Source organism: Meriones unguiculatus, chromosome 4 (assembly GCF_030254825.1).
Source record: "Meriones unguiculatus strain TT.TT164.6M chromosome 4, Bangor_MerUng_6.1, whole genome shotgun sequence".
Lineage (NCBI taxonomy): Eukaryota > Metazoa > Chordata > Mammalia > Rodentia > Muridae > Meriones > Meriones unguiculatus.
This window is the reverse complement of record NC_083352.1, coordinates 37,662,954-37,806,648: the sequence shown is the minus strand read 5'-3', so window position 1 is coordinate 37,806,648 and position 143,695 is coordinate 37,662,954. Positions and strand designations below refer to the sequence as shown.

Here is a 143,695-nt window from a genome sequence, read left to right as displayed (position 1 = left end):
CATCTCTCCAGCCCTACCTATGATTTTTTTTTATATATAAACACATTTAATTTTAAATGATGTATTTAAACTTATTAGTAAATTGGTAAGGTTGCTATATTGTAAATGCTCCAATAACTCACCCAATTTGTAACAAGGTGTTTGTATTGGTGATAGAGAAATCTAAAATCAAAACTGCAAATTATATTTGCTTGTGTTTTCAGCATGTTTGTAAAGCACTTGGGGAGTTATACAATGTTCACTGTTCAGCTGAAGATGTTTTCAACTTGGATTCCAGCACTGAAGAAAAATTTAGCCGACACCTAATATTTCAGCTCCATGAGGTGGCATTTAAAGATAACATTCATGTTGGTGAGTACCTTTTATAAAATTCTAGTTATATTAAAAATCATATTTCCCTTCTCTTGAAATTTTCAAGGTATTTTCTAGCCCTTATGGTTGTTTGCCTGTTCTAAAAAGATGAAGCGAGTTTTCATGGCTGCCCTTAGCTCCTGAGCTATCTTTCTCTTCCAGGTAGTTTAACCAGCTCAGGATATCAATGGTGTTAGTGCCTCTCGCCATGCACATTGGGATGACTATGCATATTTTGCTACCGGTTTCTGTTCCAACAGGATTCATTTCAGTTTTCTGGACAAGTCAGGAGAGGCCTTATCTGTGATGCCTAATATCTGTTATTCCTGACCTTTGCTTCAGCCTTAAATTAGCCTTAGTATGGCAGATTGAGCCCTAAGTCATATCAAGAAGGGCTTATTGTTCCAAGAAGAACTTTTGAACTGCAATGACGTTTGGATGTGTAAACCTGAAAGTGTTAGCAGAGTATTTGCCGTAGGAGAAATGAAGGTCCTGATAAAAAAATGGAGTCAGTCTAGAGGAGACGCAAATAGGCCAACTGGGAACGCCTACATCTAGGGTCTAAAGAAAAGGCAGAATCCCAAGTGTTCATCAAGCAGTAGTAGGGAGGCTTCAAGACTGTTGGCTAATGTTCTTGTAACAGGCAAACCATTTCAGAGCTACAAGTGGCTTGTGACTCACAGCCTCCTAGATAAAAGGAGTGAGCATGGTCTCAAAGGACTGGTGTAAAGCTCTGAAGCCAAGTGCTGGATTAGAGAGTTTCTGGTTCAGAGTGAGCTAGTGGTGGTCCTTACTAGCCTCTGCCTCTTCCTCTCATCCTTTAGATGTTGGTAATTGCAGGCTCAATGCTTGAATCTTTACTCACTCTATCCTCATCATCTTTTGTGATCATCAACTATCATGGTTAGATTATCACCAGTACAGATATTATATCCCAGATTATTCTAGACATCAGAGCATTTACAATATAGCAACCTTACCAATTTACTAATAAGTTTAAATACATCATTTAAAATTAGCCTGCCACATCTTCCCACCAATATTTCTACTCAGACATCTCAACTCACCATGTCCTTCCTCAGCTCCTTGCCTAAGAACTTGCTCATTCCCCCTGTGGTGTCTGTCAGCGAGTGGTGTCAATCACCACTGTCCAGTGCACGTGTTGGTGTGTCCTCAACCTCTGTAGATCTCTCTGTCTGCATATTTAGTCAGCTAGCAAGAAAGAATGTGGGATTGCAGCACCGTGTGCCTCAAGCTCTTCAAGGGTCGTTCTCTGCTGTCAGGGAGAAGTGTACCCACTTTAACTAGCACAGTTATGTTCACTACACTCTAACCTCAGTTCTTCACTCCATCCTTAACTTGGCTCCCACCATTGCACATTTCTTTAGTGCTTGGGCCTTTTTAACTTCTTGTTGCTGCTTTCTGAACTATAGTTCAGATGGTCTATTAAGATTACCAACATCTCAGGTCAACTGAGAAGCTGTTCTGTCACTCTGACTCTTAGATTTAAAAGGCTAGTATTCTTCTGGGTTGCAGTGTCCAGTGTCATTATGTGAAAGCATTTGCCATTTCCTCTGGTGGTTTTCTGTTTTTTTATAGCTATTCTATGTAGTGTGTTTATGCATGCATGTGTGTGTGTGTGTGTGTGTGTGTGTGGTGTAAACATGTATCCACATGTGTGGGCTGCTGCTCTCACCCTTGTGGACATACATAGAGGCCAGAGGTAGCATGACAATATCTTCCTCAATTACTTTTCCACCTTATTGTTTAAGACAGAATATTTTCTTAACCTGAAGATTGCCTTTTCAACTAGGCTGGCTGGCTGGCAGGGCCCCAGGAGCTGCCTGATTTTTCTCCCTAGCACCAAAGTTACAGATGCCATAGCCATGACTGGCTTTTTTTTACTTGGTTTCTTGGAATCTAAGCTCAGGGCCTCAGGCTGTTGTTGCAACTCTTTACACATGGAGCCATCTGCCCAGTTTTACCTAATCTTTCTTTTCTCTTTCTCTCCCTCTGGGTGTGTAAGTGTATGTTTTTGTATTTTTTGAGACAGGGTTTCTCTGTGTAGCCTTGGCTGCCCTGGACTCACTCTATAGACTAGATTGGCCTCAAAGTCCAATTGCCTCTGTGTTCTGGAATTAAAGGGGTGCATCACTACCACCTAGCTACTTAATTTCAGGGACTGTTGTTTATTCCCTATTTTCAGTATTTAGTGTATATATATATATATATATATATATATATATATATATATATGTTTATTTGTTTATTTTGAGGCAAGGTGTCTCTGTGTAGCTTTGGGTGTCCTGGAACTTACTCTGTAGAGTAGGCTGGCCTTGAACTTATAGAGCTCTGCCTGCCTCTGCCTCCCAAGTGCTGGGATTAAAGGCATGCACCACTACTACCCAGCGGGTATTGCTGTTAATAATATTTGGAATATTAATAACAATAATAAACAGAAATGGGCATTTAATAACTATTTGATGACTGAATGCACAGATGATAAGCAGAGTATGAAAACAGAGTCTTGAAGAAGACGTTTCTTTGCTTCCTGTTTACTCCTCACAGTCTGCTCTCTGACTGCTCACAATAAGGCTGAATCTAGCTAGAGAAGGGAAATAGATGGTTGCTAGTAACTAGCAGTCTCTGCTACAGATATCTTCTGAAAGCAGATCACATTTGCTTTGAAATTGGGTAGAATTTCATTAGACAGAGGAGAGTAAGAAAGCCTTTACTGTCACAGAGCATAGACACAGTTAGAGCACAGTCACACTTGACAGATATCCTGTTATCCAAGGCTATCTCTGCAGCTGGAATGCAGATTCAGGGAATACAAACTAGTTTACACTTCCCCCTCATTTCTCCTTTCTTTGTGTCCTCCTGACAACACTTCAAGTTCCTGTTACTAACTTTGCAGAAAGAGGAACTGGGCCAAATGGGAGAGATTAGAGAACTTTATCTGTCCTGTACTTTCTGCTACAGATCACAGAAGAGAAGGACACAGCGGGGTAGTGTGCGGGAGCCAGCGTGCAATCCTCAGGCTGGATGACTACCATCACATCCAGCCATGTTAGTTCCCTTCCAAGGGTCAAAGGCCTACCTGCCTCACTGCTGCCTACACAACCATTTCTGCAGTCCAGGTCTCACTGTTCTTATTATCTGGGCCAGGTAGATGGAATTCGAAGTTTCCAGGAAAGCCACTTTCTTGATTAATGTTTATATTGTTTCATAGTCCTTTGACATACCACATCTTGTTAACCAGTGTTACTTGGCTCTCCTTCATTCCAGAAATCACTCCTGTTACTGCAAGAATCAAACGCTTTTGCTTTCATTTTAATGTTCTAACGATTACTTGTTTACTTATCTTTAGTATGTGTGCATGCAGGCAAGTTTACGTGTGCCCTTGAGGCCAGAAAAAGGTGTCAGATCCCTAAAAGCTGGAGTTACAGCTGTTGTGAGCTGCTAGACATGGGTACTAAGAACTGAATTCTGGTCCTCTGGAAGAGCAGGAAGCACTCTCTACTGCTAAGCCATCTGTCCAGTCTGTGTTTTATTTGTTCTCAGACAGTCTTACTATGTAGCCCTAGCTGACCTCAAACTGTCTACTGATTCTGTTTCCTGGAAGCTAGAATGTTGTTGAATATTAATATTTATTTTGTTTATCTGGAGTTAATCAGTGGTTATTCCTAAACCAGCTGTATACCCAAATCACCACACAGAGACTAGGATTTATTTAGTTAACCTAGAGCACAATGCTGGGCAATAGTTATTCCATCCTAAATCTCCAAGCCCACATAGCTTCCTCCCATTCATCATTTCCAACATTGTACTTGCTTTTAGTCATATCTTAGGTCCGGTTCATCTTTCCTCCTGGTTCCAAGTCCTGTCCTGCAGATCCCTGCTCTCCTACACCCCCTACTTGCTTCCTTCTCCCCTCTGGACCAGGATGTCCCACCCTATTCTCTCCATTGCTTAGCATTGTGGCTGTTTTATTGACAATACAGAGAACAACCGGTGGCATGTTTACATAAACTTGAGACAGGTGATGCTTATTCTAAGCATCACAATGTGATGTCCAGATTGAAACCAGATAGTGGGATAGAGAAATCAGCATTTGAATGAACAAGGGTAAATTGTATACATTCCACAACATTATACCAACACTGGAATAACATGCATGTGCCACCATATTCACTTCCAATTCCTTTTAAATTTGCTAAACATTTATCAGTCATGATGGTACAGGCCTACAGTCCTAGAACTAGGGAGGCTGAGGCAGGATGATCACAAGTTCAAGGGCATCCTGGGCTGTATAACAAGACACTGCCTCAAAAAAGGAAAACAAAAAGAGATTGTATTTATTTCTTTGCATAGAAAAGTCTTAGAGAGATAAGATCTTGTTTATAAAGCATGTGTGTATTATGACTTAAATATACATAAAGTCGATAGATAGAGAGAGAGAGACAGGTAGGTAGATATAGTCTTTCTGATATATAAAGTAATAAAAAAGCCCCATTTTATAATTATGTACAGGTTTTTCTTACATTATTTTGTGTATGCAGTATTATATAAAACAACTTAATAGCTGAATTGTGTTTGATTTTGTGAAATAAATAGTACATATGAATTTAGTTGTCTCACCAATTTTTCGCAGTGTGGGTAGAACAGAGTCTTAGGGCAGATGCTGAAGTACAAAATGCATGAATTGCTTTAATTCCATGTGTTAGCTCTAAAGGCATAGTTTGTCTTGTGACCCATTTGAGGCTGATAATATGGTTGGCAACAAGCTTTGGACTTCCAACCTGAGGGGTCTTGGGGCATGTCATGGCAGCTAAGAGAGAGGTTGAGTTCATCAGACTTTGCTAATTTGCTGACCCTGGGATCAGACTCTTGGTATGCTGTCCCTATCTCTGCATTGATATCCTCATATGAATGCCTCATCCTTCAGTCACTGACCAGACCTTATTCTCTCCTTTTGTAGTAGGGGAAGCAGACATTTCTGCTGACAGCATATTAGACTCAAGTTCATACTAGCAATATGGTGTATTTACAACCGACAGCCTCTCATGCCAATAGGAGCTAAAAAAAAAAGATAAAATTATACAAATGAAAAGATGTAGTAGAGGAGCCATAGTGTAGTTTACAGCAATATCTGAAGAAAGGCTTTATTGCATACAATTGTTTGTATATATACATCTAGACACTAAATTATAGTTTATAGAAAATAAGAATTAGATTGTAATCTTAATTCTTTTTCTCCTTAGGTAATTTTGTGAGAAAAATTTTGCAACCTGCTCTTCACTTACTTGCCAAGGAAGACGAAGATAAGATCCCAGAGGTGATGAGCCACGAAGCTTCCTGTTTTTCTGATGTACTATTAAAACAAGAGGTTTCAGAGGCCTGGGAGAAGCCAGGGCCACCTAAGCAATGTGGCCCTGATCTTTCATTTTTAGTTGTGAAGAATAGCTTAGGAGAAAAGCATCTTTTTGTGGATCTAGGTAAGTAACACGGGTACTGTTGACCGCTCTGCGTCCTTGTAAAAGGCAAGTGTGTGCCTGCTGGGCTACTGGGCTATGCTTAGGTTTTGTAATCTACTTGGAAGAGAGTTTTGCTTGAGTGAAGATGTCAAGATTCATGTTTTACTTTGTGGTTATCCATTTGCCTCAGCACCAATTGTTTGAAATGACTATCATTCCCTAATGCTCAGCAGTACCATTTGCCAACTCCAGAGTCTGTACATATTCAGACATACTCTGTACATACAGTCTGTACATACTCTGGTCTGTTTTATTGTTCCGTCGGCTATCATTTCTTAGGCTGGTATTGGTACATTATAGGTTCCTCCATTTATTTAGTGTTCTCTCAATTCTTGCCATGTTTTGTGATTTTCTGGATAGAAACCTTACATATCTTTCATTAGATGTAGTATAAATATTCTTTTTGTTCTTGGTTGTCTCCTTTTCTCTGGGGTTTTATACCACAGTTCTTTGGTAGCGCTCAATCAAAAAATTCATTTCTGGCCTTTGGCCCGCTATTCTGTTTGCTTTCCTTTGGAGAGCTACCCCAGAGTCATTTAGTTAGCTATCCTCCTGTGGCTTTCTTTCATCCTAACTTCAACTTACCATAATTTATATATTGCTTTAATTTTGTATATGGGAAATAATCATCTTTTCTAGAAATTCTGCAGAAAAAAAATATTTGCTGACAATAAAGTGGACCATGGAAACATGCATTTATTTTTAAAATTGATTTTTGATATAGGAGTCTATACAAGAAACAGAAACTTTCGGCTGTATCAATCATCAAAAAAAGGAAAGTGTGTGCCTTTGGAGGTTGCTGAAGATAACAGATTTATTCCAAAACAGGCAAAAGACATTTCTGAGGAAAACCAGTATTTCCTGTCTTCACTGGTGAGCAATGTCAGGTCTGTAGAACTGGAATCAGCCTACCATATATTTATGTATATAGCATTGTATACTGCTAACATGTGAATTGTATGAATTCATTCTACCTTAAGAAAGCTTGTTTTTAAAAGTCTCTTTTCTCTATATCTGAAAAATAATACCAAGAAAATTTTCTAACCATTTAATTTCTTTGTATTTTATGATTATATTTCACGTGTTTGTCAGTTATTCTAAAATCATCACTTTATGAAGAAGAAAATAATACTTGCATTGTGTTTGAAAGTATAATTACTACTGTTCCATTTTCTTTACACATTGACACATATACATTTAGAGCTTATGTAGCTCCCTTTTCAGAGCTATTTCTTGTCATGGGTGTAGCTTAATAGAGCACTTGCCTGGAGTACTCAAGGCCCTATGTTTGATCCACTGCACCAGGTCCCAGAAAATGTGTTTTAGTTGGGATCATTATTCATACGGTTCTGTCACCTGATTTGTTCTTCTCAACATCCTATCACAAATATTTGCCAAGTTAATAGCTAACCAGCAATTATAAATAAAACATTTAATGCTTTTGTACTATAATGGCACACTTTATCGACAGGTCTGTTGTTGCACATTAGGTTTCTTTGTTTCGGTCACTAATTCTACTCTTACCAGATTGTCAATTTTGTCAGGTCAAAATGTGTCAGTAAGCCCAGAGCTGTCTGTAATTCTAGCACTTGGGAGGTGGATATGCAAGGACAAGGAGTTCAAGGTCATCATTGGTTACTTATACTTAGTAAGTTCAAGGCCAGCCAGACTACATAAGACCAAGTGCTAATTTTAAATCACTCTGCTCCCCCAAAACCAACAAACACAAGTAAAACCCTAAAACAAACAACAGTAGTTAACAATTGGACTAAACCACATTAACTTGCTATGTTGTTTTTGCCCTTTAATTTCTTCAAAAGTTTTTGGTTTGCTGGGCACAGTGCCCCACTCAAGGAGGCAGAGGCAGGTGGACCTCTGTGAGATCGAGGCCAGCCTGGTCTACAAAGCAAGTCCAGGACAGCTAAAACTACACAGAGAAACCCTGTCTCAAAAAAAAAAAAAAAGTTTTTGGTTTGGAGTTTTTGGTTTTGACAGAGAATCATTGTGTAGCCCCGTGTGTGTGTGTGGGGTGGGGGGGTGCAGCTGTAATTCTTTGTAATTCACTATATAAACTATACTGACCTCAAATTTACAGAAATCCACCTGCCTCAGCATCTCCCCAAAAGTTTTAAATAAAAGCTTTCTACAGGAATTAACTTTAAGAATAAATATTAAGCCTCGTGTGGTCGTACAAACCTTTAGCCCCAGCACTTTGAAGCAAGCCTGGTCTACAAAGCAAATACCAGGACAGCCAGGGCTATCAGAGAAACCCTGGCTAAACATACATCCATACACAAATATACATAACATAAACATGGTATGTTTCTCTAGGAAAAGTTTTGGTAGTGGGAAGACAGACAACACCCCCCCCCATATAACTATTTTGTTTGTATTCCTTTAATATTTCTCAGAAGTAAGATGGAAACACTTTTAAAGTGAAGTAATGACCCTTAAGTTTAGAACAGACAAATAACACATCTGCAGCAGTGTCTGGCATGCACTGGAGGCGCAGCGTCTATTTGTGGAGCGCTTTTCAACCTTCCCAGTGCTGCGACCCTTTAATACAGCTCCTCATGTTGTGGTGACCCCAACATAAATTTATTTTTTTGCTACCTCATAACTGTAATTGGTTATATTATGAATCATAATGTAAATATCTGACCCACATGATATCTGATGTGTGACACACAGGTTGAGAATCACTGGGGTCCAGTGCAGCCTCACAGAAGTGAGCAGTTCTCATCCTAAATAAGATTTCCTGGAGCTGGAGAGATGGGTCAGTAGTTAAGAGTGCTGTCCGCTCTTCCAGAGGTCCTGAGTTCAATTCCCATCTATACTGGTATCTCAGGCACTCTTCCGGCATGCAGGTGTACATGCAGATAGCATTCATCTACATTAAATAAATGAGTGAATAAATAAATCTTTAAAACAAGACTTTCTTACCTGTGCTGTGCATAACCATGTGAGTGCCAGGCACTCTAGAGCAGAAGGCCAAGTTCTCTGTGGTTATTATTAGTATGAATTTTGGTCACATCTCCCTGTGCCTTTATTACTAAAAGTTTTAAAATCTCAACAGAAAGTTCACAGGTCTTTGTGTTTAGGGATAGAACTATACTTTCAATCATTTCAGCTACCCTAGAATCCTTGGATATTCTGTGAAGAAAGTATTTTAAACAATCTCCAAATGACTGTTTAAAGGAAAAAAAATTAACTGGCAAATCATAATCTATCATAATGTGGTAAGACTGGCCCTTTGGGCTGTCAAAGTGGAGTTGCATGGAGCTGTTTCCTCTCTAGTTCTGCTGCTTTAATTCGAACCTAATGTTCCTTTATTTCTTTTATACATTTTCTTTAGATTTTCAGACACTTTACGAATTCTCACATGTGACACCTCTCAGACTAGAAGAAAGCGGGATGAGTATTTTAACAGTACTGGCACTTCAGGTAACTTTAAGCAAACAATTTCACGTTCAAATTGAGGGATCAAAAATCTATTTTGCCTTAAAAATCCTAAATTTTAAGCACTCATATCTGCTGATCATTTTTAAACTAATGCTTTTAGGTCTCTAATCAAGTTGGATATACTCTTAAAATTTTACAAGTGTTTATTAATTAAAATACCTCATTTTCATTCTGTGGTATTTAAAGAATATATAAATAATGCATTTTATATAAAACAAGCACATCAAAATATGACTACATAATCTTTCACCCTGTTTTTACAATTTTTTTTTTTTTTTTGTGATGGATGCTTTGACTACATGTTTGTCTACCATGTGCATGTCTGAGGTTTGTGGAGACCAGAGGTAACCACTAAGCCATCTCTCCAGCCTCTCTTTCACCTTTTGTTCATAATCAAAGACAGGTGGCTTGATGAGATGGCTCAGCAGGTAGAAGCATTTGCCACCAAGTCTGACAACCCAAACTCAATCCCAAAGACCCACATGGTCAAAGTCAAGAACTGACTCTCAACTTGTGCTCTGACCTCCACGCTCAATCTGTGGTATGCACACATAGCAAATTAATGTGTTTCTAAAAATTACAGGTAAGTGCTATGGTAGTTTCTATTTATCCTCGCATTCCTGTAGAAATGTTTTACGTATGGCTCTATCATCCCTGTACTGAAGAACATACAGGTTTTCTTTCCCCAAAGTTTTTCTTCCTTCATTCCTTTCCTTCCTTCCTTCCTTCCTTCCTTCCTTCCTTCCTTCCTTCCTTTCCTTCCTTCCTTCCTTCTTTCCTTTCCTTCCTTCCTTTTCTTCCTTCATTCCTTTCCTTCCTTTCCTTTCCTTCGTTTTCCTTCCTTTCCTTCCTTACTTCCTTCCTTTTTTGTATTGTTTTGTTTGAGACAGGGTTTTTCTGTCTAGCTCTTGCTGTCCTGGACTTCCTTTGTAGACCAGGCTGGCCTCAGACTCACAGAGATCCATCTGCCTCTGCCTCCTGAGTGCTGGGATTACAGGCGTGTGCCACTGTGCCCAGCTTCCTAAAGCTTCTTATATAAGCTCTCTGATACTTTATTTACGTATGTTGGTATATCATTATTAATAATGAAAATTTCCAAACAATCTAAATATACACCAAAATTGGATGACATGTTCCATAACTACAGTTAGATTTATAAAGCCTAGATAACATGTAAGACACACATTGATGATGATAAGAGAAAAACTAGATTGTAAAATTACAAGTGTGGGACTGGGACCTGAGCTTCAAGATAGAGCACTTGCCCTGAATTCAGTAGATTCCCTGTTGCTGCAACAACAATACATAGACACTCAAATTACATGGTTACAGGCCTATTAAACACATGGGCCACATTTTCTTGTGTTTATTTTTCTGATTATTTAAAATCTGTTTCTAGTCATTGTCTGGGAGTTTTTCTCATTTCTACATTGAAACATTTTCCAAAATGTCTCTAGTTATATATTTAACTATTTTAAACAAAATACTAACTTCATTTTAAGAAAACTAGATTTTCATGTCATTAAAACCTAAGTGAATTTGTGACTGGATCACTCTAAGTTATTGTTGGGGTGATCTTTTTGTACACTATGTGAAGGTTGTGTTTGTATATTCAGTTGTTAATTCTGTACCTCCAGATGGCTGAATACTGTCCAGGACTTTGGTATTCTAACACTTGCTCAGCACCTGCATCATATTTTATAAACACTCCCTCCAACTCCTGATTGGGTTAAAAGAGCTGAACAGTCAACAGCTCAGACGGGAGCACATGGCAGGACTTCTGGCAGAGAAAGGAACTCTGGGAAAGGAAACTGAGGCAGGAACAGACATAGAGAAAGAAGTAGGTGCCAGGACTAGGGTGCTGAGAGGTAGCAAGCCATGTGACAGGGTGTATATTAGTGTAAACGGGACAATTTAAGTGAAGAGCTAGTTGGGGAACAAGCCGGAACTAAGGGCAAGCTTTCATAAGTAATAAAAGTCTCTCTGTCATTATTCAGCTGCTCCAAAGAAAGTCCTGTTATAAGTTATGACAGTATATTCTTAGATACAAAGTAAAATTGTTAGTGCCCTCCAGTGAGACACTCCAGGAAACACAAATTGAGTTTATGATTCCCTGAGGTGATGGAAGCCCTTGGGGTACCTCAGTAAGGAGGTGTTAGAAAGGACTTCAAGTATTTGGGCCTGGCTTGTGTGACTTGAGGGTGTTTACAAGAAGCATGGGCTTATTTTACTTGAAGCAGAATAGCTTCAAGGTGTTCTTATTAAATCTTATCCAAGAGGAGGCAGGTTGGAGGAAGATTCACACTGTAATTGGTAAAGCAGTAACAGTTGCTCGTATTAGCAATGTTTGGCCTTTCTTTTCTTGTTGTTGTTTTGTAGTTTGGATGTTAGGTTGCAGAGAGGCCTGATTTTTCTTGAATACTTGTGATCTTAAAGAGTGACCTCTGTATCCACCTACAAGTCCTATGGCATCATTTGTGTTTAATAGCAGAACGCCAAGGCTGAAACAGGAGTGAGGCCAGCTCAAGGCAACACCTTGGCTTAGCCAGTAGTCTTACGCAGCTTCTGGGCTGAGGGTCTACTCTTCTTGTCAGAGTGAAGAAAACAGGCCCTTTGTGAAAACTAGCCAACATTTAATCGATTGAAATTTGAATATTATCTATCCTCTTGTAGCAAGAACTGAAGAACTGACAGTAAGGCCAGTTGCAAAAAAGGAAGGGAAAATCCTTAATTGTACAAAATGATAATTTGATTAGTATTTAACTTTTCAACATTTAACTGTTTTCATCTATAAGTACTTCTTTCTGTTGCAGTAGAACCCATTGAAGGTTTCCAGTGCTCGCCATACCCTGAAGTTGACCAATTTGTTCTGTCTTTGGTGAATAAGCATGACATTCAAGGAGGTAAAGCTAGGCTTAGTCTTTATTAACTCTTACATGACAGAGATCTAGTTACTTGAGCAACATTCTTTACATTTCAGGAATTCGGCGTTGGAACTACTTTTTCCCAGAAGAATTACTGGTTTATGATATATGTAAATATCGTTGGTGTGAAAACATTGGGAGAGCCCACAAGAGTAATAATATCATGTAAGTAATATTGGTTATTCATGTATTGTATGCCTTTAACTCATATACTTTAAATATAATTTTTAAATAATGTTGGCAGTATAAAATAATTTATGATGTATTAATTTATATCCTGTATTTGGTTGATGTTTTATGCTATCAAATTAATTTTTGGAGTTCCTGTTCCCTCCGTGTCTTTCATCTCCATCTTTCATAAAATTCCATGTATTCTGCCCAAAGTTTGGCTATGAGTCTCAGCCTCTGCTTCGATACCTTGATCAGTGGAGTCTTTCAGAGGCCCTCTGAGGTAGGACAAGATAGACAAACTAAGTCTTTTCAGATGTATTCATTTTTATTTCATGTGTATGAGTGTCTGCCTCCATGCGTGCATGCACACCAACCACCTATGTGCCTGGTGCGTGTGAGACCGGAAGGCATCAGCTTCCCCGGAAGTGGAGGTACAGATGGTTGTGAGCTGTCATATGGTGTTGACAAACCTGTGTCCTCTCCGAGAGCTGCAAGTGCTCTTAACTGCTGAGCCATACCTCCAGCCCAAACTAATGCATTTACGTATTTTTTTCAAAGATTTATTGTTATTTATGTGTATGTGTTCCTGTGAGAGTTCCTGTGCACCATGTGCATGCAAGTGTGCTCGGAGACCTATTAGATCAAGCTTGCTGGCTGCATCTATATTGTTTTATTCATCTTTTCTAAATTTTTACTGATTTTTGTTTTGGTGGCTACTTGTTCTATAGATTGCTAAGAGAATACATTGTTTTATCAAAGCCTTTTAAAAATTTATTTTTTATTAATTACAGTTTACTCACTTTGTATCCCAGCTGTAGCCCCCTCACTAAGCCCCTCCCAATCCCACTCTCCTTCCCTCATCTCCTCCCATGCCCCTCCTCCAGTCCACTGATGGGGAGGTCCTCCTCCCCTTCCCTCTGACTCTAGCCTATCAGGTCTCATTAGGACTGGCCGCATTGTCTTTCTCTGTGGCCTGGTAAGGCTGATTCCCCATCAGGGGAAGGTGATCAAAGAGCAGGCCACTGAGTTCATGTCAGAGACAATCCCTGTTCCCATTACTAGGGAACCCACTTGGAGACTGAGCTGCCATGGGCTACATCTGTGCAGGGGTTCTAGGTTATCTCCATGCCTTTTAAAAGAATTTCTTTAAATTTTTTTATTGTTTGAGACGTTCATACAATGGATATTTTTATAACTAAATGTATTTTTTCCTTTTATTGAAAATAGGTATTTTTTTCCTCCCACAATATATCCTGATTACAGTTTTCCCTCCCTTTACTCTTTCCAGTTTCTCCCTACCTCCTCTTTTTCTGTCTTTCCAGATTGACCTTTTTTTGTCTTTCATTAGAAAACAGAGGCACACCTTTAATCCCAGCAGAGACAGGCAGATCTCTGAGATCTGCTTGATCTACAGAGTGAGTTTTAGGGCAGAGAAGGATACACAGAGAAACCCTGTCTCGAAAAAGCAAAACAAACAAACAAAAAACAGGCTTCTAAAAGATAATAATAAAATATAATGTAATTGATATAGTATATAGTAAAATAATAGAAAGATAAAGCAAAAACTAACACATTGGAATAGAACAAAACCAACTAACAGAAGGAAACGAGCCTAAGAAAAGGCACAAGAAACATAGAGATAGAGATCATTTGTTCACACTCAGGAATCCCATAAAAACACTAAACTAGAAGTGATAATACCTATGGAAATATATATGTATAGGATTAAAAGAGAGAAAAAATATAAATGAAACAAAAAAATTTTTAAAAGAACAAAAGACAAGACAAGGAACCTTAGCGATGCCTTTGAGTTCATTTTCTGTTGCCATCTACTGCTGGGCATGCAGCCTCCCCTTAAGAGTGTTTGCTTCCCCAGTGAGACTCCTTTGAAGGAAACTAAATTTTCATTTTCGTATGGTTATCAGTTGGTGATTGCTCTAAGTTTAGGGATGGGGCTTGTGTCCACTCCTTCATCTCTAGGACCCCATCTGGTAGAGATCCTGCTGGCCCTGTGCATGCTGCCTCAGTCTCCGTGAGTTCTTGTCCTCATACAATGCATTTTAATCATATTCATGACAATTCTTTCCCCAGATCATTCCAGATCAACCGCCACCTTCCTGCCTTCCCATATATTTCTCAGTTTGGGGTCATCTGCTGGAATGTAGTTGACCTACCAAGAGCTACACCTTTTAAAAACTGACTCTTGCCTCCTCCAGAAGCTATACACTGTCCATACCCGTCATCTAGGAGTGGGGGCTCATGAGCCTCTCCCCAACCCATGACTCACTCAATAACGACTAGCTTCATTTTGCACAGGTTTTGTGTAGCCAACCACAACTGCTGTGACTTCATGAGTCTAATGGCCCCTTCCTGTCCACAAGACAGTATTTTGCAGCAGTCTTCCCTGACCTGACACTTAATGATGTTTCTACCCCCTCTTCCACAGTAGCCTCTGAGCCTTGGGTAAGAAATGAGAGACATCTGTTTGTGGCTGAACACTCCACTTACTCTTTGTACTCATCTCTGTGGGTAGACTTGTCACCCTTACAGTGCTGTCCACTCTTTGTGTATTTTGAAACTGTGTTATTTTGGTGGATACAACTTTTTTACCTCTTGATCTTCCTAGAGACACATCACTGTTACTTTTTTTCCTGCTCAGAAGTCCATTTGTATAGAGTATGTGTTGATGTGTGCACATGCAGGTAGGTGCACACGTTTGGAGGTCAGAGGAAAAAAATCTTTAAGAGGGTCTGTTAGTGAGTCCCACGTCTACCTGTCTCCACATCCAGCACTGGGATTCTAAGACTGTGCCACCACTTGTGGCCTTTCTAAAAATGTGTGCCTGTGTATTGTGTGGGGTGTGTGTGCACGCAGTGTGTGCACATGCCCTCATCCATGCATGTTCATGTGCAGACTAGAGATTAATATGGGGTGTCTTCCTCTGCAGCCCGCCATCTTGATTTTTTGAGGTAGCATCCCTCACTGAACCTAGAGCTTACCATTTTGGCCAGGCTGGCTGGCCGGCCGGCAAGCTCCTAGGATCTTCCTGTGTTCCCCTTCCAAGTCCCCCATCCACACACTGGGGCACACGCTGTGCCCTCAGTTTTTATGTGGTTCTTGGGATCTGAGCTCAAGTCCTCATGCTCGGCTAACTAGTACTTTCCCTACTGAGCCGGCTGCCTAGCCTCCTCTTGCTTTGTTTCCATGTGCATGCACAAGCGCTTTGCCCATGAGCCCACTCAGCCCCCATGAGTATTATTCTTAGCAAACAGTTTTCTTTTGGCTATGCATATTTATTTTCATCCTTTAGCTTTTTAATTTTCTTCATCTTTTAGGTCATAGGCACATCCCTGGCAAATAGCATGTTTGAACTTTATTTTCTGTCCAGTATGGGTATTAATGCTTTCTTTTCTTTATACATAAAGGATTCTGGTTGATCTGAAAAATGAAGTTTGGTATCAAAAATGCCATGACCCTGTATGTAGAGCACAAAACTTCAAATCTAACTGTGAGTTATCAATCTTTATGTTTACCACAAAGCAAAAATTAGATAGCCACCTAAAAATATTTTTACTTTTTGATTCAGGTTTTCCATTACCCACTGAAGTAAGCCTCCTGTTTCTTCTGAAAGATGTGAGTGCAGCTCTTGGCCTTGGGTTTTGGTACATGGCATGAATGGACTACAAATAATATCTTCTGTCCAGGTAGCTTTTAAACAGTGTGAGGCACTTGGGTTCACTCTGGAACATGTTAATGATCTTCCTACCTCAGTGCCTCTGATGAAAATGACCACTATGTAAAAAAGCATATCATCAGTTTAGTTCCAGTTTCTTACAATTCACTTTAGAGTAAGCCAACGTACTTGTCTTAGTGCATCTCTTTGACCAATAGTAGGTACATTGGATTTCTATCTTTAGAACTGTGTCAAAGGGAATACAGTTTTAGTTTTGGATATTACTAGATTGCCAAACAAACTTTGTTTTTTTTTGTTGTTGTTGTTTGTTGTTTTAAGACAGGGTTTCTCTGCATAGCCTTGGCTATCCTGGACTTGGTTTGGAGACCACGCTGGCCTCAAACTCACAGAGATCCACCTGCCTCTGCCTCCTGAGTGCTGGGATTACAGTTGTGCACCAGCGCACCCAGCTGCCAAAACAACATTTAATCCAAATGATTCACAGTGTTTTAAAAAAATTAGAAAGTACATAAAAAGCAGAAGTGGTTCGGGCTGGGTAGCTCATGATTAGGGCACTTAGTGCTCTTGGAGAATAACCAGAGTCAGTCCCCAGCACCCACATAGTAGCTCACAACCACCTGTCACTCCAGTTTCAGGGGATCCAATGCCCTCTACTGATTTCCACAAGCTCCTACATGCACGTAGCGTGCCACACACACATATATACAAAAGATGTTTTTTAAAAAGAAAAAAACCTTCACAATAATTTGGCCAACCTGATGTGAAGGCTTTATCATAAATCTTCCATTATTCTTGTGTGTGCTCATTTTGTAGTTTTTTTCCATAAGGTGTCAGAAACCTTTCCATTACTAGTTGTTACCAATTGCACCATGAAATCCTAGGCGGAAAGATTGTACAGGTGTTGATGAGAGCACCTGCTAAGTTTGCCAGCGCTGCTGACAGCCTTCTAGTCATCATCAGCCTAAACAACTGGCAAATTACTCACCATTTTGCAACTGTTAGTGAAGTTGTGTTCTTGTTAGGTTATTATTTGCGTATCACATAACTTTCTATGTCCATTTTCTATATCTTATTTAATGCTTTTTGTCATTATTTAGAATTTGTTTTTATTTTCACCTTAAACCCATCCATCAGCACCTTCTTTCAGATTGCCATGATTAGAATAAAGACCTGGTACAAGCTGAAAAGGTACTTAAATTTATATTATAGAAAACTGTCAGACATCCTTTGAAATCTGTATTTAAAATCTCTTCTGAAAACATTACATTCAAAATTTTTGTGTGTAGGGGTGTTTTGATTGCATGTATTACCACATGTGTGCTTGGACACCAAGGAAGCAGAAGAAAGCATTGGGTTCCCTGGATTGTAGTTATAGATGGTTGTGAGGGACCATGTGGATGCTGGGGTCTGAAGCTGGGTCTTCTGGAAGAGCCGCAGTGCTCTTAACCACTGAGCCATCTCTCCAGACCCAATATCAAAGTTTAAAGTGAAAATCCCATGTTTGGTATGTTGGAGTGGACATAAAAGAACTGATAGGCAGACTGCTAAGTTTAAAAGTGTTAGAAATAACTAGGAACAAGGAACAGATTAAAATTTTAAACTGTTATATATGCATTTGTGTATATGTATGTACATACACATGCAGGCCACAGGGACAACTTTGGGTGTCATTCCTCAGGAGCCGCTTTCCCCCACTGGGCTGGTATTCCCTCAGGAGGCTTGGCTGGATGGCCAGCAAGCTCCAGAGATCTGTGTGTCTCTGCCTCCGCAGCACTGGGATTGTATGCCTGGCTTTTTATACAGGCACTAGGGATTGGTTTTGTTAACTTAGAAATGGATTTCCAGCTTGCCTCCAACTGCCTATCTTCCTATTAGGAACTCACACCAACCTTTGCTGTACCTCTTCTGGCGATATTGAAAGGTCTCCCATGAACTACAGGCAGTTTCAGCCTGCAAGTTTCAAGCATGCCTGCGCTACAAAAGTAACCACTTTTGAGCTAATTTACCCTTCCCTGTGATTTGCCGACAACAGGCGTCTAGCATGTTCATTTGACTGCTGAAACTGGTTATTACTTCATACCTTAACATATTTGGAGTGCATGGTGAAGTCACATATTCTGACTAAACTTTATGGCTTGGTCCTTCTCCCTCCAAAATGAAGGAAGAAGAGTTCACTGCCGATGAAGCAGACGAGACCAGCAACTCACTGACCAAGATCCCACCATCCAGTAACCTGCCAGCAGGTGGGTTCTCTGCTGGTGCCTGGGATGATGACGAAGATGCCTGTTTCTTAGAAGCAACAGAAGATGCTGAATTAGCTGATGCTGCAGATAGGAGTCTTCTTGATTACAGCAGTTCGGTGGACGATATCCCTGACGAACTAATTATAGAAGCATTACAGAGTAGCTGATGGGGCTACAGTTTGCCAGAAGCCTGAGATTTCATAATGTAAATATTAAACTAAGGGTGGGACTATGGCCCAAGGTTAGAATACTCACCTAGGATGTACAAGGCCCTACATTTAACCCTAACACCATAAAAAAAATCAAATTATATTAAGTTATTATTAAACCTGTTTATAGCAACTGTTTTATCACTTGGTTTTCTACTATTTGCTTTTTACCTAAGCCAGGCTTATTGAAGATCAGCTTTGACATAGTGAATTCAGTACATGTTCCTAATTAACCAAAATTACTCTATGCTTGCACTGACATCATTAACGTTTATTTTAAGTTAAAACTCTTATGTCACAAGAGTGAAGTTTATTAATGCAATAATCAGGAATATGACTACTATGGCTTCTGAAACTATTAGACAATCAAACTGGTATAGTTTGAATGACAAAATAATAATAGATTCTGATGACTAGGCCACACTTATTTTCAGACCAGAAGCTTGGTTGTGCAGAGCACAGTTTCAGGAGGAGAGATGGCTTCTCATTCCTGTTTAAGGAGCTTCTCCAGCTGATAGTTGATGGTTTTCAGGTGTTTTTCGGCTCCCAGAATGCTTCTTGCTTTAAATAAAAGAGCTGGGAGGCTAGATGAATCATACTGTTGATGAAAGAAAAACTATTTAGACTCACAAATAACAATGCTTTAGTAATTTCTTAGTTCATAACCCTAACGGCCAAAGCCAATTTTGATAGTTTCCCACTGGCTCATTCCTTTTATTTAACTAGGATCATTAGAAAAACAGGTTTCAGCCCATCCCGTCTCCTCCAAACATAACTGCTAATATAACATCATAAGGAAATGCTCAACAAAGCTTGAGCAGATCTCTGTACCCCAGGCAAGACCAGCTGCTCCAAGAACTGTGGCATCTGCAGGACTGAAATGGCAAGTCATGCCTCAGACTTGGACTAGGAAGTATGGGTGGAATGTTGGATCTATCTGAGTCATCTATTTTGAAACAGGAATTTCTAAAGCAAGTTTCGTTTTACTAAAAGAACAAATGGGATGACAATAAGTGCCTGTTAAACTCTTAGTGAAACAATCTCAAAGATATCATCTAGAAAGCAAGTTATAGGGTCAATTACACCTTAAAGATGCCATCCAAATGTCTACAATGTTACAATATAAACCCATCTAAATTAGAACACAGAACCCAAATCAGGACTTAGAAATAACAAAACCAAACTTCCTCTTGCAAACATGTGAGGGAAATTAATTCCTCTTAAATAATTTACCATACTTTTGAAAGCTTGCTGACAAATGTTTCCAAGGTATTTTTCTTAGTGATGAAAACTGAGCAGAAAAGCTGTTTGACAGTGGTGATTACCAGCCCTCATAATGATGGGATTTCTTTTCTTCCACATTCATACCATATTATTGGAGAATTCAACTGAGCAGAGGTTGAACAGCCTACATTCAGAACACCTCAAGTACCGCTCTCTAAAAGGAGTTGGGAGAATTCCCTTAGAGCTGTGGGGGTTTCTTAGAAAGACTTGTGGCCTGTCCAGATGTCACAGGAAAGAAGATAGGTGCTACAGGCACCGAGGACATAAATTTCTTTTGGGAGAGCAGACCAGGGAGGGAGAGAGCATTTGCCTAGCACGTGCAAGGAGGAGAAACAAGATCTCAAGAGCAGACTATCTTTAGTTCGGATCCATGCTTACTATTTTTTCACAAACTTAGTAATCAAATCCCCAAAACAAACTTCAGATACATCTTTAAAACATATTTTTGTAGCTCCAACAGATGAACAAATCTTTAGCTCAGGAAAACTCAGATCAATGCCAGATCTGAATTTAGAGGCAAAGTATACAAACCTGATCATGAGATACATAGAGACACTGGTGTATCTCTATCATATTCTATACATATGTATCATATTCTATACATATGATAGAGACAATGCAATATGATACATATTCTACATATAATCCTATTAGTACAAGTCTATATACAATTCTATTAATGTAATCCTATACACAATTTTATTAGTATAATAATACTTTTCTGGTTCTATTAGGTATACAAATTTATATATATATAGCAAACATTTCTATTAACTGGGTGTCACAGCAATAACAAAGTCCCAGAGGCAACTTCAAAGTATTAAAATAATAGTAAACTCCATTTTCCCAACTGTCTTACTGTTTCTCAGCCTCTCAAGCCACCCACTATTTCCGTGTGACAGCTTCTGAAGCATGAACACGGCGGCTGGCCTTTCCAGCACGTCTGAGTGAGCAGTGTACTGATGGAAACTGTGATAAGCAGAGTCTGGTTGTCAGTGAGAGCTGTGCACAGCACACACTGCCCTCGAAGTGCAGTCCTCTGAAGGGGGGCTAGGAGTGACGTGGATTCCTCTCTCCAGTCAGTAGCTAGGGGACGCTGCAGCCTCCTGACTGACGCACAGCACTGCTGTTGGTTACCTCGCTTCAGAACTACTGGTACACTACACGCAGATGGCCGCATCACCCTCTGCCGCACAGCAGGAAGAGAACAACAGGACTCACCTCTTCCTTTTCCTTTGGTTCACTCTCCTGAACATCTGAATAATCCTGGTATAGCTGTTTTAAATTAGATAAGAAATGCGCGGAATTCTTAAGTGATGCTTTTCTCTCCTTAAGGTCATCATATTTTTTTTGCAGCTGTTTCATTTGTGGTTCTAATCTAGATAACAAAAAATGTTAAATCTTAAAAACAAACTGTAAAATCCAAATTAATAGAAATATATGTATTGTTCATGGACTGCAATTAAAGTGCCCATATTACAGAGAACAGAAACCTGAACCAAAGGTAACTAAAATGTTTTCTCCCATATAAACAGCATGTAACACAGTCTGGCCGTCTACAGTGTATGAGCATGAGCTCCTGGGTGAGGGAATTAAAAACCAGAATGGGGCCAGGTGGTCTGCCTTGCCTCTCATGGAACGGGTAAAAGATGCTAGGATTCCATTCATCTCAATTATGATATTCGATTAACAGCGACAGCCTTGGAGAACATGCCTCACAGGTGCCGATATTCACCAAGTCATTCAAGTCCCAGGAACTACTGGATTAAACATAAATTTGCTAACATGGAAGTAGGCAGGAGTAGCCGGCATGACAATTTAACGAGGAAGTCAGGCAGGAAGTTATTAATCTCCCCAGTTTCCAAGGCCAAATAAAATCAGCAGAAAAACAGCCACAGGGCCTGGGTAGAAGATGTGTGACAAATAATTTGTCTCTCTCAAAATCCTGTGGCAGTCACTTTAAAACCTAGTACTGAGCTGGGCATGGTGGCACACGCCTTTAGTCCTAGCACTTGTGAGGCAGAGGCAGGCAGACCTACAAGAGTTCAAGGCCAGCCAGCGTGGTCTAAAAAGTGAGGTCCAGGACAGCCAGGGCTACCAGAGAAACCCTGTCTTGAAAAGCAAAACAAAACAAAATTACTTAGCATTTCAAATGTTTGCTGACATATCTCCACTCTATTCAAGCCTCCTGCTATCAAACCCTGCCTATATGAGGCAGGTGCTCGACCACAGAGCCACACAGTCAGCCTGTCCAAGCTCTTTTAAAGCATCTTGAGAGCATGGCAAATTCTACACTTAAGCCTCTGGCTCACACAGCACTCCATACCTCAGCAGGCCAAAATGTACACACAGGCGGCCAGACTCTGCACTGGCCTTCAGACCCAGGGCATGGGAACTGGCCCCAGCCCTAGACCTCGGAATAGGGACTGATGTGTCACTGTGGAGTGTGTATCACTGAAGAGCCAGTGACCACACTGCCTTACAGAGCAAGACCATCTGTCAAAAAGTAAAACAAGCAAGCAAACAACATAGGCAGAACCCTTCCTAGGCTTACTCACTGACTCACATAACACCCTCTAAGAAACAGGTACAAGTATGCCCATATATACATAAGGGCCGAGGCCCTGGGAAAGTCAGGAACTCCCCCGTTTGCAATCAATGGCAGAGCCTGATTCAAGGTCCAGGCAGTCTAATTCTACAGTCTGCTCATTAAAACTGTAACGAGGCTGCCTGAGGCCGGACCAGAGATGCTGATCAGAGCTGACGGTCCTCTAACGCACTCTGCTAAGTGAGTGACAAACTCCACTGCCCTTTAGGTGAGCTGTCAGGAGGAGCAAGTATTATCTTACCGAAGCAGTTCATCCTGGACTTCAACCAAACGCTGCCTTTTCTTGTCCATGTCGGCAATTATCTGAGCAATACAATGACATACTTAGGTTAACACGGGAGAAGTTTCCACTCTTCTGCTTACCTGAACGAGGCTCTGAAAGCACAGAAACAGGCAGATGGGCTGCAGCTTAGTGGGAGTCTCTGAGAAGGGCAGGAACAAGGACCCTTCCCCTCTTGCCTCCTGGTTGGTGTGTTTAGCAGTTTCATTTCACTACAGGCCCATGGGTACCAGACTCATGGCCTGGAACTTCTAAAAATGAGCCCAAATAACTTTTCCTCTTTCTGAGTTAATTGTCCCAGGGGCTCAATTAGAAGACAGAGGGCTAATATAGTCTTTAGTGCCCATTAACCTCACAAAAGCAAATAAAAAGCTGCCCAAAGCCACAGAAGCCCTTTTATAAAATGCAGATTATAAAGTAAACTGCAGGTTACAAAACCCGAGGACTTACCTTGGTGTTCTTCCTTTTCAGAGCCATCAGCGCCTGGCCTTCTTTAAGCTACAATGACAACAAAAACAATATCTATTTTTCCAGATTTAACTGTTTCAAGTTACAAATTTAACTGTTTCAAGTTCCCCATGAGAAGGCGCTGGGGAGGTCCCAGTCAGTAAACTGCCTGTCAGGAAAGCAAGGGGACCCAACTTTGGATCTGCGGCACCAGCACATTTGGCTTTTAGAAGGTGCTGGTGGAGATGGGCTGATCCTTGGGGCTCGTTGGCTGGCCAGCCTAGTGAGAGCATGATCTTCCGTTCAGTGAGACTTTGTCTCAAAAAGTAAGCTGTAGAGCACTTGAGGAAGTTACTCCACATGGGCCTCTGGCTCCACATATATGCGCACATGCGATTCCACATCCACACACACAGAGAAATAAGGGCAGCTCTCATGTGGTTATTGTCACAGAGCCAAGCAATGCAAGTGCTTCTACAGCCACGGGTCACTGTCCAAACTTTAATTTAAGAAGATTTGGAGCAGCCAGGCCTATCGGCACACGCCTTCAATCCCAGCACTTGGGAGGCAGAGGCAGGTGGATCTCTGTTGAGGTTGAGACCTGGTCTACAGAGTGAGCTCCAGGACAGCCAGGGCCACACAGAGAAAATCTGTCTCAAGATAGGTAGGTAGGTAGGCAGGCAGGCAGGCAGATACACAGACAGACAGATAAATTTAGGGTAACAGAATATGTCAGTGAACTTACCATTCTGACGAGTTCCTCTTTAATTTTAAAATAAAATTTGTCGATGGCTTGATTACAAATTTCAGAGTCTACTCTTTGTCTGTAAATTGTTTTAAAAAAAAATCAAAATCAGTATTAAAAAGGACTCTGAAAGATGCATTTCATTTACGTGACACATAAGTACATACAGCTTGGCATATATTGTTTAAATACCTAAGAGCATTGTAAAACCTGTAGCTTTTTCTCATGCTTACTAAAACTGGGGATAAGAGGGGGGAAGGGAAAGTGGACAGGGCGAGAAGGGACACTGTCAACACGTTTGGAGGGAAGAAGCCTGGTGAGTGGGCTCTTGGAACCTGGAGGCAGACACAGCAACTGCTTCTGGGTCTCTGGCCTATCTGAAGGGAGTTGTCAGCTGACTGAAGGTGGGGCCCTGAGCATTCTAGAGAAGCACTAAAACTGCTGGGCCACACCCCAAGCCCGGGTGTTTTATCTGAGCTTTTTGAGTTCTTTGTAAATTCTGGGAAACAGTCTCTTTCAAAAACGTGATACTTTTATAATTTCATACGTACACATGCTGTTTGATCAGAGCTCCCCATTACTCACTTCTTCCCTCCCCTCTCCCATCATAGCTGTTCTTTTCAAGTTCCCCTCCTACTTTCCTGTCTTTTGTTCTTGGTGATCTACCTAATGGAATTAGGAATGTCTGCTTAAGCATGGGGTGGGAACAAATAAGTTCTTGCAAAGATTTTCTCCCACTCTGGGGACTGCCTTTTCGTGCTTGAACGGATCTTGCATACAGAAGAAACTATTAACTCAAGTCCAGCTTGTGCTCTTCCATGGGCTGTGTGTTCTCACTGTAGTCCCGTCATGATCAAATCCAAGGTCACTCAGGTTTCCTTCAAGTTCTGGGAGTCCTGTGGATTTACACTGACGTTTGTGATCCAATCTGCGTGAAGCTTGCCAAGGGGCGGTGCTTGTTTATCAAAGTTTAGAGACAGGGTTTCACATGCAGACCAGGCTGGCTTCTGCCTCCAGAGTCCTGGGGTCACAGGTGTGCACCACACGGCCAGCCGTGTGGCACCTTTTGATTAAGACTGCCTCCACTGTGCTGTCTTTGCTCCTTTGTCAGTGTTGGCTGGCTCCATACGGGCTCTGTTATTTTCAGCACTATGATGCTGCACCGACTACCACAGCTTTATAGTGAGGTTTCTCAACTATTACTCCAGCTATTCTCAGTCTTTGCATGAATAGTAGAATTGGTTAAGAAGATTGGTCTGATGCCTGTTATTGGCCCTTAAGATCCGTTTATACCTATCTTTCTTTTGTAAACCCGCCCAAGACATATCTGACTGGCTGACTGATTCAATAGCCTATACCTGGCAGGGTAGAATAGGATAGGTGTGGATAAGGTTACTGGACTTTTGAGTTCAAGGAAGAATCACAGGAAACAGACAGACAGGAAGAGATGAAGGAGGAGGACACCATGATGGGTTAGTGAGGAGAAGAAATCATATGGGCCTGAAGGAAGGACTCCAGTAATGGTGTGGAAAGGCCCAAATGAAAAATAAAAGTATTTATAAAATTATGGATGGAAGCTAGTTCCGATGAGGAGGATTAAGGTAGATGGCATTGGATGGGGACTGGGAGATGGATAGTGAGGTTAGTGAGCCAGTGTAAGTAAAACATCTGCCCAGCCCAAGGTAAATGAGGCAATTATAAATCTAATGTGTTTGTGCCTTATTATTTGTAATAGCATATTAAATAATACCACTGGGAAAATCTTAGGGCTAATAATAAATGTTATATAGCCCAACAGCACATTTTTTTATTTATTACAACACCACCCACAACAGAGTTTGCTGGGATTTTAAGGCTGCCCGGCTCTAAGGCTGTGAAGAACTGACATGTTGACAGTCCTGGGTTCGTTTATAAGTGAGCGATAGTGCTGCGTTTCTGTGCTTATTTGTCCATTTCTTCCTTCAGCTCTTAGGTAAGTACCTTATTTGGGGCATTACTTATGTAAGTGGAGCTATGGTTTTAATTTCAGATTCCACAAGTTCATGCAATGCCATGCACTGTTCTTTCAAAGTCTAAGACTTTTTAGTTCTTTTCCCTTATGTGCTTTGCTAGCTAAGACTTTCATTGTAATGTTAGACTTAGTGCTGAGAGGAGACAACCTTGCTGCTTCCTGATGATGATAGGAAAGTGTTTCTAGTCTCCCATGTGAAGCATACCAGCTCTAGTTGCTTACATATAATTCTTTATCAAGTTAAAGCAGCTCACTCTATCCAAATTTTACTCAAAGACAAAATCATGAACTGAACGGGTATTGGGGTTTTTCAAATATTTTACCTGAATTTAATACATGATCATGTTAACTTTTTATCTTTAGCCTGTACATTTTTATTTTACTTTCTAAAGTTGAATCAGTCAGTCTCTTATATCTTAGATAAATCTTACTTGGTGGATTTACCTATTTTTAATACATTGCTGAAATCAATTCACTATTACTTTGTTGAGGATTTTGCAACCGTTTCTTATGGAAAACAGAGACAGATCTCCAGGTTATGATTTCTTCCTGTGTGTTTTGGCTGATTGCATCCACTTCACCCAAGTGCCTCTGAACAGCAAATGCACAACCAAGGCATGACAACACAACTCACAGAGTGAGGGAAAACATCTGCAAACCGCTTATCTGATAAAGGGATAATATCTAAAATATATTTAACAATCAACCATTCAACCACATACACAACACAGTCCAACTTAAAAAGTGAGCAAAAGGTTTGAATGGCATTTCTCCAAAGAGGACAGAGAAATGGCTACCACGTCACAGAGACAAGCTTCACCCGCATCCACACGTGTGCACTAAGCACACACGGAAAGGTGGAGACGTTGGAAGGTGGTGGGGGCAGTGTACGCATGCTCGTGCTTTGGCAGGGCCGGGGGAGGACAGCGGGCGCCCTCCTCTGCCGATCTCTACCTTATTCCTTAATTCAGGGTCTCCCACTAAACCAGGACCTAGGCTGGAGGCAGAAAGTCCCAGCTATTCCCCTGTCTTTATGCTGCACAGCTCTGGAGTTATAGCTTTTCATGTGGACTCTGGGATCCGAACTTGAGTCCTTATGCTTACACGGCAAACCCTCTTATCTACTGACCCATTTTCCCAGTCACTGAGGGGACAACTATAAAATGGTGTGAGGTTCTCAGAAAAAAACATTGAGACAGTTTTAAAAAAATAAAAACAAATATCATGTGGAGCAGCAAGTCTACTTCAGACTATTTGTACAAAAAACCTAAGAAGAGGGACCAGAATACACCAATATTCATAGAGGTATCTGCTGTAGGGAGGAGAAAGGGGTCACCTATTTTAAGGGCTGCAGATTTTCAGTTTTGCTGAAGAGAGCTGCACAGAGTGCATGCAGCTAGCTAGCCATTCCGCAGTTTAAAAGTGGTCACGGTACATCACATTCTCCTTGTGTTTGCACAGTAACAAATTACTTTCATACTTCACAACTGTCCGGATAGCTAAAGGAGTACTATTCCAAGTGTGACTAAGCACGTCTCTGCTCACAGAAGGATGGGTTTCCTGGGTAGACAGCATCATGGCCAACGTCTTTAGAGTGGGTGCAGCAGAGAATAAGGGGATAGGGCAGAGGACAAAGTCTGGGATGAAGAAGGTTAGTAGATGGGATGGGATGGATGGCTTTGTCAAGCACACACTCTAGAATCGTCTGGGAAGAGTTATCTGCCCACGGGATCACTGCATCCCGGGGAATGCCTTTGAGGGATTTTTTGGGAAGACCCACCCAGAATGTAGGTGGCACCATTTCACAGTGGGGCCTGGATGGTACAAAGTGGAGAAAGCCAGCAGAACTAGCAAGCCTGTTTGCATTCATTCTGTCTGCTCTGGCCTGTGGAAGTGCCTACCTGCTTCAAGTGCCTGGAGCCCTGATTTCCTCACAATGATGGTCCACAACATGGAACTGTGAGGTGAAAGTGCCCCCTTCCTCCTGAGTTGCTTCTCAGGGTACATTATCAGGGCAACACACAGGAAACAAGGCGGTGGTGCTCCTCGTGTCCGCCAGCATTCTTCTATAGCAATGGTGAGAGTTCCTCCCATGGACCCTACCCGGGAGCTGGAGACAGCAGTCCACGGACTTCGCAGGGTACCCTTACAGCTAGCCTCAAACATCCTTAATGAGCTAAGTCCAAGGCCAGGATGCCAGTGGTGGGGGCCCACACTTGTGGCTCATGGCAAGGAGGGGCATCCCTCCTTGGATGTCAGCCTGCCTTCCTAGAAATTTTCATGATGCGCTTTCTCTTCCTCCAGGAGGGAGTGTTGGGGGAAATCTCCCACAGCAGCATGACAGGAACTAACTTGGTCTTGTGGCAGAGCTGGGGAAGATTACTGGCCCAGATGCAGAGCGGCTCAGAGAATACCGATGTTTGCATTGTCCCACGCCTCCCCAGCCGCTCCACCCAGCCCTGTAGCTTCTGCCCATCTCCTGAGCTGCTCTGCCTGCATTCTGCCGACGCCATGCCCCCATGGAGGTGCCCACTCTGACTCCCTGACTGCTGCCTCAGTGGGTCTTGTTCTCAGGAAAGCCAGGTGCATTCACAGGTGGGTGTGACTAGTCTGCATCTCTCAGACCTGCCTCTGCCGGGCTGCATTTTTAAAATATTTCTGTTTAATATTTTAAGAATCACTCTCTCCGGGAAAGATCAAAACCAGATTTGGGCTGCTGGAAAATAAGTGAAATCAGACTGATTCAGCTGTTTCTTCAACTTTCCCTACCCCAGGCTGGAGGAAGGCAGCTGAAGGTGTGCGCCCAGCGCCAGAGTAAAGCCCTGACGTAGCTGCTGTCCATCGCCATCATGACGGAGGCTGTGCAGCTGCGGGCTTCCCCCAACACTCTTCTCCCAAGAGCTGGCAGGGGCTGGAGTATGGCCACACTTAGCAACACTGCCTGACCAAGAGAAACCAACAGCAGCAGAGAAACATACTTCTAGATTAAATTAAAAGTCTATGAGAAACATCTAGAATAGATGACCGAATAACTTGAAACCAGCATAAAAAAATGTAAACGAATTATAGTGAAAATGTAAAGACATCTTAAATGCATTAACACAGAAAACTAGGATGAACACAGTCGTACTCTGAGCACAACTGATCAGGTCCACGTATTACAACATCAAAGGACTTACTTATACTCCAGGAAGGTTTTCTCAAATACAGACAAAATGACATCCAACTCCATGATGTCGCTGCATCTCTTTCCTTCTAGACACCAAATATGCATAGTTTCAGAAGCACCTAGAACATTAGGCACATGTCAGTTGAATCCACTCATTATCATAACCAGCTCTAGGTCCAGGGCTGTGAAACGCCGAACGACACTAGTTCTACCCGAGTGTGAAAACAGCCATCCTCATTTCTGCCCGTGCCAGGGCGGGGTCTACTGGCCCTGCCTACTGTCACCCCTTACTGTGTCCACAATTGATGTGCTGCAGCGGGGGGTCTCCGTTCAGCTCTGTAACACTGTGTCCACATGCTCACACGCTGTTGCTGTTTCTCTTTTAACACCCTTTTAAACGGCGCGGCATACTGTAGGAGCTCACAGTGACTTGGGAAACGGGGACAGAGCTACCCTATGACTCGACTACTTCACTCTCTAATCCTTTGCAAGAAATAAAAGCATGCTGATAAAATTGTACATAAAAGTGTTCACGGGGTGGGGGCCAGTTCATAAGGAGGCTGGAGATGAAGCCCAGTGCACTTTCCTAGGATGGGCAATGCCAGGAGCTCAATCTCTAGAACTGCAAGGGAAGAAAAGAAAGCGGGGGGGGGGGGAGGGAAGAGAAAACAAAGGAGGTGGGGTAGGTCATACAGGCTTTATTTATCATAGCCCAAACCTGAAAACTCAGTGCCCACCAGCAAATATAGTGAGCAGGTAGAGACTACAGCATGTAATTCCATCTACATGACTTAAAAAAAAAAAAAAAAAAAAAAAGATTTATCTTTATTTTTATTACGTATGTGTATCTGTGTGGATGAAGGCCGGCACCTGTGGAGACCAGAAGAGGGCACTGACCCTGGAACTGTGGGAAACTGCCTGATGTGGGTACTGGGAATTGAGAGGGAAAAGAATGGGGACTGGATGTTATGAAAGCATAGTATGTGCATGTATGGATATTCCCTTGATAAAAATTTCATGACAAAATGATAAAAAAAAAAAAAAATGTTACCCCAAAGTTGCAATTTCTTAAGTGGCAGTTTCAGCCAGGGTGGTGGTTTAGCTCTAACACTCAGGAGGTAGAGGGAGATGGATCTCAGTGAGTTCGAGGTCAGCCTGCTCTATGCAGTAAGTTCCAGGACAGCCAAGGCTACATAGAGAGACCCTATCTTGAACCCCCCACACCCCCAAAAAGAAACCCGTTTGCTATATCAACAACTAAGACAACTTAAAAACAGGACGTGTTTGAGACATCCTGTCCAAGCGGCAAAGCACAAAGCACCATTCTGTACCCGAGTCTGTGCCTTCACGTCTTGATTTCTTCCTTCGGCCAGGAGACAGCCTCACTTTCTTCTGAGTTTTCTGCCAAAAAACAAAACCAAACAGTGTGGCCTTTTAATTTAGGAAAAATACTTTTCCTTGACATCTGAAGTTAACAACATTATCAAACCACCAACCGATTTTACTACGGCTCTTACTCAGTTCTTCAGGAAGATTAAGGCACAATCTCAGGTCAAGGAGGCCCCAATACACGAAGCAACATACAGCACATTGGTTACACGGCAAGTCTAAGAACAGCCTGGGCTACACGAGACCCTTTCTCAAAAACGAGACATAGCTCAATTGGCGGAGTATTTGCCTAGCATGTACAAAGCCTGGGTTCATTTCCATCACATACACCGGGCAAGGTGGCAAAGCCCGTAATCCTGGCACTCACACTCAGGAAGTAAAGGCACAAAGATCAGCCCTGCAGGGCAATCCTTAGCGATGTAGTGAGTTCAGTGCTGCCCTGGGCTTCTGAGACCACAACCCACAAAACACAAACAACAAAATAACGCATTAAAAAAAATGTCCAATGAGCTTTAAGACAGTAATAAAAGCATACCCAACATATAAGTCAGAACTAACAGAAGTGTTAAAAAGCATCAGAGTCTCAGAGTGCAGTGTTTTATGATCTAAATATGTATAATAAAAAGTTCACAAAGAGGGTCTGGAGAGACAGCTCAGTGACGAAGAGGACCAAGGTTTAATTCCCAGCACCTACATGGTGGCTTACAACTGTAGCCCGTTTCAGGGGATCTGATGCCCTCTCCTGGCCTCTGTGGGTACCACGGCATTCATTCATGTGGTATATGGACACGTATGCAAACAAAACACCCAGACACATTTTAAAAGCTGAAAAAGAAGAGTGAGCATTGGACAGAAAATTTGCATTTGAACAATGACTACAGCTTCCATGACAAAGAGGTATGAGAAGCTCCGCAATCCATGTAAAGTGACAAACTTGAAGAGCTGAAGGGAAACTTGTCAACGCAGACTTCTGTACTGAGACAGATTCCCTTGAATGGCAGAGGTGAATAGAATACGAAATGACTGTCAGCAAAGTCTGGAAGACTGTCATCAGTGACTGCAGGAAACAAAGTGAGGGGCTCTATAGGCTGTGGGGAAGGAATCAGGTGGGAGTTGGAAAGAAAACGTGGGAAAACAAAACAACAGGATCCTTTTCCAGTTTTTAAAAAAGAAAACCATTTCAAGCAAAAATGATAACCCAGTAAGGTCAGAGTCATAACATAGGCACAATAAACAGAACTAAAAATCAGAGAATGGAAAACAGGAATTTTCACAGTTATGTAGTTACTTTTCCCTGACAAGTTGCTTTCAGCTAGAAAGGAGGAGGGGACACACCCACCCACCCACCCACCCACCCACACATACACACACACACACACACACACACATAACCCTAACACCCTAACACAATTTGGAACAAACTTCTAATTTAAAGAAATCTTCATTTTAATCTAGGGTAACTACAAACACAAACACACACAAAATAAATACAAGCACTGGCAATTCACAAAAAAAGAGAATCAAATACCCAAAATATTACCTCAGAATTACCAACAGAGGAACAAACTTGCTCTCTCCCAATCACCCCCCCCAACCAGAAGGAACAGATGAAAATTACACCTAACTATATCAACACGTATATAAAAAGTGACTTAACCAGAGACTCCAGTTCCGAGGCAGAGATTGTCAGAGTGGATACGGAAATGCTGTCTATGAGAAGGGACCTGGGGGAAGAGTGACATGCAGCTGAATGCTAAAGGCACCAAGTTTCATTTAGGAAGAAGTTTTTGAGAACTACTATACAGCTGGATAGCTACGTTCAGTAAGAACAGACAGCGGCTAAAAGTGAAATTCAGGTGTCTCACCACATGTATTAGCTGCATTTTTGTGGCTGTGATAAAACACCATGACCAAGGCAATTTATAGAAGGGTGTGTTTTGGGCTTACATTTCGTAACGGTGGGGGCAGCAGACACAGTGGCTGGAGCTGGAAACTGAGAGCTCGTATCTCAAGCCACAGACAGAAAACAGACAGTGCACTGGACACTGGAAACCAGGCATGACTTTTGAAACCTCACCTCCAGCCAGGCCACACCCCTAAGCCCTTCCAAACAGTGTCACCAACTGAGGACCAAGTATTCAGATGCTTAAAAACATGGCGGGCATCTCACTCAAGCTACCACACCACAGAAAAAGGTAATGGATATATTAGCTTGATCTTATCATCCCACATAAACCATCTCATTGTGACCCACGAAGACAGCCAATTAAGATTTCTTGACTTAAAATGTCCACGGTGAAAGTCTTCAGGAAAGAAACAGCTTAAATCCTCAAGGAGGCAGCGTATAGCAGCACATGCCTGCAGTCCTGGCTACTCAGGAGGCCAGGCCGGTCAAGGTCAATGGAGCCCTTAAGTTCAAGAGCAGCCTGGGACACCGCAGAACCTGATCTCAAAAACTCCAAATCAAAACAAAAAGAAATTCAAAGAACTAAAGAAAATCTATAAAATTGTGATGCTAAAGAAAAAACAAAAAATCAAACCTATCTCTTTTACATAACTGATAGATCAAAGAGACCACCAGACATCACCAAACATAGCAAACACAGTAAGACGACATATCTGAACTACACTGTCCATCGACACACTTCACCTGACAAGTAGAAACACCACACTCAACAGAAAGTCAAGCACTTACTGTGAGAGACCTCCGGGGAAGAAAACCTACACAATTAGTGCTAAGAGAAACAGCCCGTTTATAGGAAGGCGCTCCCAAGGAATGACCCTTCCGAGCAAGCCTGTAGAAGAGCAGGCCTCACAGTTGCAGCCAGTCATCGTCAGCCCTGAAGGGGGACAGAGCACCACAGCATGGGCAGCATGATGTGGCCAGAAGGGGACAGAGCCTCCGCTTCTTCAAATCCCCAGGAACGGCCCAGGAGAGATGGCCACTATGTAGAAAATGGCAGGGCCCTTCAGTTTATGAAAAGAAAAGGGGTTTCAGGGGAATGAACAAGCTTCACATGACGACCTGGCCTGTGTCCAAAGAGCATGGAGGCAGTGCTCGTTAGGGCCAGAGACTAACCCTGGCGCTGCAAAGGGAAGGGGCTACAAGGTCACAGCGTGCTTTCTTACCAACTGTCCCCAGGGCTCTCTCTGCTCAGAGCTGCAGAAAACATGGCCTGACCTCTGGGAAGGAGAAGGTGGCAGCTGAAGGGTCTGTCCGTAACTAACAATATTCATCTGCTTATGCAGCAAGTGCTGATAAAAGTAAACAAATATTCTGTTTGGTATACAGAAGGGAACCCTGGAAGACTGTATAAGAAATAATTCATGAGGCCATCCATCTGTGGTTAGTGCTTGGCAAGGGAGAAAGGAGAGGCAGGAGGAGCAAAGACATTACTGTATTTGTAACTATTTTCAAAGATGAGAATGAATTATTTATCTACACTAATCAGCCAAGTAAATTAATAAAACAATGTATAAGAATATGAACCAAAAGATACTATACTTCAAGTACCTTGGAAACAAATGTGATCCATAGCATTTTGTTCTAAGGAAATGAATCAATGGTTCATATTCTTTGTGTTCAACACAATGTTGAACGCAAAGATTCAATGTTCAATCTTTGTGTTCAACAGAACACAAAGATTCTGTTCAATCTCAGAGAAATCCATCATTGAGCAGGTTGTACTAATGCGTAAGCATTTGGGAAAATACACACACACACACACACACACACACACCACACACACCCCTAATAATTAACAAAAAAAGAAGCCATGTATTTAAAAAAGAGCAATGGGGTGGGTGGGAGGGGTGGAGGGAAGAAAGGGAAGGGAAAAGGATATGATTATATTATTATTATTATATTATAACCTCATCAGAATAGTAATTTTTACCAATAGATACGATGGGTATCCACGAACAGAGTGCAAGTTAAAATGATGCTGTTGGATTCTTAGTGACAAGCAGACGGTGAGGAAAGGCCAGGGGAGAACCATGGAGTGCAGAGCAGGACAGACACTGTTCTGGGTTATGGGACTGTAGATACATGTACCTTCCTTTCTGGATCGTCTAGATTTTCTAAAGAAAACACTGCTTTCTGTAACGAAAGCAGTTTGAAACTTATTTTTTAAAATCAAAGGAAACCTTTCATCTCCTCCTTAATCTGTTCAATGAGGTCTTTTCTCGCCGAGGGGCAGACGGCAGACACTACTCACCAGCTGTCTGTGTGCTGCTTGGGCTTCTTCTGCAGCAGAGGGCTGAGTGCTGTGGGGCCTTGTCCTCCTGGGCGTGGCGCGTTCCTCTGGCTTCTCCGGGGGTGCTGAAGACACTGCAGGAGGCACAGCCCGGTGCTGCCCCTCAGCTGTTCTGTCTGCAGACTTCACTCTCCTCTTCAGGTCATCCTCAGAGCTGTCAGGCTCGCTGCTGACGGGCTTCGGCTTTTGCCTGGGCTGCGAAGGAAACAGCAGTGCTGTTTAGAAAACTCAAATCTTTAATTCTTTGGTGTCAGGGAACTACAAAATCCCCATTTCTCATTTATAAACATCAGAACTCAACATAACATCTAGAAGACAGCATGGTTAGAATGGCACCTAATTCTCTCTGCCCTTGAAAACCACAAACTGAACACATCCAAATGAAATAGAAACTGACTGGGTAAAGAGACATCTGTGAATTCTTTCATAACATTTCAGAAACAAAAATGTTTCTCCTGGCTGGAGTGACAGCACAACAGGGAAAGGCACTTGCCACGAAGGCTAATGGTCTGAGTTCAATCCCTAAGACCCGTATGGTGGAAGAGGGACTCTGACAAGTTGTCCTCTGACCTCCAAACACAGCTTCATGCACTTGTCCACATACATACACACACAAATACATACACACACACATACATACACACATACACAAAATAAACGAATAGAACTTTTTTAAACTTCTTTTATTATAAAAGTAATTTCTAAGATGTTCATGTATGAAAAAATACTGCTATGGGACATTTTTGCATCTACATCTATTTGCATCTACTTCCGCAAAATACACAGTATCTTATGAATAAAGATAGAAGAAGGAACCCTGCCACATACCTTCTTTGTACTGTTCTTGATAGAATCTGTTCCACTTGCTTCGCTTTCAGAAGGGTTCACACTGTGTCAAACAACAAGCCATCAGTATCTTGTACATAATGTTATCTATACGTTGCTTCCGCATGAGAACAAGCTGAGCGTTCCTATTACATTCAGATGGACCACGGGCAGGTGTGACGCCTTTCTAGATCTTCTGCCCATCTCCCACATCTGCTCACATCAGTTTTTCCTAGGCAAGCGAGTCATCTAATGGAGTCGAGACTGAGAACTGCACTTCATCCAAGGCACTGGTCCCAACTCTGTGGGAACATCACTGGGCCCATAGCTGGGACAATGTCTCCTGCGTGGAGAAGATGGAAGACCCTGTGCTAATTGGGAGCCTTAGGCAGGTTGACACAGGCAGGCTGGTAAGTGGTAGCTTTAGCTGGTAAGCTAAAGCTAGAGGCATCACATCCAACAGAAAGGGCCTCAGAAGCAGGGCCTCTCCATGACAGACCAGCTAACCAGGAGGCGAGGGAGGGAGGGAAGGAGAGAGGGTAAAACAGAAGGAGACATCCGAGAACAAAACAGCTGAACACCTTAGGGAGAAGGTGTCTCTGAGGCCTGCTGGTGTTCTGGGACATGCGAAACTCTCCCCACAGCCCCTCCTGCCCTGGCTTTTTTTGTATTTACATGCAAACCCCACCTTACTTTCCTAAGGGCTTCCTTTGGTGGCAGTACCATTCACCCCATCGAGCAATCTGCTGACCCCAAAGCAATCCCACAGCTGCCCGATGGCGACTCTTCTCCAGCATCAAGACCTCCTGGGGTGCTTCTTGACTATGCCTCAAACCATCCACTGCCTCTCATCTCTGACACAACCACCCACCTTCCCCACCCCAGCCATGAAATGCCCCTCTCTCCCCCACCCCCATAAAAGACTGGCTATAGTCCCAGTGCTGACTAGAGGAAGACAGAAGGATTCCGGGGACTCCTGGCCAGCAAGTCTAGCTGAATTCATGAGGTCCAGGTTCAGTTAAGAGACTATGTTTCACGAAAACAAGGTAGAAAGTGATCCGTGAAGACACCCAGGGTCATCCTCTGACCTCCATGTCTCTCTCTCACCGCACAGACAGAGAGACAGAGAGAGCTTAAGAAACTTATAGTTTTCACATATATCATCAACTACAACAGATAAAAAGGAAGACTCTGTTTATAATAACTACCAAACAAACAAAAATATTGATAACTTTGGAATAAACCCAAGAAAGATTAAAAATCTAAATAACAATTTCATAACCTAGGATGTCACTAAAGGATACAGGGCCCTTGAGCCCATGAATACACATTGGCTCATCAACACAGACACCTAATCCCTTAGATTCACTTAAAGCGATAACCCAACCAAAGAGACAGCATGCTTAGATAATTAGGTGGTAATTACAATTATACGTAATAAAAATTATAGAAAATTACGTTTTCACGCACCAGTTCTTTTGAGGAAAATCATAACAAGCTGGCTCAAAAGATGCTGTAATGACGTAAGTTTTCTTAGCATCTATAAAAACAACTGCTTAAGGGCTAGAGACAGCTCAGCAGTCGTGAGCAACTTGCTCTTCTGAGCACCTGAGTTCAGTCCCAAACATCCATGTCAGGTGACCCACAACCACCTGTAACTCTGGTTCCAGGGGACCTGACACCTCTGGATTCCTTGGGCACCTGTGCTCACCTGCACACACCCACACATAAGATAAGCAAATGTAACCCCCCCCACACACACACATAAGATAAGCAAATGTAACCCCCCCCACACACACACAACAAGCAAACAAATGGAAACCCCCAGCTGCTTGCGATGGAGCCGTACTTTCTGCTCTCTCTTCCTCCAAGAGTGGCCGGAGAGGCGGAGGCCCCACGGTGCTTGGACAGTTCCTCTTCAACCTCTATAGCAGTGCTGTGCAGAGGAGGGTCTACAAAAACAGCAAATGAAAACTGACTGTCTGATTGTTCAGTTATATCCCCTGGTGCCAGGACACAAGGCAATCCTTGTTTAAACGGCCAACAAAGTCAGAGTTGGCTACACAGGCTACTTCCAAATACTTAATATCAACCTCAGTAACAGGAAACCTTACTGACAATTAAAAAAAAAAAAAAGCAAGCAAACAAACAAAAACAACAAAAAACCATGTTTTCAGGGGCTGGAGAGGTGGCCCAGGGGTGGAGGCCCACTGCTGTTGTTGGGGATGTGGCTTGGGTCCCAGAATCCACATGGCGGCTCACAATCTTCTTAACTCTTATTCCAGGACACCCAATGCCCTCTTCTGGCCTCCATGGCCACCAAGCGTGTACATGGTCCAGACATACATGCGCGTAAAACACTTATGCACATAGAACAAACCTAAACAAGTTTTTAAAGACGTGTCTTCAAATTATTTATCTGTATTCTTATGTGCAGTAATAGAAATGTTGTCATAACACGAGATGAACGTGGATAAGGATCCTAACATGCTGTTCCCTCACCGCCATGCATTATCAGAGTTGCAGGCTACCGTGTCAGCCAGTAAGTGTTCCGGGCGCCCCCCTCTGACTTCATAACTTACAAAGTGCCAAGCCTTTAGAGGGCAATGGACATGAGCATGAATGCCCCTGCAGGGAAGGGGCCTGTCCTCTCTCACTCCCCTTCCAGTCACATTCACCTGGACTCCAAGAGCCTTTAGACTAGAGCAACAAGTGGACCCAAATGAAGACATAGGAGAGCACATGCCTTAGCAGAAAGGCGGGGAGGGAGGTGCTAAGGCTGCTCCCACTGGCTGGAGAAAGACAGTGACAGGACACGGCAGGGGTGTTTTGGCAAAGCAATAGTGACCCTGACTTAGACAGCAAGCACCTTCCTCTTTCATGGGGTTCCCAGAGTTACTGATTCACAGAGTGGTTGCCAGGGGCTGGGGTGTGAGAACAGGGAGCTGTGTAAAGGCTACACAGTCCGAGTTAAGGACGCTAAGAGGGTTCTGGAGAGGAATGGTGAGAGGTGGCCCACCTTCACCTTCAGCAATGTGAGCAGGACTATCTGCCACAGAACTGCTCATTCAAAATCGGTAACAGAGTGAGTTCCAGGACAGCCAGCGCTACAGAGAGACCCTGCCTCCAAAACCAAATAAACAGATAGACAGTAAATTTTATGTCCTGGTACTCTGTCTGTATAAGACACCACAATGGGACATTATTTTATACTCACTACACTAGCTAGAATAAAATGTACCAATAGAATAGTAGTATCAGAGTTGCTATTGGCTCAGCAATTCTCCTAGTGGTATGTCTCAGGGAGCTCAATAAGTGTCCACACACCCACTCACCGACACCTTCCCCCACGCACGCGCACACACACACACACACATATGCAAAAAGAAAACTTGAGCATGAATGTTCATAGCAGAACTATGATCAAGACAAAGAGAACGCAGAGCCAACGGAGCATTATTGAGCCATAAAATTTAAGGAGGAATCGAACACATGCTTCAACCTTGAAAATGTGATGCTAAGTCACAGAAGCCCCGAGAACATGATTCTAGACAAATCTATAGACACTGGAAGTAATTGTATGGTGTCCAAGGATCAGAGGATGGGAAAGGGGGCTGGCTGGGGTCAGGCTTCTTCTAGGCTAAAACTCTTCTGGAATTAGATAAGGGAGCTGACGGCACAACTCTCATTATGTGAGCACTGCTGTTTCCACACCATGAACGGGGACTTAGAACACTGACCAAAGAATTCATAAGGTTCCTCTTCTTCCTCCATTTCTCCCAGGATGCTCGAGACATCAGAATTGTTAGGGAAGGCAAACACATCGTTGGGTTTGTGCTTTTGATCAGCTTTCTGAAAGTGAATAAAACCAGTCACTGAAACAGCACCCGTCAAGTTTGTGGCACTCATCTCTCGAGGACCCTCTAGCTAGTCCTACAGACACCTGTGCAGCCACCGGGTGCTTTCTGAACCTCAGACCACTCTGATGATCAAAGGCAGGGATGGGTAAGCTGTTTCTCCAGAGGCCAGAGAGTAGATACCTGGGCCCTGTAGGACATTAGACTTCTGTACCATTATACACGAAAGCAGCTATTGACAAGACAGGTGGGAATGAACATGGCCATGCTTCAATACAGCTTGACTTCTGGGCTCTGAAATTTCGTATCATTTTCATACAGTATCTTCATTCTGGGCCAGCTTTGCTTTTTCTTTTCTTTTACTGAGACAGGTTTCACTGTGTATTCCAGCCTAGCCTTTAACTCAATTACAGAAGTTCTCCTAAGTGCCAGGATTACAAATAGGTGTGACCCATCCTGTCCAGCTTATTTAAATCATTTTAAAATGCAAACAAAACAGAATAAAAGAGCATTTGGTTAAAAACAATAAACCAAAACAAATGGCAGGTACATTTGGCCCACAGGGTATCATTTACCTAACTACTTGCAATAGGGTATGATCCTACTTGAAATGCTATGATCCCCTTTCCAGAAAAAGGGTACATGCTCAAAAGCTCATAAGCAGTTTTGACTACACAGGGGGTTAGAGCCTGCATCCTGCAGGAGAGAGACTGTGGCTTCCAGTTCAATACACAGATTAAACCCTAAACCCCAGTAAAAGAGCAAAAGGAGAAAATCTTCTACAGTAGCTTACAAAATACAAGAGGATGCTACTATTTACAGGTAAGAAAAGTCTGGAAGCTAGAAAGGATATGCGGTAACACTAGCAAACAAAACTCCGGCGAGTCTCAGGAAAGGCCTCTTTCACAGGGTGCTATCTGGAGAGAAGTCAAGAAAGAGCAGGAGGTTTGCCTTCAAGCCAAAGAAACCCGATCACATGCAGGGCAAACGCTCCCAGAGGGAGGTCCTGAAAGCCGAGAAAAACCACTCTAGTTCCAACAAGGCTGGAAAGGGACTATTGCCCAAGAAATCCCCTCAGGGCACAGAGGATTTTAGCTACTCTGAGCAGTGGTGGGCAGGAAAGCTGAGCTAGCTTACCAGAAGGCATGAAGGAGCATCAGCCAAGGATAGAGTCAGGGCAGTAGCGTGCCTAAGATGGAGAAAGCCAGGGACACAGAAGGGGGCCGAAAGCACTCTGAAAAGCTAGCCCTAAACTTGAAAAAGCAAACACCCTCATCTCTCTAGCTTGGGATGGCCAAGGGATGTTTTGGAATTAGCAATCAGGAAGGTTAAACAAATGTACTTGCCTTTAACATAAATTTCCCGAAGAAAAATAAAGCTATGATGGGGACAAAGAGGAATACCACAAGCCCAATGCAGGTGTTACAAGCTGTAGCACGAGCCGGGTCTGATGGTGCATGCCTTGTAATCCCAGCACTCAGGGAGGCAGAGGCAAATGGATCTCTAGGAATTTGAAGCCAGCCTGGTTTACAAAGGACAGCCAAGGCTACACAGAGAGAACCTGTCTCGAAAACAAAACAAGCAAAAAAAAAAAAAAAAAAAAAAAAGACTAGCACAGAGAAATTGCTATAAGGGAAAAATGTCAATATAGAACATTACACAACTTTTACATGATGTCCAATATTTGAATAAAATTAATGTCAAGCTAGGCTCAGAAAAGAAAAAAAATGGTTCTAAAATGTTAAGTTCCTTTTCTCCATCATACTGAATAAAGCACTTTTTAAAGCTACTATTTAAAAAAAAAAAATTTAGAAAGTGTGTGGAGCCTGGTGGGGTGGTACACACACACCTGTAATCCCAGCACTCAGGAAGCAGAGGCAGGTGGATCCCTATGAGTTCAAGGTCAGCCTGGCCTACAGATGAGTGCCAAGACAGTCAAGACTACACAGAGAAACCCTGTCTGGGAGGGAGGGGGAATTGTCAAGGGAAGTTACAAAAATGTGATTCCCACAAAATGACAGTTTTGTTTTCAATCATATTAACAAACATTACTTACGTGTTTGCTGGAATGTGCTCTTTTCAAAGCGCTCTTTGTACGTACTGCACTGCTAAAACACAGACAACAAAATTACAAAAGGGAAGCTAGAAAACATTTGGACAACCAGGGAAAAGAAAGCAAAAGCTGAGATTCTTCCCAGGTGCTCCTTCCCAGGCTTCCCAAGCTATCTTCTTTAGTGATCACCCAGCAGAGCTGAAGCTGTGGGAGCCCACCACTTAAGGAGCAGGACTGGGGCTGGGGGCCCTTATCACTCTGTAAATCATCTCAGTTGTGTGTGTACTAGGTTACAGAAATAAAAGGTTTACTTCTGCACCTTCCTGTGAGTTGGCAATAAAATGCTTTTAAAAGGATGCGCCAGATACAGAATTTTCACAAGGCTTTTTCGTCCGTGCACCGCGTGGGTACCCCTGTGTGCTCTGGGATGTGGAACATCACTACTGTGAGCCAAAAAAAGCAGTTTAGAGCGCTGGTTCTCAAATTTCAGCTGACTTCCCAGCCGCCTGAGAGGCTTGGGCAGGGCTGCAGGCCAATGGCACACTTGTCCGGAACTGAAGAGGGGAGAGGCTGAACGTTGCTGGTCCGCCTAGGTAGCTCCCAGCATAGGACAGCCCAGAAACTCTGGGCTGGGGCTGAGATTCCCCATTTCTAACCAGTTCCCTACTTTAGCACATGCTCAAGCCTGGAGAGCTGTTTTATGTAACTGGCAGACTGCAATTCTGAAAGGTCCCACAAAGCAGAAGTAGGAATGAAAACCAGGCTGAATAAGCTGCTCAGCCTCAACTCCTTCCATCTGTCTCTTGTCTGTGCTCCAAATAATACAGAGAAATTTCCTTCCGGCTTTGGGCTGGGGAACTGGAGCAGATTCCAAACGACAGAGCTCCCTAAGATAACCAGTTATAGTCTGTTGTGTGCACCTGTGACCTTCAGGTCTGGATGAGGGAAAGGTTTCAAAGCCTCAAACCTCAAGATGTTGAAACAACAAAAACACTGACCTAGCAAATCAGGTTTTAAGTTCCTTTCCCTTGCCTTCTTCCTTTCTTTCCCTCTCCCCCTTCCTCTTTGCCCACCGCCTTCTCTCTTTCAGCAAGGTCTCAGGTAGCCCGCATTGGTCTTGGATTCACTATGTAGCCAACGGGGCCTCTGCATGTCTGAGCCTCCTGTCTTTCCGAAGTTCTAGGATCACAGACCCGAGCCATGACACCAAGAGTTCTCCTTTTCTCTTTTTTAAAGGAGCTGTGCATGCCCACGCCTTTAATCCCAACACGTGGGAGGCAGAGGCTGGTGGATCTCTGAGTTAACGGCCAGCTGGTCTACAGAGTCCCAGGACAGCCAGGGCTACACCGAGAAACCCTGTCTCAAAAAACCAAAAAAATTAAAAGCACGTACCACTATACCCTGTTAAGCTCCTTTCCCCTAGTCACTATATTTCTTGTTAAATCTTCCTCCTCATGGCTCACCGAGTGTGGATTCCCCCACCATCTGCGTCCTGTGGTACCTGCAAACACCATCTCCCATAGGCAATCTTCCCACAGAAGACCTACCCAGAGACCGACCTTTCCACCAAGATCCCTGCCAGGCTTTGGATACGCGCCAGACACTCCAGAATGCTCTAACCAGCCTTTCAGAGTTTAGCGACCTGTTCAGATGTATTTCTCTTCGTAAATAAGGCGTCTGAAGCACGCTGAAGGTCCTTTAGGCATTCAGGCCATCAACCCAAGACCTAAACAAGCGGCTGCCTGAGATATGGTTTAGGCTTCAGGGTCCGTGTTTTCTACTACGAAAACAGCTTGGTCTTGGAAATAAAAAGCAATGACGACCAACCAGGGAGGATTACTGTTAAATATCTGCTTGTCACAAGAAGCAACGCGGTGTGAGTTCCTCTCCCACCCAGCTTGAGCCCCGGGACTGTATCCCCATCCCGAGGCCGTGTCGGAGAGTTGGCGAGTCTCTGGGACAAGCTGAGGCCGTCCCGAACGGAGTGCGGGGCGGCAGCACTTACCCCGGGCTCTCCGGGGACCCCGGACCCTCAGAGTGTCTCAAGCTTTTCCGAGCCACCATCCTACCGTTCCCAAAGCCAAAACTCGCGCCGAGCCGGCCTTGCCCAGACCAACCAATCAGAACCTAGCACTCTGTGCCCCGCCTCTTCCGGGGCGGGCCCAGCCAGAGCGCTTCCTGGACGAGAGCATAACCGAGAAACGAGCCTGGATAACCAGCCTGCAGCGGAGCGGAGTCCCAAGCCGTCGGTTCATCTGCTCCGGGGCTGCCCTCCCGCCCGAAATCCGCACCGGTGTTTTCGAAATTTAGAACTCCCCGGCCTCCTGGGCGGAGAAATGACCCGGAGCTGGTGTGGGTGTGGGTGGACCCGAAGTAGCCGCCGGCGGATCTGAACTCCTGCGCTTCCGGGCGGCTTTTTTTTTTTTTTTTTTTTTTTTTTGCTGGTTGATGGACAGCCGTCAAGTTCCTTGCATTGAGAAATGCGGCTTTTAGTTTCCTGTAGCAGCTCACTGTTGGACTTGACGCGGTATTTGTCCTCCCTTCCAGGATCATCCTTTGTAAACCGGGAGGGTGCCTTCTGGATCCATACTCACGATTCTCTTTAAAAATTTCTTGTGGTGCAAAAGAACGAAAAATTAAATGCATCAAAGATCTAAGAGCTAAAACGGCGAAACTCAAGAAAACTGAGTCAAAACGTTGGACTTGGCAGTGATTTTTTTTGTAAGGTTTATTTTATGTGTTTGAATGTTTTGCATCTATTTGCACGGCAGGTGTGTGCCCGGGCCCTGTGGAGGTCAGAAGAGGGCATCGGATACCCTGAAACTGGACTTCCAGATGGTTGGAATTGGGACTCGAATCCCAGGTCTTCAGCAAGAGGCTCCAAAGGCCCATCTCTCCAGCCCTACAGTAATTTCTTGATTAACCTAAAGCACAGTGGCAATAAGGAGGGCTAGATATGGAGACATATAGATGGTTATGCAAAAAGGTGGATGTGTTTAACTCCACCAAACCACACGCTTAAAAATAATTAGAATGAAGAAATGCAATGTCCCAATTTTATGTTATGTATTTTATCACAAAATATGCTTACACCAGGTGGTGGTGCAGGCCAGCAAAGGGCAGTCATCTCTTGAGTTCCAGGCCAGCCTGGTCTACAGAGCGAGTTCCAGGACAACCAGGACTTACTGAATTAGAACATAAAAAGTTATAGTTCTCAGGCTCTAACATGAATAGTGCCCTCTTCCCAATCGTAACTGTCCTTTAAATTTTTTAAAGCATTTTTATGCTTTGCAGCTTCGATACGCCCCTATGTATAATCATTGCGTATTTCTATCTCTATAGATAACATTTGGTAGGTACTCTGCAAGCACCCTTCCCGAAGCCAAAATTTTAAAGTGTCCACCTCTGCGTGTGGCTGTAGTTCCTTCATACTGCCTTTGGAATTCATTAGCTGTTTGTATCATTTTTATGCTCTCGTGCTGTGGATGCATGAGTTCTTTCCCTTTGCTATTCCCAACAGCGCATCGCTGCACGTTCTTGTGCGTGTCTTCCAGGGCACATATGTAGGGACAGCATCAGTAGAGAGACCACCGTGTAAGATATGGATACGGTCAGCTTTTCATGATTCCAGGTTTTGTTCATTACTTTGTAAACTGTAGACTATTTTAGTCAGCCCTTGGCTCCTCATCTTTGATAAGTTTAGAGGGTTTTCTGTCACCTATTTACTGAGATGAAATGTTTGTGTTTTATGATTTGCACTTCCCTCAAGCAAACAAATCATCTGCTCCGTGTGTCTAGGTCATTCCTGTTTCCTCTTCCGTGAAATGTGTGTTCACAACTACCCAGAAACTATCTGGGTGACAGAAATCATCTGCCAAAGGAGGAAAAATCATCTTGAGGCTATGGAAGGAAGTTCCCAGTGAATGGGTAGAAATGAGCTTCCTGGAACTACTGAAAACTGCCCTGTTAGGAAATGTGCACCTGTAGAGGTTACACGCGGGTCCACGCGGGAGGAAAGGGGGCAGAGGACACAGATGGAGATAGTGGTGTTGCCTCAGTACAGGGTGACTTTAATGACATCTGAGAGCAGGTTATTGTAGGACACGGTGTTATAATGATGATTAAGGCCATGCAGCATATTTGATACAAGGAGATTTGTTGTGGGAAAGGGGAGGGGGAGAAAGGGCAAAGGAGAGAGAAGGGTGCCCATGGCAGAGAGAGAAATAGAGACAGAGACTCAAATGGAAAGAGACAGAGAGTAAGAGAGAAAGAGCTGGGGAGGTTAGTGGGGTCTTTTTATCAGGCATACACCTGGCGGCGCACCTGGACTTGGCAGCAGGTGATGATGTCAGAGGTTGTTAGGACCCTGAAAGGCAGGCTAGTGGGACCTCCTGTACATTAACATATGGGTTATGGAGATTTAAATCATATATATTCATGTTTAGAAAATTTGAAGAAAAAGCTATTGTTATTATAATACAAAGGAAAATAAGTGGACTCTCCTAGTGCCTGCTTATTAATTCTAACACTTAAGAGATGGAGGCAGAAGAATCTCAAGCCCTATGCCAGCCTGAGCTACATAACAAGAGTGTTTCAATAATTAAAACCAGCAAGGCGTGGTGGGCACATCTTCAATGCCAGCACGAGGGAGGCAGAGGCAGGTGGATCTCTTTGAATTCAAGACCAAACTTATCTAAATAGTGAGTTCCAGGTCACCAAATACCAGCAATAAGAAAGAAAGAAAAGAAAGAGAGAGAGAGAAAGAAAGAAAAGGAAAAGAAGGAAGGAAAGAAAGAAAACAACAAAATCCCAAGCCAATCAAAAAAAAAAAAAAAGTGAAACAACAACAAAAGAAATAAATCACCATAAAACCCCTCAAATGCTTGGGAAAATTGACTGGGGTTTGGGGCAGGGCATATTTCCCTATGAAAACCCATCTTTCCTGGGAAGTAATTTGATGTAGACGTAGGTCTGTATTCTGAATTTGTATTGGATGTTTAAAAGGGGCTATTGTTATTTCCGCTTTAGGACTATGAGGACTATCCCAACACTGGGATCCCAGGAAGTACAAGGAAGGGCTTAGCTTTTTCTCTAGGGAGCATTTTTTCGAGGGAGCATTGTTCCTGTTCAGCAGTGTCCACCAGAGGGCAGAAAGAGAAAGGGACTAGGGGCTTCCCACTGTAACCGGAGACCTGACAGTCTTGAATGTCAGTTTGAGATTAAAGGCTGCTGGTACCTGACTCCTGTCTCCCCTTTACAAGAATGCTATTCTTTCATAGTTTATGAAAGTGTTCCTGCCACTACCCCTTTAGAACAGTTTGCTTTCCTTCCTTCATTTCATTTTATATATTTTATTACTTTATTTATGGGGTCTAATATAGCCCATGCTGGCCTTGACCTCACCATGTAGCTGAAGATGACATGTTAGAGGCCAATCCTCTGGCCTCTAACCTCCCAAGTTCTGAGATTACAGACATGGAGCACCATGCCAGGCTCAGGGTCTGGTCTTATACCATGGAACGGAAGAGAAGACCTGAAAATTTCCTGGTCTGTTATTTACCTTCCTACAACACTCATTCAACATTGGGTAGACACTAAATTTCCAGTCTCACAAATAAAGGTCATTATCTGTTTCAAACAGACCAGCCGCTGAACCGTGTGTAGCTATGACGCTGCAAAACAAACTGCAATCCCCAGGAGGGCAAGGGAGGGAGGCCCACATGCCCTCACTTATTTCCTTTAAGAGGCAAGGAAGCGGTAGCCCTCGGTGTCTTTTAAAATTAGAGGGCAAAAACATTTTTCCATTACACCCAACAGCCGGGATAGATTCCTTCAGGCGTCACATGCTTTCCAACAGTCCCTTGGCTCCCTCACCCGAGCACTAAACTTACTCACTGTGTAACTAATATTGGCCTGCTTTTGCCAGACCTGACTGGCACTGTGCCAATCCACAGGGCCAGATTAGTCAGGCCAGCACCTCATGAGTTAGCAGTCTCACGTGCTTCAGATTCCATTCCCAGTGCCCTGAAGGGTTGGGAGCCACTGCAAACGGAGCCCTGGTGGGAGGGAGCAACTCTCCACTCAAATCCAGGGTTTCTCTAGCCTCAGAGTAGTGTAGGCTGCTTACCAGTTTAGGACCCTTTTATTATCAGCCAAACAGGTATAAAAGAATCAAGAAAGGTCAAAAGACAAAAAGGGAAAAACAAAATGAAAGGACAAGACTTCCTTAGGGAAATAAGAAAAAAAAAAAAAAAAAGCAAAGAATAATAAGGATTAAAAAAAAAATCTCGACAGCAGAAGGGCCTCCACAGTGCTTCAGCAAACTATGGTCAGAACTTTCTGGGCCAGGTGGGGGGGGGGGAGGAGGGAGTAGCTTGCCTAGCATCTGCAAGGCCCAGGTTCAATCCCCAGCACTTCAAAAGAAAACGTCACTTAGTGGGAAATAAAATCTTTTCAAAAACCTTGCTCACTGTGACATGGCTCTCAATCAGCCTGAGAATATGCACAGTCGCAGAGCTGGCTCAGGTCAAACAGCTCCTGGCAATTTCCCTCATTAATTCTTCCTGCAGCCAGGCCTGTGGTGCTCACCTGTAAAGCCAGTACTGGGAAAGCAGAGGACCTTAGGCGGTTCAGAGTGGAGAGCAACAGGCCTCTGATAGACTAAACATGAAAATTACATAAAACTGCTGTTGTTACAGAGTGTGTCAGCAAGGGCCACACAGGGGACACGGTGTGCGGCTAAGGCTAGTGTAACTGTCTTGGAAAAAGATGGCTGCTGCCCTCCTTGACCAGCGGGCATGAAAGATGGAGAGAAGCAGCCAGGTTTGATAGATTATTATGTATCAATACCACCTGGTAGGTGTGCCTGCCTAGGGCTGGGCCTAAACTTTTCCCAAAAAGGCACAGCTTCGTTATTTGGGAGACTTCCTAGGGCCAGTGAGCTGTCACGGAGCAGTAGGAGCGGTTACGGGACACGTTAGAGTCAGAAGCGCACGTCCTTCTGGTTGGCACATTTACCTAATGCAGAATGTGAGCAAACTGGCTTCCTCCTGTGCTTCACACGTGCCATCCATACCTTGTGCCCGCCTACCCCTGTGGCAGGGCACCGCTGCCATGGTTACCCCACCACACTCCCTTCTCCCTCCCTTCCTGCATGTGAAGCAGGAAGCTGGTCAGAGTTGTCCAGAAGGAACCCCAGCAGCCCGACGGTATTGGGCAAGGGTGATTCTTGATCTGTGAAATCTGCCAGTCAGAAGTATTTCCCTTCTGTTAAAAAATATCATCACAAAAGAGCTGCTAAGAGCTCCTATGCAAAATGTGCTGGGGGTAGGGTAGGGGGAAGAGGGTTCTACTTTAGGCCAAAGACAGAACATTTCACCATTTAAGAATCCGATACAGAAACAAAATCCATCTGCCACAGCTTCCCTGGGGGGGCTTCCCGGGAAGACACGGCTCGGTTGGTAAAATGATCACTTTGTGAGCATGAGGCTGTGAACCTGCAGCACCACATCAAAAACTCAGCTTGGCGGTGTGCGTAATAATGTGGTGCTTATAACCCCAGCATGCGTGTAATCTCACAGATCTGGGTTGGTGGAGACTAGTAGATCTGCAGACATTCTAGGCCAGCCATTCCAGCCTGCTTGGTGAGACCCAGGTCCCTGAGTTTGACCTCTGGCCTCCATATGCATTTGGATACAAGTGACACACATGTATGTACACACACACACACATTTCTTTTCAAACATGTCAAGTTATAAAAGGGTTAATCCAAAAAGAAAAAAGCTAGATTGGTTTTTAGACTGAATATATCAACAATGAATATGGTAGGCCGGTTTTGCAATTGCCGCTGCTCAAAGAGAAGTCATGTATTTTCGCACTTAGTCTAGGCAGGCTGTGGAAGATGACAGGTGGCTCTCCAGGACTCCCATTGGGCTAACATGGCGCCCAGGTTTCTACTCTGTGACACCCTGGGGCTCACGCTGGAAGGACCGCCTTTGACTTGAGGCCTAAAGGCCACCCCCTTACAGTCGGACTCGCAGCTGAGGCCTCTTTCCATAGCCAGTGAGGAAGGGGCTGCAGATTGAAGACGGGGAGGCAGGTTCCAAGCCTGGCAGTTTAGACCTGTAGCCTTCACCAGCCGAGAGGCTAAGGGAATGTCTTCCTTCTTCCACCTGCTCGGCCAGGGGACAGACTGCAGGCTTCTCCACCCACTCTGCTGTGAAAGGAACCAGCAGCCAGAAAGGCCCGGGGGGGACAAAAAAAAAAAAAAAAAAAGCAAATTCCAGAAATTTCCGTTCCTTCAGGTGACAGCATCACTGACAAAACTGAAAGCGGGTGAACAGCCGGGAAGAGTTGGCTGTTCCCGGAGCAGCCTCGGCTGGACGCTCAAGGCTCTGAGCCTCGCACCCCGCGAGGGACCGCAAACAGCCGAGATGGGCACAGAGAGGCTCTCTCCCTGGGCATCTTCACCGTGGACTAATGAGCCAATCTCTCCCCGCCCTCACTTTCTCGCTCATAACTGGGCTTCATCCTGAACAGATAAAGACATGAAAGCACACAGGTGCGCCCCGAGCGTCCTACCCAGTCACCTCGCAGCTGCTCTGTCGCTCATGCCGCCTCACGCAGGTGGGGGAGTCCCACCAGCCATTCCCTCAGCTTAACCAGGGTTCTAGTCCATTCTTCCGCCTAGACAAGCCAATTTTCCTCCTTCCTAAAGCATCACTTTCTCTCCCCCCCCCCCCCAGTCATTCTCACACATGCTATTATCTTCTAGCACGGTGGTTCTTAACCTTCCTAGCTCTGTGACCCTTTAATCCAGTTCCTCATGTTATGGTAACACCCCTCCCCCCGCCCCAACCGTGAAATTATTTTGTTGCCACTTCATCACAGCAATTTTGCTACGCTTATGAATCGTAATTTAAATATCTGATAGGCAGGGTATCTGATATGTGATCCCGCGAAAGGGTCATTCAGCCCCCAAAGAGGTCAAGACCCACAGGCTGAGAATCATTGAGCTAGTAAGCTCCCACCTGAAGGCCAGCTACACCACCTGTATGTGGAATCGGGACCTCTAGCCTGCACGACTCTGTTCAGCTGCCATCAGATTAGCTGATGTCCTTTCTTCACAGAAACAAAACAATACAACAAACAAACAAAACCAGATATCTACTCTTCCTGCCCTGAGATCATGCCTCAACTTCCTCTCCAGGGCTCTGTCCTCCTTATTCTAGTTCCCAGCAAGTTACGGCCCAAACCACTGCTGTTTCTCCTGTGTCCCAACCTTGTTCTGCCTTTCAACAGTATAGGAAGAGCTGCTCCCTCACCTCCGTGAGGGTTTTCCTCTCTTGACTTCCAGGACACGTATCTGGCTTCCACCTTCCTCCACCACAGGCGATCTGTCTCTTCCTGTTTTCTTCCTTAGTTCCCTTTGAAATACCAGGGGCTCCTCAGATCGGATGGAGACCCATTTCTATTTTCTGTCTATCCATGAGCCTCAGGGTCTCTAGGGTTACTCAGATCTAACTCCCTGCTCCAGCTGTGACTGCCAGGCTACTCCTACAGGCTCATCTGCACCCTCAATTGTTTAATAGGATCTTCAAGTGAGAAGAGTTCAAAGCCCAAACTTACTGCCCTCTACATTAGTGGTTCTCGATGCATGGGTCGTGACTCCCTTGGGGCTGAAGGAAGGCCCTTTCACATGGGGTCACATATCAGATAATCTGCATAGGAGATATACATATTATGATCCAAAACAGTAGCAAGATTAGTTATGTAGTAGCAACAAAAATAATTTTATGGTTGGGGTCCTCCACAATGAGGACCTGTATCAATGCTGTGTCGCAGCATTAGGAAGGGTGAGAACCGCTGAGGGGCCCATTAATACAACAGATTTTTGCCTAAATATATATATTTACCTCACATACAGTGGCTGATTCCATCAAGCTGTTGGCTCCCAGTGAATTTGGAATTGCCAAAGTCCTGCATAACTTATTGTTTCTCTCTCTCTGTATAACAGCCCTGGCTGGCCTGGACTCACTTTGTTAAGACAGGCTGGCCTCAAACTCACCGAGATCCACCTGCCTCTGCCTCCCAAGTGCTGGAGCTAAAGGTGTGCACCATCACACCCAGCTATGCATAGCTTTTGCTGCCATAAAAATTTAAACTCAAGTGGTTAGCTCCTGTGTGGTGCAGAAAAATCCATTATCTAGAAAACCCAAGGCCACTGGTACTAAAGCTTAGAGGTGAAACTGCTGTCCTCCAGCAGCCCACATTTCCTCCCGCAGCTCATCCCTGAACCACACAGAAAGCAACAGCAATGTATTCTGTAAGGTTCGGTCTAAGGGCCAGACTGAGACACAGTGTTCTAATTATGTTTGCTTAAAGTCGTATCTGTAACCTGGGGATAAAGGCAGAAACTGGCTAAAGAGACCAGCTAATCCAGCTCATGGCAGCCCTCCATACCTTCTAGTCTATGCAGATCAGAACGGAGAAAGCAAGCCAAAATATTTACTAAATGCCAGCTATCCTTAAGAACAGACTGCCTCTGGGGGCTCAGATATTAAGTGAGGGTGTGTCCTGGCTGGCCTGGAGGGAGGGGCTGACTTGAGCTGCCAGGACTGCAGGGTTGCAGGCTGGACTTGCCTTCCCTTCAGAAGCTGCTCTTCAGTCCTGGCTCCTGGCCCCTGGCTCAGCGTCTATTAGAAGGCCAGCTGTCCTGGCAGTTGCTAAGACACTTAATATGCAGCGAGCCTAGAGGGAAAAAAAAATGCCTTATGGTTAGGCAAGGACACCCTGAAGTCACTTGTCTTTCTGGAGAGGCGAGAGACAGAGCCCATTTGGCTTCTGAGGCGCAGCCTTAGTCTGTGGGAAGAAGAAAGAGTGTCGCAGAGCCAGTGCTGATGTGTTGGTGCCGAACCTCAAAAGAATTAAAAGTGAGCGGGCATGCTATTGCACGCCTGTAGTCCCAGCACTCAGGGAGGCAGAGGTAGGCATATCTCTGTGAGTTCAAGGCCAGCCAGGTTTATAAGCGGAGTCCAGGACAGCCAGGACTACAGAGAAACCCTGACTTGAAAAAAACAAAAACAAAACCCAACAAAGTAGTGTTGCTCAGGGACTGATAGCCGGGATATATCAAGGACTCCCATAGAGCAGTAACACAAAACTCCCCAAACCCAATTTGTAAAAGTTCATTGTTTTTATTCTATGCTTATGAGTGTTTGCCTGTATAAACGTATGTGCGCTACATGTGTGCCTGGTGCCCACAGATGGAAGAATTAGATCCCCCAATGGATTTACAGTTGTGAGCTCTGATGTGAGTTCTAGGGACCGAGTTGTCTGCAAGAGCTGCAAGTACTTTTAACTGCAGCGTGTATGCTCTCTCTCTCTTTCCAGCTTCAAACACTCAATTTTTAAAAGGGGCAACTTCTCCAGAGCGGGTCTATCAATGGCCTTGGAGCAGAGATGCTCAGTACCAATGGGTACCAGGGAACGCAAACCTAAACCACAATCACTCAGGCACTGTTACAGAAAACAAATGACATGCTAGTGGAGATGTGAACTGGTGTAGCCACTGTGGAAAACATTACTGCCGATCAAAAAAATGTATAGGCACACAATCGTGGTAGGGTCCATCAATTTCCCAGACATGTTGAAGGCAGGGACTGGAAACAAGTGTCCGCACAGCAGAGCTCACAGAGCTATTCGCAGGAGATGAGGGGCAGGGACATCTCAAGTGACTGTCAATAGTCAAACAGGCCAAACAGTCTACAGACTGAATGGAATACTGCTCAGCCTAAAAGGAAAGGAGCCAGGAATGGTGGTGGCACAGACCTTGAATCCCAGCACTTGGGAGGCAGAGGCAGGCATCTCTCTGTGGGTCTCGGGCCAATCTGGTCTACAGTTTTTTGTTTTTATTTTAAAGTCTCAAAATCTAAGAGAGAGGGGGAGGGAGAATGAATGAAATGTGTGGGGGATTGTTACACATGCTACAAGTTGAACCTTGTAACATGCTAAGTAGAATGTAACAGCCACGAAAGGACCAATGTTACCGCCCCACTTAGAGGAGATAGACCCAAGCTCACAGAAAGGAAGCAGAATGGTGACAGCGAGGGGCTGAGGTGAAAGGAAGTGTGGGAGTTGCTAACAGACACAAAAGTTTACACTTTGCAAAATGAAGCTCTGCTGGTAGGAAGCCAGTGACCCCACAGGGATGTGAACGCAACCGGGTTCAGATGCTGTCGCTATGAGCCCTTCCCCAGGACAAACCAAACCACCTGTCTGTTAACCTCAGGGCAGCAGCTTTGCTCTGAACTTCAAGATTTAGTGACTACTCATTAGTTTCTAAGTCTGTGACTTGGTGTTAAAAGTAACGCCAGCTCTCAAGACCTTCGGTAAGGGGAAGAGAGGAAGATGAAGGCAAAATGGGATTTTTAAAACAAAACAAAACAAAAAAAGTCTAGACTAGGAGCCATGATTGCATTGGAAGTGTCATTCCCAATATCTGATGGATTTGAAGAGGCGATCGGCTCTGTTGTCACTAATGAGTTGACCCATTTGCATAGTAATGGATTATCAAAGGAGCTATTAGTTTTTATAGGTAGGTCTGTTAGAAAATCAACCTTGGGGGCTGGGGAGATGACTCAGTGGTTAAGAGGACCAGAGTTCAATTCCCAGCACCCACATGGTTGCTAACATCAGTCTGTAATTTCAGTTCTTGGGGTCCTGTGTCCCCTTCTGGCTACCTTAGGCACTGTATGCATGTAGTGATACATGTAGACAAAACCGCTCATACACACAAAATAATAATTTAATAAAAGTAAGCTTGGCCTGCAATACTTGGAAGAGCGGCCTTGTACCTTGCCTGAGCAGCAGAAGAGAGCTGGCCCTGGTGTCCTGAGTGGTTGGGTGCAGGAGAGTTGGCCCTGCTCCTCACCTGGGCAAAACCGGAGGGCTCACCCTGGTGGCACAGGCATGGGAAAGGAGGCAGGCTGACCAACTCAGCTACCACCCAGGCCCAGACCTATGGCTTTCGGTTGGCTAACATCTACCTCATCTATGAGGGGCTGGTCCTACAGAACCAAAGCTGCAGGATCTCCACGACACAAGGCAACAACAGGATAGCTGAGAGGAGTCCCAGTGAGGATCCAGTACTGATGGTTAAGCAGAAGCCAGAGGCCTCGAACCGACTAATGACTCATTGCAATGGACATTTGCAAGTAAGTAAAGCCGTGTGGACAAATGGGTATTCTGTGTAAGACAACTGTGATACACTACAGCTTCCACAGTGAGGTGTCTTATTTTTTATTTTATTTGTTATTGTTTTCTTTGGTAAGGGGAGGTTTGCAAGGGTGGATATGGAGGGATGGGGAGATGAGTGGAACTGGGGTGCATGATGTGAAATTCACAAAGAACTGTTTCTTTAATCAAGTTTGTCTATCCCTCATAGGCCCCTATGCCATGTAATAACCTGTACCCACCTTGGGACTCTACAGAGTCCCTATCAGCCAAATCACAGCTAATCAGATTCCTGGTACATGAATGTGAAGGTCTCTAAACCCACAACTGCACACTTAAATAAGTTAAGACCACACAGGGCATGGTGGCACATGCCTTTAATCCCAGCATTCAGGAGGCAGCGGCAAGGTGGATCACTGTGAGTTCAAGGCCAGCCTGGTCTACAAAGCTAGTCCAGGACAGCTAAGGCTACACAAAGAAACCCTGTTTCAAAAACCAAAAACGATATAAGTAGATAATATATATATAATTCTATCTATCTATCTAGACTGTGGCTACTATGTTCTCAGGCTTCCCAGCCGCTAGAACTGTAAGCCAAATAGCCTTGATTCTTTACAAATTACCTTGTCTCTGACACTGTGCTACAGCAACAGAAAACGGAATAAAACAAGCTGTGTCAGATATCCATACACCTGGGCTTTAGAGGGAGAACAGAAACAAAAAACACCAACCAGAAAGAATAGGCTAGGTCACAGGTCTGTAATTCCAGCTACTCAGAATGCTGAAGCAGTTGTTCAAGCCAGTCTGTGGCTGCAGAGTGAGTCTGAGGCCAGTCTAGGGTGATTTAGTGAGAACTCATAGAGCAGGCAGTTCTCTCTCTCCTCTCTCTGTCTCTCTCTCCTTTCCCCTTCTCCTTAAAGCAAAACATCCCCCAACCCTTAAACACAGGAGGCTTGAAAGAAATTGGGAGCTAATTAACACCCAGTAACAAGGACCAGACCAAGAAAGGGAAGGAAAAAGTCTGCTGTGAACAGGAAGCAGAATTACCACAGCACAGTGGACTTAAACCCATGACTGCAGACCAACAGCGGCTAATGTCTCCTCAAAGCGTCGCTTTCCAGCAAAGCAGCTGCAAGAAGGGAGAAAGACCCTTATCATCTCACTGCAGATTCTAGACCATGGTGTTCTTCCTCGTGCCACGTGAGGACTGTGGCCACAAGAGCTGGTGGAGGGTGGTGGGCACTGTCCTACAATGATTGGACTGGAGAAGGAACAGGGACGGGAAGGAAGCAATGGGAAGCCCATCCTTACTCGGGGCGCACGCCGTGGGCTGTCCCAAATGTCACACTGCACTCGAAAGACATTCTCCACTCACTCGAAATGCAGAAATATTTATTTTGGTTTCCTTCATTGTTTTTTGGAAATTCTGTTTTGGTTTATAAAACATAGAAATAGCCAACACTGAAAGCAAACATTCAAAACCCCATTGTGACAAATTATCGACTTCCTGTGCAATGAAGAATGCGAATATGAAGTTAGGCTACCAAATAGTGTTATCACAATGACGGCTCTTTAGTGCAAACCCAGTTGTGCTTCAATAATTCACGCGCTGTCACACAGCCAGCGACGGTGGCTTCAGATGTATAAACAACAGCTTGACTAGGTCAGGTGTGGCAAAGACTCACAGGAAAGTGAAATGCTCATTTCCCAAATTAACTTTTAAAAAAATCCCTTGAGACGTTAATCCCAGGATATGATTTCTTTTCCCAGATTTCTTCATCCCAGAATTTTGGCTTGTCAAATGCATTTCACAGAAATCAGGTAGTTTTATAGTAAGGATATTTACTTATTACTTGTCCATTTTAATAAGTCCCCATGTATATCAACTCCCTTAATAGTTTCGAAGACATGCTTTGCCTGAGTTTAATTGGGAGGAAAAGAAAAGCAAATTGATCACCACATCATCATTTGCCAGGAAAACCACGCTTGGAGCCCAGTGGTCACAGATGAGCTGTTCCATGAGGAGCAGGTGGACAGCAGCGGAGGCGTCACAGTTGAGCATGGCCGATCCAGGTCGTTTTTTGAACGCCATCTTCATTGCAGAGTCTAAGGCAGGATTTCTCATAACCCCTGGAAAGGGGGGAGGAGGGGACCAGATTTGGAGAAGGGCCAGAGCATCCTGTGTGAGTTGGAAGCTGCTGGCTCTAGGAAGCCGCCATTTTTTTCTTTTCTTTTCTCTGGGACTGGGCATCCTCATTGTTCTGAGGAGGATCTGTTCTTTAGTTTACTGGGAACCTTGTGTCCCAGCAGGCACAACAGGGACCATTTGGAACCCTTACAAATCAGAAGGGTCATATGTGTGTTTTGTGTGTGAGGTGGAGAAGGGAGGAGGGAGGGAAAATCTCTGGTCCACTGTGACTTTCTTCAGCCTGGACAGTTGTTCTTAAAGGGACAGCTCTCCTCCAGTGCACTGTACCCTTCAGAGCAGCAGACAGCTGCAGAATGTGCAGCAAGTAGCAGACATATCAGAAAGAGCAGGTCCTAACCCCTTGGTTAGAAAAACAGGAGACAGAAGTTTTAACACCCACCTTATCGGTTGAAGAAGTCTTAAATAACTTAGCACTGTTATGGGTTCCCCTTTACAATATTTAAGGCTCGTTTTGGAAATTGTGTATTACCAGGATCATGGGCTGCAACACAGGTGACTGTAAGGCAGTGTTCCGTGCCCTCTAATATCCCTATGGTAAGACCCTGCGGACAAGTCCATCACGGCAGTTTCCTTTCCTACACTTGCTGCAGGCAAAGTTACCAGCGCGAAGGCCCTTGGTACGAGGAGGACTGTGGAGGTGCGCCATTTCTTCTAAGTACTCCTCCTCCCATTAAATCTTGATGGTGGAATATAGTTCATCTATCTGTGACCTGAAATAGTTCCGTAGCTCTGGCCTTTTTGCCTTCATCGTTGGAGTCAGAAGGCCATTGTCAACAGAAAATAATTCCGTGTGCATAGCAATGCCTTTGACCTGCAAATAAACAAGCCTGTTACAGTGAGGGGAACGGGGGAAGAGGACAGACACACAGAAGCAGCCTAGGAAAATAAACAGAAATGAAGTTCTCAAAGGAGAGGAAGGCTGTCGAGGCACCACCCCGCCCTCTCATCTCACTATGCCTTCTTAGCAGTGCACACGGGTCTCGTTAGGACAGAATTCGGGACTGTGTGCTAACCTTGGGGAAGAGAAGTCACATGTTGAATAAAACCCTGGCACTGGAGAGATGGCTCAGCAGTTAAGAGTACTTCCTGCTCTTCCAGAGGACCCAAGTTCATTTCCCAGAGCCCACCACAACTGTCTGTAACTCGAACTTCAGACCTGATACCTTTGGCCTCTTTGGCACCTGTAGTCGTGTGCAAACACATGTATACACACAGACATGGACACAGACACACTCTCTCTCACACGCACACACACACAAATTAATCTTTAAAAAAATCCTTTACATCGAGCTTCCTAATAATTTTTTTAGGTCTACTCTTCAACCTTTACAATGTACTCATTACAAATCTTCAAGTCAGACTCTGCTGTATACTAAATTCATACTTGGATCAAAGTCATACCTGTTCAAATGGCTTCAAACCAGCTTCCTTCCCGAGTTTCACCATGTCTTCCAGAATGGCTTTTTTGACATCCTAATAATTAGAAAAAATCAGATTATTTTCTCTTATACCTACAGGTGCACTGAGGACCGAGTGGAGGATGGACGGTGGCAGCGACATGCCGGAGTCTCACCTTGTTTCTGCACAGCTCTTCAAAGGATCCCTGATGTCCTCTCTTCTGGGCCCAGGAACACAGGTTCTCAGCGTCTGGTACCACAATTGCTATGAGAAATGCCTACAGCACAGGCAAGTGAGTCATTAGAGGTTTATTTTCTGTACCACGGTCCCGCAGGGTTATCTGGTAACATTATGGGTCTCTCAGAATGTACTCCTGCCGTGCCCCTTCCCAGGGCTGCCTGAGCCCGGGTGAGGAAACAACAGCCCTGAAGTGCAAACAATAGTTCCTGGAAATCAAACTCTAACAAAAATCCCATTTTTGTTTATTTCAATACGTGCTTTCTTACTTGGTTGGTTTTGGTTTTTGTTGTTGTTAGACCAGGGTCTCAAGTAGCCCAGGCTGTTCTTGAACTAACTACATGGCTGAGACTGCCCTTACACTCCTGACCCTCTCATCTCTACCTCCCAAGTACTAGGATGACAAGTGTACACCACCGTGTGTGCTGAGTGTATATACTTCTAAAATTTTTGTATTTAGTTTTTATCTCCAACACTGAATATGCTTGACTTTTACAACATCATTGTTTTTCAAAAAATGATTCAGAATGAATATCATAAATAAGCTAGGCTTAGTAAGTTTAAAAATGTAAAACCTTCCCCTAGGTTCCTGCCCTGGGGTTCAAATCCTATCATTCTGCTAAAGGAAAATAGCAACAAAGAGACTCCTGGGGACATTCTGCTATGCTTTATAGGTCAGTGCCTTGCTCATCAGAAGCTTCCTCCTGTTGTGCATGGGAACAAACACAGAGACCCACAGCTGGACCATGAGAACGAGAGCCCTTGTAACACTCAGCCCTAAATGGGATGTCTCCATCAAAGTCCTCAGTATTCATGGAATCCTTTGGAAGAGGTGGTGGAAAGATTGGAAGAGCCAGAGGGGATGGAAGACACCAAGAAAACAAGGCCTTTAAAGACATACATGAACTCAGAGGCTGTTGTAGCATGTGTGTGATTTGCATGGGTTTACCCCAGATGGGGTCCCAGCACTGAGAGGGGAAGTAGACACAAGCCCCCCTCCCTACCCCAGATGTTAGCTCCAATTAAAAACCACTCACAAAGGAAAAGTTCGTTTTTTTCCCAAAGGAGTCTTGCTGGGTATATAAACCACCCTACGAGTAGGCTGTAGGCCCAGCAGAAGATGGCAACAGAAAACAAACTCAGTGGCATCTTTGGAGGTTCCTTGTTTCATAATGGCTTGTCAAAACCTTTCTTTCCCTTCTGTTTGCCTTATTATTTTGTCCTATTCCAGTTTACCAGTTTACTCGTTTTATCTTGTTTCATTATTATTCTTTAGAGGCCTATGTGTTTTCTAACAATCGATAGAAAAGGCGTGGATCTGGATTGGAGAAGTGGGAGGATCTAGGGGGTGTTGGAAAACCATAATCAATATATTGTATGAAAAAATTTTCTTTGTTTTTTTTTTTTTTGTGGTTGTTTGAAACACAGTTTCTCTGTGTTATCCTGGCTGTCCTGAAACTCACTCTGTACACTAGGTTAGCCCAGGACTCAGAGATCTGCCTGTTTCTGCCTCAAGTGCTAGAATTAAACTTGTATGCCAACATGTCCAGATTTTTTAAAACTCTGCTTTTTTTCCCTTTCTTTTTTTCTTTAAAAGAAAAATGCCAACTCTAATTTCAGTAAAAAACTAAACAAAACAAAAGAAGAAAAAAACTGTAAAATGTGCCGAGTATGGCAGTGCACGCTTTTATTCCCAGCACATAGGAGGCTGAAACAGGAGGATCTCTGTGACTCAGTTTGAGTCTGTTCCAAAGTGAGTTCCAGGACAGCCAGGATGACAAAGAGAAACCCTGTCTCAAAACAAAAATGTAAAACTTGCGGCTGGAGAGATGACTCAGCTGTTAAGAACACTTGTTGCTCCTACAGTGAGCCCAGGTTTGGTTCCCAAGTCCCACACAGGGGCTCACACTGGCCCATAACTCTTTACAATGTAAACTTTAAAAATGTAAACTGTGTTATATTCTGTATACTCATAGTTAAAGTAGAAATACACAGCAGCCCCTAGAGTCTCCATCCCATTGTTATTGGTACACCAGAGCAATTAACGAGTTACAATTAAAATCCAGAAACTGAAGAGTAAACAGCTCTGGGGAACAGTAAGCGCCAGTGCGGCACAACCCAACAGCAGTTAGTTTAGCACACATATGAAGGCTAATGGACGCTGACACAAACTGTCAATCACCTTTTGGTTTTGCGTTTTGAGACACAGTCTCCTTTTAAGTAGATGGGCTGGCCTCACTCCTCCACGTGCTGGGACTGTCAGTGTGGCCCCCTGGCTCCCAGTCACCTTGAAGGTCCTTGTAATATGTGACACTTTGAAGCGCCCAGCAGCACTCTAGCCTTGAGAGCACGTACCTGCAGGCTCTCCCCATGCACAAACACCTGGGCCACAGCTTCACTCCGCAGGTAGATATTTTCAATTTTTTCTGGTGCTATGTACTCCCCTTGGGCTAGTTTAAATATGTGCTTTTTCCTGTCGATAATCTTCAAGGTGCCATTCTGTACATCAGAGAGGAAGGGGCAATGGGTGAGTTCCAGGCTGGTTTCCCACCATCAGTTACAGTACAGGGTATTTGAAATTGCCTAGGGCCATTTGGCTATGCAGAGAGAGACTGCAGAGCCCATGTGATGTCTGCTTCCCCACTTGACAACAGACTTATACCCCTGCTTCTTTTAGCCTCCTGTCTGAAGTGCAGACACACATTCTGCTCAGCAAGTAAGCTTTGTTTCCTGACAGTCAAGATACAATCTTATCCTTTCACAGCACTCTGCAGACAAAAGCTGAATCTCCTCTGCCATTACCATTTTTTTTTAAGGGGAAGGCAGGTACTTCAATACTTTGGGAAGGGTCAGTCCCAGCACATACAAAACTGTGGGAATGCTAGGCTACACCCAAATCAAGGTACTACTTGATGCCCTAAAAACCCACAGTTGTTTGGAGGTCAAAAAGGAAGCAGCCATTAACTGATGTAAGGCAGCAAAATAAAAGCTTTGTTTGCCAGAGTAAAAGTCAAGATTGTAATCAAGTATGCCGAGAATATAAGCCTGTCTCTTGCAGGACACAAAGGATCTGTCTCACAACATGCAGAGAGTAGAAGGGCGGGGTGTGAAAGCCACAGGCTGTGCACCAGGAAGGACATGTGCCTCCCTGCATCCGGACAAAACAGCTTTCAAAGAGGAGAGGTGACCACTTACTGGCAGCCATTTCCCAATGTCTCCTGTGTGTAACCAGCCATCTTTATCCAGGGCTTCTGCTGTTTTTGCTGGGTCCTTCAAGTAGCCTTTGAACACATTTGCCCCTTTGACACACACCTAAGAAAAGATATTTACAGGGATTCTCCTAAGGAAATCGTGTGTGTGTATGAGTGAGCGTTTATCTGGAAGCCTTCAGTTCTATGCTCTAGAGGGAATTACCAAAGTCCCATTAGGACCTCAGAGGCATTTCCAATGTCCCCACTTCCTTTCCTCAGGATAGTCAAGATGCAGGGGGAATGCAAGCCTCACATCAGAAGACATCTCTGGTGTAATTAGGTTTTCTAACTGGCATAGGCAGAAGCATCAGCAGACTGTACACCAGCCTCACTGGAGCTTTTGTGTCGTGCTCTTGGGTCCCCAAATCCCTAAGTGTCCCGCATAAGGAAGGACTAAAGTATCCTGCCTCCAACCCCTAGAGGGTCACGCAGAATGTACCTTTGGACTGACCTGCTTGCCTGTAAGACCTCCGATAGAATCAAGCTTAAGAGCAGTACTGAGTGCTACCCAGACCTGTGCCCACAACAGCAGCTACTGCAGGAGATGTGACCCAGCAATGACGGGGCAGGCTCTCACTCACCTCGCCCTCGCCCTTGGCAGCCATGTAATTCATTTCTTCCACATCAACAAGCTTTACATAATTGCAAGGCATGGGGGCACCGACATGGCCTACAAACAAAGTGGGAGAATCATTTCAAAGCGTGCTATCATGGCCTCAGGCCAGAGCATCTTTCCAGCGGACAAGCTGCCTCATAGGAACAGCTGCTATCAGTTTCTGGCTTTTGCAATTATAGCCCCCCCACCCCGGGAAAATAATTTAAGAGGGCCTCTTTCTTGAAGAGAGGGAGAATACCCAATGGGCCTTTCCCATTTCTGAAACTTTGAATACATTTTCAACATTTAAACTTTGGCCACGGATTTGAAGGTTGGTACTGTATGGAGGCATGCTTTCTGAATGATCTGATTGGATTGGCTCCATCTACCCATATATTTTTTTCTTTTCTTCCAACTCCTAATATAGCTGAGGATGGCCTTGGTCTTTTGATCCTCCTGCCTCTACATCACCAGTGATGATACAGGCGAGCACCACCACACTCAATTTCAAACTTCTTAAAGTCCCCTCTTGCTAAGAAGACAGGTAACCCTGTATAGCCCAATTATTTAACCCTGACACATCCCTGGATTTCAGCTGACACAACCACTGTTTTTAGATGAGCATGTTTTCACACTTAAGTCTATTAAGTTATTTCCACAGTTGATCTAAGAGTATTAGGGACAAGGTGTGTGCTGGTTAGTTTTTGACAACTTGACACAAACTAGGTCACCTGGAAGAAAGGGACCTCAATTGAAAAGATGCATCCGTAAGACTGTAGGCAACTCTGTGGGGCATCATCTTGGTTAATGAATGATGTGGGGAAGGGCCCAGATGAACAAACCACGGATGGTAAGCCAGCAGTGTTATCTGTGACCTCGGCTTCAGCCACTGCCTTGGGCTCCTGTCCTGCCTCCCCTTAGGGATGGGGCATGATGTGAGAGCAGTAAGATGAAGTAAACCTTTTCCTTCCCAAGTTGCTTTTGATCATGGTGCTTGATCACAGCAACAGAAAGCGAACCAGGACAGAGTGTCTTTTCCCAGAACAAAAATGACAGAGACTACAGATATACTTTAAGGGTCTCATGAATTATCTTAACGTACAGAGATTGATATTTCTAAATCCTCTGGCTGTTAAGGAGCAGGATGCTTTTAAACTAAAATCAGCACTGATTCCTGTGGAATTACGCTATGAGTCCGTGATAGATGTTAGGGCCTATGTGACCAGTTGGTTACTAGATTTACAACAGGTCGTAGAAGCTTATCAATCGCCGCGCAGCTGCGCAGAAGAGCCTAATGGGCTACAGAGAGAAGCACAAAGCACTGCAGCATGCCTGATGACCCCACAGCACAACGCGGTCTCAGTTCTCCCTGCCGACACGCCGCCTAAGCAACAAGTCTGTACCTTATCTCCCCAAAGTGCAGCCGGGGTACCACCCACGTGGCGTCCACCTTCCTACAGAACCTCCTCAATGGCAGAGGCTCAACAGCCTCTTTGGGTATTGTCCACTGTGCTTTCTTTGAGATAACGGGCTTTTGTTTATTTCTGTTGGCAGTTCCAACAACTGGCCCAGCACATAGTAGCTGTTTATGAATTAAAACCAGCAGCAAATGAGGAAATCCCGCTCAATCACTGAGAAGTCTGCTGGAGGAGGCCTCTCCTCACCTCTGCTATGGTGCATCATAGCCTAATCACCCAGGGTTTGGGGACCACTTTCTACCCAGCTCACAGAACCTTAGGACTAGTTGCTTGAGGCCTAATTTCTTGAGACATATTATACAGTGCTATGCAAGGAGGAACCAATCGAGGATGAACCCACTTCCAATCATCCCAACCTTGAACTCCACTGAGGAGACTCCGGAAATGGCTCTCCCGCCAACCATACCTGCTGTCCAGTCTCCCGGCAAGCTCAGGCAGCAACCAGCAGTGCACTCCGTCTGTCCATAGCCCTCATAGAACTTGGTCAGCAAGAAACAAGAAATTATTAATGTGGGATAGCCATGACTTGGCAGGAAGTGTGCAAGAAATTAAGCCTTACTAGCTCCTGAGGAATCCCAGCCTCTGAAACCTTTAAAATTCCAGTTTAACAAGTTCGCTCAAGAGCATACTATGTACCCACCGGAACATCTTCACCTCACGGTCTTCCTACTCAACTTCCCGCAGACAGGCAACGGGGAGCCTTCACAGGATGGGTCATTACCCACCTGGTGGCACCCCTGCTCTGCTAATGCAGGATATCTCACATATGCCCTGAGTGACACCATGAGCCCCGACTCTCTTGTATTTTCAGCATGGCACGAGGGTGGGCTAATCACTGATGACCCATCCCACCCCTGCACTCATACTCTAGCAGCATGGCTCACGCCTCACCCTAGATGACATTATACACACACCCTGCCCAGGGCCAGAACCATACAGATTGATTCCCCCAGGAAAGCTGGCACTAACCTACCTTCCAAGCAAAACCAAGACCTATTCAAATGAGGGGCTGGGAGGCATGGGAAAATGCTGAGTGAGCACACTCATGCGAGGAAGAGGAGGAGGAGGAGGACGGGGGAGGAGAAGGAGGAGGAGGGGGGGAGGGCGAGGAGGAGGAGGAGGAGGGGGAGGAGGAGGAGCGTGCTCAAGTGATCTATTGTACGGCATGGTGAGTGAGCTTGGTGGGTGACCACATGGATGACAGAGTAAATAAAACACAGTGTACCCTCCACCTGCAAACGACTGCATTGTTTCTATATGTTCGTGCCACACACAAAATTGATAAGTATGTGGAGTAACTTAGTCATTTAGCAACAATAATTTAGCTGTCACTCGGTGCGTCCACACACCATATTGTACAATGAAAATACATATACATTTTTGTCCATCAGCAAATCATCCCACAGCATCACACAGCCCGGGATAATGGGGTGGTTGTCAGCCTCACCTGACAGCCGAGAGCTGTCCTCAGAAACGTCAGCACTGTGGCAGACACTGGGGCTGCGCCCGTGATCATCAGCCGGACTTTCCCACCCAGGCTCGACTTGCAAGACAGAGAGAAGTGAGGGTTACATATGCAGCGGTCAGAGCTCCTTTGTCAGGCACTTGCTTGGGTCCCTGTGTCCCAGTCGGCCTTCTTTCCTGCAGCTGGCATGGACAGGGCTTGCACTTGGGACAGAGTTCACATTAGGACCCAGGATCTACTCATCCCTCTCAGAGTTTCCCACTTCCCCCAGCACACTCTGCACTAATCCAGTAGCTCTACTCATGGGCAATGGAGAAATCGGACTTGGGGCAGCTACTACTTTTTGGCATTTGGAACAGCCCCTGCTAGTCCACATTCTCATTCCCAGGCTTAAGGCACTACCTCAGGAGTGGCATACTTGTTCCAGAAAAGCTAAAGGAAGGCTAAAACACCCTGAATCCTTCCACCCAGCTGTAGCAGGTTCAGATGTAGGTAGAGAATGGGGTTCACCTAAAAGCCAGACAGCTTCCAGGAAGAATGGAAAACAACCCCGTGTGTGTGTGTGTGTGTGTGTGTGTGTGTGTGCGCGCGCGCACACACGTGCACATCTGAGTGACTGATCCCTCAAGACTGAGCATGCTAAGCAAGCATTTGACCACTGAACTGTGTCTCTAACCCTCTTTTTATTCTTTACATTGCAAGAGGGTCTCATGAAGTTGCCCAGGCTAGCCCCGAACTTGTAATCCTTCCACCTAAGCCATCAAACTGGGATTACAGACCTGCATAATTCAGCATTCCTCCCCCCCAAGCACACACACACGACTTTACCTAAGAAACATGAGGTGGGAGTCTATTTTCTACCTGTATCTTGTGAAAGATGAGCTTATCCCACAGGCTGTTGTTTCTGATAATGCCACTGCGAAGCTCAGCTTCCTTCCTTTTGGAGGCAAAGTCCAGCAGCCATCGCTTCACCGTAGTGTTTGCTTGTCCAAAAATCTAATGAGGCAAGAAGTAAGGTTTTCATATCTTCCAAGATGGTAAAACCAAAAGGGCAGACAACAGCATAGTGGATACAGCACTTGGGAACCTTTTAGCTGCCGGAGCGGTGGACACTGCTTTGGAAAGCCACCAACCAGACCCCCTGGCTCTTAAGTATAAATCTGCCCCACGACCCAACTCTACAAGATATAAAAACATGGCCATAGAAACCTGCACACAAGTGTTTGCAGCAGGGTTATCTACACTAGCCAAATGACCACCAATGAAGGCTGAACACCATGTGTGATAACCATACAGTGGAATAGAGCGGGGCTATAAAATGTTATGAAAAACTTCTTTTGTTGTTGTTCTGTTTTGTTTTGTTTTTTGTTTTTTGTTTTTTGTTTTTTGAGATAGGTTTCTTTGTGTAGCCTTGGCTGTCCTGGGCACTTTGTAGACCAGGCTGGCATCAAACTCACAGAGATCCGTCTGCCTCTGCCTCCATGAGCGCTGGGATTACAGGCGTGTACCACCACACCTGGCTTCGTCATGAAATACTAAAATGTACATTTTGAAGGTTTGGTATTGGTTGCTTGGAAGTCTAGCAGTCAGGAGGGTGGGGGGTGAGAAAGAGCAGGTAAAGGGTTCTTTTCTGGAGTGTTGAAGGTGTTTTAAAACTGACTTGGTGGGATTAGAAGGCTCTGCAAACACTCAGAAGTCTTTGGAAGATGTCCGCGCTCATCACTGTAACACCAGCACAGACATCCTCAGAGCGCTGAACTGCCCACTTTTACGGCTCGGCCTGACCTTGAGCCATACACTTCACTGTGGAGGCCCAGCCCCAGGCCCCAACTGCACACCTCAAAAGGACAAATTGTATAGTACGTGAATTATATCTCAGTGAAACTGTTTCAACAGATTTAAAAATGAACAAGGATCTTAGAGATAACAAAGGTCCCACCTCCAGGAGGAAGAGGATATGTGCTAACAGTGCTCGTTGGAAATTCAGCTTGACAACTGAGCTGGCCACGCGCTGGTGGTGCCCAGCTGAGCAGTCTACGCTGAGATAGCGGAAGCTCCTGCTTTGGCCTTGTCACCTCTCTCAGTGAGGTGGAGTGGCACTTCATGCGTGCAGGGTTTGGCAGAACGATTAATAAAGCCATCTCACAGTTTTCTGTCTGTGCCCGCTGAGCACCTTGGTGAAACAGGGAGGAGGCAGTCTGAGAAGTGAGGACCAGAGAGCACGTGAAACTAAACCGACCTTGTGCACACAGCTAAGAGTCTACAGAGTGTGGCTTGTGTCTCCTCCTACCAACAGCTCTGTGCAGCAACTGAGTTCTAGTTCTGCAGGGGTGAGGGTGGAAGTTCTGTGAGGCTCTACTGTCGAGGGCCACAGAGGGGATGTGGCTGATCCCTGATCCCTGCACCAGGACCCACAGCCCCACCTCCCATCCCCCAGACTTTATTGCTCAGGACTCACTCTGTCGAACATCCGGTTCAGCAGTCTCGGAACCACAGGGAAGATAGTGGGCTGAAGCACCTTGAGGTCGTCCATAAGAAGTCTGATGTCTCCTTGGAAAAATCCTATCTTAGCTCCATGACACAGCATTACACACTATGAGTGAAGACAGACAACGCATGCTTTAGCATTGCAAGGAGGGCCTACTGCACTCACACAGGAAGTGAGCCTGATGGTTAGTGTTTCAAAGACACTTCCAGAAGTCTTAAAACTTCCTAATACGGGTGTTTTCTTTTAAAACAAAATGTGTTTGCATTTACTTGCCACTGTATAAACATGGAAATTCACTATTTCCCCCATCCCAGTGTTACCCGAGTTAGTATGAAACCAGGGGAGGCTCTTCCTGATGGCAACGAGAAGGGATATCTGGTGCTAACAAGCAATTCTGTTGGATGAGTTATGTATTATAAACTCCAGATATTTTTAGATTTCCAGGAACTTGAGAGCTTACTTATCCTCAAAATAAAAACTCATTGCCTCCAGACCAAGCCTATTAAAATCTCATTTCCTTTTTTGAATCTGGGTAAAAATTTCTGAAAAGACAGAGATTTTGCTGGACTCCAAATGGGTGGTCACAAGATCATACCATGTGATGCTTTTCCTATCTCTTGAAAACTGTGCTGGCTACCAAGACAGACCAGACACGTCATCTGCCTGTATTAGGTTAAAAGTTTAAAAAAATTCAAAAGGTGACAGAGGGCTATAGTTTTAAATGAAAAACTCCTAAAAAGAGTGCACAACAAGGGACAGTGAGATGGCTCAGTAACGGTTCTGGCAAGCCACGCTGGAGGACCAGAGTTCGAGCCTCAGGATCCACATGGTGGAAGAACAGAACCCACTCCTACAAGTTGTTCTTTGACCTCTGTGTTTACCCATGATGTCCATACAAAACAAACAAATAAATAAATACATAAATAAAATGGGGAAATGTCGTACACAGTTTTTACATGTGACAGGGAAATGCAAAGAGACAAAAGAATCCAGAAGTTTAGGGGAATTAGTCAAACTAGCAAACAAGATGGAAAGGCAAGGGCCAACATCTAAAGGTTGTCCTCTGACCTCTACATACACATGACGTCATGTGCTGGTCTGCATCTGCATATGTAAACACACAGATACACACACACACACACACACACACACACACACTAGGAAGGTGACCAAACAAAAGAAAGAAAAGCGCATGTGGCTCCCTGCTGAGAATTAAATCCCAGCTGCTCCTCTAGAGCTTCAAAAGTAGGAGCCTGTGGTCCATTTGCAACTCACTAAGATTATTTCATACATTTCATCTTTTTTTCTTGTTTGAGACAGGGCCTCCCTATGGAGCCCTGACTGGACTATGTAGGTTAGTGTGGCCTTGAATTCAAAGAGATCTGTCTGCCTCTGCCTCCTGGATGCTGGGATTACAGGTCTGTGCCACCACACCTAGCTTCTTTCCTTCCAGGCTGAACAGTATTCCATTGTTTGTAGAATGTTTGGCCTACTGACAGTTCCTACATGACACCTGCTGTGAATAATTGTGTGTGAGCGCTGGTGTGCAGACACCTGTCTGAGTCCCTGCTCTCAGTACTTATGTGTACCTGAAAGTAGAATCCGCTGGACCACGCGGTAATTGTGCGCGTGCTTCAAAAACTTTCAAGATCCTGAGATGTACAAGGAGTAAAAGGCGGAGGATGGAACCCGATGCACCTTGACCCTTTTGAGGTACATAAATCCTACAGGGCAGCAGTCAATCAGAGTGTCCTCTCTCTATTAGTCCACTGTGTCCAACATCTACCACAGCCTGGCACACAGCTGGGTCTCCATAAATACTCCACGAGGAAGACATATTGCCCACTCTTTCCTCTAGCATAAACCCTAAACTTGTCCAAGATGAGGAAAAGAAGGTTTCTGTGTGTGTGTGTGTACATGTGTGCATCTGTGCGTGTGTGCATGTGTGTGTGTTCAGGTCAGAGGACAAACTCAGAGGCATTCCTCGGGAGACAGTCCACTTTTTGTGTGAGGCAAGGTGCCTGTCTGAGACCTGGGGCTCACTGATTAGGCTGAGCTGGCTGACCAGAGAGTTCCAGAGATCTTCTACCTCACTAGTGCTGGGTTTACACAAGTACATACAGCACAACTGGCCTTTCATACGGGTTCTGGGGACAGAACTTTGCTCTTCAGGCTTGCAGGGCAATCACCTTACCGACTCAGTTACCGCCCTTGGTCAGGTTTGAAAGCAGGTACACAGAGGTGGAGGGAACCCGGCAAAGGCCAGTTAGACACTGTCCTTCCTCCCCGGGGCTCACAGAAGATTAGTGAAAAGATTCCGTGTACTGGCACCAGCACAAAGGGAAGGCTTCCTCTGCAACAGGTGCCTCAGACACTTATAGGGTCAATGAATACAATAGTGTCCTTTAGAGATGGGGACAACTACAGGGACCCACAGCTGGACAGGGTGCAGAGTGTGAGAGACGCTGGAACACTCAGTCCTAAAAGTGATGTCTCCATCAAACCCCTCCCCTCAGCTCAGGAAACTCTATGGAGGAGGAGGGGAAAAGAGTGTAAGAGCCAATGGAGACAGAAGAGTCCACGGAAGCAAGGTCTTCTAAACACAACAGGACTACACCCATATGAACTCCCAGAGATGTGGCACAGGTCTAAGCCAGATGAAGGCCCAGCACTGAGGGGAACTCAGCACAGCTCCCATCCCTACCTCAACTGCCCACCACTCCCAGGGAAACTTAGCTTTCTCCAGTGCATATACAAATCAAGCGAAAGGGAGCCCCCATGTCCAGCAGTTGGCCAATACCAACAAAACCAAAGGCATTTCTTGAGCTTTATTTGTTTTATTTGTTTTTACTTTATTGGTCTTTATTATGATCTATTTATCTGTTATGCTCTATGATTTTCTGTGCCTGTGTGTGTGTGCCTGTGTATGTGTTTTTCATGCTTCTCCTATGTGTGTGTGTCCGCATGCTTTGTCTTATTTTGATTTGCTTGTTTTGTTTGTTTGTTTGTTTGTTTTGTTGTTGTTTGTGTTTTTACTGGCCTGTTTCCTGAAGAAGACTTGGTGGGGAGGTAGGGAGTAGCTCAGAGGAGATAAAAAAGGGGAAAATGATCAGAATATACTATAGGAAAAAAAGTCATTTTCAATTTGAAAAAGAAAAAAAAAATCTTCCTTTAATAGTTCACTTGCAACTGTGTCCTGATGGGCATTCTTCGAATGTTCAACCTCTCAATTAAACTTTAACTTAAAACAAATTCTCAATTAGACTTAAACTGCAGGATTAAAGCTCAAATGCCCAGTTTGGACCTCAAACTCATATTCTTTCCAATAATCGGAGATGCTGAACTGGGGCTAAACGGGGGCCGCGTCTGTGCGTGGATGATGGTTGTGTGCCACACTTACCTGTAGCTGCTGCTCATACATGTGTGCCAGTGGCAAATACGAGATCTGCGTGTCACTGGCATTCAGCGTCAGTGTTCTCTGCAAGACACAACAACTTAGCGGGGCACACACAGACAGGCACAGAGACACAGCGGATGCCTACCTCTACAATGGTCTCAAACATATGGGCGAGAGGCAAGAAAGATATCAGAGTATCATCTGGGGAAGCGATGAATGCGGCCTGAAAGCAAGGATACCAGCGAGAAGAGAAGAGTTAAGACTCCCAGGACGCCCATTTCCCTTCAGAGCAGGGCACGCAGCCCCTCAACACTCAGTACAGCTACTTCTCGTGTCTGCAATTTTTTTTTTCCACCGAAGAATTAAAAGTAATTGTTTTCATTAAAATTGGGATGGCATTGGGGCATTGCATCTGTTAGCAAATGCTCTACCACAGGCTACCTCACCCATCCCAAAGCAGCACTCAGTCACGCTGAGCGGAAGTCATTCCCAATAACCAAGCATCTCCAAGTCAGAACTATCACCCCCTCCCCTGTAAAGAAAACTGTACAAACTGGAGTGTTGAGGGATTGTGTGCTCCACGCGTTTTGGTTACAACAACCCAATCCCAGGCAGGTTCCACTGCCCCTTAAGCAACGTTAGATCCACTCCCCGACAGGACAGCACTGTTATACTGCAAAGGGGGCGAGGTTTCCCAGGACCTTTTATTTATGGAAGAAATGGTTCCAGTGGGTGAGTTGGAACAACATCTTTACCTTCAAGCCTCTCTTCACCTCAGGAAAACACTCAAGGTGCTCAATGCAACCTCAAATCTGGCTTGAGGAGATTTGTTCCCCTATAAAATCCTGACCAGGATGAGCCCACAGGCAGACTAAATGTGGATGCCCGGTTGTCCCCAGAGTGGGCCTTTTTGGGGACAGGCACAGTGAGGGCCTGCATGTATGCGCATGCTATTAACACAAAGAAAACTTGCCAACACAGCTGCTGCCAGGTTGACCAGAAGTGGGGAGCATGTGAGTGTGTGTATATTTGCATGTATGTTTTAATGTGGACTGAAACCTAGGGCCTCAAGCATGGAAAGCTTGCTTTCAACTGCTGGCGTACATTCTTCCCAGCACCCGTCGTTTAAATTTTCTGATATACCACACAAGATACTGCCAGTGCCATGGTTGGAGGTTTTGGAAGTTGACACTGCTTCTTGATAGAGTGTCTCTCAGTGAAGTTCTGACATCGCTGCGTCCCAAGTTCTCTCTGGAGGTCTACTGGGAGAGTCACGTTTCACTTTGGAGGGGCATTAAGTGTTAGGCTTTGTTCATACAGTACGCCCTCCAAAAAAGGCGAGGGTGAGAAAATAAGAAACATGACAGCGGAGGAAATTCAAGTGGAAGCATCCTCAAAAAGAAAGCAGCCTTCAGCAGCCACCAAAGAAAGATGTCCACTTCTCTAAACCATTAGGTAGAGACAGCCTCCTGACCCAAGTAGGGCTACAGAATACTCCCATGGGCCTGCAAAAGCACACTGTTAAATGTGAAAAGATGGCACCTTTCCAAAGATAAGCATGCAATCTATCTTTGGAGTTAGGGACTGAATTCTGTCCCCCTCCCAAATTTACACATGACAGCCCTAAGCCCCGAGTATCGGGAACAGGGCCCTGATATGACTGGATTTGGGAGCAGGCTCCAACCCATCAGCTTGGTGTCTCACTAGAAGAGACATCCCCGAGCACCCAGAAAGAGGCAGCCATCTGCAAGCCCTGAAGAGAGCCCTCACCAGGAACCTAACTTGCTGGCAGCTGGTCCTGGACTTTCAGCCTTCTAAACTGAGGGAGATAAGCTCCAGCTGTTTAAGCCACACAGGCTGTAGCGTTTTGTTAATGGTAACCCATGCAGACTGCAACCTGTGGACAGAGAACCTGAAGATGACAGGAAATTTAACTAGAGTTTCGGACTTTAACCTTTCTCATACAATGGGAGCCAAGCTGACCACAGGACAGAACAGTGATTAAAAACCTTCAGCTGTCTTTAACACTCATTGGTAATTTCAAAAAATCTGATTTCTAACACTAGAGGAAAGGCACTGAGCAGTCTCTCCTTGTTCACAGAGTGACATTCAAACAATCCTCACATGAAATCCACCATGAGTTCCTTCTGGGAATTCATCCTAACGCCACAGTAAGGCTTATGGGATCAGGTCCACAGGTAAAGCATCGGAGAGAAGGGGGCTTCTGGCCTTGTTAAAAGTCCAGGCCTTGCTTACATTTCATTGCTCTCACATATGCAATGTGAACCTGACGGGGGAAGAGGAGGGCTTTCATACTTTCTCTTTTGGGCCTAAAGCCAATCCATGAATATGAAGGACCATGATGAAGTTCTCAAGAATTACCTCTGTCGCTCTCACAAAGGCTGAGCAATCGCTCACAATGTTTTGGTGAGTGATCATTGCTCCTTTGGGGTTGCCTGCAGAGGACACAGGAGACAGAACAAGGTTAGATACCCCACAGCTCGACTGTTGGGTACCCTCTGTGTAGACAAACACTGATTAATATTAAATTCCTGAGCAACCTCAGAACCTTTCAAGAACACCTACTCTCAGGAAATTACCTTAAGCATTCTTCATTCAAGTTTGTCTGCGTTTCCACAGGGGAAGAAGCTAGGACTCTTACTGGGCAGAGCTGCTGATAGAGTGCCCCTGAGGTCACTGTCAGTAAATGCTGAATCAGCTACAGGACATGCTCAGATTATGAGACTCTCTATCAGAGCAACAAGATGACCTCCCTCTGTCCATTCTTGTCTCTTGCTTTCTTGCACCCATCTATAATTAGTTAATACATTATCCAGAAGGGGGACAGAGAACACAGACTTCCAGATATTTCTTTGAAGCAAGCACATCTCAAAATGTACCTGTAGTTCCACTTGTGAAGCAAATTATTGCAAGATCTTCAGGTGCTGGAGGCTGAAGAAAAAAATTAAAAGAAACAGTATAAATCAGAATAGAATATATCAAGCCATAAAAGCATTTCCAACAGTGTCCAATACAACTGGACGAGGCAAAAACCAGATCTGTACAAGGCTCTGACACAGAGTAACAGAGTATTTACCTTTGGCTTCTTCCTGTTCACTTTTCCAAGGTCCTTATCAGAGGAGAGAGAGAAAAAAAAAAAAACTTCAGTATTACGATCTTCTAACTCTAAATACTAACATCAGGACTGTGGAGATGGCTCAGGGGCTAAGAGCACTGGCTATTCTTCCAGAGAGGCTAGGTTCAGTTCCTACCACCCACATGGCAAAAACTCTGTAATGTCCAGTTCCAGGGGATCTGATGCCCTTTTCTGGACACAGATGTTGCACACATGTGCTTCACAGACACACATCTTGGCCAAACACCCATATACATATAAATAAAAGAGGAGAGTCCCCAGGTTACTGCTTTTACTGCAGATTTCACTTACAGCTGGCGAAAATACCATCATTTTCAAATTAATTTTTTGTTAAGTAACAGAAGCCATAGTATTTATTGTTCTAGAAGCCATTTTCCAGTTCTCTCCACTCCGCCCTCTTTCTCCCTCCCTCCCTCTTCTTTTTTGGTGGGAGGGGGGCGGGGAGGGTGAGGCAGGGCTTCCCTGTGTAACAGAGTCCCGGCTGTTCTGGACTTGCTTTGTAGACCAGGCTAGCCTCCAACTCAGTGATTAGCCTGCCTCTGCCTCCAGAGTGCTGGGATTAAAGGGGTGTGCCATCCCAGCCTAGTTATCCATCTTTTACGTATAACCATATAAATAGTCTTGAAAATAGGATTGATTCCAAAGACAGCAAAGTCCTGTGCACTGTATTCCAGCCCCCTCCCCATGACCCTTAACAAAGCCTTGCACTTGAACTTAAACCTGCTGGTCCTCAGCACCCTCTCCCATCAGAGAATGAACTCCCTGACCACCCAGCTCTGCCTCAATGACCTCTCCCACAAGTGGAAAAACAAACTCTTTTCCCTTTTAAATGCTGGCAGTAGTGAGGCTCAGATACCCATGTTCCACACACAGAGCCTTCCTCTGGGCACTGAGCGGAAACAGGCTGCCAGGAGGGTGAGGCAGCTTCGGGAACAGGCATGAAACTGGATCTAGACAGCTGTCCCGGGGCAGACTTCTGCTGTCAGGGATGTGCTTCAGTTCATCGCGTTAAGCAGCCTTCATACCCATTCAGACTAAAAAAGCTTAGATTCTTTGCATAGTAAAAGGGAACAGTTTGAGAAACATGTGGAGTACATGGTACCTACCACAAAATGCAAATTAGATGGGATGTTCAGGGCTCACTGAGCTCCACCTAGCATACTTTTAATCAATTTAAATTGCATACATCACAGACCACTGATTAAAAACAAGAACACTGGTGTCTAATTAGAAGTCAACTAGGGTTGGGCACTGAAGCATACACCTATAATCTGAGGCAAGAAGATAGCTTGAGCCCAGGAGTTCCAGATCAGCCTGGCCAACACACAAAGCCACAAGCTCAAAACAAAACAACAAAAACCACCCCACAGCCAATAAGGAACTCAAGCATGCTACTTTAACAAATTATTTTCCAAAGAAGCCTTACTGACTTGAAATTTCTACTTATCTACTCAAAATCTTCCTCCATTTTGTTGTTGTTGAGGTAACACCTCACTCATGTAGGCCAGGCTGACCTCAAAACAGCGAGGTGGCTAATGATGACTGTGAAATGATCCTCCTACTGCCACTTCCCAACTGCTGGAACTACAGGCATGCAGCACCATGCCCCGATAATTGGTTCAAAATTCTTAAATGGCTTCTGGAATCTTCAGCGGACGCTGAATAAGATAAAGCCGTAGTCAGATGCAACTTGCTTTTGTTTTAGGGGAACAAACATGACCTCCACTGGTACATTATTAGCAGTGACAGCTTCAGAGCCTTAAGTTTGTCTTGTCATTTCTCAGATAAATTATATCACTTACTTTTAAAGTGGCCATTTTGGGTTAAAAGTAAAAAAAAACTGAGTTCTAGTGAGTGACAAGCATATTGGAGTATCTATAGGTAATGAAATCTGTAGCTTAATGAAAGTGCCTAAGAAATATGGACGGGTGGACTGACGGGGTGAGGTGATGCTGAAGCAGATGTGTTAAGACCTCAACACAGACTCTTTAGCAGGACGATGGGAGAACAGCCATATGCTGCTGTTATTACTCAACGGTCTATATGTTTGAAAGGTTCAACATTTAAAAAAACAGAGGATGCAAACATTCCAAGATGCCTATGTTCTACCTTGATTCTACAAATATATGTATCTAATGTAAATGTATATTAATATAAATGATGCCACAATCAATCATGATGTGAACTTTAAATTCTTTTTCTTCTCACCTTTTGTTTACAAAATGCCTAAAATGCATAAATTGCATTAAGCAGATAAGTGTAAAACAAGATTTCAATTTAAACTCTGTACGACAATCTTCATTAGTTCATCAAAGTAATGTTTTGACGTTAAAACTACTTCTTTATCACGCAGTGGAAAGAAAGGTAAAGGGAAGGATGATGATGTGTGTGCATCTCAGAGAAGGGGACAGAAAGGCAGGTAGAGGAAAAAGATTTCAATAGCACCAAAGACTATAAACTACCACCACCACCAACAACAACTCTCCAGGGCAAAAATTTAGGTAAAAAGCTAGCACTCTAATTAAAAAACGACGCCTAGGCAAAGATGAATCTGAGTCGTGTTCTGTACACGTGAATGCACAAGCATGCGTGTCAGTGCTGGAATATCGGGTTTCCCTCTGACCACTGGACCCTTGGCAGAGGGTCCACGGACCCTGCTCTGCAGCCACTACTTCCTCTGCAGAAGGAAGAGAACGAATAAATTAAAAATTTAAACCTGATTTAGAACAGCTTCGCAGAAAGCTTTAACCTGGTTGGTGACAGTGCAGCTTCCTCTACAGAGTCTACTACCTATGATGCATACGTGAAAAGGACCTCCTGCTGGCTTCCTTGCTTCCTACCCCAACGGCGGTGCTGGCGTCAGATCATACACGCCCCACTGATTCTTCTAGAATGGTTACCAGTAAAGTTGTGCTTACACTGAGAATAGGCCATACTGGAAATAAAAACAACACAGAGATAAATAAGTTGTGCCAGATAGTTTGATGGCAACATGACACAAGCTAAAGTCATCTGAGAGGAAGGAGCCTCAATTAAGAAAACGCCTCTATTATGATCAGGCTACAGGCAAGCCTTCAGGAAATTTTAAATTAGTGATTGATAGGGGAGAGGGCCCAGCCCACTGTGGGTGGTGCCATTCCCGGGCTGGTGGTCCTGGGTTCTATAAGAAAAGACTGAACAAGCTGATAAGCTGCACCTCTCTGGCTGCTGAATCAGCTCCTGCCTCCAGGTTCTTGCTTTGACTTCCTTCAACACTGAACAGTGATATGGAAGTACAGGCCACAAAAAGCCTTTTCTCCCAAGCTTGCTTTTTGGTTAAGGTGTTTCATCACAGCAATAACAACCCTGACCAGGAAAGAAATCAAACAAGAATTCATGTTGGAATTTCACTAGGATCTATGGCAGAAACCTGGAGAAGGGAATCGATAAGGGCAGGTGAGGTGGCCCTCGCTGTCAAGACTGATCTCCCAAGTTTGTTCCCCACTCCTCCATGGCGGGAGGAGAGAACCAATTCCAACAAGCTGTCCTCTGACCTCCACACCTGAACCAAAACACACACACACACACACACAGAGACAGACAGACAGACAAAAGAGGGACAAGCAGATGATAAGATAGAGTTCTGTGTCTGGCTTGGTTTCAGAGATAAGACAGTAACTAAAAAGCAGTCAAGACTAAAAAGAACATAAGAACTCAAGACGTCCACCTGAGTGTTGTCAAAAGGCCTAGCACCTGTGTTTACTGGCATGGCTCACTGGTGCGAAGGATGCTCATGAGTGCCACAGCTCCTTCTGTGAAACCACTGCAGGGGATACAGTAGACCAACATTGGGAATTGGGTATGGTGGTATGCTGGTTAGTTTTTGGCAAGTTGACGCAAGCCAGGGTCATCTGAGAAGAAGGTACTTCAACTGCGGAAATGCCTCCATCAGAATGTCTATAGGCAAGTCTGTGAGGGCATTCCCTTGACTAATGATTGCTGTGAGAGGGCCCAGCCACCTCTGGGCAGGTTGTGTAAGCAAGCCGATTGAGCAAGTCATGGGGAACAAGCTGGTTAGCAGTTCCTCCTGCCCTCATGTCCCTTCGTGATGAAATGTGATTGGGACATGTGAGCCAAATAAACCCTTTTCTCCCTAAGCTGCTTTTAGCCATAACTTTAAAAACAGCAACAGAAAGTTAACTAGGACAAGCAACCCACTCCTGTGATCCTGGCATTTGAGAGACTAAAGCAAGAAAACTGCTACAAGTTCAAGGCTATTCTGAGCTCCATAGTGAGTTTCAGACCAGGCTTGGCTACAGAGTGAAACCATCTTAAAAAAACCTAGCCAACCAAAACAAAACAAACAAGTAACTTTTGCCATGCAAGTCTAGTCTCCGTGAAGTAGGAAGATGAGAATTTCGTCCTGTATCTTTACAGTGGCTGTGACCAGCACTCAGGTAAACACAGTGTCATTGGGTACCACATTCGGCCCTGCAGAGTGGGCCTCGTGGAAGGACTCACCTCCAGAGCCTTTAGGCTGATGACTTCTACCCCGCACTTCTTGCCTCGTTCCACCAGATCACTGCCATAGGAGTCCATAATGACTATGATTTTAAGGCATGGTGTTAACTTATTTTCTACACTTTCTAATAACATTTTGGCCTTTTCTTGCTTGTCAGCAAAAATTACAGAGAGTTCACCTGCAAATAAAGAAGTGATAAGGAATGAATCCTGAGATGTTAAAAGCTTGGCTGTAAGATGTACGCACAGATACTGACATAAAACAATGTCCCCCTCTGAGCACAGACAAATGTAAAGTCACAGAAACGAACTCTCTAACTAGGACAATGGTCACATAAAGCGCAGAGACGTACCTTTGTTTACTATGTAGGTGATGGCTTCGGCTCCGAGGGTGTCGTAGAGTGGGACAACCACCATGGAGTACGCGAAGCATCCCTGCTCGATGATCACCCACTAAAAGCGGAAGCCACAGAAAGAGAATGAGACACTTCGCCAAAATCACCGCAAAGGGCAGCATTCGGAAGCTTGAATCACAAGCATTGATGGCGGCAGAATTACCATCTGTCTGCCACTGTGCACCAGGAAAGTTTAAAACAAACAAAATACTTGCTCCTCTGACTTTTATTTTTTCTATTCTTGAAATTGTCTCCTTTTTCTTTAAAAATTCGTTTTTAAGTTAGCATACAAAAATTTGCCCCTTCTTAAAACAGATAGCAATCTGCCCAAAGAACAGAGGCAAGCGTGTGAGGAAATGATCGCTACAAGGGAAGGCAGTAACTGACTTGGAGAGCAGGACCTTGCTGTGGCTTCTAGATGGGTGCAGGTGCCTTGGTGGGGAGAAACCCAAGTCTGTCATATGTAAGACAGGCAAACTTTAGAGCCTGCAGGCGACAGGGAGAGAGAACAACAAGGGAGGCCAGTGAGCAGGCAGGCTGGATAGCAGCCTGGCTGTAGGGGTGAGCTGGAGTGAGCCTGTGCCGCAGGGTCTGGCCTAGTCCACGGGCCACACGGAACAACTATTCTAGGCAGCACAGTGGCTGTGGGGTTTGAGGGAGGTCAATCCCACAGCAGTGCAGAATATGGCCAAGGGAGGACGAACACCTATCTATCAAATAAGAGTGTTGTCTTAGAAAAAAAATTCTCCCAGGTAAAGTGGCCGGAGAAAGCAGTGACACGGTACCTGGGTATCTTGCCACTAACCTCAGCTGCATAGCAACTGACTGACTTCCCAGACTCTTGTGGCACAGTCCCTCTTACACTTCAAGACACCTCTTACCTCGCTGCGTGGACCTGGGGCTATGTGTGAGTTTAAGATCTCCTCCTAGACTCTACTCAGCTCTATGTCCAGAAAGCTCTCCTTGGCTGATCTCATGTAATCCTTCCATAATCCTTCCACTTACCACATTTTAGAGAAAGCACTAGTAATCTATCCCTTGAAGTAACAGATTTGTTCTGTGATTTGTGTTGATGATGAAAATTCTACTAAAGCAAAAACTTCGGATATGTTTCTGAGATATGAAAGAAAACCAAATCATCCCATGAGACTAAGCACAGGCCAGCTGTGGATGGTGCTGCTTCTTTGCAGAACATGAGACTCAGGGATAGAAGGACTTATAAAAATAGGACACAGCTCAGGGATAGAAGAACCAAGATGCCTTACTGAACATAAGCAGGAGAGAGAAAGAGAGAGAGAGAGAGAGAGAAAGAAAGAGAGAAAGAAAGAAAGAAAGAAAGAAAGAAAGAGAAAGAGAGAAAGAAAAAAGAGAGAGAAAGAGAAAAAGAGAGAGAGAAAGAGAGAGAGAAAGAGAGAAAGAAAGAAAGAGAGAGAGAGAGAAAGAGAAAGAGAGAAAGAAAAAAAGAAAGAGAGAGAAAGAAAGAGAGAAAGAGAGAGAAAGAGAGAGAGAAAGAAAGAGAGAGAAAGAGAGAAAGAAAGAAAGAGAAAGAAAGAAAGACAAAAAAGAGAAAGAGAGAGAGAGAGAGAGAGAGAGAAAGAAAGAAAGAAAGAAAGAAAGAAAGAAAGAAAGAAAGAAAGAAACTTGAGTTTTTCCAAGCAGTTACTGCTGACACAACTAGTTAGCAGTAGGGGCTACAGGCAGTTGTGAGCCACCTGACGTGGTGCTGGGAAGCAAACTCTGGTCCTCTGCAAGAGCAATGTATGTATGCTTTTAACCACTGAGCCATCTCTAAAGCCCCTCAGGTCCCTTTTCTGAAGCACTAAGTGTGAGTCTCTGTAGCCAAACAACAGCTCTGTATGGACACAAAGGCCAGCTCATAGTAGGTACTTCATAGTAGGTATTTTAAGTTTGGAAGTTTGAGCCAAAGAAAGGCTCAGACCTCTCAGGAATAAGAGTTTCCTACTAACAAAAATGTATGCAAGTTTCTCTGCTGTAATTTATTATTACTAACTTATTAATGCCATTTACCCAGTCACACAGGTAGCTCTTGAAGGAAGCAGACTTATGATTTGACATGTTTTCTTCTAAGAATTTTGTTTTAGGACCTGAATTAAAAATTAAAATAAAACAAAAAAGGGGGGGGGGATGATTTTTTTTTTCTCTTGAAAGTTTCAGAAAAAGTCTCAGATGGGGGTTTCATACTTGTAACTTGCTAAAGCAAACCTCAAAGCCGTATTTCCAGCAGAAGCCAGACAACAAAATCTAGTTCCCAGTAGCTGCAAGGAAACCATGGAGGACCCTGGAACCCCGTATAGTAAATGCTGCTGGTTGATACCTCCGGCCTGTTTTGAGAGAAGATGCCGATGAACTGCTCTGGGGAAGCTTTGAGCCCCTTCTGGATCAGTGCTGAGCCTATGCATTCAGCCCGTTCTGCCACCTGCAACAGAGGGCGGCAAGCGTTAGGAAGGAGCAGCATCCTCGCTGCACAGCCTGTAAAAGCTCACTGGGTGATGCACTAGTGTCTCAGCTGCAAGCAGAGCTCTCTGCAGAGAAGGAGAGCTGTGCTTAAAAAAAAAAAGTTTGCACAACCCAAGGTTTTACTCACCACAACTTGGCTCTAGGGGTGACCACATACCTGGGCTTCCTATGTATGTATGTTTCTATTTTAGTGTTACAAAATGACAAAGACAATAAAAAGACATTGTTTTCTTTTGGAGGAGAGGGGACTGTTGCTTGTCTGCAGTGCTGGGAAGAGAACCTAGGGCTTATACACATTAGCAAGAACTGTAACTCAGACACTGTCCTTAGTACTTGCTTTCTTCAGCTGCTTCAGACTAGCCTCAGACTAACAGACCTGATGCTCCAGCTGCTGGTATGTACCACCAGGCCTGGCTACATTTCTTTCTCACTTATAAAAGTCTAGAAAAGTGGCCAAAACCATCAACACCTGTCATTTGTATAAACATAGAAAAACAAGGCTAAACTTCCAATTATTTACTTGCTTGCTTGCTTGTTTGTTTCAGAGATAGGGCTTTTCTCTATCATCTTGGCTGTCTTGGAATCTGCTCTATCTACCAGGCTGGCCTCAAACTCATGGACATCCACCTGCCTCTGTCTCCTGAGTGTTGAGATTAAAGGCGTGTGCCACCATGCCCAGCTAGGACTAAGCTTTTATTGTGGCACTCTACAATCTCATTCCCAAGATTTCTTTTTGGTAAATAATGCAATCTTAGAAGGAAAAAAATTTAAAGGCCTTATGTAAAAAGATACAAATTTCAATCTAAAGATAATAATAACTTTAACAAAATAACAAAATTATCTTTAGCTAATAAAAAGAGCAGAAATAAATAAAAAGAACAGCTGCATGACTAAGCAAATAACAATAAAGCCTCAGAAAATGACAGCTAGGTAGCTTGCAAATGCTATAACTATGAGAAATGAACAGTAAAACTGTAGATGAAAACCAACATAATAATATATAAACATATATATGTATAATATATGTGTATAATATATATATAAACAAAACTTTAACAGGAATATATATCCAAGGCTACCCTCTTGCCACTCCTACTCTAAATTAATTTTTTTTAACATTTAAACCTTAAAACATGGAGTTCTTTATGCTCAAGAGTTCTTTTAAGGCCATGCCAATAGAAAAAAGAGCCATACCCTTCTATCCTTGCCAGGGATCCCATTGCATCTGGTACATGGCACTAGCCCAGCCCTACCTAAGGGAATCAAAGTGGCACCGGCCAGGTGACAGCAGAGTGACACACTACCTTCTCTTCATGACCAATTCACCAGTCTAGGTTGCACTGAAAGGACTGGACTTTGAGAAATGCCTGAAATTGTTTGTAGGGCTTACTGGGGCAATGCACATTCATTTGTTTCTAGAAAGACGATCCATTCTGCTCTTCAGAAAAAAAAAAAAAATCTCAAAGAGATCCTTACTTTCCTAAAAGTCAGTCTTGCTAGGTGAGTAGACAGTAAAGTGAGATAAAGATCTCCACAAAGCCAGGGCTGGCTTCAGTTAAATTCAGCTGTGTCCCTCGCCAAGCTTCTGCCACGCCTCTGGCTGAGCTGCGCAAATCGCATGGTAACATCTTCAGAAAACCTCAGGGACTTCCACTGTGCCTTGAACACCAATCCACAACAGATGTCTCTCTCCCTCACCCCCGCCAGCACATCTAAGAGAAATAATGCAGAGAGCACTAGGAGGGTCTGTGGGGCCTGGGGGCTGTCACAGGGTGCCCGGTGTCCAACACGAAGTCGTGCTACGGAGACTCTGGAGGCAACTGTCTTGGTGTTTTAAGGTGGTCTCCTTCTGTAGCCCAGAGTTGGACTCTGCCTCAATATTCATCCAAAGCTGACCAGGAACTCACAGTGATCCTCCTGTCCTCACTTCTCCTGTGCTGGGTGGTGTGAGTTTAGCATTGACTTATGGAAAAAAAACTGAATAGAACTTACGGAAAAAAACCCGAAAGAAACTGGTTTGTACTTTGGTAAAAGCCAAACACAAAGAGGGAAATCCCTTACTGGTCACGTGAGCTCCCGGCTCCTGCGACAGGCAAGGTATTACAAGCCAAGTGACAGACAACTGCTACCCAAGCAGAGCATTGGGCATTCATTCTTGTCCACTCTCTGAGGAAAAAGGGAAACTCCAGGGCCTCGCTCAGTCCAAGGAGCTCTGACAGGTGCTACTCAGGCTGGGTTTTGTTGCTCCAAAGGTCCACCCCCCCTCTACATCCACACCTTCAGACAAGCCAGCTACTGAAAACAGAGGGAGAAAGTCAATTTGAATTCATGAGTGTCACAGGATTACCTGGCCCCAGAGCAAGCAGCAGTGGAGCCCAGGGACTGAAAGCCATTTCCTGGACAGCTGTGTAGGAAAAAGGAAGGCAGTTAAACTGACTCGCAGCTGCGCCTGCCCATCCTGAGGCCAGGCCGGAAAAGCAAAGCCAGCTTGATTCCATGTAATCATGATGAAAAAAACAATGTCCCACTGCTCACAGACCGTGATTTGAACAGTCAGAGCCGTTGAGGAGTGGGGACGAGAGCGCTAAGTGTGAGAGTGTGGAGACCCTGGCTTTCCGTTTCTGCAGATGGGTAGGAATCTCCTCCGAATGTCTGTGCTCTCCCTACAGCTGACGAGGGGTTAACAGCCACACCCTGGAGATCAGGCCGAGGACAGTTTTGAGGATCAATGAACAGATGCCAACATGCCCAGACCTGGCTCAGCTCCTGCTTCTGCCACTCGTGCTGTGTGAGCGCGGGCAAGTCACACCTTCTCCTGGGGCATGCTTTCCTCATCTGAAAATAGGGACACTCCACACTGGGCTTTCTAAGTTTCCTAGAAACCCCTCAGGCGAAGACGAGAGGAAAGCATTTGCTTCTGGAGATTCCTAAAATTTCTGAGATTCTGAAAGATGTTACTTCACAACAAATCCAAATAGGTTCCCAATACAGTTCTTTAATCAGTTAGCTAAAGGTTTCTAAGATTTTCCATGTTCTGTTTTTCCTCAGAGGCTCCATGACCTTCTCAAAGTACAGCACATTTCCCGGGCCAGCAATCAGTGCACTCGCCCATCTACAGAGCCAGTCCTAGGGTCTGAAATGGCCCCACAGGTTCACTTGCTTAAACACATGGCCTCTAGCTGGCGGCAGAGCTTTGGGAAAAGGCAGCACCTTTTGAACACGGGGCCAATCTGGCAGCTATGGGGTCCCAGGGACTGGCCTTGGGGGTCTAGGTTAGCCCGGCTTCTGATCCGGCTCAGCTTTCAGATCCGATGAGCTACAACAAGCTATACTATCAGCATGCACAGCCAGGCACCACATCTTTCCTACCACGGCAGACTGGACACCAATAGATGGAAGCCCAAGTCAACCTCCCCTCCGTTCAGTTGTCTCCATTGAGCATTTGGTTGCAGCCATGAGGAGAGCTATCAGAGCGGGGGAACTCACCTGTTTGTAAGTGATCCACTCGTAGGGCTGGTTTGGCTGTCTAGACCCTAAACAAGGACCGTTGTCTACAAAAAGAAAAACAAAGATGAAGCAAAAGACGGCCTTGACCTTAACTATTCCTCTATCATTTGATTTGTTCCTCTCCTTACTCCTCACAGTGTCAGACAGACTCACTCTTCAACTTAGAAATAGTGAGTTCAGATTAGAAATGGCCCCTTGCCCCCTGTCCAAGTTTGAAATAATTTTTCTATTTGTTTATTTGTTCTGTTTCTTAAACAGAAGGATGAGGTGACAAATAAAAGAAGACAAATATTAACATGACCATCTTTTTCTGTTGGTGGTTTTGGTTTTTTGAGACACGCTCTATTATGTGGCTCTGGCTGTCCTAGAACTCACTACATAGACCAGACCAGGCTGGCCTCAAACTCATAGAGATCTACCTGCCTCTGCCTCCAGAGTGCTTGGGATTAAAGGTATGCACCACCACACCCAGTTAACGTGACTTTTAAGAACATTTAACTTGTAACTTTTCCTTCATGCCAGTGGCTGAGTGTGGAAATATTACAATGGGTTTTTAGAAGAGGCAGCCATTTCTACGGAAGCTTCAGGCGTTCCAACTCAGAATGAACTGTTCACCCAAAGGTCATGTGTTGAAGGGTTAGGTGGCAGGCTTTTGAGACATGAAGTCCTAAGGCTCCGACCTCATCACTGGGTTAATCCCTTGGTGTGCTTATGATAGGATGGCAACATTGGGAAAGTATCCTTCAGGATACTGTCTTGCCTTGGCTACTTCCTGCACCCTGTCCAGCCCTGATGACTTTCAATCCCCACCTGCAAAGGAAGGAAGGGGAGGAAAGTGATGATGTCATAATGTCTAGGTTCACCAGTCCATGTCTAAATATGTAAAGGTGTTCTGATTTGGTATGGGGACATGAAGGATTAGCAAGGAAGACAAGAGAATGGTTCCATCTGGGCCCTGACAAGCCTGGTTCTATTATCTAGTTTATGCCTCGAGAATCATGGCACACAAGTGGATTCAAATTATCAGTCAGCAGTTGGTAGGATGGTATAAGCTGGGCTCAATGACTTCCCTGTTATCCCTAATAACAGATTTGCCAGAACACTCTTTTTTCCAGACCTGCTAGTTTACAGTAGCATAACTAAGGCTGAGAGGGGACGGTGGGGTCACCAGTGCTGCTTCTCAGATGGGAGACCCCTCAGCTGTAGGAACTGACTCCATATTATTCCTCAAGATCTGCAACTGGCAAATTGCAGCCAAGGGCCCTGATGAGCCAATGGCTGTTTCATAAGCAAGGTTAATAGAACACAGTCTACTAACTCACCCGCCTACGTGTGAAGATGCAGAGATTGTATGGCCCCAAAAGCCTAAGGCTTAACATATTTACTGTTTGGCTCTCTATGGGCACAGCACACTGATCCCAGTTTAAAACTGTGGTGTTTAGGCACCAGCTCACCTGCAAACTTGAAAATCATCCGTACCCAGGTCCTACTGCTAAAATCTTTGATATGACTGCATGAGCTTTAGTATTTTTTTTAGAAAGCATCCCCAGGTAACATTAGGTTTAAGGGTACTACAGATATGGCTCAGTGGTTAAAAGCACTGGCTGCTCTTCTAGAAGACTTGGGTTCAATTCCCAGCACCCATATGGTGACCCATATGTAACTCCAGTTCTAGTGGGTCTGATACCCTCTTTTGGCTTCTGTGGACATTTCAGGTAAATGCTACACAGGCAAAACATACACATAATAATTTTTAAAAATTTAAATCAGGTTTGTAAGGTTCTAGGCTAACTTCTCCTGCCAATGAGCAAACTTCTGGCCAGTAAAGCAAATGCTGGGCTTTGCTGATCTGTAATATTTTAATCCTGAGGACAGCCTAGCAAATTTCAAGTTTAGGATAAAAATCTCTCCCTTTCTCTCTCTCTGGTTTTTGGAGACAGAGTTTTTCTGTGTTGCCTTGGCTGTCCTGGATCTCCCTTCATAAACCAGGCTGGCCTTGAACTCATAGAGCCACCTGCCTCTCTAGTGCTGAGATTAAAGGCATGCACCACCACCCAGTGATAAAATGATTCTTAAAGGAAAAAAAATTACTTAGAAAGCAGCTGCTTTTAGTCATTGTGTATTAAGAAAGCTTAACTTTCCTTCTCCTGTGATTTTATTGAAGACCGCTCATTTTCCAATTAGGCAAGTGCCAACGGAACAAAAAGTTGTCTAATTGTCAGAAGTGCAGTGTGAATGCCACTCCCTGCTTACAGAGGAAAGGCTGTGCATAGAAGTTACAACACATGTATTTCTATGTGGCTTGATACTGGCTTGATCTACCTCAGGAAGATTTATTGCCATAGATAAACTCAGACCTTGATAGTACCTTCAAAAAGTTCATGTATTAAATGATAGACAAGGAAGTCTGCTTTCTCTCTACAATGGGCGAATAAGCCTTTTATGGGAAAATTTGTCGGAACACAATGGCCTGAGTACTCAGACTATCCCACTGCAATAAACAGCAGGTACTGGAGTGCCAACATACTACTAGCAGTGTATCATGGAGCACAGGGAAAGCAATCTCCTCTGGGTCCTGACTGTAAGAGCGTCATCCAGCTACCAGGGGCAAAAACAGAAGCTAAAGTATGGATCTGAAGATCTGCTTCTAAGCCGGGCACTGGTGGCACATGTCTATGCACTTGGGAGGCAGAGGGAGGTGGATCTCTGAGTGTGAGGCTAGTCTTGTTTACAGAGTGAGTTCCAGGACAGCCAATGCTACACAGAGAAACCCTGTCTCAACCCTCACCTCCCCTTCCAAACAAAAACAGATCTATTTCTATAAAGCAACCTAGGAAAGCAAACATAATCCCTAAAAAGGATGTGTCTTCCTTCATGGAAAATTATTAATTGAGTACCCAGTGCGGACAGGTCCTGCGTCAGCGCTGCAGCGAGAGCGAAGCGGCAGGACGTGTTCTCAAGGAGTGTAGGCTAGAGGGCAAAAGACAGGCCAGGCCGGGCTGACACCTCTGTGTGCCGCAGACTACTTAGCAAGAAGCAGACGTGTGACGCTGACAGGAAAAGGGGGAGATGGAGAAAAGAGTAAGATGGCGAGAGGAGGAAGATGTTTCCAGAGACAGTGAAGTGCAGACATGTAAAAAGAGCACTAATGTGTCAAGACACTGAGTGAGGGTGGGAAGGGCAGCGTTAGGATGGGGGAGAAAGGACGTGTGTGAGGAGGACCAGCAGCACTCTCGCTTGAGGGCTGGCTGATTCAGGGAGTGGGGCTTGGGAGAAGCTGGAATGGATGGCCAGGTTCTCTAGGGTGTTTCTGATGGGTGCTGCTCCCCTGGAAAGTCAGTATTTCTCTCAAAATTCCTATGTGAGGAGCCCAGTAAGGTAGAAAAATGATGGGCTAGGGACACCTGAACATTTTCTTTTAAACTACAGAAAACCCTGGAGTCCAGAACACGTGACTTTCCACCAAATGTAGGACGTATTTGCCCCTGTATCACTGTTGGTCACAGAGAACACGTGGAGAGTCCTATCCACTTTGAGACTGCCTCTAAACAAACTCCAGGAGACAGAACACTGCAATGCTGGGTGTGTGAAAGCCCGGCAGGTGTGCCTTTTCGAAAGGAAGGCTGCTCATTGCTCATGAGACACGGGCGAAGCGTGGGTCACGGCAGCGCAGCTCCGGCTTACTTGACACATGCATGCCCCTCTGGAAGCCATCGTACAGCGTTCGGACATCATCGTAGTAGTACACCAAGAGCTTGTCATTGTCCAGGAGCGCCGACCTCCGTGCACCATCCGTACCCTATGGGAAGGACAGAGGCAAGCAGGATGTTAACAAGAAGCCCACAGCATGGTGCCTCTAGATTTGACGTAAGTTGTGGACAAACGAAGCTAATCAACAAGCCGATTTTTTTTTTCCTAAGACTTGTCATTTATTTGTGATACAAACACTTAAACTCTCCTGTTCTAGCAATTCTCAGGTAGATAATGAATACACTGTAATAAATAATGATGGGACTGTAAAGTAGATTCTCTGAGCCTATTCCATCAACACACGCAATCACTGTCAGTTAGATATAAAATAAATGCAAACTGCTATGCAGTGGCTAATGAAGAATGAAGCTGAATGAAGAAATGTGGAATTGTTGGCATGCTAATGTTCAGCTGTTTCCTTGAAGAACATGGCGGCTCTGGAGGAAAGAGGCTAAGACAAGGGGGAAAGAAAACAGAGAAAAAGAAGAAGAGGAGAAAGAGAAGATTTATCTGTTGCAGCTCACAGATTTGTAAGTACATGACCTGCTGGACAAGGCCAGAGAGAGAGGACAACAGGAAAATGCCACCATCGCATATACTTGAACAATCCTCAAAGGCATCCACCAACAGAACAGAGATCAATCCTTCCCTGAGGAGGAAACAATAGACCACTCAGTTTCACCCCCATGAGTCACCTACACTTGAGGTTACTGCTACAGCTCTCTCTCATTTCCAGCTACACTACAATCTGTTAGGACCTGCAGCTCCAGAGTGGCGCCTCAGGGTTGAAATCGTCGGCTACTGAATATAAGTGTGAGGAGATGCAGGTCTTTCCAGCTGCTGATGCGCAACATGGACTGGTGTGCTGAACATCTTCATCTAAGCTGTCTCCACCTGCCAGGGCCTACGTACGGGGAGTCTTGGGCATGGACAGAATGTCAGTGCTTAGCCTCCTAAAGTAGCAGGAGCTATGGACTTCTCTAGGACCAGAGATACTGCGGGAGGTCCAGAAAGCCTCAGGAACATGCCTCTAACTACTAGGTTAGAGCCCAATTCTCGTTCCACATTTCAAGGAGGGAAATTCACATTTACAGCACATGGGAAACCCTTGAGGGAAGTTAGACCATGATATGAGATCTTCCAGCACCACAAGAAAGGACTGTCCAAAAAGCGGAAGAGATCAGAGATCACTTCTGGCTTGAGGTTTGATGAAAGAAAATAGGAAGCCACTCCATCAGGCAGGGTCAAAGGGCAGTCAGAGTTGATGGGCCCAACTCCTAGTGAGAAGCCTATAGAATGCAGGACACACACACACAAAGATCAAGGGCACAGAAATAGGAAGGAGGTAATAGGAGTAGAGGCTGAGATGGGAGGTTGGCTGCAGAAGGGTTATGTGCCACAAATTACTACCTCCTGGGCTTGGGCCCAATCCACTTTACCCACCAAGTGAAGGCCAGGCAGCCTGGCTGTCCCATGCTGCCCACAGGGAGGGTCTCATGACACTCTGCTCAGGATGGTGCCTTCCTTACCACTCATCCAACTCATCCACTGACGGCGACGGGAACGTTCATGGCATTTCTCGATACACTATTATCACCTTAAAAGCAAGGACGAGGCCTGCATTCCAAACAGAGGCTCTCCCAGCTCAAAGTGGAGCAGCTGGGATTAGTAAGTAAATAAGGCACAGGGAGCCGAAGACTCCTGCTATGGCTTGAATCTGAACGGTCCCCCACAGCCTCCTGTTTTGAATGCTTGTTCCCTAGCCAGTGGTGCTATTTTGGAAGGCTCTGGAGACAATAAAAGTGTGTCCTCTTGGGATGCTTTAATTGCACAGAGCTCCCTAAGAAAGCATTTTCCCCAGGTTCTGCCGCCGTGGAACTCAGAAGTGACTGTGGCCATGGTGCAAGAAGGCACAAGACTGCTCAGGCTGACAGCAGAAATGGGTCGGTTTTTTCATGGTACTAGTTGTGTGGGCATGCAGAATAGAAGAATCATGGCGGCCTCCACCAAGAGTTTTAAGAAAATCTTGTGAACCAGGCCAGGCATATGAAGGTCCAATTTGGTGCAGGGAGGCCCTGAGAGGTCTGTAAAATGAAGCTATGAAAGTGAAGAGTAAGTTACAAGAGAGTTACAGGATGCCAGTGACAAGAACACAGGCTGTCTGCCAAGGAAAGTGTTAAACACGAAACAGAGCCATCCCAGGACGGAGGCTGTGTGTGTCACATGCGGTAAGGAGAGGGGCTTCCCAAGCCCACCAGAACACATATCACAACAAGTGCCTCTCGTGCTGGGCATGGAGCATTTGTAGGATTTGTGTGCCTTGCTTGGTCCTACCTGCCCCACCTTCCTTATTATGCCACCATTCCTCCCATTCAGAATGAGGGTGTTTACTCTGTGTGGTTGTATATAGGAAGCATATAGGTTCTGTATTTTCTAGGACCCATAGCTAACTGTTTGGGATCTCAGCAAAGATTCTGGATGTTGACTTTTAGACAGTGACAGATCTGTGAAGGCTGTGGGACTCTTAAGTTGGACTAAGTGTATTTTATGTAGTGAAATGATCCTTAGCTTTGGGGTCCAGGGGGAGGATGTTTGAACCCACCCACAGGCTCATACTGTTACTGCGTGTGCTCCAGCTAGTCACTCTATCAACAGGATGTAGAACTTTCAAAAGGTGAGGGATCATAGACAGACGTGGGTGACCAGGTGTAGGTGTTTTACGGTGTGGTGTATCTGGCCTGGGTTTTTGGCTGGCTCTCTGCTTCCTGTCTGTGGGAACATGAACAGCTTCTGCAGCCAGAGTGAACTGGCGCTCGAGAGTGCCTTCCCTGCTGTGGTGGCAGAAACCCTGTGAGACTGGGAGGTCATGACCTTTCTTGCCTTAAGAAGTTGTGTCCGGCGTTGTGGCCACTGCGGTGCAGAAGTAACTAACACATCTTGTCCTTGAATGACCAGAGAGCTTCTAAGGAATACTGGCCAGTTCCAACACAAGGAAGATCAAGGACAGGCAAGAGGAGGTGTGGACCCTGAGGGGCAGACTCACCAGGTTTTTCTTTGTTAGAAAATAAGTTTGGGTCAGAGGGGGAGGGGGGGAGACCATCCTTCCAGTTAAATATGTGGACCAGGCAAACAAGAGGTCGCACTCAGAAGGGTGAACATACAGAGACAAAAGAATGCACTTGGTGGTGGTGACCGTGTCCTTATCCCATTGGCCGGAGCCGGACCTCACAGTCTTATTTGGTTAGCCATGTGACTTAAAGTCATAAAATTCCTGGAATGCAGCCTGAGGCCTTTGTGTAAACAAAGGTTTTATCAGGTTGGGATGGGGGATTAAAAATGTGCATAAAAGTCCTAAAAGGTGGAAGAGATAAAAAGCTTTATATTATTTAATAGAAAGGCTCATACTTAATATTTCTTACATCTTATAGCGCAGGTCTACGAAACATAGACTGGGGAAGCTGAAATTGTTAGGATAGGGATGGATAATGGCTGAACCTGAGACGGAGGGTGGGACCCAGCACTCTGGGTCTCTGGGTTTCCATATGAATGTCAGGGGATCCAAAAGACAAGTCCCAAGCAAGGGAGTGAAGATTAGACCAGCACCACAGACAGGAACCTAGCACAAGCATAGACCGTGTGTAGGACAGGCTGTGGGGAGGAACTAGAGGGAAAAAGCATTTCCACGGGCTCAGACTGCAGCAGTGGCCCAGGGAGGGGGCATGAGCAGCAATGTCATGAACATGAGCTCTGTCATGACAGGGAAAGGGGAAGAATCAAGGCTTGGAGAATCACAGTACTGAGTTCAGGGTAAGTTTGAGAAACAGCTGGGGTTAGCTAAATAGTGATGAGCATATCCTTCAACACAGGACAACTCTCTCCATCTACTTTCCAACTCTCCAACGGCTCCAGAGCAGCAGTTCTCAACCTGTGGATCGAGACCCCTTTGGAGGGTCAAATGACCCTTTGACAGGGGTGGGGGGTGTCACATGTCAGCTCTCCTGCATATCAGATATTTACATATGATTCCTAAGAGCAGCAAAATTACTGCTATGAAACAGCAACAAAGTAATTTTATGGCTGGGGGTCACCACTAGGAAGGTTGAAAGCCCCCACTCTTGAGGGTCATGTTTAGCTAAATAATTCTTTAATTCAGTTTAAGCTTTTGGTGTTATTTAATCTTCAGTGCTGGGGGAAAGATGGAAACCAAACCAGAAGTTAACTGTGTTCCTCATCATCTTGACAACATAACCCAAGGATAAGGTGTTTATTATAATTCTAATTATTAGCAATTAAACTAATAAGCAAAGGCTTGAAAATGAAGCCTTAAGGAGATGTTAGAGAAGAGATACTAACTCTCAAGTACAGGTAAAGCTGGGCAAAGGCCCCACTGTCGCGGAACTATAAGGAAAAGGCTAGGGTTTGAAGAGGAGAAATGGAAAAGGTCTTCCCTGTGGTCCTTCTAACCTGCCGAAAGAAAGTGGGGTGGGAACTGGGCTGTGCTTCAGAAACAGGCTCACTGTGCAGAGCCTAAGCGATCATGACTGGAAAGCAGGGGGTTACAGGTCTGCTCCAACGTGGATATGGCTTCCCAAGTTTACAAACAAGAGGGTGACTCTAAAGCACTACAGTCAAGGCCTTTGCTACCAATGCTACCAGTATATTCTCCGGCATCTATAGGGGGCAAGGTCCCTTTGAGATCAGCCTCTGTACACACTGAATTAGTAAACACAGTTCAGGTTGAATTAGGCTAAATTACAAAGTAAAAGCTCCAAATTCCCCTTGAGGGCAGGAATGGGCAAAGGCGGGGATCTCCTGATTCTGGAGACTATGTAACATATATGTATGTTATATATTATATACATTGTTATTTTGGGTTTATTTATTTTTATGTGTATGAGTGCAGATGTGAGGCTGCAAGCCACCATGTGGGTGCTGGAAATTGAACCTCAGTCCTATGTAAGAACAACAAGTACTCTTGACCACTGGGACATCTTTTTGGCTCCAACATATAGGTTTTTTTGTTGTTGTTGTTTTGTTTTGTTTTTTAACACTAATAATCAGCTGCTTTCTTTCCTTAAATTCCTAAGACCCTGCCTTCCTTCTGTAGCCTGGGGTTGGTGTAAAAGCTGGCAGCTCTGCCCCTAGCTCCCAGTCACCCCTGCTCCCACCCACGGAGCCCCCAGCACCCTGCCACTGCTCATTGCCACCCCTTTTCTCCTCCCTCTTGGTTCAAAGCCTCAGGCACCTGCTGCATGTGTTTCACATGTCAGCTCTCCTGCATATCAGATGTTTACATATGAGTCATAAAAGAGCAAAATTACTGCTATGCAACAGCAACAAAGTAATTTTATGGCTGGGGGTCACCCCTAGGAAGGTTGAGAGCCCCTGCTTATCTTCAGGTTCCAAAAGGATGGGTGTAGTAAGAAAACAAAATTCAGAAAGGTTTTCACAATTCACTAAGCCTGTTCAGTTTTGAGAAAGGTCTGAAGTCACCTTACCAAGGTATAAGAACACTGATGTCTGCAAACTTCCAGAAGAACCCGTAAACAGAAGCACCCTAGAATGCTTTCTTTCTCTCTTATCCCTACTGCCCTGTCAGGACTGTCTGCTGAAGACATTCCAGATGCCCAGACACCTGGGAAGATACATCCAGAAACTCTCCGGGTTGGTGGAAGTGGACTAGGAGACCGGAGGGTGGAGTGCGGGGTTAGGGCTGCAAACCTTGGCTCATCTTTATTTGACCACTTGTACAGTTATTTTGCAATCAAGACCAGGAGAGAGCTGGCCATGGGAAACAGTGACCACGACCTTGAGGTGACAAAGGGTAAGTCAATGGAAGTGGCTGCTGCCTGAACACAGGGTTCACGTGGCGATGACAGATACACGCCTGGGGTTTCACCGCACCACTTCTGAAGCCTCTTGGGTCCTTCCAGTCCCACACATGCTACTGACTGCTCTGTGTCCCAACACTCCACAGGGTGAGAATTAGTTTACATGTACAGATGACAGCAGAGCAGGACTTACTGTGTCATATTTATAAACAGCTGCCGAAATAATCACATGCCTTCATGGTTCCTAATATTGTTCAGTACTCAGCTGCTACTTTCCCTTCTATTATAGATCACTGGTCCTCTTCGTACAACCAAATGGCTTTGACATTTTCCCAGACCTTCAGGCTTGTGTCAAATAGCCAGAGACACCACCATTCAACTGCAATCTCGTTCCATAGCACTTTCCACTCAAGTCTGATCCTGGGTGTTCTCCTCCCAGGAGTATTTGATGCTGCCCACTCCAACCAGAGTTCCCTGTTTCAGAGAACTTGGCCATGGGCTTCCAAGTCCAAAAGGGCATGGCCATTCTTTAGAATTTCGCCATCATTACCCTTACAGGCCTGTACTTGTTTTATTTCCACAAGTGTGGTGTGAGTAAGTTTTCATAATAATGTGTGAGTCAACGACCCGCTCTGTTGTGATGAAGAGAGTGCATCTGCCAGTTTGTAAGTGGGCCTTTACACATATACATGGGAAAGCAGAGCAGGTGGAAGCATGCCCCCACCTGCTTTCCATGTGGTTACATGGAAAAATCTCACTCCGTAACATGTCCCCCAGATATGTCTAAATATACACCAGGCCAGCTGTTCCTGTTGCCGTGTGCACGTGAGCTCTTACTTGAACAATGGCACTTAGCCTCTGCCACAGAGATGAGGGCCCTGAGCATTTCCTCTCACTGGCCAGAGGCTTCACAAGGACAGGAACCTGTCCTGCCCCGCTGTTATGTACGTCGTGTGGCAGAAGCTTAAGTACTTGCTGAATGGATGCAAGCCTGACAAATGTATTCTGTGAGTGCAGGGGGACTGTATTAGACCTTCTGGAACATATGATTAACATGCTAAGAATCACTAGCCACATGCGGCCTGACACATGAATGTTCAGTTTTGACCCTCAATGGATGAGGGTCGTCAGCTAGCATGCATCCCCAATACCATTTACCTTGGAGCTAACTCATCCAACTTGGAAACAAGGTAAGTGATACCCAAGGAGCTGGTTCTCCTAGTAGAAGCTATGAATCTGAACTTGAACCCACATGCGGTAACACATGTAGACACTAAATCTGCTAGGCCTGTGGTTTAGTCACCAGAAGCATATTCTACCCTAAGTTCTGATAGTCTAAAGATTGTTCTAGAAAGGCTAAGGGCTTACAGGACTTACAAATACATTTTCATGTGTTCCAATCTGTTCATTTCAATAACCGTAGGAGAAGCAAACATGAGTTTCCACTGAAGTGGTAGTGGCAAGCCTTTCTAACCTAACTTAGCAGGCAAGGCACTCAGTGCTAACATCTATCTCTCTTTTCTTTCTACTGCCGCCCTTCAGTATCCAGTAATTCCCATGGATCTCCTCTGCACTTTGTCGTTTGAGCATCAAAAGTGGGCTGAGTTCCCCTCCAGCCACACCTGTGTCTAGCCTGGGCCAAAGGCAGATCCAGAACAGACAGAATAGTTGGGGTCTCGTAACTCTATGCCTTCCTCTGCTCCCCTATATACCCAACCACCTGATTCTTAACAGTTTTTGATTCTATAGCCACAGAAGCCACCATTTACCTTTCTTTTCTTCTTTGTTTTGTTTTGGCAGGATCTTGCTATTTAGCCCAGGCTGCCACTTCCATTGACTTACCCTTTGTCACCTCAAGGTCGTGGTCACTGTTTCCCATGGCCAGCTCTCTCCTGGTCTTGATTGCAAAATAACTGTACAAGTGGTCAAATAAAGATGAGCCAAGGTTTGCAGCCCTAACCCCGCACTCCACCCTCCGGTCTCCTAGTCCACTTCCACCAACCCGGAGAGTTTCTGGATGTATCTTCCCAGGTGTCTGGCCATGTTTCAGAGTCTATCCTGCATCCTGGCCCTTCTCAGCTGCCCCTACCCCACACTTCAGCAGCCCATGGGCTTCCACCACCTACCCATTCTCCTTGTAACCCTGCTACTTCGCTATGCTCTCTCTTCCATCTTCTTCTCTTTCGTTCTCTCTTGGTCCCTCTTTTACCTCTGTTGGTCTTTCTGTCTTCAACTCTCACCTGCCCTTCCCGCTGTTTTCATTGCCAGGCCCACTCTCTTGGCCGTGTTCAGCCTACTACTTTCTCTTTCTGCTCTAGACTCTTCCAGATGCCTCTGACAGTTTTCTCCTTCATACAATTAAAAAACCTTCCCCTTTACTGTACCTTAGGTCATGTCATCAGTTTACACATTTCTCAGCCTCACAAGTCTTGATGTGCCCCTTGACTGCAGCCACCAGGGCCTAGACCCTAACCAATCAACACAGGTCTCATGTCACTGTCACCACTGTGAGCAGCATCTTCTCTAAGGGAATGTGAGGAGCTCAAACATCACAAGCAAGGACAGGTGAAGAAAATAGGAGATCTTGTATATAAGGTATGGAAGTGATTTAACAAACAACCCACCCTCACAAAACCAGCCGTTTTCAGTCATGGAACGGCACAGCATCGTGGCACAACCTGACCCCAAGGGTAGGTTGGCCTTTAGGTCACCCGGGCTCATGGGTGAGCTGCAACCACACAATCTGGGACAGGAAGTAGAGCCTGACTAAAGCATCCTCAGTACAGCCACTTGGCAGAGCTGTACTGGCTTTCCCATCGGGTCCACAGCACACATACATCTTCTCGACCACCCTGAGTAGTCACAGGAAACAGTACCTTAGGAAGTGAGTGAGATGGCTTTCTTGCCAACAGAGGCCCATAAACAATGCTCATTATAACAATGTGTCTATAATGACACACTGAGTTCCCAAACTCCGACTATGTTTAAACTTAAAATTTTATATTTCAGTTTTTAAAAAGTAAAGCAAGTTCATTATTCTAAAAATCTCTGAATTCTGAAACTCAGGTCTACATCTATTTCTTACAAACAAAGAGAAAAATCAGAACTATCTACTGGATAGTAAAATTATAATTTTAGTGTCCTGTTTATCTGTAATTGTAAACTGTTCTTCAGGGACGGAATATAATTGTTTTAATAAGGAGCGATCATTTCACGCTAAGATAGAAGTTAAAACACACACACACTGGGTGCTGCAGAGATGGCGCGGTGGTTGCGAGCACTGCCTGTGCTCTCAGAGGACTCAGGTTCAGTCCCCACACCCACACGGCGGCTCACAACCATCTGTAACTCCAGTCCTGGCCAGGACATCATGTTTTGGCCTCTGAGAGTATCTGCATGCAGCACTGTACACACATACACATACAGACACAAATAAAATAAACATAAATAAATCTTTCTTTGCATGTGTCCCCATAATGTCTCTTCTAGTGAGACTTGGGCATTTCCAACAGTTACTGCTGAATTATTGGTGTCTAAACTTACTAGTCAGTTACTCTTTTGATCATGACAACAATGGTACTTGGGACACCAGGTGCCACGCAGAAGAGGAAGAATGCCACAAAGTCACATCAACTCAAGAAAAAGTTAAGTTCGTCACTGGTGTGTGGTAAGCTAGGCAGAACGCCACCCGTACTGTCCCAGTAGAAATGAAGCCTGGCTTTCTCAGTGACAGTCCCTACCTGTATCTGCCACAGACTACTGACACATTTGGTATATCTTAAGAATTTCATATTAGTGAATTCAAGAGCTGATTTAAAGTAAAGAACTAAAATCCCATCAGCAGCACAAAGCTATCAATCTGGCCGGGGCTTTCTATGGATAGGCACACTGGTCTGCTACAGCAACTAATCTGGGGGAAAGTTGGGAGACCTTTAACCTCTCTATCTAAAAGCAGCAAAAAAGTAGTCTGTGTTTCACAACCTCCTTCTGTGGTGAAAGTAATAACTACCGAAAGCTAACTCTGACCAAAGCAGAGGAAAGAGAGCAACTGTGAGGCAGAAAGTAGGTGATGGGTCAAAGCAGCCAGAGAACGTGGCTCCTTGGCTTGTGTTTTTCTGTGAGCTTTGGAGAGATTAAGTAGGAAAGGAAGAGGAGACAGGAGCTCTAAGGAAGATTCTCCATGTGGACGGGTCTAGAGACTTCTTATGCCATCCCGCCCCCTACCCTAATCATACACGCTGGGCTTTCACGGTCATGGCTACTTCATGGCCTTTGGTTTGCTCTGGCCACAGACAACATTGCACTCACAATGCAAGGACATCTGTGTCCTTGCCTCAGGCTGTTTCCTCCTGTCCTGTCCTAGACCCCGAGGCCACGATAATCTGTTAAGTGCCAATTATAGCCTTAGCCTGTGTGAAGCCAGAGCCCCTTTCAACAGTGTGAGAATGAGTTCTACAGATCAGGTGTGCCACAAGAAAATTCCCTGTAACTTCTGCTGCCTCTTCCCTGCTGGATCTGGGTCTGTGCTTTTTCTCCTGGTGGAATTTTCTGTTCCTATGCGCAGCCCAGCCCAGGGAAGCTCAATGTGCTTTCTGGAACTACCTCCAGTGTAACTGTGGAGAGACAACTAACCCACCTCACGTTTTCCATCCCTGTGCGCTATCATTAGGCTTCTATCTGTGTTTACTACCCACCACTCTTTCTAAACTGTCCTCACCCACAAATCCATGAGGTTAAAGTAGTCAGAGAACGTGACGAGAGAGCCCACAGGGCAGGCTGGGACCCTACTTACCGCTACTTCCACAGACTGCATGGAGAGGTCACATGGTGGCTTCAGGGCCTTAGGCCTTGTGGCGTACCAGAAGGTGGTGAGTGCTGCAAAGGCTCCGAAACCCATTAGTGTGTTGGTTGGAAGGGTACGCACATACTGTCGGATGTCAATCAGCTCTGGCATTCGAAAATACCGGAATAATTCGTGGACTTCCATGGTCCTGTGGCTCCCTAGGCAGAATTCTGTTTGAAGAGAAAGATGCCATGTTCATTCCAGGGGCAGAACACTTCTCTAGGGTTCACCCAGATCAGCCACGAGTGCTATGGCTTGCTGACCAATCAAGGCATTAAACCCACAATCTAACAGTCCAGGTTCCCCCCCCCCAAAAAAAATCATTTTTCTGATAACACTTTAGTCATTTAGTTTTGTTCCATTTCTCCATTATAGTGTGTAAAAAGTTTTTATTAACCACATTAAAAAGATTTTACTCAAAGAATTCTTGCCATAAAATGCTCACGTAGTTCAGAAAAGGAAGAAATTACAACTTGGTTCTCTTCCACCTAAGCAAACACACTCAACCCTCACTATCAAGGCTAACAGGGATAATATGAGTGCAGAAGCATGAACAAGCCCAAACCACCTAAGGCCATCAGGTGCTCCATCTGCCAGGAGAATCCAGAACAAGTTCCCCAACAGGTAAAACAGACCAGCCTAAATTTCAACATGTCTCTCAGCTTCCAACGAAAGTGGCTATAAATGTCAGGCGATCCGTGATTGGCTGTTCTAATTAGATCACTTTCTTCTGTATTCCCCGAGATATTATAACTAAAATGGATAAATGAATTGGTGTGATGGACTTTAAACAAACGCCAGGAAGTGTAGAGGGGTTATGGAATTGTATCTGCGAGAAAGGCAAAAACGGTACCGAGGCCTACTCTCCAGAACCAAGGCCTGCTTGTCGTGTCTCACTGACATGGGGAGAGTTTAGTCTGCCTGGATGAACCTTGGTTTGCATCTCTGCAAAAGGAGATGAAAACAGTATCCATCCCAGTGAGCTTTCAGTGCTACTAAAGGATTCCCATCAACACCCGAGGACAGTGCCACAAACAAGAAATTGCTCAATAAATATTAGATATTGTAATCATTTCCTCTACCAAAGCTCTGTGATTAAGCCTGAGCTCGGAATACTAAGTTACCGTGGTGATAAAAATGCTCACCTACAGTTTACAGAGCCAAAACAAGAGGGCAAGACACACAGTAGAAAACTAGGTAAATAAATGACATATATCAAAGCCCCAAATTACATCTTATAAGCGATTTATACAGACTAGTCTAAAATAATTAAGTGTGCACTAGAGAGAGCAAGAACAGCTCTGGTTTAAACACTCATGGATGAATAATTGCCCTCAAGGCCAGCACACAGCTGAGGAAGAAATAGGAAAGGAGCCCAGACACTGTGCTAAACTCCACGGCAATGCAACAAGTGCTCACCCTGCCCTCCGAGCTCACACAGCACACATTCCTTTGAAAGCTAGGCCACGAGACTAACAACACTTTTTGAAATAAAAACCATCCTTGTAAATCAAATTTATACTATTACACATTTTCCCCCACAGACTATCAGAATAACAAGCTGCTTTCCCTAACCAACAATATGACAGGACTCAACATAATAACACATTGATTCGGCTTGTTTAAGCTTGTGCTACGGCTCAGAGCAAGAGTAAGCATATGTGTATATGTGTATACACACACACACACACAGAGTGAGAGAGAGAGAGAAAGAGAGATTAACAATGCTAACAGAGAAAGAACAGATAAACCAGCGTCTTCAGATTTTGATTCTAGAAAGTACCCGTGCCCACAAAAGATCACTCACCATCTGTGCCACCGACAGCTGACTGCTAGGTGACACACCACAGCAGAATCAGAAAAGGGCAGCGAGGATGGGGGTGGGGTGGGGGCCAGGGCAGCTCAGCGGGTGCTTACCAGGCCTGCCAAGGTCTTTCAGGGCATTAGTCACATGCCGAGTCCTACCCTGCTGCCCACTGGGCTAAAGGTAACTAGCAGACAAGATCCATACTTGACTTCTTAGGGGAACAGAGGGTGGAGGATGGGCCAATGAGGAGCCAGGAGTAGAGTCACCCCATCGCTCCACCCATGGGCAGGGACCAGCATCAGTGAGGGTTGCTGCCAGGGGCAGTTCTTCAAACAGACACTGTTTTCATTTTGCTCCGCTTCCCAATAAGAAGAGACAACAGATAGCCCCCCCAACCAGTGAAACGAAGGATAGGATACTGGGTGGGCTATCTAACCACCATGAGACAGCTGGGAGAGAAAGATACCAAAACACACGCACAGCATCTTTGTTCTAGGTGCATTCTTAGGAACCGAGCCCTTCCTTTCATCCCACATATCTGAGTGCGTAGGGTGTACCCAGCACTGTGCCAGGCACCGGGAAGGTGGCGTTAATGATCAGGTCAACTTTTCTATGGTTAACCACCCAATGAGGAACAAATTAAATGAGCAAAGCTGACTAAGCACCAGGAAGGGCCCTTCCGAAAAAAGCAGATGTCTACACTGAGACTTCGAGAATAAGCAGATAAAATCAGGCCCAGGTCTTGCTGGCACCGGCCACTGAGCCTGCACAAACAGTATCATTACTTGGCGCACAATCCATCTTCGTGATCTAACATGCAAATCTGCCTTGCCTTCCAATCGTTTTATTCCACTTGTCTTTGCTGTCCTTCATCATTCCGAGTCTGAAGAGGCATTATCCACCCTTGCACACACACCCCATGGCCTCTTCTTTGCTCAGTGTCTAGGGAGTAATTTCCATAACACCGAGATTGTGTGTTTTTATAGAAGCCGAATACAGCAGAATTACATCCTTGAGTGAGACTATCGAGTCATCTCTAAACAAGCAGACTCATACACAGGGGATTAGCTTGTCTATTTTAAGCAGTGGCAACTAAGATATAGAGTGTATTATGCAAAGAAAGTTTAATAAGGCTCGGAAGAAAAATGTTTCAAAAGCCTTCGGAGAATCATATATTAATAGCACGCATGCAAGAACATCTTATTAGATGCTAATCTGTAATGCTAAGCATTTAAATCCAGCCAAATTCTTACATTTAGTGGGTAATAAGGACAAGTGATAGCCATTTAATCCATGCTAGGAGCCGAGTACCATCCGAAGACCCACTCTACCATGTAAATTGGGAAGGGTTGCCCTCGAAACTATGCATGAAGAAGAAAATACATCATTTAGTCATGTCAAGAACAAGTATTAGGCGCTGAGAGCATTATAAGCCTTTCTTTTTCCTTTCACTTGATGCTGTTATGGAAAAGGTAATCAGATACTTAAAAAATAGAGGTAGGCTTACAGTCAGTCAAAATGAGACCCTGTAAACAGCCATTTGTACTCTGTGTGATGATAGCTCCCATACTGAAGATTCAGTCCTGATTAGCCCTTGCTGATAAATGATAAAAAAGTAAGAGACACATGTGTTCTTCAGTCAGTGGTGTTCTGTTGGGAAGTTTCTGGGATTTTTTTTCAAAAGCAAATTTCCATATCCGCATCTAGCAGAGCTTTAGCTCAGGCACATACATTATGCTGTTATCTGCTAATAACATAATTCGGTTGGCTCAAAGTCTTAGGAAGACCTATGTCCCAGTGTGGAACATGCAGGCTTGCTGGTGGCTAGCTGTTCCTTCTGTGACAGCCACTCCTGTGTACCCTTCCTCCCCTGCTTACAGAACGTGTCCGTGGGGCTGGAGAGAAGGCTCAGCAGTTATGAGCACTTGCTGTTCTCCTAGAGGACCTAAGTTCAGTTCCCAGCATCCACACAGGGAAGCTCCTGACCATCTACATCTCCAGCTCCAGGGATTCCACCTTCCTCTGACCTGTTGGCACCCACAAACATGCAGCATATAAAAATACAGACAGACAAACACAGACCTTTGTGTTTTTTTTGTTGTTGTTTCTTTTGGTTTTGAGACAGAATTTCTCTGTGTAGACTTGGTTGTCCTAGAACTCACTCTGTAGACCAGGCTGGCCTCAAACTCAGAGATCCACCTGCCTTTGCCTCTTGAATGCTGGGATTAAAGGCGTGTGGCGGCATGCACCCAGAAACAGACATTTTTAAAAAGGGGATTGCTCAGCTCACTTGTCTGAAACACCTCTAACACTAGAGTCAGAAGCCACAGAATGATAGGAAAGTAACAGACAAGCAGAACACCATAAGCTCAGCAAAGAACATGAACAGAAGATGCCTCTGGGTACCTGTAGATAGGAACAGTTAACAAGGGAGAACAATGAAAACTGGGTGGCATCACTGTCAAAACCCAGAAATGCTGGGACCTTCTGCCCGAGCTTGAACAGCATCGCCATTTAACTACATTCACTTAGTGCTTCGGGGAATCTTTCACATCCTGCATCTCGTTGGTACATCGAGGAAAACCAGAGCCAGAAACAGAAGCTTCTCTCACGTGCCTGTCAAAGCAAGACACTAAGCTGACCCTAAACCCAGTTTACATGAATGGCTCTTCCTCTTGGCTGTCCCCTGCCCTGAGAACATATACACAGTTAACTGCACATAACTCCAAGTCCCCTTCAGCCTGCTCCAAGCATGGAATTAAGAGAACAGCACAGAAGGGTCCTTCCGGTAGGAATACTGCTTGGTGTTATGAGCTACCCAAGTCTGAGACTCATTCAAACTCATTTGTCTTACATAAATGCTACCGTTGATCCTGTCTCCCTGGCCTCTGCACATGTAGATTCGGTGCCCACTGCACACAAAGGTTCACCTCCTACCACTGCTTGCATTATTTATAAAAGCTCAGAGCCAGAGGTGACCCACAAGGGCACCGTTCTCCCTAAGGACACAAGGGTGGACACACACACACTCACCTGCAATTCTGCAAAGGAAAATCCATTTACTTACAGTAGCATTGTATTCTCTCCTTGTGATCTAGATGTTTCTCTCTTTCAGAAGTCCCTCCAGCTTCCATCCAGCCAAGTAACAACAGTTTGATGGAATGCTCCACTAGGAATGCAGACCTCAAACAAACCCACACAGATTGCACACTTGCCCGACAGCAGCAAATTGAGAAGTCCTGACATCTTTCCTTAATGCAGCAAGCCAAGCTGGCATGGTGCTGCCATTCCCTGCCCCACCTCCTCCCCTGACACAAGAAGCTATTTACAAGGCTAAAAGTGCCCCCTTTGTCCTGTTCTAGTTGGGCAGAGCTCAGGCCCCAGGAGCAACAAGAGAGTGGCAGCTCGGCCATTTGCTGCTCTTTCATTCTGCCACTCCAGAGTCACTGGAGCCGTGCTCCTTAACCCGGGCTGGCAAACCACCTAAAGCTAGATTAGTTTAAGCCATAGCCTAGGAAAACCCAAGAATAGTGGAGCTGTCCCCTAGAGAGAAGAAAGTGCTGAGCATCCAACAGGCGGGGGTCCCCAGGTAGAGGGGAGGCAGGGGCTGCTGACCAAACCCTAGCCCACAGGAATCTCCAGCATGCTCGATTCCTGTGGCCCATCTCATTACCCCAGAGGACTACTTGGGTGACTCTAGGATACTCTGCCAAAGATACGAGTGGCTGCATAGAGAATCCATCATGTCACCCACCACTTTAGGGATTTTCCTCTCAACTAAGTATAAAACCATAGACCAACGGGGTCTTCATTTTATTTAAAGTGACTGATCCCGTGGGTCACCATGTTAATTTCCGTGAAGATTTTTAAAGGAGAAACAAAGCAGAGATATCTTGTTTTTAAAAACTTGTGGAATTTTATGAAATACTGGAGTCAAGCTGAGGACTTCTGTACTCAGGCTTCTTGCTCATCCCTCCTAAAGTTCTCAGAGGAAGAACTGAACACACAACGTGTTTAAAATCAAATACAACGTGGCACCATTTCTAACCAGTAAGAGTAAGGCCATAATAGTGGCTACAGGTTGCCACTATCAAAAATGCAACACCTCCATCAGACTATTCCAAATACAGCATGTCAACTTGAAGAAATAATTTTTATGGACTCATGTGGGATGGTCAAATAGCTATTCATAATAATTTCCATATTCATTAAATTCATACATAGAAAGTTAAATGACAAACTAAATTACGAAATTACTAAATTACTTTGGAAATACTGCTTCGGCTTGCATATCTATCTATCTATCTATTTATCTATCTATCTATCTACTTACATATTTATCTATCTATTTATCTATCTACCTACCTATCTATCTATATAGCCCAGGCTGGCCTTAATTCTCCTGTCTCAGCCTTCCTAGCAGAGTTCTGGGACTTCAGAAGTATACCACCATGCCTGGCTCTGAGACATCTTTCAGACCACCTTTTCAGGCTCTACAGTTTTCTGTAATGTATCTTTACATTTTTCTCTTTCACTTAACTTAAGTTGGATCATTTTTGAAAACGTATACATCTATCACTAAAAACAACATATCCATTCTATTATAGGACATATTTAATTATGGACCCACAGGTTTCTCTGAGTAGCCTTGGTTGTCCTGGACCTGCTCTGTAGACCAGACTGGCCTTGAACTCACAGCAATCTGCCTGCCTCTGCCCCCCTTAGTGCTGGAATTGCAGACGTGTGCCACTGTGCCCAGCTCCTTGGTTGCTTTTTAAAGTGGTTTTCAAAAGCTTCTTAGAACAATTTAACATTTGCCTCTGGAAGGTCAAACACCAAGAAATAATTACCTATCTATTTTTCTTTGCTTTCTAAAACGCCCATGGGTTATTCTACAAGGACCTGAGACTGGGCTGAGGAGAGGTGTTCCTAGACCAGCTGCTTGCTCTAAAATGATGCTGCTCAAAGCGGCTGACAGCACACCGCATGACAGGAGAACACCGCTGGCACCTGTAATACAAAAACTGACCAAGGGAGAGGACAGGGCAGCCAGTCCCGACGAGACCTGATAGGCCAGGGTCAGAGGGAAGGGGAGGACGACCTCCCTATCAGTGGACCTGGAGAGGGGCAGAGAGGAGATGAGGGAGGGAGGGTGGGATTGGGAGGGAGTGAGGAAGGGAACTACAGTTGGGATACAAAGTGAATAAACTAATTAATATAAAAAATAAAATTTTAATTAAATTTAAAAAAAAGCTGAATAAAGGACTGGAGAAAAACCTCCCCTTGGAGCAGTGAAGTGCCAGAATTATTTTAGAGAGAGGACAAATTGAGAAAAACCAGTCTGGGAACTGAGATTTGGAATACAAACACAAGACAGAGGGCATAACAAGGCAGCACTACAAGAGACAGCAGCAAGGACCTTAAGGGAGCTGCATGGTGAACGTACAAGCTGGCCCTTGCGAGGTAGGCACAGACACAGGACAGCAGGAAGCAACTTTCCTCTTAGGTCTAACACTATTGATGAATAAGCCTGGAACAAACTAACGAAGTCAGACTGGATAGGAGAGGGGAAGGAGGGTATTTGGGGAAAGTTGAGTCGAATTTTTTGTTTTGTTTTTTTGAGACTGGTTTCTCTGTCTAGCTGTCCTGGAACTAGCTCTGTAGACCAGGCTGGCCTTGACCTCACAGAGATCTGCCTGACTCGGCCCCCTGAGTGCTAGGATAAAAGGCGTTAGCCACCCCCGCCCAGCGAGACATGATCTTTTTTAACGTTTCTTTATTTATTTGTATTTTATGTGTTTTTGCCTGAGGGCACCATGTTCAGCCTGGAGCCCTCAGAGGCCAGAAGAGGTGTTAGATACCCTAGAATTGGAGTCAGAGTTGTGAGCCATCATGTGGGTGCTGGCAACCACACCTGGGTCCTCTGGAAGGGCAGCCAGTGCTCTTAACCATTGAGCCATCTCTCCGCGCGTTAGCTCCAATGTGCTTCAGAGTGCGTGTCAGCTGAGTACTGAGAGCATATCAGGCCTGGACTATGCAGTTACACACGCGACTAAATGTGATCTTCATCATGGCCTTCTCATTACTGGATGAGGTGGTTTTCCCATCCATACAAAGAACAGGACATGCCTGCTCCTGTTCCACTCAGGAAAGGATTAAGAAGTCAAAAGCCAGTCTGATGTCAAAGTTTATGGACCTTGAGCAGTCAAGTGCTGCCACCCAGGCAAGGGGACTCGAGTCCAGGCGGGGTGGGAGGTCATGCTGCTAATGACAAAAAGCCTCAATACACGATGCTTTTAAAAGGCAGTATCCGAACCCAAATGCCCACCACCAGAGGAATGAATAAGTAGGCTGAGGTATATATAGGCATATATATATATATATATATATATATATATATATATATATATATACACACACACACACATACAACAGATCAGCATTCGGCTTTTCAAAGAAAAATCAGGAAAGCACCACAGCACAGGTAATATGAATGAACATCAAATTAAGTGAAATAAGGCAAAGGGAAGGGCAAATATGATCTTATCTACATGAGGCACACAGAATCAGCAAATTCACGGACAGAAAGTAGAACAGAGGTTACCAGGGGCTGGGGACAGGGGAGCGAGATATGAGGGACGTTGCCCAATAGCTGCAGAGGTTTTGTTTGGGGTGATGAAAACCGTGAGGCTGGACAGTGGTGACACTTACACAATTCATTTAGTGCCATTGGGCAACCATACACTTTAAAATAGTTCAAGTGTAATTTTCACATTAGATGTGCTTTACTGGAAAAAAATTCCAAACAATTTATAAAAAGCAGAGACTTGGTAAATAACTGGCAATAAAAGATAAAGAATTGGGAGAGCACGGGGCTAGAGAGATGGCTCAGCGGCTAAGAGCGCTGACTGTTCTTCCAGAGAACCTGGGTTCAATTCCTAGCACTGACATGACAGCTGACAACTGTCTAACTCCAAGGTCTGACAGCCACACACAGACATACTTGCAGGCAAAACACCAATTTACATAAAATAAAAATAAATTAAAACAAAAACAGAATTGGAGAGCTGAGTTTTAGGGCCTGGGAGAATGAATGGTGGGAACATTGATCATAACCGGAATTTGAGACCAGACCCAGCTTTCCAGGTCCCCAAAGCCTTACCTCCTCCACAGCCAAGGTCAAAGGTTTTGGGGTGGTCACAGTTCTCTGGAGAGGCTCCCCTGCTGGATCTCTGACCCCGCACAGCCACGGGAACAGGCTTCACAGTCTAATGCTGCCTCAGGTCCTCGACTGAGCATTCGCACCTACCCTTTACATGCCCTCCCAGCCTTTCCTAAAGAAAATCCTCCTCTAGTCTGTGGCTGCTCTGCCTCTCCCTCCCTCACTGTCTGAGACCTGTCTGATGATGTGCAACCCTACTGGGCAGGCCACAGGCCACTTTCTCTCACAAGTTCTTACAGGACCTCCTGTAAGATAAGCAGTGGCTCGTCCTCCGGCTGAGCCCTGGGGTCACCTTCTTTGTGGCCTCGGTGAGGTTCTTAGTGTTTCCTGCTAGACACTCCTGGTCTGTGGCCCTCAGGAACTACTCAGGAGTGCCTTCTGTCTCCCCCTGCATGGTGCTTAATACAGTGCCCAGACCAGAGCAGCACTTAGTGTTTAACTAAAGAGGGGGTGACCCTCTGGGAGTCTCACTATTTCTTTACTGCAGTAAAACAAAACAAAACAAAAAAATCACTGAAAGAGATGTGTTCACACAGGTGACTCCAAAGAGGAAAGAGAATCCGGGGTGTTCTTAAATTTCAGCACTCCTCCTTCTCCCAGTAGCAAGGGAAACTCCATGGCAGGTGTTTTGCAGTGGCTGGGAGGACAATGACTTAAAAGTCTGTGTAAAAGTTTTCTCTTGCCCAGTCCCCATGACGCTTTATGTTTTTCTAAGCAATTCACTTCCTGAGAAGTTTGTCAACACGAAGGAAAACAGCCCTCAGGTATTTAGGGATGTGACTCCTCATCAGTTTAGTACAATCAAGGGGCTCAGAGTCCATGAGCAAATGACAGAACAGAGGGCTCCCGGTGTGCCATACTGGGGGAGTGTTCTACGACAAAACAGAACCCTGCAAACCAGAGAAACACACTGGGCTTCTCAGCCTGGGGCTGCAGCAACAGAGGACTCTGATGAGGAAAGCTGGGTGGGTGGCTGAGATGTACAGGAAGCTGGCTATGGGGCCTGTTCAGCATTCCCCAGAGCATATGATATGCACAGACTCAACAGAGAACAGAGCTCTCAGTCCCCTCCCTTTCCACACAGACACAGAAGATCTATGTGTGTGGAGATACCCAGGTCCTATGAAGCCCTTTACGTGGGACAGCAAGGTTAAGCTTGAGTCAGGTGTATTCAAGAACTATTTCTGTGAACAGCACCCCTAAGCGAAGAAGATTACCCCACTTGTCCTCAAATATTGATATAGTATGTACATGAATAATGTGTGACAAAGTGCGGAGAGATACTTTCCTCAGTGATGGAACCACTGACAAGGAGCTCACGCTCCTGCAAAGAATCATGCATCCCTGCAGACAGTACTCATGGAGCTCACTGGGTCAGGAAAAGGCAAATGGGAAAGTAGAAGAGGGGCTAGGTGGGAGGAGGGAGGGAGTTAGTGGGAGCGAGAAGGAGATGAAAGAGGGCAGCAGGGGTGGGTGACCATGACTGCAACATATTATACACATGTATGACAATATCACAATGAAACCCATTATATATAATTAAATACACAGGCTAATAAGATCTTAAAGTATTAATTGAGTTAACACTGCTCCATTTCGGTACAGAGGTCATAACAAAGCCTTACTGACAAAGGCTCAGGAAGAACATGAACTTGTAACCCAACTCTTCTTAAGGAAGCAAGAGAGAAGGGTCTCCTAGAGCTTAAACTTCTCATCATCTACTGCATCTGATAGGGCAGGTTATGTCAGGTGATACCTGAACCAGGCTGAGTCCTAATTATGTCTACGAGACTGGAGGTTGAAGAGAATGACAGCACTGTCTTGGGGTATTGGGCAACACAAGTAGAGCCTGTTACGGTAGCAGGTTAAGGAGGAAATAAAATTCCTCTTGCACCTAAAACAACCCACAAGAATAGACCTCCCATCCAGTTGTCATAGCCAGGGTTGGAGCCCAGCTGGGCAGGAAGGCTTCTTCCCTGAGGGCCTGCAGATGTGTTTGAGAGGGGGCCCAATTTTCCAGATCCCCTCAGATGTTTTGCCCACAGCACATATCTTCCAGCAGTGACTATGGAATTACACAGCAGAGAAACGGGGAAAGAATCCTGGACTCAGGTATAAACGGTCCCATTCCAAGTACCGGCTGTGTTCAGATGAGCTGCACAGTCATGAGCAGGACTTCTGCCTGTGTGAGCCTCAGAGGCACAAAGATGGGGAAGCGGGTGAGAACAGTGGGAAATCACTTCCCTTTGTGTTAAGAGAGCCATGTTGGCCCCTCCAAGAAAAAAAAAGATGGTGGAGTCACCTTGTCATCAAGACCAAATCAACAGGATTCCACCTACCCCTTGAAATTCCAGGTAGAGATAGAAGATGGTTCGGTGGTTAAAAGCATGTACTTTTCCTACAGAAAACCTGAGTTCTGTTTGCAGCACCAGTCTTGGGCAGCTTACAACCACCTGCAACTCCAGCACCAGGAGGAGCCAAGGCCTCTGCCATCTGTGGACATTAGCAGTCACCTACACATACATGCTCATACAAGGACACAGACATAGATACACAGACACACACACCTCTGCCCTCTGTGGACACCGGCAGTCACCTGCACACACGTACAGATACAAACACACACAGACACACCTACACAGACATGCAGGCACAAACATACCACACAACTTAAAAATAAATCATAAAAGCCAACCAGGTCTATGGTAGTAGACCTGTAAACGGTTTTATTATTTTATTATGCTTTACATTGGGCTCCGCCCTCCCCCCAGCTTTTTAACTGTGGTGAATGTATAACATAAAATTTGCCATATCAACCACTAACTATATTTTCAATAAACAAGATATAACTGGGTTCAGGTTGGCTAATGTTCTTTTGTATTTATGTATTTTCCACCTGCTCCACAAAGGATTTAGGGTGGTAACCTGCCCTTACTAAGGAATGACAGATGGGCTGTAAACCTCTCAGAAAACACTTCTAAGCCTTCACTGTGTGTCCTGAGCTGTGGCCTGCTGCGGGCCCCCACAAGCCCTGGGAGCAACCTCCACAGATGTGTTCCTTCGGAGAGGACCTCACTGTAAACCAAACAACCCTCTCAACATTGTAGGGACATAAAACTTCCCCATTAGCCCTTTGCAAACAGAAGGTCATTGCCAGGAGGATGAAACCCTAGCAGTGCTTTCTCCACCTTCCACAAGTTCAGGAGAACAATGGAGGCAAACACACCCCCAGCACACAAGGCAGCTGGGAAGGGCCTCCAGGAGGAAGAATGTGGTAGGGCCATGTTGCTGCAAGCATCCGGGGGGCAGAGAACACTCTACGTATGAGCTGGAGGCCACCAGAGGGCTGAGTAGAGGCCAAGGTGGAACTGGGCCAAATCTAAACAGTCAAAGACAGGTGGGGGTAGGGAGACACCCATGAAAGCCAGGCCATATGGAGAGCAAGGAGGCAGGCAGGAAGCCTACAGGAGGCAGTTAGGGGCAGGTTAGGAACTGGCAGCCTCAGTTCGGGAGACTGTCTCCTGGGCCATTATTCCTGTCAGCAGGCTATGGAAGAGCTGCTGGAGGTTCCACTCCACCCCAGAGCGCTTAGTTTCCACAGTCAGCTGTGTCCTTGCAGGTCAGTATGAAAGACAGAACAGACTCAGGCCTTGTCCTCAAGGAGCCCACAGGGCCCAGTGACTCAGAGGTCGCAGCTATCAAATAGCAGTGACCTGGATAAGAAGGCTCAAGAGGGCACAGGTTGGGTAGGGTTACTTACACCTCTTAAAATAGAATAAGGCTTCAGAGTAACTGTCAACTAGAGAAATGGCCTAGCCCAACAAAGTGTGAGTCTCAGACTGCATACAATCACAGACTCCCCCCTTCCCTACCCCCAAACTAGCGAAGACCAGTCGCTCACATGGTTAGAGAAGTCCCCCTTAGGCTTTACCAGACCTCAACAGGTAATTTAAAAAGCAGAAACAAATAGAATCTTTAGAATGTTTTTAAGCCGTGAGGCTTCTCAAGATTGAATGGTACCTTTAAAGAGCACGGGCCCCTATGTCCTTGTGGACAGTGGTGGAATTAGAGAAAGCAACAGGTGAAGCAGAGGACAGGTTAAGCAAGATTTTGCTCATTGTATAGGGAGGCATGAGAGGTATCCATGACACCACGGGACACTAGCTAAGATTACACAGAGTTCAGGTAACCATAAGAAGAGGTGGCTCGCTTTGGGAAGCTAAAAACGTAACAAATGTTAAGTTACAGAAGACTACAGAACAATGACCTACCATGGAAAGCACAGGAAAAAAAGACAAGAATAAATGCCAAGTTTGGTTGCTATCTGCCTGGCATAAAGTTACTTAAGTCTGGGGCTCTTTTCAATCCCATTATATTTAGTTTAAATGCTTGCTACAAAAGTCCCCAAGTCTATTGAACACACCACACAGTACAATACAATTACCATATACTCTTTGCCTTTCAGTCAGCTTCCATCGCAGCAACAGTTTTGCTAATATTGTTTTATTACGCACTCTCTCTCTCTTTTTTAAAGGATTTTAAAGCAAATTCCACACATCCTGTCACTCAGGAGACACTCTGAGTTGTCAACAGTTCTCTGCCTCTATAGGTTAAAAAAAATTATTTGTGGGGCGGCAGCAAGTCTAACCTGCCAACGGCCCAAAGATCTAAACAAAGGTAGCCAAGTTAAATGTTGACTCGGAGCAGCCAATCCAGCACAATATTTAATTTCCATGCAAGACACAGGTCCATGGACTCAGTTGGCAAATATTCATTTTCTACCTACGATGTCCCAAGCTGGCCCTAGCCTCAGGAGACACGGTTTTAAACCAGAGAAAAAAAACAAAGGGCTTGTCTAATCAAACTAAAAAGTCTGCAGAACAAAATCAAAACACACTGTCTTTTACCAACTCACCTGAAGTCAGACACACTTTCTCACTTGGATCAGAACCTCGTTTCCGAGAGTAGCTCCAGTTTATATCCACCCCTCTCTGATAAAAAGTCACCTTTTGTAAGTGGCCCTCAAAGGTCTACTGCCAGGCCCGAAGCAGAGAAGGAGACAATTTCCTGTTCTCTATACGTCTAACGCATCCCAACTGGTGATGAATAAATGCACCTGTAATAAGTACATGCTTTCATTCATATCCTCTAAAATGTTTTATGGCCATGAGACAAATATGGATTTAAAGAAAGATTATATATATACTAGTTCTAATATTTCCAGTCTTGCATTCTAATATGTGGCCCAGCTGCCTCCCAACCAAGAGTGACTGTAACTACCCTCAGTCTCCAGAGAGCCTTCAGCAGCCTCCCTGGCACCTGCCTGGCGAGGCTCACCTGTTCCCTCAGATGCTGGCCCTGTGTGGGGACATCAGTCTTGGTCTGGGAATCCTATAGCTTTAGCCCCTACCTCTAATGGGTAAGTATCCTTACCTTCCTTACACTCTGCAATCCCGAATTCATCTCCAACTCATGTCAAGAAAGAACAGCAGACTGGCCCTGTCTTCAAAGGGTAAGCCAGGCCTCAGGACTGCTCGGCTATACCTCTGGCTTTTAGATCTGGCCTCTACGGGTTGCCTGGCTGGACTGGTGACACGTAAGGTCCCTGTCAGCTCCACATGCTAGAATGCTTCACAGCCTGCCTGAAGTGCGATGTGGGTAACTGTCGCACAGAGGAAGCAGATGCCTATTTGACCAGTATAAGTCCTGGCATGGAAACAAGGCACACCTTTAAAGCAGGAATACCAGGTAAGTGACGACTCTGGTACAGTTATGTAAGATTATCTAGAATTGGACACTAATCTCCTTCCCACATCCTGAGAAACCCAGAACCACCTGTTTCTCATCCTCACCGAACAACAGGAACTACTACTGAGCTGTATTCTTAAACCCAAAGTTCACCTCCATGAGGCACTCATTTTGGTCCACAAATTTTTCAGCGCCTTGATCTTAACTGCTAAGATCTAGCTTAGCAGGGTAGGTAATATATATTATCATCAGGGGACAGTATCTTTATGTCTCCCAATCACCAAGACATCAGGAAGGGTTGACTAGGGATAAGGCACTCTATCAAATGCTGGGAGACAGCGGGCTAAGGCCATGTTATAGAAGGGAGCCCCAACAGACAAGCTTGGGGCCTGACAGCGGAGAGCCCTGATCATTTCTGCTCAGGAAGGATTTGATCGGAGCTTCGCTTCAGGAAGAGCAGCTGTCCCCTTCCTCCCAGCACACCCCCCCCTCTTCATTTTAACTAAGAGCCTTCCCTGTCTATGTGGAGGTGCAGACTCTAGCCTCAGCCGGTGGTACGAAGTCTCGAAGCAAGGAGCAAGTGTCCACTGGGTGACACTGTTCAGAGAGTACGTGAGAAGATGCAGACTCTGCCCCCTGTCTGGGTTTGGGGACACAAGTCAAGGACAATAGCTAGTTTCAGTCCCTCTTCGGATCAGTCCAGGGCCCAGCAGCATTTCTGAAAATGTGGAAATGACTAGGTCTCCTTCTTGCCAAGCATGGTTGAAGTGCTCATATGAGGAAGATAGACATACACACATACTAAGACACATGCAAGTCAGAGGCAGGGATGCTAACCAAAATATTAAATGACCAGTGGGAAAGATTCCAGTTGCAGAATTAGCGGTTGAGACTTTTGGGACGGCAACTGTTTTTTAACTGGTGTAGATGTACCTCAACGCTTTGTCCACCGGTTTGGTTACAGGTGCTTCCTCGCTGAGGGTCAGAGGACCCTCAATGTATGAGAGATCTGAGAGTCACATGAGGAAGAGTAGCTCTGAGCAGCAACTCTCCAAGGAAAGAACTTGAGAAAATGATCAGCATTCTAGAAGGGCCAGTGTAGACACAGACACACAGGGCCTTGGAGGCCTGCGCCTCTTTCTAGGATACAGGCTAGCAGCTCACTTATCTGGACAGCTCACAGAGTGTCGGGGTGCATGGATCCTTCAGCCCCATACCCCCAAGGTCTTGTCCTGATGTCCCAATTGATGGGACTCTGAGACGGGCAGGGAAAATAGCGTACTCGAGCCAAGTGTAAAAGCCCTTGAAAGACTAAACTAAAGACAGATTTGGGACCCTGATGTTTTCTTCGCTCAAATTCTACTTCAGAAAAAAAAGCTACCCTCTTCTTTCATAACCATGATCACCCCCTCCCCTTTTTTTCTTCAATTTTGAGATGGGGTCTCATCTCTAGCCCAGGCTAACCTGAAACTTACCCAGTCTGACCTCCAATTTGTGACTCTCCTCACTCAGCCTCCCAATACTTGGGATTACAGGTGCTACCATGCCTGGATTTGTTTCTTTTGTTTGTTTTTTTAGTTTTCCTTTTGAATAAGAGCTTCTGCTGTCTAAACTGGAGATCACAGACTGTGAACTTACATACTAAGAATGCAAGGAAGAAACAGGTGCATGCTGGGAAGTGTTGGATGGAGAGATTACAATAAGCAGAAGCCTGCTGACTGCCTGAGTCTCAGGACATCAAGTCAAGGACAACAACACTGGGGGCCAGCCATTCCTCGAATGGGCCCAGGGCCCGGGAACAAATTCTGTGGGGGGTGTGTGTGTGTGTGTGTGTGTGTGTGTATGTGTTGGCCAGAGGGGAAGGCAAGTTGTGTAACCTTGACTGAGTCATACTCTCTCCCTGCACCACAGCTACTGGATCAGTGAGATGAGGGAGCTGGGCTGCTTCAGAGGTTGGGGTTTATCTGAAGGGGCTCTGAAGTGCCAAGAGGTAGAAGTGACAGTGCGTGGATTCCCCTCCACCCCCCGTGCTCGCCCACCTTCACCTACAGCGACCCTGTTATATTTAGCCCATGGCTTCCAGTTCTGCAGTTTAGCCAGGAAGACAATGCGGTCATAATCACTGGGCAATGCCACAGGACCTACGAGCTCTGAATCCGGAGGACTCCATTCTCCGGTCTCTTAGATGTTTTCAACAATACCACTAGGCCATGTGTTGCAGCGAGGCCAATCTCCTACTGGCGTGCTTGCCTCCACCATCTGCACTACGCTAGGGCCCTGTCCCCTCCCCTGGCCTCCTCAACACTTAATGCACTGATCACACACCCTGACTGTGCTCCAGGCTTCCAAGGCCTAGTCCAAAGGCAGATGGGGCCTTTGACTTTTTAAATCTCTAAAAGTCACGGCTGTGCAGTAAATGATCTCTATCACACACTGAACTATGCTGAACCAAGCAGCTATCTCTCGGAACTCAGGTGTTAGGAGGAGAAAATTCACTACTGACTGCAAATGATAGAAACAGTCAATGGACTGACAGGCTTTGTCACTAGGTGAGCAGAACTTTCCAGGCCTGAGAAACCTAGGTCCTGAGGGATAGAAGAGAGAAAGAAGCACTCCAGAGTACAGGCCCCAAAGCCAGGAGGCCTAGGCTCAAATCCTGCCTGAGGCAAGTTAATCTCTAAAGCTCATAGAAGTAGGTCTTCAACCTGTGGGTCTTGACTCCTTTCAGGGTCGAATGACCCTTTCGCAGAGGTCACCTCAGACCCTCAGAAACCACAGATATTTACATTACAATTCATAACAGAAGCAACATTACAGTAACGAAGCAGCAAAGAAAATGCTTTATGGTTGGGGGTCACCCCAGTAGGAGGGGCTGTATGAAAGGGTCACAGCATTAGGTAGGTTGAAAACCACTGTCATAGAGCCTAAAAAAACAGGATCTGCCTCACAGGGCTGCTCGGGGACTACCATATGCGAGGCACCAAGAACGTAACCTATTGGCTAGTATTGTCGCTATTCCTGCCCCTAAACTGAAGCCCAAAAGGACAATCCAGTCCTGCTGCAGCTTTTTTCTTAATTCTGCTTAATCAGTGGTGTTCTGACCTCGTGGCTACAGGCACTTCTCCTTCAACAAACCCAAGTGGAAAGTGCCAATTTCTACAGCAGCCAAAACTCTGCAAATGGGTAGATAATACATTTATCAGAAGTCGCACCTGAAATGGGGAGATGCTCTAGAAGGCAAACCACACTTTTTTTGATGCCCTAACTTCTTTCCATTTATCTTTCCAAACCACAAAATCTTCTTTCAACAGCTTTTCACTAAAACACATGAACTCAAAAGTCCATTAAAACCAATTCATTAATAATTTTCAACTAAGTTATAAAATCATAAGAGTTTTTTAAAAAAGCTTTCTTTTAAACACATGTATGTTTAACTAAAGAAGAGAGCTTGGTAAACTGCTCTGAAATAAACAACAAAAAGAGAGTAATGAATAAATTAAAAGTAATAATCTTCAAAACTCATTTAAAAAATGTTAACCAATCTGGGGGAAAGATCACTATGTAACAGAGGAGATTAAAAATGAATAGTCAGTCTGGAGAGATGGCTCAGCAGTTAAGAGCATTGGTTGCTTTGCCAGAGAACCTGAGTTTGATTCCCAGCATCCACAAGGCAGCCCCCAACCATCTGTAATTACAGTTCCTGGGGATCCAAAGCCCTCTTCTAGACTCAGCATGCATATGGTGCACAGACGTACATGCAGGCAGAATATCCATTCACATAAAAGAAAAATAAAGGTTATGTTGAAAAAAATGAATTGTCAAAATGTTCAACTTAAAATGACAACATGCACCTTAAAATTATTTAAGTTTTACTATGGAAAAAGTAAAACTACACTTTGACTTAGATATTTAGGCAGCTTTCACATTTTTACTTAAAACTTAAAGACTAGCAAACAATCCATAAAGAAAACTAACCCGGGCTCCTATGTGAATTCAGCCACTGGTTTTGAAATCTCAGACAGGATATAGGATATAGCTGTTCTCCAGCAGCCCCTCCTATCCTGAGGGAGTACAGCCTTCATGCACCTCCAGGTTAAAGTGGCACCCCTCCTACCCAGGCAAAGAACAAGAACAGGACCACTGAATGGCAACCCCAACCCCTCCTTCCCTTGATTCCTCAAAGGTTACAACTGACTGAATACAACTGCGTCTAACAGTTAAGAATAATAAACATCAGGGAGAACAAGGTGGAAAAATTAACATAACTTATTCATGTGACTTCTCTTTCCCTTGTCCACATTACCCATCACCCTAGGACTACACAAACTAATATTTCTTAGGAGTTGACATTCAGCATTTTATGAAGATGAGAATCTCAGAGTACCATCTCAAACACTGATAAAACTGCCTCTACTTTCTAGGTTGTCCAAGTACAGCTAGTACTTTAGGGCTTGCTTTTCTTTCTCTGAAGCCCCTCAAAGTACGAAGATGTTGAAACCTAAAGCAAGAAGCACAGCAGCTTCGGAATCAGCTCTGTGCACTGGCAGCCACCCTCCAGGCAATAATGCCAGACGTGCATTATAACCCTCAAGTATTTGTCTAACTACTAATTTGGACTGAAGACCTTCACCTTGAAGATTCAGGCTCCTTTATCTATCTGGGCTGAACAGTCAGGTTTAAAGAGGTTTCAGGAAACTCACAGCTGTGAGCTGCCTCTTTCTCTTTTCTTTCTTTCTTCTTTCTTTCTTTCTTTCCTTCTTTCCTTCTTTCTTTCTTTCTTTCCTGTTTTTCAAGATAGGGTTTCTCTGTGTAGCCTTAAGCTGTCCTGGACTCACTTTGTAGACCAGGCTGGCCTGAAACTCATAGAGATTCACCTGCCTCTGCCTTCCCATACAACATTTCTAATGGTGAAACTCACACAGAATTTAGTCATAAGAGACAGTGCATGCAGAGGAGCAATGGGTAAGCTTACCCAACAAATGAAACAGCTTAGAACCAAATGAATCTCTGCAATGACTGAGTATGAATGTCTAAAAATTACCGTAGGCATCCCACAGTCTAAGAACAACAATAGCAGAAACGCCACAGGGAGAAAGACAAAATCTCTATAATATGAATGACAAAACCACCTGATCTTTCTGGGGTGGGAGGGGAGCCCTACTCTAAGCACAGAAACACACCACACTAGATTAAAAACAAAAATAGATCAACACATCAAAACTAAAGATGTGCTGTAGACATTCGAGCTGGCTCGCTTTTGGTTATTCCACACTTAACTCAGAAACCTAGAGGTAGCTGAAAAGTCCCTGTATGGTATAAACAGATAACCTGTCTCTACCTGCATTTGTCACGTGCCATGTGTTAAATGTCAAAACTTGCAAGGCCCAGAGATTTCAGTCAGGCAGTAATAATAATAAACGGATAAAATATAAATAACAAAGACAGGAAGGAAATATTGGGGAAATGCTTATAGTCGAGGGTGGGGAGGTTTTTCTGTTTTTTTCAGCTTTTTTTTTTTTTTAGTTTTGTCTGTTTACAGTAAATTTAGAAAAGGTGAGTGAATACGGTGTGCTGCTTTTATTTATTTTTTCCTTACCTAGTCATATAATTTTAGCTTATCAAGACATTTTCATCTCAAGGCTGACCTTTCACAAAAGAACCAGCCTCACACCAGAAAAAGGGATTTCTCAGTTCAACTACAAGCAAGAACACCTCCGCAGGATCTGGTGATCTGGTTGTGTTTGTTTTCTGCTTTTATCACACCACACCGGTGTTGCTCCAAACTGACGGTTCCTTTTAGCTCCGCGGTCTTAACCCTGCCCGCTGCAGACCATCAGGTCAAACTTCGGTGGATTAAAAGGCTAGTCATTTTCATTGGGATACACCACAGGTTGCGTTTTTAACTGTGCACGAGAAACAATCAAACGTCAAGTCCTAAAGGAATGAGTACAGATGGATACTCACGTTCTAAGATGAAGCTTAATGGCCATTTTTTTTTTTTTTTTTTTTTTTTTACCTAGGCTCCGTCACCATGAGCTTGAGTGGAGTGGAAAGATGGTCTGCAAACCCTGGCATAATAGACTGCTTAGATGGAGCTTCTTTCTCTAGATTCTAATCCACGTGTTCTTTCAAGTCCCCTAACAGCAACTGCTGTCTATGCCTTAGGGTGATAAACACCATTTTTGCTCCCTAATTTAAAAAAAAAAAAAACAACTTAAAAGCCAGATTGCCTTAAATCAATGACTCCATCACCACTGCGTGCTGTGGCTGTGGGCGCTCCTCTTGGAGACACCGCGAGAATTTCTACTTATGACATCGGGCTCGGAGCGCTGCCTCTGACCCTCCTCGAACGCTCGGCGCAGGGGCGCGTCACAGAGCCGCACCGGGACAGTCAGTCTCCACGCGCGCCCGGAGCGCGCCTCGCCATCCCTGCCTCCGGGGCACGGAGATGCGGTGGCCGCGACGGCAGGGTCCCCGGCGGGCAGGACCACCTCCGGGCCCGCGAGCCGAGGCGGGGCAGGTCCCCGCCGCCACGCCAGCCGGGGACCCCGCCGCGGGGCGCGTCCAGACCGGCGGTGCACCAGCCCCGCGCGCGCACGGCCCGCGGGGAGCCCTGGCCCCGGCACCGGAAGCGGCGGCGGCCCGGGCGCCTCCCGGAGCTCAAGGGAACGAGGCCGCGGAGCCCAGGCCGGAAAAGCGGAACGTCCCGCAGAGCCGCGGGGCGGCTGTCGGAGCGTCGGGCCCGGCTCGGGGCGCCTCAGCCGACACGCGGCCCCCCGCGGCCGGCGCACTCACCTCCTCCGCCGCCCCGGCCGCTCCGCAGGCGGCTGTCACGGCAATCCACGAACTGCCCCGCGCCGGGTCGCGACGCTATTTAAGGAGTCGCGGCGGCGGCTGCTCTCTTGGCTGCGCCACCGGCGTTGCAGCAGCAGCAGCAGGGCCGGGCTGCTGGCGGTGCGCGTGCCGCGCTGCGCCGCCCCGCCCGCAGGCCCCTCCCCCGCCCCATCTTCCAGAGCGCCCGCTCCCCGTCGCCAGCTCCGCCCCTCCCGCCGCACAGGTCGGGTTTGGCCCGCCCCCTCGCGCCCGCCGCTCCCCTCGGGCCCCGCCCCCTCGGCGCCGTCCCCGCCTCTCGAGCCCCGCCCCGCGTGGCCTGATCCGCCGCCTCAGACCCGCCGCTCCTCTCAGGCCCCGCCCACCAGCTCCGGCGCTTTTCTTTGGGCCCCGCCTCCTTGCCGGTTCGCTCCGCCCCTCAAAACTCGGTTCTTCCCCTTCAGGCCCCGCCCAATCCAGCCAACCCCGCCCCTCCTTCTAAGGCCGCAGGGTAGGCGTGGCCTTTTTGAGGTCCAAGAGCGCGCTTGGCTGTCAGCAAGCAAAAGCCACTACAATCAGGCAAACTGCCCTCTAGTTTCACAACGAATCTAAGGAAGGGCAAAGGGTAAATCTATATCTCGATTCCAGAGTCTCCTGAACCCTGATACTGTGATGCTTTGGAGTGTTGTAGGTGCCCTTTAGCTCTTCCGTCCTCAACACTGCTCAGCTGACTTCTTGGCATGGCCTCTCTGCTTTGAGGGACCGTGGTGGCTGAAGACTTCCCATCTTTCTTTACCACCGATATCACGACCCCCTTTAATCCAGTTACACCACGGTCCTTACCCCAGGTTTCGCCACAATGCTTGGCTAGGAAGACTGGACTTCCGCAATGTCCTGGCCCTGACACATCTCTGGACAACCCAGGCCCCGGGGGTCGTTAGAGTGTCAAGCAGACTGGACGTTGCTCAAGGACGATGTCCACCTGCCAATTTCCAAAGGCTTGTCTGCCCCGCTCAGCCTTGGCCCTGTGGACTTGACAGATCCCTTGAGATTTGGCGTCCAAAGGCCAATGCAAGGCCAGCAAGATGGCTCACTGGGTAAAAGGCACATCCATGTCGCCAGGGCTGATGATCTGAGTGCAATCCTCAATGTGCGGAATTGCAGGTTGTGAGCACTGCTTCCGTGTGTGCCCTCCGATTAAATGTAATAAAAAATTTATACACCAAAGCTCTAAGATAATCTTTAAGAAGATCAAACACTAGAATGGACACTGTTGGTCAGTGTCCAGAACTGGTCAGTGTGGCTAAACTGATATGCACATCATGCTAACATTTTGAAGAAAATGGGTCAGCACAACTGTTGACAGGTTCAGCTGCTCAGTTGCTTGAGGCCAGTCCTCCAGCTAACAGCTGTAGGTGGAAGGCTTGCTACTATTGCTTTGAATCTGAGGGGCAATGACCGTCACAGTACTTCTAACAGCAGATCACATGTACTAGGGGACACCGCTAATAAACTCTACTCGATGCCCATCGTAACCCTATGAGGCGGTCCCACCATTGCTCCTCTTTTGTAGAAGAGAAGCCTGAAGGACGGTCAGGTGCTAGAAAGGTCAAGACGTGTCTTGGAACTCAAGATCATCTGCTTCTAGAACACGGGCTCCACGACCATGGGGCCTACATTCTTGGGAGATAACATTCCTTCCCTCTAGTCACAAGCATACTCAAGTTGACTCAGCAGGTAATAAGAACTTTGGGTGTCTCTGGCCTTCCTCCTGGGGAGTGCAAGGGTCCCTATGCCATGCTGGTGAGAGGCCACCCACACACCAACAGCCTCTGTAGCAGCCGTTCTCAACCTGTAGGTCACAACCCCCTTTTTTTGGGGGGGGGTGAATGATCCTTTCACAGGGGTCGCCTAAGACCATCAGAAAACACATATTTAGATTACAGTTCATGGCAGTAGCAAGGTTACAGCTATGAAGTAGCAATGGAAATAATTTTATGGTTTGGGGGTCACCACAATATGAACTGTATTAAGGGGTTGCAGCATTAGGAAAGCTGAGAAGCATTGGTCTACGGCAACCATGCCTTCTAGGTCCTTAAGATTTGTATCTTCCAGGTCTACACTCTCCTGTTTAAGAGGAGGAAAAATAGACTCCCCATTCATTTCCAGCTGGCTGATCCCTGGCTTTTCTCTTTGAGTCTCTCTCTCCACCCACGATTTTACCCAGTTTTTATTCTCTCCTTTTATTTCCTGTTAACATAAATTAACCCATTTATTGTAGGCTAGGTAAGTCTCAAATGCGGGCACGATGGTGCTAGATGCCAAAGGCTTGTCTCTTCATCTTGGTCTTGCCTCAGAAGAAGAAAGCATCCTGGGCATACTGGCTGATTTCAATTTTCTTCACCATCTCCCAGAGGGAGGCACCGTAGCAGTACCCACATTTCCCAACAATCTTGACCTCCTTGGTGCATTTAGCCGTGTCCCTGGAACCTAAACCCACTCCCTTTCCTCATTATCTAACTAATCTTCAGCCCAGGGCTGCCTCAGGAATTTTCTAGGTTCTGTAGTCGTACAAATACTGGAAACTAAGTGGTTTCAACAACAGAAATGTGTAGTCTCACAGTTGCGGTGGCTAGATTGTACGAAAGTACAAGGTCAGCAAGATTTGTTTCCGGGGTCTGCAAAGGACAGGCCTGCTCCAGGTCTCTCTCGGGCTTGAAAACGTCTGCCTTTGCTTATTGCCTTTTCCTGGTCTCCACCCCTGCCCACCCCACAGTGTCTCTTCATCTATCCATTCTTTCCAGTGTGTGGTCTAAATCTCCTCGTCCCAGTCATTAAGAATGAGTCCAACCTAAGGCTCTAATTTTTAACTTGACAGTCTCCATTAAGATGCCGTTTTAAAAATAATGCCACACTCTGAGGGTCTCCAACATATGAAGGGGTACCTATGATTACATGTTGGCAGTTGACAGTGGTTTTCTAGCCTCTCTTCTTCCCCAACCTGGGTATCTCCTTTTGGGCCCAAACCCTGTGTCTTAGTCAATGTTCTATTGCTGTGAAGAGATGCCACTACCATGGCAACTTCTATAAAGGAAATCATTTAATTGGGGCTGGCTTACAGGTTCAGGGGTTTAGTCCACTGTCAACATGGCAGGAAGCATGACATCACACAGGTAGACATGGTGCTGGAGAGGTAGTTGAGAGTTCTACACCCAGATAGGCAGGCAGCGGGAAGACGGGGAAAATGCTGAGCTTGGCTTGAGCAACGGAAAGCCCAAAGCCCACCCCCAGTGACATTCTTTCCCCAACAATGCCACACTTACTCCAACAAGGCCACACCTCCTAATCCCTGCCAAATAGCACTACTGTGAGCATATGGGGGGCATTCCTATTTAGACCACCACACCCTGAATGCAGGGGACTTTTAATTTGTAGAGGGACACTATAAAAGAGTCAACGGAGAGATTTCTCCAGGAAAGCTTGAGTCCGTCTCCAGTTGCTCTAGCCTCTGGTGCATTTGACCTGATTTTTAAATGTGGCTAATCCCAGCTATATTCATATCTATATCTGTCTAAAACTAACCGACCAGTCTTCTAGAGAAACTAAGCAAAGCTGAAGTTCTCTGGGCGGGGGGGTGGGAAGGGGGGGCTGGGGAGGGGAGGTCAGTTGGCAGCTTGACAATGGCTTCCTGTCTAAAGTTTAATTAAGATCATCGGCTGCAGCATTGTACCATGGACTGTCACAAGGCCAGGGGTGGCGCCACCCAGATGGGCTGGGCCCTCCCCCATCAATAGCCAATTAAGAAAATGCCTTACAGACAGATCTGATGGGAAACTTTTCTCACCTGAGGTTCCCTTCTTCGGGATAACTCTAGCTTGTGCCAAGTTGACATACACCATTGAGCTACAAAAGTCTTGTTTTTCAGTACGGTCTTCTGAACCATAACCACATTGAGTAATAATAGCAGATATGCTTTTAATCCAGACCTTGGCTATTGTGTGGTTAAAGGAAGAACTGGTGTCAGTGACTGAATAATTTGATGCTTAATCTCTTTTGCGATTAGGGTGAGATTAGGAGTCTATCCCCGTCCCTCATGAAACTACAAATACCTGGAAAATAGACATCATATCCTATTGTCTTAGAGTTACTATTGCTATTGTGAAACACCATGACCAGAAGCAAGTTGGCTTATACTTTTGCATTTGTAGTTAATCACTGAAAGAAGTCAGGACAGGAACTCAAAGAGGGAGAACCTGGAGGCAGGAGCTGATGCCGAGGTCATTGAGGGATGCTGCTTATTGGCTTGCTCCCTATGGCTTGCTCAGCTTGCCTTCTGATAGAACTCAAGCCCAGAGGCAGCCCCACCCACAACGGGCTGGGCCCTCCCCTATCAATCACTAATTAAGAAAATGCCTCTAGCTTGTGTCAAGTTGACATAAAACTATGTAGCCATGAATCCTCAAAAGCTATCCCATCTCTGGACTGCGCAGCAAAGTTACACGGTGGGTTCATAAATAATGCCACGTGACTAGGGATGGGAGAGAGAGAGGTGGTGAAAGTTATCTTGTAAGTTAACGCAGAGCATGAGCAGACAGAAGCAGGTGGATCTCTGTGAGTTCGAGGCCAGCCTGGTCTACAAAGCAAGTCCAGGACAGCCAAGGCTACACAGAGAAACCTTGTCTTGAAAAATGAAAAAAGGGAAAAAAATAGTTGCATGGGGGATCACGCCTTTAAATTCCAGAACTCAGGAGGCAGAGCAGGTGAATAGGAGTTTCAGACCAGCCAAAGCTATATAGTGAAAGCCCTGTCTCAAAACCAAACCAACAAAAAATCAAAACAAACAAAAGTGAATGAGAGAACAAAAATCATGACATGATACAAATTTAGAAAGTCTGTATTTTATTTTATTTTATTTTATTTAGGCCTCAAGTAGTAGGGAGGGAGGCGAAAAACAAAACAAAACAAAACAAAAAACAAAACCAAACAAGGTTCACATAATTGTACTATAAACTTCACAAAGTTAAGAAAAAGAACCTAAAATTTAAGAAATTCTTTTCCTACCTGAACAGTAAGTTTCTTCTTTGCATATTTATCAGTTTCTTCTTAGGAAGTTTTTAGTGGGTTTTGCTTTTTGTTTGTTTGCTTTGTTGGTTGATTGGTTTTTCTGAGACAGGGTTTCTCTGTATAGCCTTGACTATCCTGGACTCACTTTGTAGATCAGGCTGGCCTCGAACTCACATAGATCTGCTTGCCTCTGCCTCCCTGACAGCTGGGATTAAAGGCTATGAGGTTTACTTTTTAGAACAGTTTCCAGTTTATGAAAAATTGCAGAGTTCTTATAAACTCCTTACTCACTTTCCACAATGACTGAGATTTTACAGTAGTAGGACACCTTTATTACTATTAGGAAACTAGTCTCAAAATATTAACCTAAAATTTGTCCAGTGGTCAGATTTCCTCAATTTTTACTTATATCCTTCTTTGGTCATAGGATACCATCCAAGACACCATATTAGATGTAGTTGTTATGTCCCTTTGGCCTCTTTCTGGCTGTGACAATCTCTTGGATTTTTGTTGTTTGGTTTTTGTTTTGATTTTAAAACATTGTCATACTATGTAGCCCTGGCTGGCCTGAAACATACTATTTTCTCTGCAGATGAGACTGGTCTCAAACTCACAGAGATCCACCTGCATCTGCCTCTCCCGCTCTGAGACTAAAAGGTGTGAGCCACCACGTACTTATTGTAATTATTAACGTTTATAATCTTACAACTTTGAACAACACTGGTCCGTTGTTTTATAAAACATTCTGTTGTCATTTCCCTAATGCTTTGTTCATGATTAGACAGTTAACATGCTGAGAGGAAAGCCAACAGTTTCTCCCTAACACCCAGTATATGTATTTGTGTGTGTGTGATCAGACTCACGGTGGCTGGGACAAACATGACTTGATGTGATCTACCACTGGGTCATTTTGTAATGCCAGGTTCACGGGACCCTCAGAGACCACCAGGAGATAACTCGATGCAATTGCAAGAGAGCTTTATTACGAGAGCCTTTGAACTCGGGACCCAAGTCTCACTGACGCAGCAGTAGAGAAGTGGGACCCCGAGCTCTGAGTGAACAGAATTTTTAAAGGGAAAGTCTGTGAGCAGGGGGTTTCCATGGCAGCAAGCAGGGGGGCACAAGCCTTGGCGTTACAGAATTGGGTGAAGTTTAACAGGGCGGGGTGACCTTTTCTGAGGCACACAATCACAATGGCTAAGGCATATAATCACAATGGCTTTTTCTAAACCACATCTGAAACATTGGGGAGAATTTTCCCACCCGATTTCCAACCGATTCCCATTGATTATTGCCAGGGAGTTTGTCTCGATTTCTATGAAGCATTTATTCTGTTATATTTCCTGGAGGCTGATGCTAGGAGAGTTAACTTTGTTTTCTGCCAGGTTGTTCATTCTGTGATATTTCCTAGTACCTGAATTCAGTTCCCAGTCAAGATCTTTATTTCAAAATGGAGTTATATCGAGGCTAACTGAAACTCTTCAATTTCTCCAGTCCTCTATGGAAGGTTTTCTGTTTTTGTTTTTGGTTTTTTTTTTTTTTTTTTTTTCATTTTATTTTGTGCGGGAGATTGGAGCAGGGGACATGGTGCATGTTTAGAAGTCAGGGGACAAGCTCTGGGAATAATTTCTCTATTTCTACACATGAGTTTCAGGAGTAAACTCAGGCTGTCAGGCTTGGGGTTGTGTGCCCTTATTAGATAAACCATTTTACCAGGTCGGAATTGAGAGTTTTGACTAGATGTGGGTAAGAACCAAATCTTTTATTTTCAGCTTAACTGAGTGCAGATTGGGAGACCTGTCCATGATATACCTTCCTGTGATGCACATTTCATTCCATTTGTTTTTTACCACATACTTCCAGACATCTTCTGACAGGCTAACTCGGAGGGATGGCCCTTGACCTTTAACCTCCTGCCAGGATGGATGTTAGATGAATTGACAGAGTGGGTGGAGTAGTCTTGAAGGCATTTCTGTTAATGCAAATCCCATAAATATAGCCCCTCAAACCCAAAGAAGTGTGGGTGAAACACCATTTCCCCATAGCTGGGTTTCCCAAAATGACCTCGGCTCCCCAAGGTGGAAGAGACAGTGTTGCCTGTTTGAACTGATAGAAGCCAAATTGTCTTTTGCAAAATTAATCCCAGAAACAATCTGATCACATTGGTAGGGCCTTTCCCTAAGTCTCACAGGGGGCTTCTACCAGTCACCCCCCAAACTAAGCTGTGTGAGCGTCTTAGTTAATCTAATCCAGTAGACAAATATTTCCACTCAAGGAGGTCAGCAGACCTTTGGGGGAAGTGGTTTTATCCCCTTCTAATGTTTGGGTTCCAGGGATCAAAATCAGGCTGGCAGGCTTAGAAGCAAATGGCTTTACCCACTGAGCCAACTCGCTGGCCGCTCCAGTTGGCAAATCCTCTTGTACCATTTCTGTGCCAGTGTTTGGATTCGCCGGTAGAAGTCTCTTGTCATGGTTTTATAGCTACCGGTAGCTGCCACATGGGCCTTTGTGGCCCTAATCAAGCCGTAGCCCTGCCTTCCTCCACACCCCTTTTGTTTTTTAGTGCACTTGACCTGTGCTCCCCTGGTACTCTGTGTGGGGAGCTGGACGGCAGCTGCTGAGGTAATCACCTCCCTGGCTATCTTTCTTCTCCACCTTGGTCAGAGTCCACCAACCCTCTTGGCCTCCCTTGACGTTCAGGAGTTGCCTTTCTGCCCCCAACACGAAGCAGTCCGTGGGGCTAGGCTTCCCAGCTCTCACCCTCCTCCCCACAGCACTCTACTTCCTTATCTTTAAGTGGAGATTTTGATTAGTCAATGTAAAAAAAAAAGAAAAAAAGAAAAAAAAAAAAGAGGGAAGTCCTTGATCTTTCCAACCCTTTGCAAGGCCAGTTAAGGGACACATTATAACCTATCCCTCCTTTTTTGGCCACTGTTTGTTTGCCATTCCCCTCCCTCCCTAGATGGAACTATATGTGGGCTAAGGGGACCAGAGTTTAGTGACAGACTACTTACATTTTAAAAATCTATGGCTTACTTACAGGGTTAAGCAACTCTCAAATCCCTAGTTTGTTTGTTTTTTTTAATCAGCTAAGTGAATATAAAACTGCATTGCATCAAATCACAATTATAAGAGACACTGTTATTCTATGTAGCCCTGACAAAGAAAAAGAAGTGTAGCTCGTCTGATTTGCCACACAGTATCAGTCAGGAGACACAACTGTATCAGTTAGCCTTTGCTGTGTAACAAATCACACCAAAACTTAGTTGCTTAAAACAATGCTCATTTGTTACTTCCTCTTCCTGTGGGTTAGTTCTTGGGTCTATTCAGTTCAAGCGAGTCCTTCCCTGCGTCCCCTGGGCTTACTCCAGCAGATGCTATGGGCTTCTCTGGGGCTAGCTGTTCGGGAATGACCTCACTCTACCTGTTTGATGGTCAGCAGACTATTTGCTGAAGTCCTTCTCTTCTCCACATGGCACGCCAGCGGTCTGGATCAAGCATGCCCAAACGGTGGTTTCAAAGCTTCAGACTCTGCACAGAGGACATGATATAGCCTTCAGACCTTTGCTTGCTACATCCCTGGGGGTGAAATCGAATGTCGTGATCAGTTAAAAATCAGTATGGCAAAGGGCTAAGCAAACAAAGCTACCAGGAAGAGGGTGGCATTTTGCAAACCACCCATCCTGATTTCATGGGTATTAAACTCTGAGAAAAAAAAAAATCTGTATTCAAGCGTATACAGACAATAGTAACAGTACTTACCTCAAAGGCGTGCTCAGTGAGAAAATGGCTCGGAAGCATCCAGCACAGTGCTTGCTTCCCAGTGAATGCTCTATAAACGTCATACTCCGTTGCTTCTTTGGGGGAGGACTTTGATACTGTGCATCTTCCTTATCTGTCCTCCCAAACCTAATTCAGACATCACTTTGGGCCTTGCTCACAGTATATTTTGTTGAGTCTAGATGCTTTCTGTCCCCAAGCCAGTGCAGGACCTGGTGCTCCATCTGGTATTTATATAATTAAGCTGCCAAGTCACCTCCATTGAACTGCTTCTTAATGCACCCCTCCCCCCAGTTAAAGCTCTCTTTATCATGTGTCTCCTGTAGGACTTATCATGCTAAGTCATGATTACATGTGGGTACAACACACAGACATATAGAATCCACTTGATTCTCTGTTACACGCAGCTACCTAAGATCATGCCTGGTGAGGGCAGTGAACACTCTAGAAACCCTGTTTGATGAATGAAAACAGAGCTCTCAATCTCCATCTTTCACCCAGGAAAGGCTGGTGACCTAGAAATCTAGATCAAAGTCGGATAGAGTGCTTAATTCACCAGTGATGGAGCTGACACTATTCCTGGAGTCTGAGCTCCACTGGCTAATTCAGAGGGATGAACCACTGGGTTCAATCCCCACATGACAGCACAGCTCGTTGCTGAGTGCGACAGAGATTGTAATCAGGCCCAGTTCTGTCCCTGTGCCCTATGCAACACCACACACCCCAAAACATATATACATAGTTACACCCTAATAATTCAAGCTTCTCAGGGTCGAATATGCCTGTGAATACAATAAAGAGTCAGTAGGATCTGGGACATGACATTTTTTTTAACCCTGAGAGTAGGAGTTGGCGTATCAGCCTGGAGGAATGCAACATGTGGGCTCTCTTTCTCCATTCCCACTTCCCTTTTTTCTCCAATGCAACCAGGCAAACAGCCTACATCTCTGCCTTCTGGAAGTGGCAGGCCTCCCTGAGAATCTGAGGAAAGACTTGGAACCCCTCTTCATGAACATCTGTAATATGAATTCTTTGGATGTCTTGGGTTCCTAGTTAAGGCCTTTGGTAAAACAGAACAGGCTGTAGCGACAAAGATCTAAGGTCAAGAATGGATTCCTCCCCTTCCGCATGCTCTGACTAATCTTTCTGAGTCTTGGCTTTCACATCTGGAATTGAGGTGCAATGACAGCTGTCGCTGTGGGTTGTCAAGTGCCTGTATCCTCGTCCTCCCCAGGCCCCAGATGTGCTGTCACCACCTGTAAGTTCCTTCTAAGCAGCAAGGGGTTAAAAGCTATGTTTCAAAATTTGGGTGTCATGTGTTCACTTAAAAGTACTTATCAAGCATTTACTATATGGTAGCCACGGTGGTGCTGTGATACACAGGTGTGCGAATGTATTTGTAAGTACCTGGTCCTGGCTGGAAAAGCACACTGAACACAATAGAAGAATTCACAGGCTCCCAGTGCAATGGCCTCACGCTGTCTTATCACCACAGTGCCATCTCTCCTAAAGGTTTTAGCACAGAATATTTTTCCTAATTAGCCTGCTAACAAGACACAGCATTGTTATGTTGGTTCTTACATCACTCTGGCCATATGCGGTCCAAGTGTGGCCCTTGTCTGTCTCCTACATATCTCTGAGCAAACATTCTCTTCCTCGGCTGTTAAAATCAAGTCCTCATCAAGGATATTTAAGGGTAGGCAAAATGAAACAAACAAAAAAAATGTGTTTAGTCTGAATATATTTATTTAATTTTTATGTTGATTTTAAAATTAGTTCAATATGATAAAAACTGATGCTTATAATGAATAAAATTGGTTATAATATTCACTCTGGGGAGCCAAAGGGTATTCAGATGTGTTTAGGAGACACTGACTTGTTTTTCAAGGGCTTAAATTCCTTTTTACAAACAGTACACTCGTCAGGCCATTCCTCAGCATAATTCTCCCCTTAAAACATAAGCAGCTAATGGAGTTCTGGTCATTTGGATTCATGTCTCATGTGTTTCTGTGGGCTCTTCTTTCAGTTAACCAGAATATGCTGTGTTCTCTGAAGCTTAGATTTAAATAGTCGGAGTGTCCAGCAGCCTCCATCTCCTTGGTTATTTCTATTATCCACAGGTTCCATTATCCTCATATTCAATAAAAGCTGCACGGCCATGTAGCCTCTGCTTTCGGTTAACTGGTCTGCCTCTGCTTCTGTTTGCCTCCTTTTCAAGCGTGCTCCCCTGCTCCATATGCCCACAGTGACTTTGCACCTGCTATTTGGCACTGTACTATGTGAACAATAAATCACCAATGACTGTTAAAGCAGATCCAGACTTCAGTAAAATGAAAACAGAATTTCAGCAACTGAAAGATTGGATCCAGCATGTGAGGACCAAGAAGTAGGAAGAATTAACACCATCCTTTCAAACAACAGCCTAGCCTGAATTCTGACTTAGAACTTTTAGTAACTGCCTCCATGTTGGGTACCCAGGATACTGCTGGCTCAAGGAAGTCCCAGCCCTCCCGCCACCCTCAGGACATTCACAATAGTCAAAGCGTGAGGCAAGTGAGACTGGCTGGCAGGTGGCATGTTTTCCTCAGTCAGTTAAAGAATTAGAGGAAAACAGGCTAGCACAAAGTGAAAGTTCAATGGCAAGCACTAATAACTTCTTGGGTAGAGAGAGTGTCCCAGAGCTGCGCTCCACCAACTGTAAGGAGACATGGATTTTTATTTGGGCTCAAGTACCCATCTCCTGGTGACTCCTCCTATTCTCCCTTTTGGCTTAAGGTGTTCATGTGCCCCTTTTGGTGTAGGGATTGGATAACCCACTTTTGCCCACAAGGGTGGAAACCTATTTGGTTGGCAGGCATTTATCAACAACCAAGGTGAACTCCTAGCCCTTCTCTTTAGTGCTGTAATATGCAAGAAAGAGCAAACTAACAGGGAAAGAGAAACTCAAAGAAAGGATGTGAAAACTCACTCCCTCTTTCTTTCCCTCTGTCCTGGAGCGGGGGGGGGGGATACAGCCTCATAGGAATCATCAGTTTTCAGTTTTGGGGTCCTGAGTCTGTGTCCTAGCCACCAACAGGGGAGAGAAGAGAGAGGCTCTCTCTGCTGGATCGCCTGCTACTATAGTCTGGGTAGTATAACAGTCCCTCCCCCAGCTAGGAAAAGGGATAAAATGACAGGCTGTGTTCACCAATTTGATATCCAGTGCTGCAAGTTCAATCTTTAAGTTCATATAGATAAAAATAATTTCTTCTTGAACACATGAAGTGAGGGAGTAATGGCAGGCTTCACAGCAGAGGAGGCCATTCAAAGTTTTAAAGCATAAATAGATCACAGCAAATAATGAGTTTAGACATAATGAGAGCATGAATGGAGGCTTTAGGATCCGAGACAGCAGAGTCTAAAGCTGAGGAAGGACAGAAAGACCTCCACCAGTTCAAATGAGGGCATGGGATGACGAGGACTCCACCCAGGTCATATCCACCATGTGGAGAGCTTCTGAGTCTCCCTCTTTGGAGAGTGGGTGGCAGGAAATATGGGTTGGGCTGAGTTTGGTGTAAGCTTGGGAAGAACCATTTTAAAATTCTTCTCCCCTTGTCTTCAGTTGTATGATCTGGTCACTTTGGTATTTACCTGTCATACTCTTTAAAATGCTTTGTTTGTACAAAAAAACTCTAATGTGATCTTTCCCACCTTTATGTTTCTAGGACTGAGTTGCTAGAAAGGCATGTTGGGCTGGGCATGGTGGCCCATGCCTTTAATCCCAGCACTCGGGTGGACAGAGGCAGGCAGATCTCTGGGTTAGAGGCCAACTCAGTTTACAGAGTACCAAGACAGCTAGGATTACACAGAGAAACCCTGTCTGAAAGAAAAGGACTAGAAGAGGCTTTGCATTTCGGCAGGGTTTCTCAGTGACTTATCCATTTAGCAAATGCTTAATGACAGTTGCTTATGCATTAGTCAAGTGCTGTGACTGATTTCAGAGCAATAGCAGGAAACGAAAAATGTCTTCGTAACTATATGGGAGGTGTCGAAGAGGAGATTGGGCTTTCCGGCAAGGTGTGTGCTGGGGATCCAGTTAAAAACAGAATACTCTGTAATACAATAAGGTCGAGATACACGCTGTGTAGAAAGGAAAAGTCCAGGCTGAGGGCGTGAATCAGAGGCATAATGCTCGCCTAGTATGGTGAGGCCGTAGGTCTCTTGCCCAATACTGGAGGGTGGGGGTGGGGGATGGACAGAAGAGTAAAGCAGCTTAGAGGGACTAATAGTGAAAGAATGAGAGTGACATTCAATACCCGCCAGCAGGGATAGCTTTTCGGGAAAGAGCAAGAGATTTTGAGCTGAGGTTTAAAAGATTTAGATGAAAGGAAGGATCAAGATACATGAAGATGAACAGAAACTTTCTTAAGCTGAGAGATGAGCAAAGTCTCATGTTAGCGTGTTTAAGATAGAAAGGGAAGGTGGGTGACGGTAGATCGTAGTCAGAGAAGGTTCTGGTAAACGGAAGAGCAAACACCAAGGCCGAGACATGTTTAAGAAACACCAAGAGCATCTATAGAATGTGGTAGAGTAGCTAAAAAGGGGGGGGGGGAGAGAAGATACAGCAGGGCTAGCCCTTCTATGTAGGCTGGTCCTCCATCACCTCAGTGTTGAAGGCACTGTGCAAGTTTCCAGAAACACAACCATGAGCCGGCCACATCTCCGAGGAGCTAGTTGTTCTTTTGTTAGCTAGATACAGGAGAATGTCAAACATACTTTCAGCCATCCGCGGTATTCCTGTTGCTCCATATCTTGCCATCTTTCATCCAACTCTTCTGGCCCATTAGGCTTTTGGCCCAGGGTCGATTCCTCTCTCTGGGTTTGCTCTCATATCATTCCACTCATCTATAGATTCCTCAGCTGTCAAGATTTCAATAACATACTAGTTCCAGCAGGCAGTTTCTAACACTGCCGGCCCAAAGAAATCTTCTGCCGCTCTACGTCCCTCATCCATCTATTTATCCATCCCTCGCTAGCTATCCCTTTCATTTGCCCATCACACATTCATTGACTTCTCCCCCACCCTCTAGGCAGCAAGCCTGTCTGTGCGCACAGAAAGCTGTCTGATGCGGCATGAAATGAACCGTATCCCGCTTTTGAGTAGGTCAGAATGCAATAGTGAAGTTAAGCAAGAAAGTCAATCACAAAAGTATTAGAAACCATTTCAACCATTAAAAAATTCAGGCACCTGCTGTTGAGTCAGTGTTATAGTTAGCACAAAGCATGATAACCAAAGGTAAAATATCATATCCTGACTTCACGGCTAGTGTGTGTACTTGGCACTGCACAAAGCGCCTGGGTTTGGTCCCCCAGCATCACATAAATAAATCAAAACAAATGATCCTGACACTGAGCATGGTCACCACTTTACAAGTGAAGAGTTTGCAAATGACAATCTCGGTGTGGGGAATAGATATTAAATATCTCCTCCATCAGACTGAAACAGCAAGCACAGAGCCAGCAAGGGTCTATACCAGGTCCTCAGCATATATACTGGAGTCTTCAGTTTTTACAGGACTTCTGAATGTGCAAACGACTGGGTCTCTGGTTCTGTGCCTTTTTCTCGGGGCTCTTATTTTTCTGTTGACTTGGCTTGTTCAACCAACTTCAGGATGATGGGTTTTGTCTTATCTTGTAATTTACTTAAAAATAATGCTTTTCAGTGAACTTACACACTATCCTTGAATGGACTGCTAATTTTGTTATTATTGAAAATACATAGGCTTTTGGCAGTCAAACATGGGCGCACTGTAGAAGCATGTTTCTATCAATTCGCCTGCTCCGCACACCCTATCGCTAGGGAAACACACTGATTATTTTGCCTCCTACAGCTCGAAGAAAGACGAGTTACAAATTCTGTATGTCCAGGTATTAGACAATTAGCGGGATTTATTGAGCTGTGACAGTGATGGGTCTCATGGACAGCTTCATTGCATGAAGAGAGAAGAACTACTGGTATTTATCAAGTTGTGCCAACACACGTGCTGGGAAATACCCATTAGCATTGGATGTCTTCATCCATGTCTTCTATACACTCTTACAGCTGTCCAGATTCTTACTCTGTATGATAGACAGTGTGGTGGTTTGACTAGGTTTGGCCCCCATAGATTCATGTGTCTGACTGCTTGGCGCACAGCAAGTGGCACTATTAGGAGGCGTGGCCTTGTTAGGGTAGGTGTGGCCTTGTTGAAGGAAGTGAGTCACTGTGGAGGTGGGCTTTGAGGCCTCAGATGCTCAAGCTAGGCCTAGTGTGACAAGCAGTTTCCTTCTGCTGCCTTCAGATCAAGATGTGGAACTCTCTGCTCTTCCAGCACCGTGTCTACCTGCACTCTGCCATGCTTCTGGCCATGATGATGATGGACTAAATCTCTGAAACTGTCCCCAGCCAGCCCCAATTAAATGTTTTCCTTTATAAGAGTTATCATGGAAAACACAGTTGTTGCTTTTTCTCCCAAGGCCATGTTTTATTTAGACTAGGCTGGCATTGAGCTTGCCATAGAGCTGAAGATGACCTTGAACTTATTATTCTCTTGATTCCACCTGCCATGTACACCACACTGGTTGGTAAAGATTGAACCCAAAGTTTCATGCATGCTAAGCAAGCACTCTACTACCTGGACCACATCCCCAGTCAAATAGCCAATTTCTATATGGGTTAATCAATTGATCAAAAATTATAATCCTATCAACTAGATACTGAGGAAGACCACCCCTCAAGGGGTTTTTTGGTGCTTGTATTTAATTATGGGGGATAAGAGTTTTCCAAGTAATAAGGGAAGACATAAAGTTGTAGATTTACAAACCTAATAGCAAGATGAACGTCAGAGGAGGTGCCTGCTTTCCCATTGGGCACAGAAGCTAGCCTTGGTCCCAGGGGAAAGGCTCACGCTCTGAGTGTCCCCCTCCATTTCTGATAAGTCAAGTCCCTGTTCCCCGCAATGCTACAGCAATACAGACTCACTATATATCCAAATAAGTGAAATGTGCATGCAATTTAGCTCCACAAGTGATTTCAATTCTATTTTTCCTGTGAGCCTACAGATGTTTTGCTGGCTTTTGTGTTTTGCAGGTTTCAAGTCAGAGGCAAGGGCTGTGTTTTACCCCTGAAATAGGAAACACCATAGATGAAGTAGCAAAAGAAACCCAGCAGACAGAGCCTTGGGTGAGTGGGGCGATGTCTCCTATAGATATCATTCCCACTCACCCGGGGTGAAGGGGGCAAAGCCTGGTCTTGTTCATCTCTTGACCCCGCATTTGTGGAGAGCTGCGTACACTGTGGAGACCTGCATACAGGGGTGGATTGCTGTCTAGACTACGCCCTGAAGACCTGCCTGGAGGCAGGTGTTTATTTAGAGGAGGAGGAGCTCTCAACCTTCCTGACGCTGTGACCCTTTAATGCAATTCCTGACGTTTTGGTGACCGCCAACCACAAAATTCTTTTAAAATTTTATTTGTTGCTACTTCCTAAGTTTAGTTTTGCTACTGTTATGAGTCAAGCATGTAATATTTTTGAAGACAGGGGTCACCGTCCACAGGCTGAGAACCACTGATTTAGAGGCATGCTTCGAGGTATGCTCTAGCTGTTTTCCATCTCATGGCTTTTAAATGTTTTATTTTATTATTATTTGTTGTGGGAAGGGGTGTTTTGCATGCATGTATGTCTGTACACCATGTGTGTGTCTGGTGTTCTCAGAACCCAGAAGAAGGCATTGGATTCCCTGAAACTGGAGCCGTAGACAGTTATGAGCTACTAAATGGGTGCTGGGAATTGAACCCGGGTCCTTTGGAAGAGCAGCCAGCACTTTCAACCTGATGAGCCACCTCTCCAGCCAGCTCCATCTCAATGTCTATGTGCTCTGCATCAAGGCATTTGTGAAACAAATAAAATCATCAAATCATCTTCTAGCAAACTGCATCAGGCATCCTGTTTTTCTTCGCTAGGGTAACAACAGCTCACAGAATTTCTGAAGTGACATCAGTAATACCTACCTGGAAGAGTTAGAAACATAGGTCAGGTGAAATGTATAGGTAGCTTATATGGAGGTGGGCTCAGTGACAACGGAAAAAGATGGAGATGTTTAGAATCTCTTCTGCAATAGAGTCAATAGAATTATTTCTTGATTGGATGGTTTGTGGTGATAGTGACATAAAAATAAAGGATTGAAAAAATATCCAGGTGTTTTACCTGAAAAGGTGACATGACAGAAACCTGGGCAATTGCCATCTTATTAAAAAAAATAAGGAATTTTGGTTTGGAGATGGAAAAGTGCCTTCTGCACAATGAAGTGGGACAGACAAGTAGACAGATGTGGCCTGGGGGGGCGGGGGGTGAGGAAGAGGCTCTGATGGGAGAAGCAGGGAGTTTCAAACCTCTCAGACTTCAGGGTAATATATGAACACATAGAACTGATTCTACTTATTAGTTCATCTATTCACCCACATTTTCACTCCTGCATTAGAAATCAGGGTGCTTCTCAGGCCTGGGACCTGATTTGAGGACATGCCAGATTCTGGGGACTAGATCAGCAAAACCAGATAGAGTCACTGTCTTGTTTAGCTTGAAATCTAGTCACCGTGATACTGTATTTGAAGTATGCAATAAAAAAAAAAGATGCAATACTTTTTCTGGTATGTATGCAGGGGCACATAGATGCCTATGAGAGAGAGAGAGAGAGAGAGAGAACCTTGGGCATCATTTCTAAGGCATCTTCCACTTTTTTTAGACAGGGGTCTCTCACCGGCCCAGGATGCACCTGGGATTTGCTGCTCTGCATGCTCCGAGCCTCCTCAAGATTAGGGTGATAATCACACACTACCTTGCCTGACTATTTTCACACGTGTTCTGGGGATCAAACTCTGGTCCTCACGCTTTGTGTATCAAGCACGCTGCTGGCAGAACTATCTTCTAGCCTCCGCAAACTGCAGTCTTTTCAGTAGCCGCATTACAGTAAGTGCTAGGAGGGTTAACGTAATCATATATTTTATTCACCTAATATGTCTGAAATTAACATCGTTTCACGTTTAATCAGCATAAATGTAATTGCTGGGATACTTTGCATTCTTCTGGCTCCCACTACTTTCAGAATGTTTTGTGGATGATGTACATACAACATGTCTCCATTTGGATTAGCTGCATGCTGGGTGCTTAAGGGCACGGGTCCTGAAGACATCGCAGCTTTGCTCTTTCATGCCTATGTTGCTGCCTTCTTCTAACACAGATGGACTGAAGCTCCCAGGTGCTGTCAAACCCGGAGGTAGAACCTCAAATATAATAGCCCAGATAGAGTCACACTCCCTGAAGGGCTGACAATAACAACCTGGGTGTACCTGAGCCACTATGACACACTGTTATCTGCTGTTTCTACCCACTTCAACTAATTAGTGGCCCGCCAAGATCCCTGTCCACATGCTGAACCTGGAACCACTCACACTCAACTAAATGTATTTGTTAGCAATGTGAAAATGAGTAAGGTTCTGATAAAAAGCTGTTTCAGTACTGCAGTATTTCCCGATAAGTGTCACAGTTCCTTGACACTTGTGGTGACGCCGTTGGAAAACATTTTCAGAGTCACACTGTCTGGGTGTAGCATGGCTCAGAGTATGTTTGGTGGATAAACAAATAGAGAAATGGTTAGCTTGAGCCATGACTCAGGTGAGGCAAGTGTAGGCTTAGGATTCTGGCACTGCCTCTTTCTTCCCGTGATACCTAACCAGACCAACGCTTTCTCTGATGTCTTCCTATCAGGAGGACTCTGCAAGCATGTTTCTGTGTTTAATAAGAGTGTTGCCTAGCAAATTGTCTCTTCCTCGTAATGTACAGTTCAAAGGTCAACAAAAACAGGCTACAAAAAGGCTGGGGAGATGGCTCAGTGGGTAAAAAGGCTTGCCACACTGCTGTAAAGATCTGAGTTTGTTACCTCCAACATCCGTGTGGAATATGTCTCTAACCCTGGTGCTGAAATAGCAGTCACCGCCGGATCCTAGGAACTTACTGGCAGCTGGCCTAGCCAATCAGCAAGCTTCAAGTCCAGTGAAATGCTCTGTCTCAAAAAATAACTGAAAAGGCAATTGAAGAAGGCATCAGACCACTGGCCTTCTCCTGTGCACCATGGCTGTGTGTACTAGAACATACATGTGCACACAGACACACATACATAGAAACACAACAAAACAATAATGAAAATGAGCCTCAAAACATTGGCTGTTGGAGCCTAAAGCAGATACGGAAGGCTAGGCTAGAAGGTATTGTTTTCCACAGTGAGATATGCTTTGTGGGGCCTGGAGAAGTTTACTTCTTTGACCATGCCAAGAAGCTGCTCACACATGTGTCTACAGCACTGTCACATTCCCTGCCTTGCTTCCCCTGTCCAGCAGAGTCTTCCAAGTTCAAAGATAGACTCAGGGTAGCACTGGCATGCTTGTGGACGTCTGCCTGGTCTTTCTGCCCTTTGCTTTCTTCTTTCACCCACTGCTTCATTGGAATGTCTGAACACTCTCCTTCTGTACCTGCCCCAACCCCAGGCTGCCGATATGCCCTTTGAGGACCTCAGCAACTCAGGCTGAGACAGAATGTGTCCATCTTGAGTCGCTGAGGAGTCAAAGTTGAGAATTTTGTTAAGGAACTAGAGAAAGCTGAGATTCCATCAGACTGCTATGTGAGGAAGATCTGATAGGCAGTGACAGCCTCCTGTTCATTAGGAGGGGTTGGAGCTCTCTCAAAGACCACCTTAGTGATGACCATCTCCCAAGCCATGCTCAAGTTGAATCATATGCAAGTTGCATGGTCCTTCCTTCACACATGCATAGAGCAAACACTACATACCACGGTGAAAGATGCCTTGGAATTGGCTTCCAGCCTTGGTCTACTGCTTTATAGACAGGTGATCGTACATGAATCATATATATATATATATATATATATATATATATATATATATTCACCTACATGTGAAAAACACACACACATATTCCAAAAGTTTATTCTGCCCATAGTTCTGGAGGGTCAGAACTAATATGGGAGGTCAGAGGGCTAATTCTGGGGAGGGTCTTTTTGCCAGTGGGAACTTTGCAGAGAAGCACATGGCATCGTATGTATGGCAAGAAGCATAGTCCTTATTGGCTTTTCTAACAGAGATAACCTACCAACCCGTCAGCCTACAAACCCAAGACCCCACTGATGGATTCATCATTCACAAAGGCCTAGCGATCTAATTACATCTCACAGCTCCCATCTGGCACCGTCTGCTCTTGATGGGGACTGAATTTCAACAGGCGTTTTGGTTGGCATGTTCAAATCATAGCACCAAGTCTCTCAGCACGTATGTTTCTTCATCCTAAGACAGTAACTATCTTACAGTGTTGTGTAGAGTGAAACGACCTCATGTAGTAATGTTTCCTACAGCGTAAGCTTGCCCTATCCCAAATGCTAGGGTTCAGCCCCGGGGCCTAGGCCATCACTGAGCTATAGCCCAGCACCGCACAGCATAATTATTAAAGACAAGAATTAACTTATTAAATGACAAGAATTCTGGTGTTTTGCTGTAAGGAGAATGAACTGGTAAGTTTTTGTCAACTTGATACAAAACAGAGTCACCCGGAAAGAGAAGCTTGATGGAGAAACTGTCTCCGTCATATTGGCCTGTTTGTTGGGCATTCCCTTGATTAGTTATTGCCTGGGGATGGCCCACAGTCCGCTGTGGGCAGAATCATCTGTAGGCAGGTGGTACTGGGTGGTATAAGCAAGCAAGATGAGCAAGCCATGGGGAGCAAGCCAGTAAGCAGCATTCCTCTGTGGCTCCCACTTAAGCTCTTGCCTTGAGTTCCTACCTCAGTTTTCCTAGGTGATAGAGTATAACCTGTAAAGCCAAATAAACGTTTTCCTACCCACGTTGGTTTTGGTCATGGTATTTATGGAAACAACTGAAACAAAACCAGGACAGAGCCTCAGTGACGATGACAGAGACGGGCCCATCTTCTGGCCCTTGTATTTTTCTACAGTACTGAATGCCGCCGGGCATGGTGGCACACTCATTTAATCCCACTACACTTGGAAGGCAGAGACAGGCTGAGCTCAGTGAGTTTGAGGACAGCCTGATCTTTACAGCAAGTTCCAGACCAGTCAGGGTTACATAGTGAGACCCTGTTTCAGTCAATCAATGATCAATCACCCCATCAATCAGTCTAGCATGCTAGTTCAGTATTTCAACTCCACAATGGTCTCAGAGACTTGGCAAAGGTCTGCTGTACCCACGACGTTCTCGGCAGATATGTTTAAAACTTTTAAAATGTACAAAGACCGGGGAAGATGAAGATTATTTTGGAAAGGCTTAAAATTCTTACAAGAGTCTATTCTGCAAATTGTGCATAAGTCCCAGCTGGCGATCACTGTGATGAGTCAGCAGTTTCCTCCCGTTCCTTTTGCTTTTTTGCCTCTAAAATAAGGGAGCCACTGGTTGCTTCAGCTCAAAGACATCCCTTGGTGTTTATTCAAGAGAATCCCAGAGGTCTGAGAGGCTGTAGCACTTCGGAGAGGAGCAATAGACAATGGTAGCAGCCCAGGCCCCAGAGACTCACTCTGGGTGGGTTCCGCAAGATGGGGAGAGCAAAGCTCGTACGGCTCTGTGGCTTATTTCTAAACAGCTGAAGGGTCCATAACTGGCTTGATTCGATGCTAGAAAAAGAAGAGCGTAGGTGATCTTGTGTCAGAACGCAGCGTAGCCCTGAGGTTGCCATCAGAAATTAGATGTTAGACAGGTAGACACCAGGGAGACAAGGGTGGAGGCTTCCATGAGATGGGTGATTCACACCACTAACAGCTTGGCGGTGAGGAAACACATCACCCCATCTAAGAACACACCCCCCAAGGCAGGAGCTGCCCCAGCTGGGAGCCACACCTCCTTGCTGATCTTATTAAGTGTTTCATCTTTTTCTTTGCCACCACCCACGGATTGAGACGGCAGGGATCTCACCCTCACGCCCAGCCCCAGACTCGGCCTTTCTCTCCTCTTTCCTTTTGGCCATGCTACTTTGACTACTCCACAGCAGTCCAGAAACCACGGCCAGTTCAAAGGCCAGCTCTACAGCCTGAAGAAACGAAGGAGACACTGATAGACCGGTGATCTCCCCAGGGCCTTTGAATCCGAGGCCCATGGACTGCTACAGTGGGGTTACCGAGAGAACTTTTTAGGGAAAAACAAAACAAAAGTTGCCCTGGGTCATGGGTCTCAGTGGCAGACTGCTTCACCTGGTATACAGAAGTTCTGGGCTGAATTTCCAGCTACTGAAAACACAAGCAAAGAAAGAACTCTTCTTTCTATATTACAGTGGGTAGACTAGAGGTCGCAGTGGGAAATCATTTTTTTTTTGCAAAACAGACAGGAGAGAGGAGATTTAAAATATTTTACCACAAAAGACTGATAAATGTTTAAAGGGAGAACTGTCTTACCCTGTTTAATTTTTATACAATACATGCAGCTACTGAAACGGCATGTAGCACCCC

The 143,695-nt window shown here is 45.0% G+C and overlaps 3 protein-coding genes across 11 annotated transcripts in view; 1 reads left to right on the top strand and 2 right to left on the bottom strand.

The window, feature by feature from the left end:
* Primpol (primase and DNA directed polymerase) overlaps window positions 1-18,724 on the top strand; it is a 32,635-nt gene extending 13,911 nt beyond the window's left edge. For 3 of the 5 annotated variants that reach the window (XM_060381733.1, XM_060381734.1, XM_060381735.1), the window contains exons 7-15: window positions 204-351; window positions 5,616-5,849; window positions 6,613-6,775; window positions 9,244-9,332; window positions 12,164-12,253; window positions 12,331-12,439; window positions 15,871-15,953; window positions 16,032-16,078; window positions 18,301-18,724. In XM_060381733.1, coding sequence (XP_060237716.1) covers window positions 204-351; window positions 5,616-5,849; window positions 6,613-6,775; window positions 9,244-9,332; window positions 12,164-12,253; window positions 12,331-12,439; window positions 15,871-15,953; window positions 16,032-16,078; window positions 18,301-18,549 — 1,212 coding nt within the window. In that variant the 3' untranslated portion in view covers window positions 18,550-18,724. Of the gene's footprint in view, window positions 1-203; window positions 352-5,615; window positions 5,850-6,612; window positions 6,776-9,243; window positions 9,333-12,163; window positions 12,254-12,330; window positions 12,440-15,870; window positions 15,954-16,031; window positions 16,150-18,300 lie in introns of all 5 variants that reach the window. The other 2 variants (XM_060381736.1, XM_060381737.1) reach the window with 2 other exon arrangements.
* A 117-nt stretch (window positions 18,725-18,841) lies between these two features.
* Cenpu (centromere protein U) lies at window positions 18,842-46,209 on the bottom strand. 2 transcript variants are annotated; one of them, XM_021650757.2, is made up of 13 exons: window positions 43,521-46,209; window positions 41,519-41,570; window positions 39,346-39,457; window positions 37,455-37,557; window positions 35,609-35,669; window positions 34,742-34,975; window positions 30,467-30,536; window positions 29,146-29,254; window positions 23,956-24,034; window positions 23,214-23,261; window positions 22,725-22,786; window positions 21,097-21,253; window positions 18,842-19,189 (listed from the first exon to the last, which is right to left on the bottom strand). In XM_021650757.2, exons 1-13 carry the CDS (start codon window positions 43,577-43,579, stop codon window positions 19,076-19,078), a joined length of 1,260 nt encoding a protein of 419 aa, XP_021506432.1. In that variant the 5' UTR covers window positions 43,580-46,209; the 3' UTR covers window positions 18,842-19,075. The 2 variants fall into 2 exon arrangements, with proteins under 2 accessions (XP_021506432.1, XP_021506433.1); XM_021650758.2 differs by having other exon boundaries at window positions 41,519-41,567; window positions 43,521-46,208.
* Window positions 46,210-56,123: 9,914 nt separating this feature from the next.
* Acsl1 (acyl-CoA synthetase long chain family member 1) lies at window positions 56,124-121,457 on the bottom strand. Of its 4 annotated transcripts, none has more exons than XM_021650763.2 (21): window positions 121,300-121,457; window positions 99,677-99,897; window positions 88,988-89,102; window positions 85,283-85,347; window positions 81,654-81,755; window positions 79,277-79,376; window positions 78,924-79,102; window positions 74,364-74,396; window positions 74,167-74,218; window positions 73,649-73,722; window positions 71,412-71,489; window positions 67,840-67,974; window positions 66,243-66,377; window positions 65,364-65,459; window positions 64,323-64,395; window positions 62,425-62,513; window positions 61,788-61,904; window positions 60,948-61,091; window positions 58,531-58,632; window positions 58,359-58,430; window positions 56,124-57,768 (listed from the first exon to the last, which is right to left on the bottom strand). In XM_021650763.2, the coding sequence occupies exons 2-21, from the start codon at window positions 99,869-99,871 to the stop codon at window positions 57,628-57,630; spliced, it is 2,097 nt and encodes a 698-aa protein (XP_021506438.1). In that variant the 5' UTR covers window positions 99,872-99,897; window positions 121,300-121,457; the 3' UTR covers window positions 56,124-57,627. The 4 variants fall into 4 exon arrangements, with proteins under 4 accessions (XP_021506438.1, XP_060237714.1, XP_060237715.1 ...); XM_060381731.1 differs by lacking the exon at window positions 121,300-121,457 and adding an exon at window positions 104,602-104,780; XM_060381732.1 differs by lacking the exon at window positions 121,300-121,457 and adding an exon at window positions 101,645-101,669.
* Between the last annotated feature and the right edge of the window lie 22,238 nt (window positions 121,458-143,695).

Excerpts from the sequence above, each read along its gene's own strand:
- Cenpu (XM_021650757.2), bottom strand. The coding sequence starts at position 43,579 with ATGGTGGCTCGGAAAAGCTTGAGACACTCTGAGGGTCCGGGGTCCCCG. Across the intron at positions 22,787-23,213 it reads TGAAAAGGAAGAACACCAAG|ATAATTGCCGACATGGACAA; the intron begins GTAAGTCCTCGG and ends TGTATTGCTCAG. Across the intron at positions 19,190-21,096 it reads AACCAAAGGAAAAGGAAGAG|TATGATTCATCTAGCCTCCC; the intron begins GTGAGTCCTGTT and ends TTTCATCAACAG.
- Acsl1 (XM_021650763.2), bottom strand. The coding sequence starts at position 99,871 with ATGGAAGTCCACGAATTATTCCGGTATTTTCGAATGCCAGAGCTGATT. Across the intron at positions 79,377-81,653 it reads TCTCTCAAAACAGGCCGGAG|TGGGTGATCATCGAGCAGGG; the intron begins GTATCAACCAGC and ends TTCCGCTTTTAG. Across the intron at positions 64,396-65,363 it reads GGACAGCTCTCGGCTGTCAG|TTCTATGAGGGCTATGGACA; the intron begins GTGAGGCTGACA and ends TTGCTGACCAAG.